Source organism: Oncorhynchus clarkii, chromosome 7 (assembly GCF_045791955.1).
Source record: "Oncorhynchus clarkii lewisi isolate Uvic-CL-2024 chromosome 7, UVic_Ocla_1.0, whole genome shotgun sequence".
In the NCBI taxonomy this organism is placed as follows: Eukaryota; Metazoa; Chordata; class Actinopteri; order Salmoniformes; family Salmonidae; genus Oncorhynchus; species Oncorhynchus clarkii.
Window position 1 is genome coordinate 87980176 of NC_092153.1, and position 104646 is coordinate 88084821.

General features: G+C 49.0%; 1 protein-coding gene across 2 annotated transcripts; it reads right to left on the bottom strand.

Moving 5' to 3' along the window:
- Positions 1-40779: 40779 nt before the first annotated feature.
- LOC139413956 (CCHC-type zinc finger nucleic acid binding protein-like) lies at positions 40780-103568 on the bottom strand. Of its 2 annotated transcripts, XM_071161848.1 has the most exons (6): positions 103483-103568; positions 90674-90788; positions 80796-80861; positions 80645-80715; positions 43010-43137; positions 40780-42587 (listed from the first exon to the last, which is right to left on the bottom strand). In XM_071161848.1, the coding sequence occupies exons 2-6, from the start codon at positions 90774-90776 to the stop codon at positions 42470-42472; spliced, it is 486 nt and encodes a 161-aa protein (XP_071017949.1). In that variant the 5' UTR covers positions 90777-90788; positions 103483-103568; the 3' UTR covers positions 40780-42469. The 2 variants fall into 2 exon arrangements, with proteins under 2 accessions (XP_071017949.1, XP_071017950.1); XM_071161849.1 differs by lacking the exon at positions 80645-80715 and having other exon boundaries at positions 103483-103535.
- Between the last annotated feature and the right edge of the window lie 1078 nt (positions 103569-104646).

Sequence of the window (104646 nt, forward strand, 5' to 3'; positions counted from 1 at the left end):
CTACATTAGAACAGGGTTATTTCTTCATCACTAACCACTAGATTAGAACAGGGTTTTTCTTCCTCACTAACCACTAGATTAGAACAGGGTTGTTCTTCCTAACTAGCCACTAGATTATAACAGGGCTATTCTTCATCACTAAAAACTAGATTAGATTGAGTCTTGATGGGGAGAGTGTGACTAAGATTCCTGAACCTCCCGGTCCCACTGTCACATGAACCAGCCTGCCTCCAATTTACTGTTAATAAGATACACACACACAGGTCAGTAGAGGATGATGGGAGGCGTGTAGGTCTAAAGCAGAAACATGAACTGTTCATGAATGGGACTGCTAGAGTCAATGCTACCCAGGATAGAACAGATTGATGGACCATTTTTATTCAGAAGAAAACGAGAGCATTTAACGACAGTATACCACTATGGAGTCTATTGTAGAAAGTTTACATTTATTTACATCATGACACGATGTGATTCTGTACATGAAACAGAGATTAGCATCATACCCATAGTATATTGTCTGATATACCAAGGCTTTCAGCCAATCAGCATCCAGGAGCCAAACTACCTGGTTTATAATACTAGATATACAGTGGGGCAAAAAAGTATTTAGTCAGCCACCAATTGTGCAAGTTCTCCCACTTAAAAAGATGAGAGAGGCCTGTAATTCATTATAGGTACACTTCAACTATGACAGACAAAATTATAAGAAAAAAAATCCAGAAAATCACATTGTAGGATTTTTAATGAATTTATTTGCAAATTATGGTGGAAAATAAGTATTTGGTCACCTACAAACAAGCAAGATTTCTGGCTCTCACAGACCTGTAACTTCTTCTTTAAGAGGCTCCTCTGTCCTCCACTCGTTACCTGTATTAATGGCACCTGTTTGAACTGTTATCAGTATAAAAGACACCTGTCCACAACCTCAAACAGTCACACTCCAAACTCCACTATGGCCAAGACCAAAGAGCTGTCAAAGGACACCAGAAACAAAATTGTAGACCTGCACCAGGCTGGGAAGACTGAATCTGCAATAGGTAAGCAGCTTGGTTTGAAGAAATCAACTGTGGGAGCAATTATTAGGAAATGGAAGACTTACAAGACCACTGATAATCTCCCTCGATCTGGGGCTCCACGCAAGATCTCAACCCGTGGGGTCAAAATGATCACAAGAACGGTGAGCAAAAATCCCAGAACCACACGGGGGGACCTAGTGAATGACCTGCAGAGAGCTGGGACCAAAGTAACAAAGCCTACCATCAGTAACACACTACGCCTCCAGGGAGTCAAATCCTGCAGTGCCAGACGTGTCCCCCTGCTTAAGCCAGTACATGTCCAGGTCCGTCTGAAGTTTGCTAGAGAGCATTTGGATGATCCAGAAGAAGATTGGGAGAATGTCATATGAAACCAAAATATAACTTTTTGTTAAAAACTCAACTTGTCGTGTTTGGAGGACAAAGAATGCTGAGTTGCATCCAAAGAACACCATACCTACTGTGAAGCATGGGGGTGGAAACATCATGCTTTGGGGCTGCTTTTCTGCAAAGGGACCAGGACGACTGATCCGTGTAAAGGAAAGAATGAATGGGGCCATGTATCGTGAGATTTTGAGTGAAAACCTCCTTCCATCAGCAAGGGCATTGAAGATGAAACGTGGCTGGGTCTTTCAGCATGACAATGATCCCAAACACACTGCCCGGGCAACGAAGGAGTGGCTTCGTAAGAAGCATTTCAAGGTCCTGGAGTGGCCTAGCCAGTCTCCAGATCTCAACCCCACTGAAAATCTTTAGAGGGAGTTGAAAGTCCGTGCTGCTCAGCAACAGCCTCAAAACATCACTGCTCTAGAGGAGATCTGCGTGGAGGAATGGGCCAAAATACCAGCAACAGTGTGTGAAAACCTTGTGAAGACTTACAGAAAACGTTTGACCTCTGTCATTGCCAACAAAGGGTATATAACAAAGTATTGAGATAAACTTTTGTTATTGACCAAATACTTACTTTCCACCATAATTTGCAAATAAATTCATAAAAAATCCTACAATGTGATTTTCTTCCTTCTCATTTTGTCTGTCATAGTTGAAGAGTACCTATGATGAAAATTACAGGCCTCTCTCATCTTTTTAAGTGGGAGAACTTGCACAATTGGTGGCTGACTAAATACTTTTTTGCCCCACTGTATCTAATTTGCATAAGTATCACACCCCTGAGTCAATAGTTTGTAGAAGCACCGTTACAACTGTGAGTCTTTCTGGGTAAGTCTCTAAGAGATTTCCACACCTGGACTGTGCAACATTTGCCCATTATTCTTTTCAAAATTCTTCAAGCTCTGTCAAATTGGTTGTTGATCATTGCTAGACAACCATTTTCAGGTCTTGAGTTGGAGGCGTGCATGGCCACACAGTCGTGGGTGAACAGGGAGTACAGGAGAGGGCTCAGAACGCACCCTTGTGGGGCCCCAGTGTTGAGGATCAGCGTGGTGGAGATGTTGTTACCTACCCTCACCACCTGGGGGCGGCCCGTCAGGAAGTCCAATACCCAGTTGCACAGGGCAGGGTCGAGACCCAGGGTCTTGAGCTTCATGACGAGTTTGGAGGGTACTATGGTGTTAAATGCTGAGCTGTAGTCGATGAACAGCATTCTCACATAGGTATTCCTCTTGTCCAGATGGGTTAGGGCAGTGTGCAGTGTGGTTGAGATTGCATCGTCTGTGGACCTATTTGGGCGGTAAGCAAATTGGAGTGGGTCTAGGGTGTCAGGTAGGGTGGAGGTGATATGATCCTTGACTAGTCTCTCAAAGCACTTCATGATGACGGAAGTGAGTGCTACGGGGCGGTAGTCGTTTAGCTCAGTTACCTTAGCTTTCTTGGGAACAGGAACAGTGGTGGCCCTCTTGAAGCATGTGGGAACAGCAGACTGGGATACGGATTGATTGAATATGTCCGTAAACACACCAGCCAGCTGGTCTGCCCATGCTCTGAGGGCGCGGCTGGGGATGCCTTCTGGGCCTGCAGCCTTGCGAGGGTTAACACGTTTAAAAGTTTTACTTACGTCGGCTGCAGTGAAGGAGAGTCCGCATGTTTTGGTTGCGGGCCGTGTCAGTTGCACTGTATTGTCCTCAAAGCGGGCAAAAAGTTATTTAGTCTGCCTGGGAGCAAGGCATCCTGGTCCGTGACGGGGCTGGTTTTCTTTTTGTAATCCGTGATTGACTGTAGACCCTGCCACATACCTCTTGTGTCTGAGCCGTTGAATTGCGACTCTACTTTGTCTCTATACTGATGCTTAGCTTGTTTGATTGCCTTGCAGTGGGAATAGCTACACTGTTTGTATTCGGTCATGTTTCCGGTCACCTTGCCCTGGTTAAAAGCAGTGGTTCGAGCTTTCAGATTCACGCAAATGCTGCCATCAATCCACGGTTTCTGGTTTGGGAATGTTTAATCGTTGCTATGGGAACGACATCTTCAATGCACTTTCTAAAGAACTCGCTCACCGAATCAGCGTATTCGTCAATGTTGTTGTTGGACGCAGTGCGTAACATATTCCAATCCATGTGATCGAAGCGTGGAATCAGATTGGTCGGACCAGCGTTGAACAGACCTGAGCGTGGGAGCTTCTTGTTTTAGCTTCTGTCTGTAGGCAGGGAGCAACAAAATGGACTCGTGGTCAGCTTTTCCGAAAGGATGGCGGGGGAGTGCCATATAGGAGGTAAACCCAGGCCCTGCATGTCCCCAGGCACCCTCATTTGTTGACTTCTGTGATCAAAAAAGCCTTGGTTTCATGCATGTCAACATCAGAAGCCTCCTCCCTAAGTTTGTTTTACTCACTGCTTTAGCACACTCTGCTAACCCTGATGTCCTTGCCGTGTCTGAATCCTGGCTCAGGAAGGCCACCAAAAATTCTGAGATTTCCATACCCAACTATAACATTTTCCGTCAAGATAGAACTGCCAAAGGGGGAGGAGTTGCAGTTTACTGCAGAGATAGCCTGCAAAGTAATGTCATACTTTCCAGGTTCATACCCAAACAGTTCGAACTACTAATTTTAAAAATTACTCTCTCCAGAAATAAGTCTCTCACTGTTGCCGCCTGCGACCGACCCCCCTCAGCTCCCAGCTGTGCCCTGGACACCATTTGTGAATTGATCGCCCCCCATCTAGCTTCAGAGTTTGTTCTGTTAGGTGACCTAAACTGGGATATGCTTAACACCCCGGCAGTCCTACAATCTAAGCTAGATGCCCTCAATCTCACACAAATCATCAAGGAACCCACCAGTTACAACCCTAAATCTGTAAACAAGGGCAACCTCATAGACGTCATCCTGACCAACTGGCCCTCCAAATACACCTCCGCTGTCTTCAACCAGGATCTCAGCGATCACTGCCTCATTGCCTGTATCCGCTACGGAGCCGCAGTCAAACGACCACCCCTCATCACTGTCAAACGCTCCCTAAAACACTTCTGTGAGCAGGCCTTTCTAATCGACCTGGCCCGGGTATCCTGGAAGGACATTGACCTCATCCCATCAGTTGAGGATGCCTGGTCATTCTTTAAAAGTAACTTTCTCACCATTTTAGATAAGCATGCTCCGTTCAAAAAATGCAGAACTAAGAACAGATATAGCCCTTGGTTCACTCCAGACCTGACTGCCCTCGACCAGCACAAAAACATCCTGTGGCGGACTGCAATAGCATCGAATAGTCCCCGCGATATGCAACTGTTCAGGGAAGTCAGGAACCAATACACGCAGTCAGTCAGGAAAGCTAAGGCCAGCTTCTTCGGGCAGAAATTTGCATCCTGTAGCTCCAACTCCAAAAAGTTCTGGGACACTGTGAAGTCCATGGAGAACAAGAGCACCTCCTCCCAGCTGCCCACTGCACTGAGGCTAGGTAACACGGTCACCACCGACAAATCCATGATTATCGAAAACTTCAACAAGCATTTCTCAACGGCTGGCCATGCCTTCCGCCTGGCTACTCCAACCTCGGCCAACAGCTCCGCCCCCCCCGCAGCTACTCGCCCAAGCCTCTCCAGGTTCTCCTTTACCCAAATCCAGATAGCAGATGTTCTGAAAGAGCTGCAAAACCTGGACCCTTTTCTGACGACTGCCTTGCCTGGTTCACCAACTACTTTGCAGACAGAGTTCAGTGTGTCAAATCGGAGGGCATGCTGTCCGGTCCTCTGGCAGTCTCTATGGGGGTGCCACAGGGTTCAATTCTCGGGCCGACTCTTTTCTCTGTATATATCAATGATGTTGCTCTTGTTGCGGGCGATTCCCTGATCCACCTCTACGCAGACGACACCATTCTATATACTTCCGGCCCGTCCTTGGACACTGTGCTATCTAACCTCTAAACGAGCTTCAATGCCATACAACACTCCTTCCGTGGCCTCCAACTGCTCTTAAACGCTAGTAAAACCAAATGCATGCTTTTCAACCGTTCGCTGCCTGCACCCGCACACCTGACTAGCATCACCACCCTGGATGGTTCCGACCTTGAATATGTGGACATCTATAAGTACCTAGGTGTCTGGCTAGACTGTAAACTCTCCTTCCAGATTCATATCAAACATCTCCAATCGAAAATCAAATCTAGAGTCGGCTTTCTATTCCGCAACAAAGCCTCCTTCACTCACGCCGCCAAACTTACCCTAGTAAAACTGACTATCCTACCAATCCTCGACTTCGGCGATGTCATCTACAAAATTGCTTCCAACACTCTACTCAGAAAACTGGATGCAGTTTATCACAGTGCCTTCCGTTTTGTCACTAAAGCACCTTATACCACCCACCACTGCGACCTGTATGCTCTAGTCGGCTGGCCCTCGCTACATATTCGTCGCCAGACCTACTGGCTCCAGGTCATCTACAAGTCCATGCTAGGTAAAGCTCCGCCTTATCTCAGTTCACTGGTCACGATGGCAACACCCACCCGTAACACGCGCTCCAGCAGGTGTATCTCACTGATCATCCCTAAAGCCAACACCTCATTTGGCCGCCTTTCGTTCCGGTTCTCTGCTGCCTGTGACTGGAACGAATTGCAAAAATCGCTGAAGTTGGAGACTTTTATCTCCCTCACCAACTTCAAACATCTGCTATCTGAGCAGCTAACCGATCGCTGCAGCTGTACATAGTCTATCGGTAAATAGCCCACCCATTTTTACCTACCTCATCCCCATACTGTTTTTATTTATTTACTTTTCTGCTCTTTTGCGCACCAATATCTCTACCTGCACATGACCATCTGATCATTTATCACTCCAGTGTTAATCTGCAAAATTGTAATTATTCGCCTACCTCCTCATGCCTTTTGCACACAATGTATATAGACTCTCCTTTTTTTTCTACTGTGTTATTGACTTATTGACAGGTCGCAGTTGCAAATGAGAACTTGTTCTCAACTGGCCTACCTGGTTAAATAAAGGTGTTCTCAACTAGCCTACCTGGTTAAATAAAGGTGAAATAAAAATAAAATAAATAAAAAATATGCGTCGCGGAAGTTAGAATAGCAATGATCCAAGGTTTTACCAGCCCTGGTTGCGCAGTCGATATGCTGATACAAATTGGGTAGTCTTGTTTTCAGATTAGCCTTGTTCAAATCCCCAGCTACAATGAATGCAGCCTCAGGATATGTGGTTTCCAGTTTACATAGAGTCAAATAAAGTTAGTTCAGAGCCAACGATGTGTCTGCTTGGGGGGGAATATATACGACTGTGATTATAATCGAAGACAATTCCCTTGGTAGATAATGCGGTCAACATTTGATTGTGAGGAATTCTAAATTAGGTGAACAGAAGGACTTGAGTTCCTGTATATTGTTGTGGCCACACCACGTCTCGTTAATCATAAGGCATACACCCCCGCCCCTCTTCTTACCAGAAAGATGTTTGTTTCTGTCGGCACGATGCGTGAAGAAACCAGCTGGCTGCACCGATTCCGCGTCTCTCGAGTGAGCCATGTTTCCGTGAAGCAAAGAACGCTACAGTCTCTGATGTCTCTCTGGAACGCTACCCTTGCTCGGATTTCATCAACCTTGTTGTCAAGAGACTGGACATTGGTGAGTAGTATGCTAGGGAGTGGTGCGCGATGTTCCCGTCCCCGGAGCCTGACCAGAAGACCGTTACGTTTCCCTCTTTTACGACGTCTTTGTTTTGGGTGGCAGGCTGGGATCCATTCCGTTGTCCTGGGTGAAAGGCAGAACACAGGATCCGCTTTGGGAAAGTCATATTCCTGGTCGTACTGATGGTGAGTTGACGTTGCTCTCATATTCAGTAGTTCTTCTCGACTGTATGTAATGAAACCTAAGATGACCTGGGGTACCAATGTAAGAAATAACACGTAAAAAAACCAAAAACTGCATAGTTTCCTAGGAACGCGAAGCGAGGAGGCCATCTCTGTCGGCGCCGGAAGTGTAATGCTACTGACTGACTGCTGCTGGTCTAATGCTACTGACTGACTGACTGCTGCTGGTCTAACGCTACTAACTGCTAATGGTCTAATGCTACTGACTGACTGACTGCTGCTGGTCTAACGCTACTAACTGCTAATGGTCTAATGCTACTGACTGACTGACTGCTGCTGGTCTAATGCTACTGACTGACTGCTGCTGGTCTAATGCTACTGACTGACTGCTGCTGGTCTAATGCTACTAACTGCTGCTGGTCCAATGCTACTAACTGACTGCTGCTGGTCTAATGCTACTAACTGCTGCTGGTCTAATGCTACTAACTGACTGCTGCTGGTCTAATGCTACTAACTGACTGCTGCTGGTCTAATGCTACTGACTGACTGCTGCTGGTCTAATGCTACTGACTGACTGCTGCAGGTCTAATGCTACTAACTGACTGCTGCAGGTCTAATGCTACTAACTGACTGCTGCAGGTCTAATGCTACTGACTGACTGCTGCTGTTCTAATGCTACTAACTGCTGCTGGTCCAATGCTACTAACTGACTGCTGCTGGTCTAATGCTACTAACTGCTGCTGGTCTAATGCTACGGACTGACTGCTGCTGGTCTAATGCTACTAACTGACTGCTGCTGGTCTAATGCTACTGACTGACTGCTGCTGGTCTAATGCTACTGACTGACTGCTGCAGGTCTAATGCTACTAACTGACTGCTGCAGGTCTAATGCTACTAACTGACTGCTGCAGGTCTAATGCTACTGACTGACTGCTGATGGTCTAATGCTACTGACTGACTGCTGCTGGTCTAATGCTACTGACTGACTGCTGCTGGTCTAATGCTACTGACTGACTGCTGCTGGTCTAATGGTACTAACTGACTGAATGCTGCTGGTCTAATCCTACTAACTGCTGCTGGTCTAATGCTACTGACTGACTGACTGCTGCTGGTCTAATGCTACTGACCTACTGCTGCTGGTCTAATGCTACTAACTGACTGACTGACTGCTGCTGTCAACTCAATGGTCGAACCAGTTGAAATAGAGAAGAGACTAAATTATTAGGGGTCATGCAAGTACTCTCCAACTATCTTTGACCCCAGGAGAAAGCCTCGAGCTAGGAAAGGTCCTGTGGTCCATGTAGACCAAGGCTTCTTAAACTATGGTTTGGGACCCAAAGTCGGCCCTGAGAATGTGAGAGGTGGGCCGTGAGCTATGAGTTAAAATGTATAATCACATACTATTTATTCTTAATTTGGGTCGTTGGAGGACAGTACATTTCTCATGTGGGTCGTTAGAGAACAGTACCTCTGACGTAGAGAACCTCTGAAGTAGAGAACCTCTGACGTAGAGGACTAGAATATTTAGAATATCATCCAGCACTAATACACGACACATGGTCTGTCATCACATCACCCATTACTATCAGGTCACAAGACCCCATCAGGATACAGCACCCACACAAAGACAGCCTTTCTCTCTACCAGACAGAGTCACGTTTACTACAGTCTCGTGGTGAAATGTTCCCTTTCCAGAGACACAGGGGGATTCCTGAACAATCTACTGACCTGCCCTACTCCTCACCATGGCCTTGATACCACACTTCCTGACTGACCTGCTAACCTGCCCTATTCATCACCATGGCCTTGGTACCACACTTCCTGACTGACCTGCTGACCTGCCCTATTCATCACCATGGCCTTGGTACCACACTTCCTGACTGACCTGCTGACCTGCCCTATTCATCACCATGGCCTTGGTACCACACTTTCTGACCGACCTACTGACCTGCCCTATTCCTCACCGTGGCCTTGGTACCACACTTCCTGACCGACCTACTGACCTGCCCTATTCCTCACCGTGGCCTTGGTACCACACTTCCTGACTGACCTACTGACCTGCCCTATTCCTCACCGTGGCCTTGGTACCACACTTCCTGACCGACCTACTGACCTGCCCTACTCCTCACCATGGCCTTGGTACCACACTTCCTGACCGACCTACTGACCTGCCCTATTCCTCACCGTGGCCTTGGTACCACACTTCCTGACCGACCTACTGACCTGCCCTATTCCTCACCATGGCCTTAGTACCACACTTCCTGACCGACCTACTGACCTGTCCTATTCCTCACTGTGGCCTTGGTACCACACTTTCTGACCGACCTACTGACCTGTCCTATTCCTCACCGTGGCCTTGGTACCACACTTTCTGACCGACCTACTGACCTGCCCTATTCCTCACTGTGGCCTTGGTACCACACTTTCTGACCGACCTACTGACCTGTCCTATTCCTCACCGTGGCCTTGGTACCACACTTCCTGACCGACCTACTGACCTGTCCTATTCCTCACCGTGGCCTTGGTACCACACTTTCTGACCGACCTACTGACCTGTCCTATTCCTCACCGTGGCCTTGGTACCACACTTCCTGACCGACCTACTTACCTGTCCAATTCCTCACCGTGGCCTTGGTACAACACTTCCTGACTGACCTACTGACCTGCTCTATTCCTCACCTTGGCCTTGGTACCACACTTCCTGACCAACCTACTGACCTGCCCTATTCCTCACCGTGGCCTTGGTACCACACTTCCTGACCGACCTACTGACCTGTCCTATTCCTCACTGTGGCCTTGGTACCACACTTCCTGACCGACCTACTGACCTGCAATATTCCTCACCATGGCCTTAGTAACACACTTCCTGACTGACCTACTGACCTGTCCTATTCCTCACCGTGGCCTTGGTACCACACTTCCTGACCGACCTACTGACTTGTCCTATTCCTCACCCGTGGCCTTGGTACCACACTTCCTGACTGACCTACTGACCTGTCCTATTCCTCACCGTGGCCTTGGTACCACACTTCCTGACCGACCTACTGATCTGCCCTATTCCTCACCCATGGCCTTGGTACCACACTTCCTGACCGATCTATTCCTCACCATGGCCTTGGCAACACACTTCCTGACCGACCTACTGATCTGCCCTATTCCTCACCCATGGCCTTGGTACCACACTTCCTGACTGACCTATTCCTCACCATGGCCTTGGTACCACACTTCCTGACCGACCAACTGATCTGCCCTATTCCTCACCCATGGCCTTGGTACCACACTTCCTGACCGACCTATTCCTCACCGTGGCCTTGGTACCACACTTCCTGACCGACCTATTCCTCACCATGGCCTTGATACCACACTTCCTGACCGACCTACTGACCTGCCCTATTCCTCACCGTGGCCTTGGTACCACACTTCCTGACCGACCTACTGACCTGTCCTATTCCTCATCGTGGCCTTGGTACCACACTTCCTGACTGACCTACTGACCTGCCCTATTCCTCACCATGGCCTTAGTACCACACTTCCTGACTGACCTACTGCCTGCCCTATTCCTCACCGTGGCCTTGGTACCACACTTCCTGACCGACCTACTGACCTGCCCTATTCCTCACCATGGCCTTGGTACCACACTTCCTGACGACCTACTGACCTGCCCTATTCCTCACCATGGCCTTAGTACCACACTTCCTGACCGACCTACTGACCTGTCCTATTCCTCACTGTGGCCTTGGTACCACGCTTTCTGACCGACCTACTGACCTGCCCTCTTCCTCACTGTGGCCTTAGTACCACACTTCCTGACTGACCTACTGACCTGCCCTATTCCTCACTGTGGCCTTGGTACCACACTTCCTGACCGACCTACTGACCTGCCCTATTCCTCACTGTGGCCTTGGTACCACACTTTCTGACCGACCTACTGACCTGTCCTATTCCTCACCGTGGCCTTGGTACCACACTTTCTGACCGACCTACTGACCTGTCCTATTCCTCACTGTGGCCTTGGTACCACACTTCCTGACTGACCTACTGACCTGCCCTATTCCTCACCGTGGCCTTGGTACCACACTTCCTGACTGACCTACTGACCTGTCCTATTCCTCACCGTGGCCTTGGTACCACACTTCCTGACTGACCTACTGACCTGCCCTATTCCTCACTGTGGCCTTGGTACCACACTTCCTGACCGACCTACTGACCTGTCCTATTCCTCACCGTGGCCTTGGTACCACACTTTCTGACCGACCTACTGACCTGTCCTATTCCTCACCGTGGCCTTTGTACCACACTTCCTGACCGACCTACTTACCTGTCCAATTCCTCACCGTGGCCTTGGTACAACACTTCCTGACTGACCTACTGACCTGCTCTATTCCTCACATTGGCCTTGGTACCACAATTCCTGACCAACCTACTGACCTGCTCTATTCCTCACCTTGGCCTTGGTACCACACTTCCTGACCAACCTACTGACCTGTCCTATTCCTCACCGTGGCCTTGGTACCACACTTTCTGACCGACCTACTGACCTGCCCTATTCCTCACCATGGCCTTGGTACCACACTTCCTGACCGACCTAATGAACTGTCTTATTCCTCACCATGTCCTTAGTACCACACTTCCTGACCGACCTACTGACCTGTCCTATTCCTCACTGTGGCCTTGGTACCACGCTTTCTGACCGACCTACTGACCTGCCCTCTTCCTCACTGTGGCCTTGGTACCACACTTCCTGACCGACCTACTGACCTGCCCTATTCCTCACTGTGGCCTTGGTACCACACTTTCTGACCGACCTACTGACCTGTCCTATTCCTCACCGTGGCCTTGGTACCACACTTTCTGACCGACCTACTGACCTGCCCTATTCCTCACTGTGGCCTTGGTACCACACTTTCTGACCGACCTACTGACCTGTCCTATTCCTCACCGTGGCCTTGGTACCACACTTTCTGACCGACCTACTGACCTGTCCTATTCCTCACTGTGGCCTTGGTACCACACTTCCTGACTGACCTACTGACCTGCCCTATTCCTCACCGTGGCCTTGGTACCACACTTCCTGACTGACCTACTGACCTGTCCTATTCCTCACCGTGGCCTTGGTACCACACTTCCTGACTGACCTACTGACCTGCCCTATTCCTCACCGTGGCCTTGGTACCACACTTCCTGACCGACCTACTGACCTGTCCTATTCCTCACCGTGGCCTTGGTACCACACTTTCTGACCGACCTACTGACCTGTCCTATTCCTCACCGTGGCCTTTGTACCACACTTCCTGACCGACCTACTTACCTGTCCAATTCCTCACCGTGGCCTTGGTACAACACTTCCTGACTGACCTACTGACCTGCTCTATTCCTCACATTGGCCTTGGTACCACAATTCCTGACCAACCTACTGACCTGCTCTATTCCTCACCTTGGCCTTGGTACCACACTTCCTGACCAACCTACTGACCTGTCCTATTCCTCACCGTGGCCTTGGTACCACACTTTCTGACCGACCTACTGACCTGCCCTATTCCTCACCATGGCCTTGGTACCACACTTCCTGACCGACCTAATGAACTGTCTTATTCCTCACCATGTCCTTAGTACCACACTTCCTGACCGACCTACTGACCTGTCCTATTCCTCACTGTGGCCTTGGTACCACGCTTTCTGACCGACCTACTGACCTGCCCTCTTCCTCACTGTGGCCTTAGTACCACACTTCCTGACTGACCTACTGACCTGCCCTATTCCTCACTGTGGCCTTGGTACCACACTTCCTGACCGACCTACTGACCTGCCCTATTCCTCACTGTGGCCTTGGTACCACACTTTCTGACCGACCTACTGACCTGTCCTATTCCTCACCGTGGCCTTGGTACCACACTTTCTGACCGACCTACTGACCTGTCCTATTCCTCACTGTGGCCTTGGTACCACACTTCCTGACTGACCTACTGACCTGCCCTATTCCTCACCGTGGCCTTGGTACCACACTTCCTGACTGACCTACTGACCTGTCCTATTCCTCACCGTGGCCTTGGTACCACACTTCCTGACTGACCTACTGACCTGCCCTATTCCTCACCGTGGCCTTGGTACCACACTTCCTGACCGACCTACTGACCTGTCCTATTCCTCACCGTGGCCTTGGTACCACACTTTCTGACCGACCTACTGACCTGTCCTATTCCTCACCGTGGCCTTTGTACCACACTTCCTGACCGACCTACTTACCTGTCCAATTCCTCACCGTGGCCTTGGTACAACACTTCCTGACTGACCTACTGACCTGCTCTATTCCTCACATTGGCCTTGGTACCACAATTCCTGACCAACCTACTGACCTGCTCTATTCCTCACCTTGGCCTTGGTACCACACTTCCTGACCAACCTACTGACCTGCCCTATTCCTCACCGTGGCCTTGGTACCACACTTCCTGACCGACCTACTGACCTGTCCTATTCCTCACTGTGGCCTTGGTACCACACTTCCTGACTGACCTACTGACCTGCCCTATTCCTCACCATGGCCTTAGTACCACACTTCCTGAATGACCTACTGACCTGCCCTATTCCTCACCGTGGCCTTGGTACCACACTTCCTGACCGACCTACTGACCTGCCCTATTCCTCACCATGGCCTTGGTACCACACTTCCTGACCGACCTACTGACTTGCCCTATTCCTCACCATGGCCTTAGTACCACACTTCCTGACCGACCTACTGACCTGTCCTATTCCTCACCGTGGCCTTGGTACCACACTTTCTGACCGACCTACTGACCTGTCCTATTCCTCACCGTGGCCTTGGAACCACACTTTCTGACCGACCTACTGACCTGCCCTATTCCTCACCATGGCCTTGGTACCACACTTCCTGACCGACCTACTGACCTGTCCTATTCCTCACCGTGGCCTTGGTACCACACTTCCTGACCGACCTAATGAACTGTCCTATTCCTCACCATGTCCTTAGTACCACACTTCCTGACCGACCTACTGACCTGTCCTATTCCTCACTGTGGCCTTGGTACCACACTTTCTGACCGACCTACTGACCTGCCCTATTCCTCACTGTGGCCTTAGGACCACACTTCCTGACTGACCTACTGACCTGCCCTATTCCTCACTGTGGCCTTGGTACCACACTTCCTGACCGACCTACTGACCTGCCCTTTTCCTCACCGTGGCCTTGGTACCACACTTTCTGACCGACCTACTGACCTGTCCTATTCCTCACCGTGGCCTTGGTACCACACTTTCTGACCGACCTACTGACCTGCCCTATTCCTCACCATGGCCTTGGTACCACACTTCCTGACCGACCTACTGACCTGTCCTATTCCTCACCGTGGCCTTGGTACCACACTTCCTGACTGACCTACTGACCTGCCCTATTCCTCACCGTGGCCTTGGTACCACACTTCCCGACTGACCTACTGACGTGTCCTATTCCTCACCGTGGCCTTGGTACCACACTTCCTGACTGACCTACCGACCTGCCCTATTCCTCACCGTGGCCTTGGTACCACACTTCCTGACCGACCTACTGACCTGTCCTATTCCTCACCGTGGCCTTGGTACAACACTTCCTTACTGACCTACTGACCTGCTCTATTCCTCACATTGGCCTTGGTACCACAATTCCTGACCAACCTACTGACCTGCCCTATTCCTCACCGTGGCCTTGGTACCACACTTCCTGACCGACCTACTGACCTGTCCTATTCCTTTCTGTGGCCTTGCTGCCACACTTCCTGACTGACCTACTGACCTGTCCTATTCCTCATCCGTGGCCTTGGTACCACACTTCCTGACTGACCTACTGACCTGCCCTATTCCTCACCATGGCCTTAGTACCACACTTCCTGACTGACCTACTGCCTGCCCTATTCCTCACCGTGGCCTTGGTACCACACTTCCTGACCGACCTACTGACCTGCCCTATTCCTCACCATGGCCTTCGTACCACACTTCCTGACCGACCTACTGACCTGCCCTATTCCTCACCATGGCCTTAGTACCACACTTCCTGACCGACCTACTGACCTGTCCTATTCCTCACCGTGGCCTTGGTACCACACTTTCTGACCGACCTACTGACCTGCCCTATTCCTCACCGTGGCCTTGGTACCACACTTTCTGACCGACCTACTGACCTGCCCTATTCCTCACCATGGCCTTGATACCACACTTCCTGACCGACCTACTGACCTGTCCTATTCCTCACCGTGGCCTTGGTACCACACTTCCTGACTGACCTACTGACCTGTCCTATTCCTCACTGTGGCCTTGGTACCACGCTTTCTGACCGACCTACTGACCTGCCCTCTTCCTCACTGTGGCCTTAGTACCACACTTCCTGACTGACCTACTGACCTGCCCTATTCCTCACTGTGGCCTTGGTACCACACTTCCTGACCGACCTACTGACCTGCCCTATTCCTCACCATGGCCTTAGTACCACACTTCCTGACCGACCTACTGACCTGTCCTATTCCTCACCGTGGCCTTGGTACCACACTTTCTGACCGACCTACTGACCTGTCCTATTCCTCACCGTGGCCTTGGAACCACACTTTCTGACCGACCTACTGACCTGCCCTATTCCTCACCATGGCCTTGGTACCACACTTCCTGACCGACCTACTGACCTGTCCTATTCCTCACCGTGGCCTTGGTACCACACTTCCTGACCGACCTAATGAACTGTCCTATTCCTCACCATGTCCTTAGTACCACACTTCCTGACCGACCTACTGACCTGTCCTATTCCTCACTGTGGCCTTGGTACCACACTTTCTGACCGACCTACTGACCTGCCCTATTCCTCACTGTGGCCTTAGGACCACACTTCCTGACTGACCTACTGACCTGCCCTATTCCTCACTGTGGCCTTGGTACCACACTTCCTGACCGACCTACTGACCTGCCCTATTCCTCACCGTGGCCTTGGTACCACACTTTCTGACCGACCTACTGACCTGTCCTATTCCTCACCGTGGCCTTGGTACCACACTTTCTGACCGACCTACTGACCTGCCCTATTCCTCACCATGGCCTTGGTACCACACTTCCTGACCGACCTACTGACCTGTCCTATTCCTCACCGTGGCCTTGGTACCACACTTCCTGACTGAACTACTGACCTGCCCTATTCCTCACCGTGGCCTTGGTACCACACTTCCCGACTGACCTACTGACGTGTCCTATTCCTCACCGTGGCCTTGGTACCACACTTCCTGACTGACCTACCGACCTGCCCTATTCCTCACCGTGGCCTTGGTACCACACTTCCTGACCGACCTACTGACCTGTCCTATTCCTCACCGTGGCCTTGGTACAACACTTCCTTACTGACCTACTGACCTGCTCTATTCCTCACATTGGCCTTGGTACCACAATTCCTGACCAACCTACTGACCTGCCCTATTCCTCACCGTGGCCTTGGTACCACACTTCCTGACCGACCTACTGACCTGTCCTATTCCTTTCTGTGGCCTTGCTGCCACACTTCCTGACTGACCTACTGACCTGTCCTATTCCTCATCCGTGGCCTTGGTACCACACTTCCTGACTGACCTACTGACCTGCCCTATTCCTCACCATGGCCTTAGTACCACACTTCCTGACTGACCTACTGCCTGCCCTATTCCTCACCGTGGCCTTGGTACCACACTTCCTGACCGACCTACTGACCTGCCCTATTCCTCACCATGGCCTTCGTACCACACTTCCTGACCGACCTACTGACCTGCCCTATTCCTCACCATGGCCTTAGTACCACACTTCCTGACCGACCTACTGACCTGTCCTATTCCTCACCGTGGCCTTGGTACCACACTTTCTGACCGACCTACTGACCTGTCCTATTCCTCACCGTGGCCTTGGTACCACACTTTCTGACCGACCTACTGACCTGCCCTATTCCTCACCATGGCCTTGATACCACACTTCCTGACCGACCTACTGACCTGTCCTATTCCTCACCGTGGCCTTGGTACCACACTTCCTGACTGACCTACTGACCTGCCCTATTCCTCACCATGGCCTTGGTACCACACTTCCTGACCGACCTAATGAACTGTCCTATTCCTCACCATGTCCTTAGTACCACACTTCCTGACCGACCTACTGACCTGTCCTATTCCTCACTGTGGCCTTGGTACCACGCTTTCTGACCGACCTACTGACCTGCCCTCTTCCTCACTGTGGCCTTAGTACCACACTTCCTGACTGACCTACTGACCTGCCCTATTCCTCACTGTGGCCTTGGTACCACACTTCCTGACCGACCTACTGACCTGCCCCATTCCTCACCATGGCCTTGGTACCACACTTTCTGACCGACCTACTGACCTGTCCTATTCCTCACCGTGGCCTTGCTACCACACTTTCTGACCGACCTACTGACCTGCCCTATTCCTCACCATGGCCTTGGTACCACACTTCCTGACCGACCTACTGACCTGTCCTATTCCTCACTGTGGCCTTGGTACCACACTTCCTGACTGACCTACTGACCTGCCCTATTCCTCACCGTGGCCTTTCTTACCACACTTCCTGACTGACCTACTGACCTGTCCTATTCCTCACCGTGGCCTTGGTACCACACTTCCTGACTGACCTACTGACCTGCCCTATTCCTCATCGTGGCCTTGGTACCACACTTCCTGACCGACCTACTGACCTGTCCTATTCCTCACCGTGGCCTTGGTACCACACTTCCTGACTGACCTACTGACCTGCCCTATTCCTCACCATGGCCTTAGTACCACACTTCCTGACTGACCTACTGCCTGCCCTATTCCTCACCGTGGCCTTGGTACCACACTTCCTGACCGACCTACTGACCTGCCCTATTCCTCACCATGGCCTTGGTACCACACTTCCTGACCGACCTACTGACCTGCCCTATTCCTCACCATGGCCTTAGTACCACACTTCCTGACCGACCTACTGACCTGTCCTATTCCTCACCGTGGCCTTGGTACCACACTTTCTGACCGACCTACTGACCTGTCCTATTCCTCACCGTGGCCTTGGTACCACACTTTCTGACCGACCTACTGACCTGCCCTATTCCTCACCATGGCCTTGATACCACACTTCCTGACCGACCTACTGACCTGTCCTATTCCTCACCGTGGCCTTGGTACCACACTTCCTGACTGACCTACTGACCTGCCCTATTCCTCACCATGGCCTTGGTACCACACTTCCTGACCGACCTAATGAACTGTCCTATTCCTCACCATGTCCTTAGTACCACACTTCCTGACCGACCTACTGACCTGTCCTATTCCTCACTGTGGCCTTGGTACCACGCTTTCTGACCGACCTACTGACCTGCCCTCTTCCTCACTGTGGCCTTAGTACCACACTTCCTGACTGACCTACTGACCTGCCCTATTCCTCACTGTGGCCTTGGTACCACACTTCCTGACCGACCTACTGACCTGCCCTATTCCTCACCATGGCCTTGGTACCACACTTTCTGACCGACCTACTGACCTGTCCTATTCCTCACCGTGGCCTTGCTACCACACTTTCTGACCGACCTACTGACCTGCCCTATTCCTCACCATGGCCTTGGTACCACACTTCCTGACCGACCTACTGACCTGTCCTATTCCTCACTGTGGCCTTGGTACCACACTTCCTGACTGACCTACTGACCTGCCCTATTCCTCACCGTGGCCTTGGTACCACACTTCCTGACTGACCTACTGACCTGTCCTATTCCTCACCGTGTTCTTGGTACCACACTTCCTGACTGACCTACTGACCTGCCCTATTCCTCACCGTGGCCTTGGTACCACACTTCCTGACCGACCTACTGACCTGTCCTATTCCTCACCGTGGCCTTGGTACCACACTTTCTGACCGACCTACTGACCTGTCCTATTCCTCACCGTGGCCTTTGTACCACACTTCCTGACCGACCTACTTACCTGTCCAATTCCTCACCGTGGCCTTGGTACAACACTTCCTGACTGACCTACTGACCTGCTCTATTCCTCACATTGGCCTTGGTACCACAATTCCTGACCAACCTACTGACCTGCTCTATTCCTCACCTTGGCCTTGGTACCACACTTCCTGACCAACCTACTGACCTGCCCTATTCCTCACCGTGGCCTTGGTACCACACTTCCTGACCGACCTACTGACCTGTCCTATTCCTCACTGTGGCCTTGGTACCACACTTCCTGACTGACCTACTGACCTGCCCTATTCCTCACCATGGCCTTAGTACCACACTTCCTGACTGACCTACTGACCTGCCCTATTCCTCACCGTGGCCTTGGTACCACACTTCCTGACCGACCTACTGACCTGCCCTATTCCTCACCATGGCCTTGGTACCACACTTCCTGACCGACCTACTGACCTGCCCTATTCCTCACCATGTCCTTAGTACCACACTTCCTGACCGACCTACAAACCTGTCCTATTCCTCACCGTGGCCTTGGTACCACACTTTCTGACCGACCTACTGACCTGTCCTATTCCTCACCGTGGCCTTGGTACCACACTTTCTGACCGACCTACTGACCTGCCCTATTCCTCACCATGGCCTTGGTACCACACTTCCTGACCGACCTACTGACCTGTCCTATTCCTCACCGTGGCCTTGGTACCACACTTCCTGACTGACCTACTGACCTGCCCTATTCCTCACCATGGCCTTGGTACCACACTTCCTGACCGACCTAATGAACTGTCCTATTCCTCACCATGTCCTTAGTACCACACTTCCTGACCGACCTACTGACCTGTCCTATTCCTCACTGTGGCCTTGGTACCACACTTTCTGACCGACCTACTGACCTGCCCTATTCCTCACTGTGGCCTTAGTACCACACTTCCTGACTGACCTACTGACCTGCCCTATTCCTCACTGTGGCCTTGGTACCACACTTCCTGACCGACCTACTGACCTGCCCTATTCCTCACTGTGGCCTTGGTACCACACTTTCTGACCGACCTACTGACCTGTCCTATTCCTCACCGTGGCCTTGGTACCACACTTTCTGACCGACCTACTGACCTGCCCTATTCCTCACCATGGCCTTGGTACCACACTTCCTGACCGACCTACTGAGCTGTCCTATTCCTCACCGTGGCCTTGGTACCACACTTCCTGACTGACCTACTGACCTGCCCTATTCCTCATCGTGGCCTTGGTACCACACTTCCTGACTGACCTACTGACGTGTCCTATTCCTCACCGTGGCCTTGGTACCACACTTCCTGACTGACCTACCGACCTGCCCTATTCCTCACCGTGGCCTTGGTACCACACTTCCTGACCGACCTACTGACCTGTCCTATTCCTCACCGTGGCCTTGGTACAACACTTCCTGACTGACCTACTGACCTGCTCTATTCCTCACATTGGCCTTGGTACCACAATTCCTGACCAACCTACTGACCTGCCCTATTCCTCACCGTGGCCTTGGTACCACACTTCCTGACCGACCTACTGACCTGTCCTATTCCTCACTGTGGCCTTGCTGCCACACTTCCTGACTGACCTACTGACCTGCCCTATTCCTCACCGTGGCCTTGGTACCACACTTCCTGACTGACCTACTGACCTGTCCTATTCCTCACCGTGGCCTTGGTACCACACTTCCTGACTGACCTACTGACCTGCCCTATTCCTCACCGTGGCCTTGGTACCACACTTCCTGACCGACCTACTGACCTGTCCTATTCCTCACCGTGGCCTTGGTACCACACTTTCTGACCGACCTACTGACCTGTCCTATTCCTCACCGTGGCCTTTGTACCACACTTCCTGACCGACCTACTTACCTGTCCAATTCCTCACCATGGCCTTGGTACAACACTTCCTGACTGACCTACTGACCTGCTCTATTCCTCACATTGGCCTTGGTACCACAATTCCTGACCAACCTACTGACCTGCTCTATTCCTCACCTTGGCCTAGGTACCACACTTCCTGACCAACCTACTGACCTGCCCTATTCCTCACCGTGGCCTTGGTACCACACTTCCTGACCGACCTACTGACCTGTCCTATTCCTCACTGTGGCCTTGGTACCACACTTCCTGACTGACCTACTGACCTGCCCTATTCCTCAACATGGCCTTAGTACCATACTTCCTGAATGACCTACTGACCTGCCCTATTCCTCACCGTGGCCTTGGTACCACACTTCCTGACCGACCTACTGACCTGCCCTATTCCTCACCATGGCCTTGGTACCACACTTCCTGACCGACCTACTGACCTGCCCTATTCCTCACCATGGCCTTAGTACCACACTTCCTGACCGACCTACTGACCTGTCCTATTCCTCACCGTGGCCTTGGTACCACACTTTCTGACCGACCTACTGACCTGTCCTATTCCTCACCGTGGCCTTGGTACCACACTTTCTGACCGACCTACTGACCTGCCCTATTCCTCACCATGGCCTTGGTACCACACTTCCTGACCGACCTACTGACCTGTCCTATTCCTCACCGTGGCCTTGGTACCACACTTCCTGACCGACCTAATGAACTGTCCTATTCCTCACCATGTCCTTAGTACCACACTTCCTGACCGACCTCTACTGACCTGTCCTATTCCTCACTGTGGCCTTGGTACCACACTTTCTGACCGACCTACTGACCTGCCCTATTCCTCACTGTGGCCTTAGGACCACACTTCCTGACTGACCTACTGACCTGCCCTATTCCTCACTGTGGCCTTGGTACCACACTTCCTGACCGACCTACTGACCTGCCCTATTCCTCACTGTGGCCTTGGTACCACACTTTCTGACCGACCTACTGACCTGTCCTATTCCTCACCGTGGCCTTGGTACCACACTTTCTGACCGACCTACTGACCTGCCCTATTCCTCACCATGGCCTTAGTACCACACTTCCTGACTGACCTACTGCCTGCCCTATTCCTCACCATGGCCTTAGTACCACACTTCCTGACCGACCTACTGACCTGTCCTATTCCTCACCGTGGCCTTGGTACCACACTTTCTGACCGACCTACTGACCTGCCCTATTCCTCACCATGGCCTTGATACCACACTTCCTGACCGACCTACTGACCTGTCCTATTCCTCACCGTGGCCTTGGTACCACACCTCCTGACTGACCTACTGACCTGCCCTATTCCTCACCATGGCCTTGGTACCACACTTCCTGACCGACCTAATGAACTGTCCTATTCCTCACCATGTCCTTAGTACCACACTTCCTGACCGACCTACTGACCTGTCCTATTCCTCACTGTGGCCTTGGTACCACGCTTTCTGACCGACCTACTGACCTGCCCTCTTCCTCACTGTGGCCTTAGTACCACACTTCCTGACTGACCTACTGACCTGCCCTCTTCCTCACTGTGGCCTTAGTACCACACTTCCTGACTGACCTACTGACCTGCCCTATTCCTCACTGTGGCCTTGGTACCACACTTCCTGACCGACCTACTGACCTGCCCTATTCCTCACCATGGCCTTGGTACCACACTTTCTGACCGACCTACTGACCTGTCCTATTCCTCACCGTGGCCTTGCTACCATGCTTTCTGACCGACCTACTGACCTGCCCTATTCCTCACCGTGGCCTTGGTACCACACTTCCTGACCGACCTACTGACCTGTCCTATTCCTCACTGTGGCCTTGGTACCACACTTCCTGACTGACCTACTGACCTGCCCTATTCCTCACCGTGGCCTTGGTACCACACTTCCTGACTGACCTACTGACCTGTCCTATTCCTCACCGTGGCCTTGGTACCACACTTCCTGACTGACCTACTGACCTGCCCTATTCCTCACTGTGGCCTTGGTACCACACTTCCTGACCGACCTACTGACCTGCCCTATTCCTCACCATGGCCTTGGTACCACACTTCCTGACCGACCTACTGACCTGCCCTATTCCTCACCATGGCCTTAGTACCACACTTCCTGACCGACCTACTGACCTGTCCTATTCCTCACCGTGGCCTTGGTACCACACTTTCTGACCGACCTACTGACCTGTCCTATTCCTCACCGTGGCCTTGGTACCACACTTTCTGACCGACCTACTGACCTGCCCTATTCCTCACCATGGCCTTGATACCACACTTCCTGACCGACCTACTGACCTGTCCTATTCCTCACCGTGGCCTTGGTACCACACTTCCTGACTGACCTACTGACCTGCCCTATTCCTCACCATGGCCTTGGTACCACACTTCCTGACCGACCTAATGAACTGTCCTATTCCTCACCATGTCCTTAGTACCACACTTCCTGACCGACCTACTGAACTGTCCTATTCCTCACTGTGGCCTTGGTACCACGCTTTCTGACCGACCTACTGACCTGCCCTATTCCTCACTGTGGCCTTGGTACCACACTTCCTGACTGACCTACTGACCTGCCCTATTCCTCACCATGGCCTTGGTACCACACTTTCTGACCGACCTACTGACCTGTCCTATTCCTCACCGTGGCCTTGCTACCACACTTTCTGACCGACCTACTGACCTGCCCTATTCCTCACCATGGCCTTGGTACCACACTTCCTGACCGACCTACTGACCTGTCCTATTCCTCACTGTGGCCTTGGTACCACACTTCCTGACTGACCTACTGACCTGCCCTATTCCTCACCGTGGCCTTGGTACCACACTTCCTGACTGACCTACTGACCTGTCCTATTCCTCACTGTGGCCTTGGTACCACACTTCCTGACTGACCTACTGACCTGCCCTATTCCTCACCGTGGCCTTGGTACCACACTTCCTGACCGACCTACTGACCTGTCCTATTCCTCACTGTGGCCTTGGTACCACACTTTCTGACCGACCTACTGACCTGTCCTATTCCTCACCGTGGCCTTTGTACCACACTTCCTGACCGACCTACTTACCTGTCCAATTCCTCACTGTGGCCTTGGTACAACACTTCCTGACTGACCTACTGACCTGCTCTATTCCTCACATTGGCCTTGGTACCACAATTCCTGACCAACCTACTGACCTGCTCTATTCCTCACCTTGGCCTTGGTACCACACTTCCTGACCAACCTACTGACCTGCCCTATTCCTCACCGTGGCCTTGGTACCACACTTCCTGACCGACCTACTGACCTGTCCTATTCCTCACTGTGGCCATGGTACCACACTTCCTGACTGACCTACTGACCTGCCCTATTCCTCACCATGGCCTTAGTACCACACTTCCTGACTGACCTACTGACCTGCCCTATTCCTCACCGTGGCCTTGGTACCACACTTCCTGACCGACCTACTGACCTGCCCTATTCCTCACCATGGCCTTGGTACCACACTTCCTGACCGACCTACTGACCTGCCCTATTCCTCACCATGGCCTTAGTACCACACTTCCTGACCGACCTACAAACCTGTCCTATTCCTCACCGTGGCCTTGGTACCACACTTTCTGACCGACCTACTGACCTGTCCTATTCCTCACCGTGGCCTTGGTACCACACTTTCTGACCGACCTACTGACCTGCCCTATTCCTCACCATGGCCTTGGTACCACACTTCCTGACCGACCTACTGACCTGTCCTATTCCTCACCGTGGCCTTGGTACCACACTTCCTGACTGACCTACTGACCTGCCCTATTCCTCACCATGGCCTTGGTACCACACTTCCTGACCGACCTAATGAACTGTCCTATTCCTCACCATGTCCTTAGTACCACACTTCCTGACCGACCTACTGACCTGTCCTATTCCTCACTGTGGCCTTGGTACCACACTTTCTGACCGACCTACTGACCTGCCCTATTCCTCACTGTGGCCTTAGTATCACACTTCCTGACTGACCTACTGACCTGCCCTATTCCTCACTGTGGCCTTGGTACCACACTTCCTGACCGACCTACTGACCTGCCCTATTCCTCACTGTGGCCTTGGTACCACACTTTCTGACCGACCTACTGACCTGTCCTATTCCTCACCGTGGCCTTGGTACCACACTTTCTGACCGACCTACTGACCTGCCCTATTCCTCACCATGGCCTTGGTACCACACTTCCTGACCGACCTACTGACCTGTCCTATTCCTCACCGTGGCCTTGGTACCACACTTCCTGACTGACCTACTGACCTGCCCTATTCCTCACCGTGGCCTTGGTACCACACTTCCTGACTGACCTACTGACGTGTCCTATTCCTCACCGTGGCCTTGGTACCACACTTCCTGACTGACCTACCGACCTGCCCTATTCCTCACCGTGGCCTTGGTACCACACTTCCTGACCGACCTACTGACCTGTCCTATTCCTCACCGTGGCCTTGGTACAACACTTCCTGACTGACCTACTGACCTGCTCTATTCCTCACATTGGCCTTGGTACCACAATTCCTGACCAACCTACTGACCTGTCCTATTCCTCACTGTGGCCTTGCTGCCACACTTCCTGACTGACCTACTGACCTGTCCTATTCCTCATCCGTGGCCTTGGTACCACACTTCCTGACCGACCTACTGACTTGTCCTATTCCTCACCCGTGGCCTTGGTACCACACTTCCTGACTGACCTACTGATTTGCCCTATTCCTCACCCATGGCCTTGGTACCACACTTCCTGACCGATCTATTCCTCACCATGGCCTTGGTACCACACTTCCTGACCGACCTACTGACGTGTCCTATTCCTCACCCGTGGGGCCTTGGTACCACACTTCCTGACTGACCTACTGACCTGTCCTATTCCTCACCGTGGCCTTGGTACCACACTTCCTGACCGGCCTACTGATCTGCCCTATTCCTCACCCATGGCCTTGGTACCACACTTCCTGACCAATCTATTCCTCACTGTGGCCTTGGTACCACACTTCCTGACTGACCTACTGACCTGTCCTATTCCTCACCCGTGGCCTTGGTACCACACTTCCTGACCGACCTACTGACTTGTCCTATTCCTCACCTGTGGCCTTGGTACCACACTTCCTGACTGACCTACTGACCTGTCCTATTCCTCACCGTGGCCTTGGTACCACACTTCCTGACCGACCTACTGACCTGCCCTATTCCTCACCGTGGCCTTGGTACCACACTTCCTGACTGACCTACTGACCTGCCCTATTCCTCACCGTGGCCTTGGTACCACACTTCCTGACCGACCTATTGATCTGCCCTATTCCTCACCCATGGCCTTGGTACCACACTTCCTGACCGATCTATTCCTCACCATGGCCTTGGTACCACACTTCCTGACCGACCTACTGACTTGTCCTATTCCTCACCCGTGGGGCCTTGGTACCACACTTCCTGACTGACATACTGACCTGTCCTATTCCTCACCGTGGCCTTGGTACCACACTTCATGACCGACCTACTGATCTGCCCTATTCCTCACCCATGGCCTTGGTACCACACTTCCTGACCGATCTATTCCTCACCATGGCCTTGGTACCACACTTCCTGACCGACCTACTGACTTGTCCTATTCCTCACCCGTGGGGCCTTGGTACCACACTTCCTGACTGACCTACTGACCTGTCCTATTCCTCACCGTGGCCTTGGTACCACACTTCCTGACCGACCTACTGATCTGTCCTATTCCTCACCCATGGCCTTGGTACCACACTTCCTGACCGATCTATTCCTCACCATGGCCTTGGCACCACACTTCCTGACCGACCTACTGATCTGCCCTATTCCTCACCCATGGCCTTGGTACCACACTTCCTGACTGACCTATTCCTCACCATGGCCTTGGTACCACACTTCCTGACCGACCAACTGATCTGCCCTATTCCTCACCCATGGCCTTGGTACCACACTTCCTGACCGACCTATTCCTCACCGTGGCCTTGGTACCACACTTCCTGACTGACCTATTCCTCACCATGGCCTTGATACCACACTTCCTGACCGACCTACTGACCTGCCCTATTCCTCACCGTGGCCTTGGTACCCCACTTCCTGACCGACCTACTGACCTGTCCTATTCCTCATCGTGGCCTTGGTACCACACTTCCTGACTGACCTACTGAACTGCCCTATTCCTTACCGTGGCCTTGGTACCACACTTCCTGACCGACCTATTCCTCACCATGGCCTTGATACCACACTTCCTGACCGACCTACTGACCTGTCCTATTCCTCACCGTGGCCTTGGTACCACACTTCCTGACCGACCTACTGAGCTGCCCTATTCCACACCGTGGCCTTGGTACCACACTTCCTGACCGACCTACTGACCTGCCCTATTCCTCACCATGGCCTTAGTACCACACTTCCTGACTGACCTACTGACCTGTCCTATTCCTCACCGTGGCCTTGGTACCACACTTCCTGACCGACCTACTGATCTGCCCTATTCCTCACCCATGGCCTTGGTACCACACTTCCTGACCGACCTATTCCTCACCATGGCCTTGGTACCACACTTCCTGACCGACCTATTCCTCACCATGGCCTTGGTACCACACTTCCTGACTGACCTGCTGACCTGCCCTATTCCTCACCATGGCCTTGGTACCACACTTCCTGACCGACCTACTGACCTGCCCTATTCCTCACCGTGGCCTTGGTACCACACGTCCTGACCGACCTACTGACCTGCCCTATTCCTCACCGTGGCCTTGGTACCACACTTCCTGACCGACCTACTGACCTGCCCTATTCCTCACCGTGGCCTTGGTACCAAACTTCCTGACCGACCTACTGACCTGCCCTATTCCTCACCGTGGCCTTGGTACCACACTTCCTGACTGACCTACTGACCTGCCCTATTCCTCACCGTGGCCTTGGTACCACACTTCCTGACTGACCTACTGACCTGCCCTATTCCTGACCGACCTACTGACCTGCCCTATTCCTCACCATGTCCTTGGTACCACCCTTCCTGACCGACCTATTCCTCACCATGGCCTTGGTACCACACTTCCAGACTGACCTGCTGACCTGCCCTATTCCTCACCATGGCTTTGGTACCACACTTCCTGACTGACCTACTGACCTGCCCTATTCCTGACCGACCTACTGACCTGCCCTATTCCTCACCGTGGCCTTGGTACCACACTTCCTGACCGACCTACTGACCTGCCCTATTCCTCACCATGGCCTTGGTACCACACTTCCTGACCGACCTGCTGACCTGCCCTATTCCTCACCATGGCCTTGGTACCACACTTCCTGACCGACCTACTGACCTGCCCTATTCATCACCATGGCCTTGGTACCACACTTCCTGACCGACCTACTGACCTGCCCTATTCCTCACCGTGGCCTTGGTTCCACACTTCCTGACCGACCTATTCCTCACCATGGCCTTGGTACCACACTTCCTAATTGACCTGCTGACCTGCCCTATTCATCACCATGGCCTTGGTACCACACTTCCTGACCGACCTACTGACCTGCCCTATTCGTCACCGTGGCCTTTGTACCACACTTCCTGACTGACCTACTGACCTGCCCTATTCCTGACCGACCTACTGACCTGCCCTATTCCTCACCATGTCCTTGGTAACACATTTCCTGACTGACCTACTGACCTGCCCTATTCCTCACCGTGGCCTTGGTACCCCACTTCCTGACCGATCTATTGACCTAACCTATTCCTCACCATGGCCTTGGTACCACACTTCCTGACCGACCTATTCCTCACCATGGTCTTGTTACCACACTTCCTGACTGACCTGCTGACCTGCCCTATTCATCACCATGGCCTTGGTACCACACTTCCTGACCGACCTACTGACCTGCCCTATTCCTCACCGTAGCCTTGGTACCACACTTCCTGACCGACCTACTGACCTGCCCTATTCCTCACCATGTCCTTGGTACCACACTTCCTGACTGACCTACTGACCTGCCCTATTCCTCACCGTGGCCTTGGTACCACACTTCCTGACTGACCTGCTCTTTTCCTCACCTTGGCCTTGGTACCACACTTCCTGACCAACCTACTGACCTGCCCTATTCCTCACCATGGCCTTGGTAACACACTTCCTGACCGACCTACTGACCTGCCCTATTCCTCACCGTGGCCTTGGTACCACACTTGCTGACCGACCTACTGACCTGCCCTATTCCTCACCGTGGCCTTGGTACCACACTTCCTGACTGACCTACTGACCTGCACTATTCCTCACCGTGGCCTTGGTACCACACTTCCTGACCGACCTGCTGACCTGCCCTATTCCTCACTGTGGCCTTGGTACCACACTTCCTGACCGACCTACTGACCTGCCCTATTCCTCACCGTAGCCTTGGTACCACACTTCCTGACCGACCTACTGACCTGCCCTATTCCTCACCATGTCCTTGGTACCACACTTCCTGACTGACCTACTGACCTGCCCTATTCCTCACCGTGGCCTTGGTACCACACTTCCTGACCGACCTACTGACCTGCCCTATTCCTCACCATGGCCTTGGTACCACACTTCCTGACTGACCTGCTCTATTCCTCACCTTGGCCTTGGTACCACACTTCCTGACCGACCTACTGACCTGCACTACTCCCCACCCATGGCCTTGGTACCACACTTGCTGACCGACCTACTGACCTGCCCTATTCCTCACCATGGCCTTGTTACCACACTTCCTGACCGACCTGCTGACCTGCCCTATTCCTCACCATGGCCTTGGTACCACACTTCCTGACCGACCTATTCCTCACCATGGCCTTGGTACCACACTTCCAGACTGACCTGCTGACCTGCCCTATTCCTCACAATGTCCTTGGTACCACACTTCCTGACCGACCTACTGACCTGCCCTATTCCTCACCATGGCCTTGGTACCACACTTCCTGACTGACCTGCTCTATTCCTCACCTTGGCCTTGGTACCACACTTCCTGACCGACCTACTGACCTGCACTACTCCCCACCCATGGCCTTGGTACCACACTTGCTGACCGACCTACTGACCTGCCCTATTCCTCACCATGGCCTTGTTACCACACTTCCTGACCGACCTGCTGACCTGCCCTATTCCTCACCATGGCCTTGGTACCACACTTCCTGACCGACCTATTCCTCACCATGGCCTTGGTACCACACTTCCAGACTGACCTGCTGACCTGCCCTATTCCTCACAATGTCCTTGGTACCACACTTCCTGACCGACCTACTGACCTGTCCTATTCCTCACTGTGGCCTTGGTACCAAACTTCCTGACTGACCTATTCCTCACCATGGCCTTGGTACCACACTTCCTGACTGACCTGCTGACCTGCCCTATTCCTCACCATGGCCTTGGTACCACACTTCCTGAATGACCTACTGACCTGCCCTATTCCTCACCGTGGCCTTGGTACCACACTTCCTGACCGACCTACTGACCTGCCCTATTCTTCACCGTGGCCTTGGTACCACACTTCCTGACTGACCTACTGACCTTCCCTATTCCTGACCGACCTACTGACCTGCCCTATTCCTCACCATGTCCTTGGTACCACACTTCCTGACTGACCTACTGACCTGCCCTATTCCTCACCATGGCCTTGGTACCACACTTCCTGACTGACCTACTGACCTGCCCTATTCCTCATCATGGCCTTGGTACCACACTTCCTGACTGACCTACTGACCTGCCCTATTCCTCACCGTGGCCTTGGTACCACACTTCCTGACCGACCTACTGACCTGCCCTATTCCTCACCGTAGCTTTGGTACAACACTTCCTGACCGACCTACTGACCTGCCATTTTACTCACCGTGGCCTTGGTACCACACTTCCTGACCGACCTACTGACCTGTCCTATTCCTCACCGTGGCCTTGGTACCACACTTCCTGACCGACCTACTGACCTGTCCTATTCCTCACCGTGGCCTTGGTACCACACTTCCTGACTGACCTACTGACCTGCCCTATTCCTCACCATGGCCTTGGTACCACACTTCCTGACCGACCTACTGACCTGCCCTATTCCTGACCGACCTACTGACCTGTCCTATTCCTCACTGTGGCCTTGGTACCACACTTCCTGACTGACCTATTCCTCACCATGGCCTTGGTACCACACTTCCTGACTGACCTGCTGACCTGCCCTATTCCTCACCATGGCCTTGGTACCACACTTCCTGACCGACCTACTGACCTGCCCTATTCCTCACCGTGGCCTTGGTACCACACTTCCTGACTGACCTACTGACCTTCCCTATTCCTGACCGACCTACTGACCTGCCCTATTCCTCACCATGTCCTTGGTACCACACTTCCTGACTGACCTACTGACCTGCCCTATTCCTCACCATGGCCTTGGTACCACACTTCCTGACTGACCTACTGACCTGCCCTATTCCTCACCATGGCCTTGGTACCACACTTCCTGACTGACCTGCCCTATTCCTCACCGTGGCCTTGGTACCACACTTCCTGACCGACCTACTGACCTGCCCTATTCCTCACCGTAGCTTTGGTACAACACTTCCTGACCGACCTACTGACCTGCCCTATTACTCACCGTGGCCTTGGTACCACACTTCCTGACCGACCTACTGACCCGTCCTATTCCTCACCGTGGCCTTGGTACAACACTTCCTGACCGACCTACTGACCTGTCCTATTCCTCACCGTGGCCTTGGTACCACACTTCCTGACTGACCTACTGACCTGCCCTATTCCTGACCGACCTACTGACCTGCCCTATTCCTCACCATGTCCTTGGTACCACACTTCCTGACTGACCTACTGACCTGTCCTATTCCTCACTGTGGCCTTGGTACCACACTTCCTGACCGACCTATTCCTCACCATGGCCTTGGTACCACACTTCCTGACTGACCTGCTGACCTGCCCTATTCCTGACCGACCTACTGACCTGCCCTATTCCTCACCATGTCCTTGGTACCACACTTCCTGACTGACCTACTGACCTGTCCTATTCCTCACTGTTGCCTTGGTACCACACTTCCTGACTGACCTGCCCTATTCCTCACCATGGCACCACACTTCCTGACTGACCTACTGACCTGCCCTATTCCCCACCATGGCCTTGGTACCACAGAGGTGAAATTCTTGGACCGGCGCAAGACGGACGAAAGCATTTGCCAAGAATGTTTTCATTAATCAAGAATTAATCACTGACCTACTGACCTGCCCTATTCCTCACCATGGCCTTGGTACCACACTTCCTGACTGACCTGCTGACCTGCCCTATTCCTCACCTCAGTACACATTCAATAGTGGTATCCACTGTAACTGGATATCCTCCATAGTGCAGACACTAATGAACCACGCTCTTTCTCAAACAGCTCTCTGACTACAGGCAGGTCTTTAGCTGCTCAAAGTGTGTATATCCCGTTTCTTGGGACCTCCTTCCCTTTGTGGTCCAGCATCTTTGGTCCCACTCTCTGGAAGATAGAAGAGAACATGACAATGACCCTGTGTCCCAATTCTCAAGGCACAGGAGAAAGAACACAACTTCTGAAACTAGTTCATACCACATAACAGTAACATTACATCAGTGTTCAGGTTATGTAATGTGGACTTTTCAGATGTAATCCATGTAATGCAAAGCAATGTTGTGGACTGTGATCCACACTAGGAGAAACAGCGCCACTGTTCGTCTCAGCACCTTATTGCTTTGGTTTTGTTGGATGAAACAAAGTACATACTGTGCTTTTCTGTGGCGCATGCAGTGAGTACTTTACATACATACTAATAATTCAATATTAAACTGATTATGCAATAGTCATATAAACACCTTACTCTGCTTATCTTAAATCGGCAAAAGGCTAAAATCGAAGTAAGCATACACCGATTAAAACACCTGGTTTTCGGAGCCACCTTTTGAATTATCAGGACATATAAACAAAATTGGTGTTCCAGCGGTGTATTTGATCTGTAGCTGTGTTAACACCAGCCGAGCAAGACTTTTTAACGCGAGTGAAGTGAGGTATGTATAGCACCAGTCAAAAGTTTGAACACAACTACTCATTCAAGGGTTTTTCTTTATTTATACCATTTTCTACATTGTAGAATAATAGTAAAGACATAAAAACTATGAAATAATACATACGGAATCATATAGTAACCAAAAATGTGTTAAATCAAAATATATTTTATTTGAGATTTTTTAAAGAAGCCACCCTTTGTCTTGATGACAGCTTTGCACATTCTCACATTCTCTCAACCAGCTTAACCTGGAATGCTTTTCCAACAGTCTTGAAGAAGTTCCCGTATACGCTGAGCTCTTGTGGCCTGCTTTTCCTTAAATTTGATGTTTTCACTGTTATTCTACAACGTAGAAAATAGTAAAAATAAAGAAAAACCCTGGAATGATTATTTTTTACTTTATTTTCATAAAACTGCATTGTTGGTTAAAGGCTTGTAAGTAAGCATTTCACGGTAAGGTCTACACCTGTATTTGGCACATGTGACACGTATTTTCTATTGAAGATCTCCTTGGGGGAACACACTAATGTAGTACGTAGAAACAACAACACTTCCTTTCTGAAGAGGATCTGCATTTTTGAAGTTGACTCTTTTCTGCATCACGGCTTGGATGTACTCAATCAACCACCAATCTGTGATGGGCCTTGCTGGTCATCTCCAAGATACAGCACATCCCTCTGTTACATAATATCCAGAAAGACTTCGTCCAGTAGAATCTGGCAGACCTCTTTGGCCACGTTGTTCAGGGTATACTATGGCAGCACCATTCTGAGAGGGCTCTGTGGATTTAGAGAATCTTCCTTTTTAGACTGTTGATAGACTCCCTATGAGTGGATGTGTGTTTATACATCCGCCACATTTGGTTAGAGAATGTATGAGTTAACGTATTAATATTTACAGTGAATATACCAGTGGGACTCCAATTGAAAGTCTGGCAGTCATGTACTGGACATAGCACTGAGGGAGCAACCCGGCCTCTCAAGTGGTCTTCCTTTTAGGTGATCGGCTCTTCTCTGTACTTTAACATACGATATTTTACAGTTCTAGATGAGAGGTACAGTACATAGAATTCCCTGAGATACTTTTACTACCCTCAGTGTAAAGTCAGGACCAAAAATATTACACAATTATTAGCAGCAAGTTTTCTAAGCATTCTTACTTGATGAGGAATGAGTTAATCTAAACAGAGATTCAGGACCTGCTCTTTGGAGGTATTGTTGGCCCACAAACATCTGATGTGAGGAGAGAGAGGGGACAAATGTCAGGTGATCACTGCTGACAATATTAACAATGGATGTATAGTACAAACTAGAGCCCTTGCTGTGCTATTTATTTAGACAATTGGTTATGAGGTCTCGTCAAATAGACATGTACGGTACAGTAACCAGGGAAACCTGGAGTGGGGACAGACAATTGTAAAGGGTTTAGATAGGGTCTTACATGAATCAAAGGGCACTACAGATTCACAGAATGCAACCAGTGTAAAAACGAAACAAATTATTTTCTACCTTCGGTCATGCTTCTGCTAAAACTTCAGATCTAACTGGGTGATCAACAAATCATGGGATTTATATCAGTGGTCTTAGTAGGTGAATTATTCGTTTTCTAATGAGTAGCTAATGTTAGCTAACTAGAGCATAAAAACAGATTGGAAAATATCTTTAATCGATTTCGGTAGATAGCATCAGACTACAACGTTAGAGTTACTCACGTAGAAAACTCTTAATAGCTTCCAAAAACGTATTACAAATAAGAGAAAAGCTTGTTACCTAGTCAGACAATACGTTTTTACTTCTTCTGTATAATGGCGTTCGCAACAATTTGATTTGCATTCCGCCACCTACTGTGCAGGTAGATAAATTGTGGGCAAACATAAAAATATCATACGAAATATCAAAAAATAAATTAACTAAACAAAATCAACCTGCTTTTCTGTTAAAAAATGGAATTATAATCAAACACGGAAGACTCCTGTGAGAGCGGGACATTTCCTAGCGACAATAGTCCTTGTAGTGCTTCTGCCGTGAAATCTTGTGCTGTACAATTATTCACTGTGGCTTTAAATGCCACAAAATCCACCTTCACAATGAGTGTATCCAGATCACTCGAATGACTTAAAACACTATCAACTGGTTGCAATGCAACCACTGCCATATCTTCAACACTGTTGCCTCTTCACTACATTCCTGAAGCAAATAACATACTTTCTACATTTTCCCTGACACCCAAAAGTACTAGTTACATTTTAAATTCTTAGGACAGGAAAATGGTCCCATTCACGCACCTAAGAGAACATCCCTGGTCATACCTACTGCCTCTGATATGGCAGACTAACTGAATAATGTTCCCCTGGCTATCTGTAAACTATATCTAAGTGTTGGAGTGTGCCCCTGGCTATCTGTCAATTATATCTAAGTGTTGGAGTGTGTCCCTGGCTATCAGGCCTATCACTGTTGTGTCGTCGGCAAACTTAATGATGGCGTGGGTGAACAGTCGTGGGTGAACAGGGAGTACAGGAGGGGACTAAGCAAGCACCCAGAGGGGCCCCCGTGTTGAGGATCAGCGTAGCAGATGTGTTGTTGCCTACCCTTACCACCTGGGAGCGGCCCGTAGGGAAGTCCAGGATCCAGTTGCAGTGGGAAGTGTTTAGTCCCAGGGTCCATAGCTTAGTGATGAGCTTTGAGGTCACTATGGTGTTGACCTCTGAGCGGTAGTCAAATCAAATCAAATCAATTTATATAGCCCTTCGTACATTAGCTGATATCTCAAAGTGCTGTACAGAAACCCAGCCTAAAACCCCAAACAGCAAGCAATGCAGGTGTAGAAGCACGGTGGCTAGGAAAAACTCCCTAGAAAGGCCAAAACCTAGGAAGAAACCTAGAGAGGAACCAGGCTATGTGGGGTAACCAGTCCTCTTCTGGCTGTGCTGGGTGGAGATTATAACAGAACATGGCCAAGATGTTCAAATGTTCATAAATGACCAGCATGGTCCAATAATAATAAGGCAGAACAGTTGAAACTGGAGCAGCAGCACGGCCAGGTGGACTGGGGACAGCAAGGAGTCATCATGTCAGGTAGTCCTGAGGCATGGTCCTAGGGCTCAGGTCCTCCGAGAGAGAGAAAGAAAGAAAGAGAGAATTAGAGAGAGCACACTTGAATTCACACAGGACACCGAATAGGACAGGAGAAGTACTCCAGATATAACAAACTGACCCTAGCCCCCCGACACATAAACTACTGCAGCATAAATACTGGAGGCTGAGACAGGAGGGGTCAGGAGACACTGTGGCCCCATCCGAGGACACCCCCGGACAGGGCCAAACAGGAAGAATATAACCCTACCCACTTTGCCAAAGCACAGCCCCCATACCACTAGAGGGATATCTTCAACCACCAACTTACCATCCTGAGACAAGGCTGAGTATAGCCCACAAAGATCTCCGCCACGGCACAACCCACGGGGGGGCGCCAACCCAGACAGGATGACCACATCAGTGACTCAACCCACTCAGGTGACGCACCCCTCCCAGGGACGGTTAAAGGAGCCCCAGTAAGCCAGTGACTCAGCCCCTGTAATAGGGTTAGAGGCAGAGAATCCCTGTGGAAAGAGGGGAACCGACCAGGCAGAAACATCAAGGGCGGTTCGTTACTCCAGAGCCTTTCCGTTCACCTTCCCACTCCTGGGCCAGACTAGATTCAATCATATGACCCACTGAAGAGATGAGTCTTCAGTAAAGACTTAAAGGTTGAGACAGAGTTTGCGTCTCTGACATGGGTAGGCAGACCGTTCCATAAAAATGGAGCTCTATATGAGCAAGCCCATGTAATGCTTTGTAGGTTTGCAGTAATGCTTTGTAGGTTTGCAGTAAAACCTTGAGATCAGCCCTTGCTTTGACAGGAAGCCAGTGTAGGGAGGCTAGCACTGGAGTAATATGATCAAATTTTTTGGTTCTAGTCAGGATTCTAGCAGCCGTATTTAGCACTAACTGAAGTTTATTTAGTGCTTTATCCGGGTAGCCGGAAAGTAGTGCATTTCAGTAGTCAAATTTTTCTGCATACTTTTTTGGACAGAAAGTTTCTGATTTTTGCAATGTTACGTCTATGGTCTTGATATGTTCTTCAAAAGAGAGATCAGGGTCCAGAGTAACGCCGAGGTCCTTCACAGTTTTATTTGAGACGACTGTACAGCCATTAAGATTAATTGTCAGATTCAACAGAAGATCTCTTTGTTTCTTGGGACCTAGAACAAGCATTTCTGTTTTGTCCGAGTTTAAAAGTAGAAAGTTTGCAGCCATCCACTTCCTTATGTCTTAAACACATGCTTCTAGCGAGGGCAATTTTGGGGCTTCACCGTGTTTCATTGAAATGTACAGCTGTGTGTCATCCGCATAGCAGTGAAAGTTAACATTATGTTTTCAAATGACATCCCCAAGAGGTAAAATATATAGTGAAACAACAGTGGTCCTAAAACAGAACCTTGAGGAACACTGAAATTTACAGTTGATTTGTCAGAGGACAAACCATTCACAGAGACAAACTGATATCTTTCCGACAGATAAGATGTGCAGTCTCAGTGCTATGATGGGGTCTAAAACCAGACTGAAGCATTTCGTATACATTGTTTTGTCTTCAGGAAGGCAGTGAGTTGCTGCGCAACAGCCTTTTCTAAACATTTTGAGAGGAATGGAAGATTCGATATAGGCCGATAGTTTTTTATATTTTCTGGGTCAAGGTTTGGCTTTTTCAAGAGAGGCTTTATTACTGCCACTTTTAGTGAGTTTGGTACACATCCGGTGGATAGAGAGACGTTTATTATGTTCAACATAGGAGGGCCAAGCACAGGAAGCAGCTCTTTCAGTAGTTTAGTTTGAATAGGGTCCAGTATGCAGCTTGAAGGTTTAGAGGCCATGATTATTTTCATCATTGTGTCAAGAGATATAGTACTAAAACCCTTGAGCGTCTCTCTTGATCCTAGGTCCTGGCAGAGTTGTGCAGACTCAGACTCATTGTAGTCAATGAATAGCATTCTCACATAGGTGTTCTTTTTGTCCAGGTGGGAAAGGGCAGTGTGGACTGCAATAGAGATTGCATCATCTGTGGATCTGTTGGGGCAATATGTGATTTGGAGTGGGTCTAGGGTTTCTGGGATGATGTCCAATAAGAAACGCACTATTGGACCGGTCCTTGGCTTCTTCTACAACTTTTGCTCATTTTGTTCCATTCTTTGATGTCACTATTTTCCATTCATTATCACACACTTCCCTTGCCGTACTTTCAGAGTCAAGCACAGTCGATATTTCCTTAGTGTCCAACTGCCCAACGTTTTAACTTAACCGCCACAATGACAGATGAGCTTTTCTGTTGGACGTGCGCAATCAGGACATCCGCAAGGAGATTGCGCAAATCGTGTTTCGCTTAACAGGTTGTGCCAGGAAAGTCGGCCGGTTATGCCTCATATTACCACGGGACAGTAGAGGGTGATGAGCTGGTAATAGCCATCTACGGCCAAGCAACATTACCCAGGGACAGTAGAGGGTGATGAGCTGGTAATAGCCATCTACGGCCAAACAAGAACGTGACGACACACCGAAACAAGGAAGACGTGGGAGAATATAAGTGTACACAGTGAGACACTGGTCTGAGTTCAAGTAGGTACTGTGCATTCAGAAAGTATTGACCCCTTCACTTTTTCCACATTTTGCTACATTACATTTTAAATGGATTAAATCGTTTTTTCTCATCAATCTACACACAATGCCAAAGCAAAAACAGTTTTTTTTAGATTTTTTTGCTAAAAATAAAAGATCACATTTACATAAGTATTCAGACCCTTTACTTAGTACTTTGTCGAAGCACCTTTGAGACTTGTCCAGAAACCATTCCTGCATACTTAGGGTCGTTGTCCTGTTTGAAAGTGAACCTTCACCCCAGTCTGAGATCCTGAACAATCTGGAGCATATTTTCATCAAGGATCTCCCTGTACTTTGCTCAGTTCATCTTTCCCTCGATCTTGACTAGTCTCCCAGTCCCTGCCGCTGAAAAACATCCCCACAGCATGATGCTGTCACCAACATGCTTCGCCGTAGGGATAGTGCCAGGTTTCCTCCAGACGTGACGCTTGGCATTCAGGCCAAAGAGTTCAATCTTGGTTTCATCAGACCAGAGAATCTTGTTTCTCAAGGTCTGAGAGTCCTTTGCAAAAAAATCACCTAAACACCAAGCGCGCTTTCATGTGCCTTTTACGGAGGAGTGGCTTCTGTCTGGCCACTCTATCATAAAGACCTGATTGGTGGAGTGCTGCAGAGATGGTTGTCCTTCTGGAAGGTTCTCCCATCTCCACAGAGGAACTCTGGAGCTCTGTCAGGTTCTTGGTCACCTCCCTGACCAAGGCCCTTCTCCCCCAATTGCTCAGTTTGGTGGTACCAAACTTCTTCCATTTATGAATGATGGAGGCCACTGTGTTCTTGGGGACATTCAATGCCGCAGACATTTTTTTGGTACCCTTCCCTGGATCTGTGCCGACACAATACTGTATCAGAGCTCTACGGACAATTCCTCCGACCTCATGGCTTGGTTTTGCTCTGACATGCATTGTCAACTGTGGGACCTTATATAGACAGGTGTGTGCTTTTCCAAATCATGTCCATTCAAATGAATTTACCGCCGGTGGACTCCAATCAAGTTGTAGAAACATCTCAAGGATGATCAATGGAAACAGGATGCACATGAGCTTAATTTTGAGTGTCATAGCAAAGGGTGTGAATACTTATGTAAAGGTATTTGTTTTTAATACATTTAAAAACATTTCTAAAAACCTGCGCCACCGAGTGCCACGGTGGTCTAAGGCACTGCACCGCAGTGCTAGCTGTGCCCCTAGAGATCCTGGTTCGAGTCCAGTACGGCTTGGCTGGGTTGTGTTTCGGAGGACTCACAGCTCTCGAACTTCGCCTCTCCCGAGTCCGTACGGGAGTTGCAGCGATGGGACAAGATAACTACCAATTGGATATCACAAAATTGGGGAGAAAAAGAGGTGTAAAAAATAACACAAATAAATACCCTGCACTTAAAAGGACTATGACCATGAGAAACAAGATTATCTGGTCTGATGAAACCAAGATTGAACTCTTTGGCTTGAATGCCAACCATCACGTCTGGAGGAAACAAGGCACTGCTCATCACCTGGCCAATACCAGCCCTACAGCGACGCATGGTGGTTGCAGCATCATGCTGTGGGGAGGTTTTTCAGCGGCAGGGACTGAGACTAGTCAAGATTGAGGGAAAGATGAACGGAGCAAAATACAGAGATCCTTGACAATCTGCTCCAGAGAGCTCAGGATCTCAGACTGGGGCGAAGGTTCATCTTCCAACAGGACAAAGACCCTAAGCAAACAGCCAAGACACAGGAGTGGTTTCGGGACAAGTCTTTGAATGTCCTTGGGTTGCCCAGCCAGAGCCCAGACTTGAACCCAATCAAACATCTCTGGAGAGACCTGAAAATAGCTTTACGGTGACGCTCCACATCCAACCTGACAGAGCTTGAGAAGATCTGCAAAGAATGGGAGAAACTCCCAAAATACAGGTGTGCCAAGTTTGTAGCATCATACCCATGGGACACGAGGCTATCATCGCAGCCAAAGGTGCTTTAACAAAGTACTGAGTAAAGGGTTTGAAATGTAAATGTGTTTTATTAATTGTTTTATACATTTGCAAAGAATTCAAAAAAAAATAATCTTTGTCATTATGGGGTATCGTGTACATACAGTGCCTTGCGAGAGTATTCGGCCCCCTTGAACTTTGCGACCTTTTGCCACATTTCAGGCTTCAAACATAAAGATATAAAACTGTATTTTTTTGTGAAGAATCAACAACAAGTGGGACACAATCATGAAGTGGAACGACATTTATTGGATATTTCAAACTTTTTTAACAAATCAAAAACTGAAAAATTGGGCGTGCAAAATTATTCAGCCCCTTTACTTTCAGTGCAGCAAACTCTCTCCAGAAGTTCAGTGAGGATCTCTGAATGATCCAATGTTGACCTAAATGACTAATGATGATAAATACAATCCACCTGTGTGTAATCAAGTCTCCGTATAAATGCACCTGCACTGTGATAGTCTCAGAGGTCCGTTAAAAGCGCAGAGAGCATCATGAAGAACAAGGAACACACCAGGCAGGTCCGAGATACTGTTGTGAAGAAGTATCCAGTTTTATATCTTTATGTTTGAAGCCTGAAATGTGGCAAAAGGTCGCAAAGTTCAAGGGGGCCGAATACTTTCGCAAGGCACTGTAGATGAGAATAAGGCTGTAACGTAACAACATTTGGAAAAAGTTGTGGGTTCTGAATACTTTCCGAATGCACTGTGTATTTACACTGTAACGTCACCTAGAGGTACATGTTGAATACTGGATACGCTTGTAGTTTGTTAATGTGAATAAAAAATAAGTAATACATTGCAATGATGGAATCTGATCAATTCAACTCAGTCTAACTTCCCTTCTTGCGCTTTATTGAGATTAAAATTACATTATGTTGGAGGATTTCAGTTGCATTACCTTTCCACTTAAACTGAGTACAAGCAAATTATATATTTTTACAGTTGTCCAAGTCAGTGGTTCCTAAACTGTCGGGTGTGCGATGGTCGGCGTGGAGCGCCCTACCGCCCCCAAAATATTTATAGAAGGGGGGGGGGCCCGATTGAAAAAGGTTGGAAAACCACTGGTCTAAGTGTTATTTTGTAGAAAAATAACATTTAGATTTGTGAAAACATTCTTTCTCTTAGCCTTTCTTTTTCTGATCTGTTTCCATGGTTATATAACACACATTAACTTACTACTGGATCAAGACTGATTCTGACACTCAGCAGCTAACTGTACAAAAACAAATATTTGTATTTTCTTGTGAATTAGCTATGACCGTCTGTATTCATACACCATGTTGTGACGGGTTTGGTCCTGGTCTGTCTGCATGCTGCTGTCGGACGGACTGAACCCATAACGACCACTGGGTGGTGCTGCTGTCTCAGGTCTAGTCCGTTATGTTCCAAAAAACTAAAAAGTTCCGACAAACTAACATTCTGACTTGAAGGGCTGGTTTCCCCGGACCTGGTGGGGAGGACATCCACTCAGAACTCATCCCTTGTCACCAGTGGCATGGAAAATGGCTTCTTTAACAAACCATTGTACATTAACCTCTACCAAAGTAAACATTTTGGATTAAATACAGAAAGTGTATTATTCCGCACTTTACAGCAGACTGGTCTGGGAGAAACCTCCGTAGCCAGAGGGCAGGTTTCAGACAAAATAATACAATCATCCATGTGAAAAAGGAGGGGCGTAGGAAGGCAGCAGAGTGCTAGGCCGTGGCCTCGATGGTGCATTCTTTAGCCAGGTGACCAGACTTTCCGCAATTGTAGCAGTTGACTTCGCTGGCCTTGCTGCACTGGACGGCAACATGGCCGATCTCACCACACCTGATGGGAGACAGAGGAGAGAGACGAGGTTTAGCTAAGACAAGGGAGTGTTTTCAAGATGGAGCACAGTAATGAGTCTGTGTGTCAGTCTTCAGAAAGCACAGTCCTGCATCTGTGCATCAGTCTGTTTACCATGTGGCTTAAACAAGTCTAGGAGAAAGTGACAGGTCAGAGATAGCACATCCAGGACTCACCAGTAACACTTCACTACCTTGTTTAAAAATATATATATTTTGTAAATGTTCTTAAAAATGTTTTTTACTTGCATATTTTTCCTTTATCGGGGATAGAGACCGTGAGAAAGAGGATAGATTGGAAAGAATTTTGTACCAGAAGGGGAGTGGGCCGGTCCCGAACCCACACAGTACCTGTGTGTTATCTCACCTAACAGCCCTTCTGGATGTGTATATGTGATAACTCACCTGTAACATTTGACCTTCTCACAGCCCTTCTGGATGTGTCCAAAACCTCCACAGGAGTAGCACTTCTGCTCGTTGGCATGGTCACAGTCTCGGGCCACGTGGCCAGCCTTGCCACAGTTATAACAGACCTGCATTATAACAAAAGTCTCCAGTCACGTGGCCAACCCAGCCATAGTTATAATAAGGTTATAACACACCAGCATTGCCCTAGTTCTAACACTACAACACAATGGCCTCGCCCTAGTTCTAACACTACAACACACCGGCCTTGCCCTGGTTCTAACACTACAACACACTGGACTCGCACTAGTTCTAACACTACTACACACTGGACTCCCCCTAGTTCTAACACTACAACACACTGGGCTTGCCCTGGTTCTAACACCTCAACACACCGGTCTCGCCCTAGTTCTAACACTACAACACACCGGCCTCGCCCTAGTTCTAATACTACACTACAACACACCGGCCTCGCCCTAGTTCTAACACTACAACACACCGGCCTCGCCCTAGAACTAACACTACAACACACTGGGCTTGCCCTGGTTCTAACACTACACTGCAAAACAACGGCCAAGCCCTAGTTCTAACACTACAACACAATGGCCTCGCCCTAGTTCTAACACTACAACACACCGGCCTCGCCCTAGTTCTAACACTACAACACACCGGCCTTGCCCTGGTTCTAACACTACAACACACTGGGCTCGCACTAGTTCTAACACTACAACACACTGGACTCCCCCTAGTTCTAACACTACAACACACTGGACTCGCCCTAGTTCTAATACTACAACACACCGGCCTCGCCCTAGTTCTAACACTACAACACACCGGTCTCGCCCTAGTTCTGACACTACAACACACAGGCCTCGCCCTAGTTCTGACACTACAACACACAGGCCTCGCCCTAGTTCTGACACTACAACACACAGGTCTCGCCCTAGTTCTGACACTACAACACACAGGCCTCGCCCTAGTTCTAACACTACACAACAACACACCAGCGTCGCCCTAGTTCTAACACTACAACACACCGGCCTTGCGCTAGTTCTAACACTACAACACACTGGACTCGCCCTAGTTCAAATACTACACTACAACACACCGGCCTCGCCCTAGTTCTGACACTACAACACACAGGCCTCGCCCTAGTTCTAATACTACACTACAACACATCAGCCTCGCCCTAGTTCTGACACTACAACACACCGGCCTCGCCCTAGTTCTGACACTACAACACACAGGCCTCGCCCTAGTTCTAACACTACAACACACCGGCCTTGCGCTAGTTCTAACACTACAACACACTGGACTCGCCCTAGTTCAAATACTACACTACAACACACCGGCCTCGCCCTAGTTCTAACACTACAACACACTGGACTCGCCCTAGTTCTAATACTACACTACAACACATCAGCCTCGCCCTAGTTCTAACACTACAACACACTGGGCTTGCCCTGGTTCTAACACCTCAACACACCGGTCTCGCCCTAGTTCTAACACTACAACACACCGGCCTCGCCCTAGTTCTAATACTACACTACAACACACCGGCCTCGCCCTAGTTCTAACACTACAACACACCGGCCTCGCCCTAGAACTAACACTACAACACACTGGGCTTGCCCTGGTTCTAACACTACACTGCAAAACAACGGCCAAGCCCTAGTTCAAACACTACAACACACCGGCCTCGCCCTAGTTCTAACACGACAACACACCGGCCTCGCCCTAGTTCTAACACGACAACACACCGGCCTCGCCCTAGATCTGACACTACAACACACAGGCCTCGCCCTAGTTCTAACACTACAACACACCGGCCTCGCCCTACTTCTAACACTACAACACACTGGACTCGCCCTAGTTCTAATACTACACTACAACACACCGGCCTCGCCCTAGTTCTAACACTACAACACACTGGGCTTGCCCTGGTTCTAACACTACACTGCAAACCACTGGCCTCGCCCTAGTTCTAACACTACAACACAAAGGCCTCGCTCTAGTTCTAACACTACAACACACCGGCCTCGCCCTAGTTCTAATACTACACAACAACACACCGGCCTCGCCCAAGAACTAACACTACACAACAACACACCGGCCTCGCCGTAGAACTAACACTACAACACACCGGCCTCGCCCTAGAACTAACACTACAACACACCGGCCTCGCCCTAGTTCTAATACTACACTACAACACACCGGCCTCGCCCTAGAACTAACACTACAACACACTGGCCTCGGCCTTGTTCTAACACTACAACACACTGGCCTCGGCCTAGTTCTAACACTACAACACACTGGCCTCGGCCTATTTCTAACACTACAACAGACTGGACTCGCCCTAGTTCTAACACTACAACAGACTGGACTCGCCCTAGTTCTAACACTACAACACACTGGACTCGCACTAGTTCTAAGACTACAACACACTGGACTCACCCTAGCTCTAATACTACACTACAACACACCGGCCCCGCCCCAGTTCTAACACTACAACACACCGGCCTTGCCCTAGTTCTAACACTACAACACACCGGCCTTGCCCTAGATCTAACACTACAACACACTGGACTCGCCCTAGTTCTAACACGACAACACACCGGCCTTGCCCTAGTTCTAATACTACACTACAACACACTGGACTCACCCTAGTTCTAAAACTACACTACAACACACCGGCCTCGCCCTAGTTCTAATACTACACTACAACAAACCGGCCTCGCCCTAGTTCTAACACTACAACACACTAGGCATGCCCTGGTTCTAACACTACAACACACTGGGCTTGCCCTGGTTCAAACACTACAACACACCGGCCTTGCCCTAGTTCTAACACTACAACAGACTGGACTCGCCCTAGTTCTAACACTACAACACACTGGACTCGCACTAGTTCTAAGACTACAACACACTGGACTCACCCTAGTTCTAATACTACACTACAACACACCGGCCTCGCCCTAGTTCTAATACTACACTACAACACACCGGCCTCGCCCTAGTTCTAACACTACAACACACTAGGCATGCCCTGGTTCTAACACTACAACACACTGGGCTTGCCCTGGTTCTAACACTACAACACACCGGCCTCGCCCTAGTTCTAACACTACAACACACTAGGCATGCCCTGGTTCTAACACTACAACACACTGGGCTTGCCCTGGTTCTAACACTACAACACACCGGCCTCGCCCTAGTTCTAACACTACAACACACTAGGCATGCCCTGGTTCTAACACTACAACACACTGGGCTTGCCCTGGTTCTAACACTACAACACACCGGCCTCGCCCTAGTTCTAATACTACCCTACAACACACTGGACTCGCCCTAGTTTGAATACTACACTACAACACACCGGCCTCGCCCTAGAACTAACCCTACAACACACCGGCCTCGCCCTAGTTCTAACCCTACAACACACCGGCCTCGCCCTAGTTCTAACAATACAACACACCGGCCTCGCCCTAGTTCTAACACTACAACACACCGGCCTCGCCCTAGTTCTAACACTACAACACACCGGCCTCCCCTAGTTCTAACACTACAACACACCGGCCTCGCCCTAGTTCTAATACTACAACACACCGGCCTCGCCCTAGTTCTAATACTACAACACACCGGCCTCGCCCTAGTTCTAATACTACAACACACCGGCCTCGCCCTAGTTCTAACACTACAACACACCGGCCTCGCCCTAGTTCTAACACTACAACACACCGGCCTCGCCCTAGTTCTAACACTACAACACACCGGCCTCGCCCTAGTTCTAACACTACAACACACTAGGCATGCCCTGGTTCTAACACTACAACACACCGGCCTCGCCCTAGTTCTAACACTACAACACACCGGCCTCGCCCTAGAACTAACACTACAACACACCGGCCTCGCCCTAGTTCTAATACTACACTACAACACATCGGCCTCGCCCTAGTTCTAATACTACAACACACCGGCCACGCCCTAGTTCTAATACTACAACACACAGGCCTCGCCCTAGTTCTAATACTACAACACACCGGCCTCGCCCTAGTTCTAATACTACAACACACCTGCTTCGCCCTAGTTCTAATACTACACTGCAACACACCGGCCTCGCCCTAGTTCTAATACTACACTACAACACACTGGCCTCGCCCTAGTTCTAATACAACACACCGGCCTCGCCCTAGAACTAACACTATAAACACACCAGCGTTGCCCTAGTTCTAATACTACACTACAACACACCGGCCTCGCCCTAGTTCTAACACTACAACACACCGGCCTCGCCCTAGTTCTAACACTACAACACACCGGCCTCGCCCTAGTTCTAATACTACAACACACCGGCCTCGCCCTAGTTCTAACACTACAACACACTGGACTCGCCCTAGTTCTAATACTACACTACAGCACACTGGACTCGCCCTAGTTCTAATACTACAACACACTAGGCATGCCCTGGTTCTAACACTACAACACACTGGCCTCGTCCTAGTTCTAACACTACAACACAACGGCCTCGCCCTAGAACTAACACTACAACACACCGGCCTCGCCCTAGTTCTAACATTACACTACAACACACCGGCCTCGCCCTAGTTCTAACACTACAACACACCGGCAACGCCCCAGAAATAACACTACACTACAACATACTGGACTCGCCCTGGTTTTAACACTACAACACACCGGCCTCGCCCTAGTTCTAACCCTACAACACACTGGACTCCCCCTAGTTCTAACCCTACAACACACCGGCCTCGCCCTAGTTCTAACCCTACAACACACCGGCCTCGCCCTAGTTCTAACCCTACAACACACCGGCCTCGCCCTAGTTCTAAAACTACAACACACCGGCCTCGCCCTAGTTCTAATACTACAACACACCGGCCTTGCCCTAGTTCTAATACTACAACACACCTGCTTCGCCCTAGTTCTAATACTACACTACAACACACCGGCCACGCCCTAGTTCTAATACTACACTACAACACACTGGCCTCGCCCTAGTTCTAACCCTACAACACACCGGCCTCGCCCTAGTTCTAACCCTACAACACACCGGCCTCGCCCTAGTTCTAACCCTACAACACACCGGCCTCGCCCTAGTTCTAATACTACAACACACCTGCTTCGCCCTAGTTCTAATACTACACTACAACACACCGGCCTCGCCCTAGTTCTAATACTACACTACACCACACCGGCCTCGCCCTAGTTCTAATACTACACTACAACACACCGGCCTCGCCCTAGTTCTAATACTACAACACACCGGCCTCGCCCTAGTTCTAATACTACACTACACCTGCTTCGCCCTAGTTCTAATACTACACTACACCTGCTTCGCCCTAGTTCTAATACTACAACCCACCGGCCTCGCCCTAGTTCTAACACTACAACACACCGACCTCGCCCTAGTTCTAACACTACAACACACCGGCCTCGCCCTAGTTCTAACACTAAACACACCGGTCTCGCCCTAGTTCTAACACTAAACACACCGGCCTCGCCCTAGTTCTAACACGACAACACAATGGCCTCGCCCTAGTTCTAATACTACACTACAACACACCGGCCTCGCCCTAGTTCTAATACTACACTACAACACACCGGCCTCGCCATAGTTCTAATACTACACTACAACACACCGGCCTCGCCCTAGTTCTAATAATACACTACAACACACCGGCCTCGCCCTAGTTCTAATACTACACTACGGCCTCGCCCTAGAACTAACACTACAACACACCGGCCTCGCCCTAGTTCTAACACTACAACACACCGGCCTCGCCCTAGTTCTAATACAACACTACGGCCTCGCCCTAGTTCTAATACAACACTACAACACACCGGCCTCGCCCTAGTTCTAATACTACACTACAACACACCGGCCTCGCCGTTCTAACACTACAACACACTGGACTCGCCCTAGTTCTAACACTACAACACACCGACCTCGCCCTAGTTCTAACACTACAACACACCGGCCTCACCCTAGAACTAACACTACAACACACCGGCCTCGCCCTAGTTCTAATACTACACTACAACACACCGGCCTCGCCCTAGTTCTAACACTACAACACACCGGCCTCGCCCTAGTTCTAATACTACACTAAAACACACCGGCCTCGCCGTTCTAACACTACAACACACCGGCCTCGCCCTAGTTCTAATACTACACTACACTACAACACACCAGCCTCGCTCTAGTTCCAACACTACAACACACTAGGCATGCCCTGGTTCTAACACTACAACACACCGGCCGCGCCCTAGTTCTAACCCTACAACACACCGGCCTCGCCCTAGAACTAACACAACGACACACTGGGCTCGCCCTGGTTCTAACACTACAACACACCGGCCTCGCCCTAGTTCTAACACTACAACACACCGGCCTCGCCCTAGTTCTAACACTACAACACACCGGCCTCGCCCTAGTTCTAATACTACAACACACCGGCATCGTCCTAGTTCTAATACTACACTACACCTGCCTAGCCCTAGTTCTAATACTACAACACACCGGCCTCGCCCTAGTTCTAACAGTACACTACAACACACCGGCCTCGCCCTAGTTCTAATATTACACTACAACACACCGGCCTCGCCCTAGTTCTAATATTACACTACAACACACCGGCCTCGCCCAAGTTCTAATACTAAACTACAACACACCGGCCTCGCCCTAGTTCTAACACTACAAACACACCAGCGTCGCCCTAGTTCTAATACTACACTACAACACACCGGCCTCGCCCTAGTTCTAACACTACAACACACCGGCCTAGTTCTAACACGACAACACACTGGCCTCGCCCTAGTTCCAACACTACAACACACCGGCCTCGCCCTAGTTCTAACACTACAACACACCGACCTCGCCCTAGTTCTAACACTAAACACACCGTTCTCGCCCTAGTTCTAACACGACAACACACCGGCCTCGCCCTAGTTCTAACACTAAAACACACCGGCCTCGCCCTAGTTCTAACACGACAACACACCGGCCTTGCCCTAGTTCTAATACTACACTACAACACACTGGACTCGCCCTAGTTCTAATACTACACGACAACACACTGGCCTCGCCCTAGTTCTAACACGACAATACACCGGCCTCCCCCTAGTTCTAACACTACAACACACCGACCTCGCCCTAGTTCTAACACTAAACACACCGTTCTCGCCCTAGTTCTAACACGACAACACACCGGCCTCGCCCTAGTTCTAACACTACAACACACCGGCCTCGCCCTAGTTCTAACACGACAACACACCGGCCTTGCCCTAGTTCTAATACTACACTACAACACACTGGACTCGCCCTAGTTCTAATACTACACTACAACACACCGGCCTCGCCCTAGTTCTAACACTACAACACACCGGCCTAGTTCTAACACGACAACACACTGGCCTCGCCCTAGTTCTAACACGACAACACACCGGCCTCCCCCTAGTTCTAACACTACAACACACCGACCTCGCCCTAGTTCTAACACGACAACACACCAGCCTCGCCGTAGTTCTAACACGACAACACACTGGCCTCGCCCTGGTTCTAACACTACAACACACCGGCCTCGCCCTAGTTCTAACACTACAATACACCGGCCTCGCCCTAGAACTAACACTACAACACACCGGCCTCGCCCTAGTTCTAATACTACACTACAACACACCGGCCTCGCCCTAGTTCTAATATTACACTACAACACACCGGCCTCGCCCTAGTTCTAATATTACACTACAACACACCGGCCTCGCCCTAGTTCTAATACTAAACTACAACACACCGGCCTCGCCCTAGAACTAACACTACAAACACACCAGCGTCGCCCTAGTTCTAATACTACACTACAACACACCGGCCTCGCCCTAGTTCTAACACTACAACACACCGGCCTAGTTCTAACACGACAACACACTGGCCTCGCCCTAGTTATAACACTACAACACACCGGCCTCGCCCTAGTTATAACACTACAACACACCGACCTCGCCCTAGTTCTAACACTAAACACACCGTTCTCGCCCTAGTTCTAACACGACAACACACCGGCCTCGCCCTAGTTCTAACACGACAACACACCGGCCTCGCCCTAGTTCTAACACTACAACACACCGGCCTCGCCCTAGTTCTAACACGACAACACACCGGCCTTGCCCTAGTTCTAATACTACACTACAACACACTGGACTCGCCCTAGTTCTAATACTACACTACAACACACCGGCCTCGCCCTAGTTCTAATACTACACTACAACACACCGGCCTCGCCCTAGTTCTAAGACTACAACACACCGGCCTAGTTCTAACACGACAACACACCGGCCTCGCCCTAGTTCTAACACTACAACACACCGGCCTCGCCCTAGTTCTAACACTACAACACACCGGCCTCGCGCTAGTTCTAACACTAAAACACACCGACCTCGCCCTAGAACTAACACAACGACACACTGGGCTCGCCCTGGTTCTAACACTACAACACACCGGCCTCGCCCTAGTTCTAACCCTACAACACACCGGCCTCGCCCTAGTTCTAACACTACAACACACCGGCCTCGCCCTAGTTCTAATACTACAACACACCGGCATCGTCCTAGTTCTAATACTACACTACACCTGCCTAGCCCTAGTTCTAATACTACAACACACCGGCCTCGCCCTAGTTCTAACAGTACACTACAACACACCGGCCTCGCCCTAGTTCTAATATTACACTACAACACACCGGCCTCGCCCTAGTTCTAATATTACACTACAACACACCGGCCTCGCCCAAGTTCTAATACTAAACTACAACACACCGGCCTCGCCCTAGTTCTAACACTACAAACACACCAGCGTCGCCCTAGTTCTAATACTACACTACAACACACCGGCCTCGCCCTAGTTCTAACACTACAACACACCGGCCTAGTTCTAACACGACAACACACTGGCCTCGCCCTAGTTCCAACACTACAACACACCGGCCTCGCCCTAGTTCTAACACTACAACACACCGACCTCGCCCTAGTTCTAAACCTAAACACACCGTTCTCGCCCTAGTTCTAACACGACAACACACCGGCCTCGCCCTAGTTCTAACACTAAAACACACCGGCCTCGCCCTAGTTCTAACACGACAACACACCGGCCTTGCCCTAGTTCTAATACTACACTACAACACACTGGACTCGCCCTAGTTCTAATACTACACGACAACACACTGGCCTCGCCCTAGTTCTAACACGACAACACACCGGCCTCCCCCTAGTTCTAACACTACAACACACCGACCTCGCCCTAGTTCTAACACTAAACACACCGTTCTCGCCCTAGTTCTAACACGACAACACACCGGCCTCGCCCTAGTTCTAACACTACAACACACCGGCCTCGCCCTAGTTCTAACACGACAACACACCGGCCTTGCCCTAGTTCTAATACTACACTACAACACACTGGACTCGCCCTAGTTCTAATACTACACTACAACACACCGGCCTCGCCCTAGTTCTAACACTACAACACACCGGCCTAGTTCTAACACGACAACACACTGGCCTCGCCCTAGTTCTAACACGACAACACACCGGCCTCCCCCTAGTTCTAACACTACAACACACCGACCTCGCCCTAGTTCTAACACGACAACACACCAGCCTCGCCGTAGTTCTAACACGACAACACACTGGCCTCGCCCTGGTTCTAACACTACAACACACCGGCCTCGCCCTAGTTCTAACACTACAACACACCGGCCTCGCCCTAGAACTAACACTACAACACACCGGCCTCGCCCTAGTTCTAATACTACACTACAACACACCGGCCTCGCCCTAGTTCTAATACTACACTACAACACACCGGCCTCGCCCTAGAACTAACACTACAACACACCGGCCTCGCCCTAGAACTAACACTACAACACACCGGCCTCGCCCTAGTTCTAATACTACACTACAACACACTGGACTCGCCCTAGTTCTAATACTACACTACAACACACCGGCCTCGCCCTAGTTCTAACACTACAACACACCGGTCTAGTTCTAACACGACAACACACTGGCCTCGCCCTGGTTCTAACACTACAACACACCGGCCTCGCCCTAGTTCTAACACTACAACACACCGGCCTCGCCCTAGAACTAACACTACAACACACCGGCCTCGCCCTAGTTCTAATACTACACTACAACACACCGGCCTCGCCCTAGTTCTAATACTACACTACAACACACCGGCCTCGCCCTAGAACTAACACTACAACACACCGGCCTCGCCCTAGAACTAACACTACAACACACTGGGCTTGCCCTGGTTCTAACACTACAACACACCGGCCTCGCCCTAGTTCTAACACTACAACACACCGGCCTCGCCCTAGTTCTAACACTACAACACACCGGCCTCGCCCTAGTTCTAACACTACAACACACTAGGCATGCCCTGGTTCTAAAACTACAAAACAACTGCCTCGTCCTAGTTCTAACACTACAACACACCGGCCTCGCCCTAGAACTAACACAACGACACACTGGGCTCGCCCTGGTTCTAACACTACAACACACCGGCCTCGCCCTAGTTCTAACCCTACAACACACCGGCCTCGCCCTAGTTCTAACACTACAACACACCGGCCTCGCCCTAGTTCTAATACTACAACACACAGGCATCGTCCTAGTTCTAATACTACACTACACCTGCCTAGCCCTAGTTCTAATACTACAACACACCGGCCTCGCCCTAGTTCTAACAGTACACTACAACACACCGGCCTCGCCCTAGTTCTAATACTACACTACAACACACCGGCCTCGCCCTAGTTCTAATATTACACTACAACACACCGGCCTCGCCCTAGTTCTAATATTACACTACAACACACCGGCCTCGCCCTAGTTCTAATACTAAACTACAACACACCGGCCTCGCCCTAGAACTAACACTACAAACACACCAGCGTCGCCCTAGTTCTAATACTACACTACAACACACCGGCCTCGCCCTAGTTCTAACACTACAACACACCGGCCTAGTTCTAACACGACAACACACTGGCCTCGCCCTAGTTATAACACTACAACACACCGGCCTCGCCCTAGTTATAACACTACAACACACCGACCTCGCCCTAGTTCTAACACTAAACACACCGTTCTCGCCCTAGTTCTAACACGACAACACACCGGCCTCGCCCTAGTTCTAACACGACAACACACCGGCCTCGCCCTAGTTCTAACACTACAACACACCGGCCTCGCCCTAGTTCTAACACGACAACACACCGGCCTTGCCCTAGTTCTAATACTACACTACAACACACTGGACTCGCCCTAGTTCTAATACTACACTACAACACACCGGCCTCGCCCTAGTTCTAATACTACACTACAACACACCGGCCTCGCCCTAGTTCTAAGACTACAACACACCGGCCTAGTTCTAACACGACAACACACCGGCCTCGCCCTAGTTCTAACACTACAACACACCGGCCTCGCCCTAGTTCTAACACTACAACACACCGGCCTCGCCCTAGTTCTAACACTACAACACACCGACCTCGCCCTAGAACTAACACAACGACACACTGGGCTCGCCCTGGTTCTAACACTACAACACACCGGCCTCGCCCTAGTTCTAACCCTACAACACACCGGCCTCGCCCTAGTTCTAACACTACAACACACCGGCCTCGCCCTAGTTCTAATACTACAACACACCGGCATCGTCCTAGTTCTAATACTACACTACACCTGCCTAGCCCTAGTTCTAATACTACAACACACCGGCCTCGCCCTAGTTCTAACAGTACACTACAACACACCGGCCTCGCCCTAGTTCTAATACTACACTACAACACACCGGCCTCGCCCTAGTTCTAATATTACACTACAACACACCGGCCTCGCCCTAGTTCTAATATTACACTACAACACACCGGCCTCGCCCTAGTTCTAATACTAAACTACAACACACCGGCCTCGCCCTAGAACTAACACTACAAACACACCAGCGTCGCCCTAGTTCTAATACTACACTACAACACACCGGCCTCGCCCTAGTTCTAACACTACAACACACCGGCCTCGCCCTAGTTCTAACACGACAACACACCGGCCTTGCCCTAGTTCTAATACTACACTACAACACACTGGACTCGCCCTAGTTCTAATACTACACTACAACACACCGGCCTCACCCTAGTTCTAACACTACAACACACCGGCCTAGTTCTAACACGACAACACACTGGCCTCGCCCTAGTTCTAACACTAAACACACCGTTCTCGCCCTAGTTCTAACACGACAACACACCGGCCTCACCCTAGTTCTAACACGACAACACACCGGCCTCGCCCTAGTTCTAACACTACAACACACCGGCCTCGCCCTAGTTCTAACACGACAACACACCGGCCTTGCCCTAGTTCTAATACTACACTACAACACACTGGACTCGCCCTAGTTCTAATACTACACTACAACACACCGGCCTCGCCCTAGTTCTAATACTACACTACAACACACCGGCCTCGCCCTAGTTCTAATACTACACTACAACACACCGGCCTCGCCCTAGTTCTAAGACTACAACACACCGGCCTAGTTCTAACACGACAACACACCGGCCTCGCCCTAGTTCTAACACTACAACACACCGGCCTCGCCCTAGTTCTAACACTACAACACACCGGCCTCGCCCTAGTTCTAACACTACAACACACCGACCTCGCCCTAGAACTAACACAACGACACACTGGGCTCGCCCTGGTTCTAACACTACAACACACCGGCCTCCCCCTAGTTCTAACCCTACAACACACCGGCCTCGCCCTAGTTCTAACACTACAACACACCGGCCTCGCCCTAGTTCTAATACTACAACACACCGGCATCGTCCTAGTTCTAATACTACACTACACCTGCCTAGCCCTAGTTCTAATACTACAACACACCGGCCTCGCCCTAGTTCTAACAGTACACTACAACACACCGGCCTCGCCCTAGTTCTAATACTACACTACAACACACCGGCCTCGCCCTAGTTCTAATATTACACTACAACACACCGGCCTCGCCCTAGTTCTAATATTACACTACAACACACCGGCCTCGCCCTAGTTCTAATACTAAACTACAACACACCGGCCTCGCCCTAGAACTAACACTACAAACACACCAGCGTCGCCCTAGTTCTAATACTACACTACAACACACCGGCCTCGCCCTAGTTCTAACACTACAACACACCGGCCTTGCCCTAGTTCTAACACGACAACACACCGGCCTTGCCCTAGTTCTAATACTACACTACAACACACTGGACTCGCCCTAGTTCTAATACTACACTACAACACACCGGCCTCGCCCTAGTTCTAACACTACAACACACCGGCCTAGTTCTAACACGACAACACACTGGCCTCGCCCTAGTTCTAACACGACAACACACCGGCCTCCCCCTAGTTCTAACACTACAACACACCGACCTCGCCCTAGTTCTAACACGACAACACACCAGCCTCGCCGTAGTTCTAACACGACAACACACTGGCCTCGCCCTGGTTCTAACACTACAACACACCGGCCTCGCCCTAGTTCTAACACTACAACACACCGGCCTCGCCCTAGAACTAACACTACAACACACCGGCCTCGCCCTAGTTCTAATACTACACTACAACACACCGGCCTCGCCCTAGTTCTAATACTACACTACAACACACCGGCCTCGCCCTAGAACTAACACTACAACACACCGGCCTCGCCCTAGAACTAACACTACAACACACTGGGCTTGCCCTGGTTCTAACACTACAACACACCGGCCTCGCCCTAGTTCTAACACTACAACACACCGGCCTCGCCCTAGTTCTAACACTACAACACACCGGCCTCGCCCTAGTTCTAACACTACAACACACTAGGCATGCCCTGGTTCTAAAACTACAAAACAACTGCCTCGTCCTAGTTCTAACACTACAACACACCGGCCTCGCCCTAGAACTAACACAACGACACACTGGGCTCGCCCTGGTTCTAACACTACAACACACCGGCCTCGCCCTAGTTCTAACCCTACAACACACCGGCCTCGCCCTAGTTCTAACACTACAACACACCGGCCTCGCCCTAGTTCTAATACTACAACACACAGGCATCGTCCTAGTTCTAATACTACACTACACCTGCCTAGCCCTAGTTCTAATACTACAACACACCGGCCTCGCCCTAGTTCTAACAGTACACTACAACACACCGGCCTCGCCCTAGTTCTAATACTACACTACAACACACCGGCCTCGCCCTAGTTCTAATATTACACTACAACACACCGGCCTCGCCCTAGTTCTAATATTACACTACAACACACCGGCCTCGCCCTAGTTCTAATACTAAACTACAACACACCGGCCTCGCCCTAGAACTAACACTACAAACACACCAGCGTCGCCCTAGTTCTAATACTACACTACAACACACCGGCCTCGCCCTAGTTCTAACACTACAACACACCGGCCTAGTTCTAACACGACAACACACTGGCCTCGCCCTAGTTATAACACTACAACACACCGGCCTCGCCCTAGTTATAACACTACAACACACCGACCTCGCCCTAGTTCTAACACTAAACACACCGTTCTCGCCCTAGTTCTAACACGACAACACACCGGCCTCGCCCTAGTTCTAACACGACAACACACCGGCCTCGCCCTAGTTCTAACACTACAACACACCGGCCTCGCCCTAGTTCTAACACGACAACACACCGGCCTTGCCCTAGTTCTAATACTACACTACAACACACTGGACTCGCCCTAGTTCTAATACTACACTACAACACACCGGCCTCGCCCTAGTTCTAATACTACACTACAACACACCGGCCTCGCCCTAGTTCTAAGACTACAACACACCGGCCTAGTTCTAACACGACAACACACCGGCCTCGCCCTAGTTCTAACACTACAACACACCGGCCTCGCCCTAGTTCTAACACTACAACACACCGGCCTCGCCCTAGTTCTAACACTACAACACACCGACCTCGCCCTAGAACTAACACAACGACACACTGGGCTCGCCCTGGTTCTAACACTACAACACACCGGCCTCGCCCTAGTTCTAACCCTACAACACACCGGCCTCGCCCTAGTTCTAACACTACAACACACCGGCCTCGCCCTAGTTATAATACTACAACACACCGGCATCGTCCTAGTTCTAATACTACACTACACCTGCCTAGCCCTAGTTCTAATACTACAACACACCGGCCTCGCCCTAGTTCTAACAGTACACTACAACACACCGGCCTCGCCCTAGTTCTAATACTACACTACAACACACCGGCCTCGCCCTAGTTCTAATATTACACTACAACACACCGGCCTCGCCCTAGTTCTAATATTACACTACAACACACCGGCCTCGCCCTAGTTCTAATACTAAACTACAACACACCGGCCTCGCCCTAGAACTAACACTACAAACACACCAGCGTCGCCCTAGTTCTAATACTACACTACAACACACCGGCCTCGCCCTAGTTCTAACACTACAACACACCGGCCTCGCCCTAGTTCTAACACGACAACACACCGGCCTTGCCCTAGTTCTAATACTACACTACAACACACTGGACTCGCCCTAGTTCTAATACTACACTACAACACACCGGCCTCACCCTAGTTCTAACACTACAACACACCGGCCTAGTTCTAACACAACACACTGGCCTCGCCCTAGTTCTAACACTAAACACACCGTTCTCGCCCTAGTTCTAACACGACAACACACCGGCCTCGCCCTAGTTCTAACACGACAACACACCGGCCTCACCCTAGTTCTAACACTACAACACACCGGCCTCGCCCTAGTTCTAACACGACAACACACCGGCCTTGCCCTAGTTCTAATACTACACTACAACACACTGGACTCGCCCTAGTTCTAATACTACACTACAACACACCGGCCTCGCCCTAGTTCTAATACTACACTACAACACACCGGCCTCGCCCTAGTTCTAATACTACACTACAACACACCGGCCTCGCCCTAGTTCTAAGACTACAACACACCGGCCTAGTTCTAACACGACAACACACCGGCCTCGCCCTAGTTCTAACACTACAACACACCGGCCTCGCCCTAGTTCTAACACTACAATACACCGGCCTCGCCCTAGTTCTAACACTACAACACACCGACCTCGCCCTAGAACTAACACAACGACACACTGGGCTCGCCCTGGTTCTAACACTACAACACACCGGCCTCGCCCTAGTTCTAACCCTACAACACACCGGCCTCGCCCTAGTTCTAACACTACAACACACCGGCCTCGCCCTAGTTCTAATACTACAACACACCGGCATCGTCCTAGTTCTAATACTACACTACACCTGCCTAGCCCTAGTTCTAATACTACAACACACCGGCCTCGCCCTAGTTCTAACAGTACACTACAACACACCGGCCTCGCCCTAGTTCTAATACTACACTACAACACACCGGCCTCGCCCTAGTTCTAATATTACACTACAACACACCGGCCTCGCCCTAGTTCTAATATTACACTACAACACACCGGCCTCGCCCTAGTTCTAATACTAAACTACAACACACCGGCCTCGCCCTAGAACTAACACTACAAACACACCAGCGTCGCCCTAGTTCTAATACTACACTACAACACACCGGCCTCGCCCTAGTTCTAACACTACAACACACCGGCCTCGCCCTAGTTCTAACACGACAACACACCGGCCTTGCCCTAGTTCTAATACTACACTACAACACACTGGACTCGCCCTAGTTCTAATACTACACTACAACACACCGGCCTCGCCCTAGTTCTAACACTACAACACACCGGCCTAGTTCTAACACGACAACACACTGGCCTCGCCCTAGTTCTAACACGACAACACACCGGCCTCCCCCTAGTTCTAACACTACAACACACCGACCTCGCCCTAGTTCTAACACGACAACACACCAGCCTCGCCGTAGTTCTAACACGACAACACACTGGCCTCGCCCTGGTTCTAACACTACAACACACCGGCCTCGCCCTAGTTCTAACACTACAACACACCGGCCTCGCCCTAGAACTAACACTACAACACACCGGCCTCGCCCTAGTTCTAATACTACACTACAACACACCGGCCTCGCCCTAGTTCTAATACTACACTACAACACACCGGACTCGCCCTAGAACTAACACTACAACACACCGGCCTCGCCCTAGAACTAACACTACAACACACTGGGCTTGCCCTGGTTCTAACACTACAACACACCGGCCTCGCCCTAGTTCTAACACTACAACACACCGGCCTCGCCCTAGTTCTAACACTACAACACACTAGGCATGCCCTGGTTCTAACACTACAAAACAACTGCCTCGTCCTAGTTCTAACACTACAACACACCGGCCTCGCCCTAGAACTAACACAACGACACACTGGGCTCGCCCTGGTTCTAACACTACAACACACCGGCCTCGCCCTAGTTCTAACCCTACAACACACCGGCCTCGCCCTAGTTCTAACACTACAACACACCGGCCTCGCCCTAGTTCTAATACTACAACACACAGGCATCGTCCTAGTTCTAATACTACACTACACCTGCCTAGCCCTAGTTCTAATACTACAACACACCGGCCTCGCCCTAGTTCTAACAGTACACTACAACACACCGGCCTCGCCCTAGTTCTAATACTACACTACAACACACCGGCCTCGCCCTAGTTCTAATATTACACTACAACACACCGGCCTCGCCCTAGTTCTAATATTACACTACAACACACCGGCCTCGCCCTAGTTCTAATACTAAACTACAACACACCGGCCTCGCCCTAGAACTAACACTACAAACACACCAGCGTCGCCCTAGTTCTAATACTATACTACAACACACCGGCCTCGCCCTAGTTCTAACACTACAACACACCGGCCTAGTTCTAACACGACAACACACTGGCCTCGCCCTAGTTCCAACACTACAACACACCGGCCTCGCCCTAGTTATAACACTACAACACACCGACCTCGCCCTAGTTCTAACACTAAACACACCGACCTCGCCCTAGTTCTAACACTAAACACACCGACCTCGCCCTAGTTCTAACACTAAACACACCGTTCTCGCCCTAGTTCTAACACGACAACACACCGGCCTCGCCCTAGTTCTAACACGACAACACACCGGCCTCGCCCTAGTTCTAACACTACAACACACCGGCCTCGCCCTAGTTCTAACACGACAACACACCGGCCTTGCCCTAGTTCTAATACTACACTACAACACACTGGACTCGCCCTAGTTCTAATACTACACTACAACACACCGGCCTCGCCCTAGTTCTAATACTACACTACAACACACCGGCCTCGCCCTAGTTCTAAGACTACAACACACCGGCCTAGTTCTAACACGACAACACACCGGCCTCGCCCTAGTTCTAACACTACAACACACCGGCCTCGCCCTAGTTCTAATACTAAACTACAACACACCGGCCTCGCCCTAGAACTAACACTACAAACACACCAGCGTCGCCCTAGTTCTAATACTACACTACAACACACCGGCCTCGCCCTAGTTCTAACACTACAACACACCGGCCTCGCCCTAGTTCTAACACGACAACACACCGGCCTTGCCCTAGTTCTAATACTACACTACAACACACTGGACTCGCCCTAGTTCTAATACTACACTACAACACACCGGCCTCGCCCTAGTTCTAACACTACAACACACCGGCCTAGTTCTAACACGACAACACACTGGCCTCGCCCTAGTTCTAACACTACAACACACCGACCTCGCCCTAGTTCTAACACGACAACACACCAGCCTCGCCGTAGTTCTAACACGACAACACACTGGCCTCGCCCTGGTTCTAACACTACAACACACCGGCCTCGCCCTAGTTCTAACACTACAACACACCGGCCTCGCCCTAGAACTAACACTACAACACACCGGCCTCGCCCTAGTTCTAATACTACACTACAACACACCGGCCTCGCCCTAGTTCTAATACTACACTACAACAAACCGGCCTCGCCCTAGAAATAACACTACAACACACCGGCCTCGCCCTAGAACTAACACTACAACACACTGGGCTTGCCCTGGTTCTAACACTACAACACACCGGCCTCGCCCTAGTTCTAACACTACAACACACCGGCCTCGCCCTAGTTCTAACACTACAACACACTAGGCATGCCCTGGTTCTAACACTACAAAACAACTGCCTCGTCCTAGTTCTAACACTACAACACACCGGCCTCGCCCTAGAACTAACACAACGACACACTGGGCTCGCCCTGGTTCTAACACTACAACACACCGGCCTCGCCCTAGTTCTAACCCTACAACACACCGGCCTCGCCCTAGTTCTAACACTACAACACACCGGCCTCGCCCTAGTTCTAATACTACAACACACAGGCATCGTCCTAGTTCTAATACTACACTACACCTGCCTAGCCCTAGTTCTAATACTACAACACACCGGCCTCGCTCTAGTTCTAACAGTACACTACAACACACCGGCCTCGCCCTAGTTCTAATACTACACTACAACACACCGGCCTCGCCCTAGTTCTAATATTACACTACAACACACCGGCCTCGCCCTAGTTCTAATATTACACTACAACACACCGGCCTCGCCCTAGTTCTAATACTAAACTACAACACACCGGCCTCGCCCTAGTTCTAACACTACAACACACCGGCCTAGTTCTAACACGACAACACACTGGCCTCGCCCTAGTTATAACACTACAACACACCGGCCTCGCCCTAGTTATAACACTAAACACACCGTTCTCGCCCTAGTTCTAACACGACAACACACCGGCCTCGCCCTAGTTCTAACACTACAACACACCGGCCTCGCCCTAGTTCTAACACGACAACACACCGGCCTTGCCCTAGTTCTAATACTACACTACAACACACTGGACTCGCCCTAGTTCTAATACTACACTACAACACACCGGCCTTGCCCTAGTTCTAATACTACACTACAACACACTGGACTCGCCCTAGTTCTAATACTACACTACAACACACCGGCCTCGCCCTAGTTCTAATACTACACTACAACACACCGGCCTCGCCCTAGTTCTAAGACTACAACACACCGGCCTAGTTCTAACACGACAACACACCGGCCTCGCCCTAGTTCTAACACTACAACACACCGGCCTCGCCCTAGTTCTAACACTACAACACACCGACCTCGCCCTAGAACTAACACAACGACACACTGGGCTCGCCCTGGTTCTAACACTACAACACACCGGCCTCGCCCTAGTTCTAACCCTACAACACACCGGCCTCGCCCTAGTTCTAACACTACAACACACCGGCCTCGCCCTAGTTCTAATACTACAACACACCGGCATCGTCCTAGTTCTAATACTACACTACACCTGCCTAGCCCTAGTTCTAATACTACAACACACCGGCCTCGCCCTAGTTCTAACAGTACACTACAACACACCGGCCCCGCCCTAGTTCTAATATTACACTACAACACACCGGCCTCGCCCTAGTTCTAATATTACACTACAACACACCGGCCTCGCCCTAGTTCTAATACTAAACTACAACACACCGGCCTCGCCCTAGAACTAACACTACAAACACACCAGCGTCGCCCTAGTTCTAATACTACACTACAACACACCGGCCTCGCCCTAGTTCTAACACTACAACACACCGGCCTAGTTCTAACACGACAACACACTGGCCTCGCCCTAGTTATAACACTACAACACACAGGCCTCGCCCTAGTTATAACACTACAACACACCGACCTCGCCCTAGTTCTAACACTAAACACACCGTTCTCGCCCTAGTTCTAACACTACAACACACCGGCCTAGTTCTAACACGACAACACACTGGCCTCGCCCTAGTTCTAACACGACAACACACCGGCATCCCCCTAGTTCTAACACTACAACACACCGACCTCGCCCTAGTTCTAACACGACAACACACCAGCCTCGCCGTAGTTCTAACACGACAACACACTGGCCTCGCCCTGGTTCTAACACTACAACACACCGGCCTCGCCCTAGTTCTAACACTACAACACACCGGCCTCGCCCTAGAACTAACACTACAACACACCGGCCTCGCCCTAGTTCTAATACTACACTACAACACACCGGCCTCGCCCTAGTTCTAATACTACACTACAACACACCGGCCTCGCCCTAGAACTAACACTACAACACACCGGCCTCGCCCTAGAACTAACACTACAACACACCGGCCTCGCCCTAGAACTAACACTACAACACACTGGGCTTGCCCTGGTTCTAACACTACAACACACCGGCCTCGCCCTAGTTCTAACACTACAACACACCGGCCTCGCCCTAGTTCTAACACTACAACACACTAGGCATGCCCTGGTTCTAACACTACAAAACAACTGCCTCGTCCTAGTTCTAACACTACAACACACCGGCCTCGCCCTAGAACTAACACAACGACACACTGGGCTCGCCCTGGTTCTAACACTACAACACACCGGCCTCGCCCTAGTTCTAACCCTACAACACACCGGCCTCGCCCTAGTTCTAACACTACAACACACCGGCCTCGCCCTAGTTCTAATACTACAACACACAGGCATCGTCCTAGTTCTAATACTACACTACACCTGCCTAGCCCTAGTTCTAATACTACAACACGCCGGCCTCGCCCTAGTTCTAACAGTACACTACAACACACCGGCCTCGCCCTAGTTCTAATACTACACTACAACACACCGGCCTCGCCCTAGTTCTAATATTACACTACAACACACCGGCCTCGCCCTAGTTCTAATATTACACTACAACACACCGGCCTCGCCCTAGTTCTAATACTAAACTACAACACACCGGCCTCGCCCTAGAACTAACACTACAAACACACCAGCGTCGCCCTAGTTCTAATACTATACTACAACACACCGGCCTCGCCCTAGTTCTAACACTACAACACACCGGCCTAGTTCTAACACGACAACACACTGGCCTCGCCCTAGTTCCAACACTACAACACACCGGCCTCGCCCTAGTTATAACACTACAACACACCGACCTCGCCCTAGTTCTAACACTAAACACACCGACCTCGCCCTAGTTCTAACACTAAACACACCGACCTCGCCCTAGTTCTAACACTAAACACACCGTTCTCGCCCTAGTTCTAACACGACAACACACCGGCCTCGCCCTAGTTCTAACACGACAACACACCGGCCTCGCCCTAGTTCTAACACTACAACACACCGGCCTCGCCCTAGTTCTAACACGACAACACACCGGCCTTGCCCTAGTTCTAATACTACACTACAACACACTGGACTCGCCCTAGTTCTAATACTACACTACAACACACCGGCCTCGCCCTAGTTCTAATACTACACTACAACACACCGGCCTCGCCCTAGTTCTAAGACTACAACACACCGGCCTAGTTCTAACACGACAACACACCGGCCTCGCCCTAGTTCTAACACTACAACACACCGGCCTCGCCCTAGTTCTAATACTAAACTACAACACACCGGCCTCGCCCTAGAACTAACACTACAAACACACCAGCGTCGCCCTAGTTCTAATACTACACTACAACACACCGGCCTCGCCCTAGTTCTAACACTACAACACACCGGCCTCGCCCTAGTTCTAACACGACAACACACCGGCCTTGCCCTAGTTCTAATACTACACTACAACACACTGGACTCGCCCTAGTTCTAATACTACACTACAACACACCGGCCTCGCCCTAGTTCTAACACTACAACACACCGGCCTAGTTCTAACACGACAACACACTGGCCTCGCCCTAGTTCTAACACTACAACACACCGACCTCGCCCTAGTTCTAACACGACAACACACCAGCCTCGCCGTAGTTCTAACACGACAACACACTGGCCTCGCCCTGGTTCTAACACTACAACACACCGGCCTCGCCCTAGTTCTAACACTACAACACACCGGCCTCGCCCTAGAACTAACACTACAACACACCGGCCTCGCCCTAGTTCTAATACTACACTACAACACACCGGCCTCGCCCTAGTTCTAATACTACACTACAACAAACCGGCCTCGCCCTAGAAATAACACTACAACACACCGGCCTCGCCCTAGAACTAACACTACAACACACTGGGCTTGCCCTGGTTCTAACACTACAACACACCGGCCTCGCCCTAGTTCTAACACTACAACACACCGGCCTCGCCCTAGTTCTAACACTACAACACACTAGGCATGCCCTGGTTCTAACACTACAAAACAACTGCCTCGTCCTAGTTCTAACACTACAACACACCGGCCTCGCCCTAGAACTAACACAACGACACACTGGGCTCGCCCTGGTTCTAACACTACAACACACCGGCCTCGCCCTAGTTCTAACCCTACAACACACCGGCCTCGCCCTAGTTCTAACACTACAACACACCGGCCTCGCCCTAGTTCTAATACTACAACACACAGGCATCGTCCTAGTTCTAATACTACACTACACCTGCCTAGCCCTAGTTCTAATACTACAACACACCGGCCTCGCCCTAGTTCTAACAGTACACTACAACACACCGGCCTCGCCCTAGTTCTAATACTACACTACAACACACCGGCCTCGCCCTAGTTCTAATATTACACTACAACACACCGGCCTCGCCCTAGTTCTAATATTACACTACAACACACCGGCCTCGCCCTAGTTCTAATACTAAACTACAACACACCGGCCTCGCCCTAGAACTAACACTACAAACACACCAGCGTCGCCCTAGTTCTAATACTACACTACAACACACCGGCCTCGCCCTAGTTATAACACTACAACACACCGGCCTCGCCCTAGTTATAACACTACAACACACCGACCTCGCCCTAGTTCTAACACTAAACACACCGTTCTCGCCCTAGTTCTAACACGACAACACACCGGCCTCGCCCTAGTTCTAACACTACAACACACCGGCCTCGCCCTAGTTCTAACACGACAACACACCGGCCTTGCCCTAGTTCTAATACTACACTACAACACACTGGACTCGCCCTAGTTCTAATACTACACTACAACACACCGGCCTTGCCCTAGTTCTAATACTACACTACAACACACTGGACTCGCCCTAGTTCTAATACTACACTACAACACACCGGCCTTGCCCTAGTTCTAATACTACACTACAACACACTGGACTCGCCCTAGTTCTAATACTACACTACAACACACCGGCCTCGCCCTAGTTCTAATACTACACTACAACACACCGGCCTCGCCCTAGTTCTAAGACTACAACACACCGGCCTAGTTCTAACACGACAACACACCGGCCTCGCCCTAGTTCTAATACTAAACTACAACACACCGGCCTCGCCCTAGAACTAACACTACAAACACACCAGCGTCGCCCTAGTTCTAATACTACACTACAACACACCGGCCTCGCCCTAGTTCTAACACTACAACACACCGGCCTAGTTCTAACACGACAACACACTGGCCTCGCCCTAGTTATAACACTACAACACACCGGCCTCGCCCTAGTTATAACACTACAACACACCGACCTCGCCCTAGTTCTAACACTAAACACACCGTTCTCGCCCTAGTTCTAACACGACAACACACCGGCCTCGCCCTAGTTCTAACACTACAACACACCGGCCTCGCCCTAGTTCTAACACGACAACACACCGGCCTTGCCCTAGTTCTAATACTACACTACAACACACTGGACTCGCCCTAGTTCTAATACTACACTACAACACACCGGCCTTGCCCTAGTTCTAATACTACACTACAACACACCGGCCTCGCCCTAGTTCTAATACTACACTACAACACACCGGCCTCGCCCTAGTTCTAAGACTACAACACACCGGCCTAGTTCTAACACGACAACACACCGGCCTCGCCCTAGTTCTAACACTACAACACACCGGCCTCGCCCTAGTTCTAACACTACAACACACCGACCTCGCCCTAGAACTAACACAGCGACACACTGGGCTCGCCCTGGTTCTAACACTACAACACACCGGCCTCGCCCTAGTTCTAACCCTACAACACACCGGCCTCGCCCTAGTTCTAACACTACAACACACCGGCCTCGCCCTAGTTCTAATACTACAACACACCGGCATCGTCCTAGTTCTAATACTACACTACACCTGCCTAGCCCTAGTTCTAACACTACAACACACCGGCCTAGTTCTAACACGACAACACACTGGCCTCGCCCTAGTTATAACACTACAACACACAGGCCTCGCCCTAGTTATAACACTACAACACACCGACCTCGCCCTAGTTCTAACACTACAACACACCGTTCTCGCCCTAGTTCTAACACGACAACACACCGGCCTCGCCCTAGTTCTAACACGACAACACACCGGCCTCGCCCTAGTTCTAATACTACACTACAACACACTGGACTCGCCCTAGTTCTAATACTACACTACAACACACCGGCCTCGCCCTAGTTCTAATACTACACTACAACACACCGGCCTCGCCCTAGTTCTAAGACTACAACACACCGGCCTAGTTCTAACACGACAACACACCGGCCTCGCCCTAGTTCTAACACTACAACACACCGGCCTCGCCCTAGTTCTAACACTACAACACACCGACCTCGCCCTAGAACTAACACAACGACACACTGGGCTCGCCCTGGTTCTAACACTACAACACACCGGCCTCGCCCTAGTTCTAACCCTACAACACACCGGCCTCGCCCTAGTTCTAACACTACAACACACCGGCCTCGCCCTAGTTCTAATACTACAACACACCGGCATCGTCCTAGTTCTAATACTACACTACACCTGCCTAGCCCTAGTTCTAATACTACAACACACCGGCCTCGCCTTAGTTCTAACAGTACACTACAACACACCGGCCTCGCCCTAGTTCTAATAGTACACTACAACACACCGGCCTCGCCCTAGTTCTAATATTACACTACAACACACCGGCCTCGCCCTAGTTCTAATATTACACTACAAACACACCAGCGTCGCCCAAGTTCTAATACTACACTACAACACACCGGCCTCGCCCTAGTTCTAACACTACAACACACCGGCCTAGTTCTAACACGACAACACACTGGCCTCGCCCTAGTTATAACACTACAACACACCGGCCTCGCCCTAGTTATAACACTACAACACACCGACCTCGCCCTAGTTCTAACACTAAACACACCGTTCTCGCCCTAGTTCTAACACGACAACACACCGGCCTAACCCTAGTTCTAACACTGCCTCGCCCTAGTTCTAACACGACAACACACCGGCCTTGCCCTAGTTCTAATACTACACTACAACACACTGGACTCGCCCTAGTTCTAATACTACACTACAACACACCGGCCTTGCCCTAGTTCTAATACTACACTACAACACACTGGACTCGCCCTAGTTCTAATACTACACTACAACACACCGGCCTCGCCCTAGTTCTAATACTACACTACAACACACCGGCCTCGCCCTAGTTCTAAGACTACAACACACCGGCCTAGTTCTAACACGACAACACACCGGCCTCGCCCTAGTTCTAACACTACAACACACCGGCCTCGCCCTAGTTCTAACACTACAACACACCGACCTCGCCCTAGAACTAACACAACGACACACTGGGCTCGCCCTGGTTCTAACACTACAACACACCGGCCTCGCCCTAGTTCTAACCCTACAACACACCGGCCTCGCCCTAGTTCTAACACTACAACACACCGGCCTCGCCCTAGTTCTAATACTACAACACACCGGCATCGTCCTAGTTCTAATACTACACTACACCTGCCTAGCCCTAGTTCTAATACTACAACACACCGGCCTCGCCCTAGTTCTAACAGTACACTACAACACACCGGCCTCGCCCTAGTTCTAATATTACACTACAACACACCGGCCTCGCCCTAGATCTAATATTACACTACAACACACCGGCCTCGCCCTAGTTCTAATACTAAACTACAACACACCGGCCTCGCCCTAGAACTAACACTACAAACACACCAGCGTCGCCCTAGTTCTAATACTACACTACAACACACCGGCCTCGCCCTAGTTCTAACACTACAACACACCGGCCTAGTTCTAACACGACAACACACTGGCCTCGCCCTAGTTATAACACTACAACACACAGGCCTCGCCCTAGTTATAACACTACAACACACCGACCTCGCCCTAGTTCTAACACTAAACACACTGTTCTCGCCCTAGTTCTAACACGACAACACACCGGCCTCGCCCTAGTTCTAACACGACAACACACCGGCCTCGCCCTAGTTCTAACACGACAACACACCGGCCTCGCCCTAGTTCTAACACGACAACACACCGGCCTTGCCCTAGTTCTAATACTACACTACAACACACTGGACTCGCCCTAGTTCTAATACTACACTACAACACACCGGCCTCGCCCTAGTTCTAATACTACACTACAACACACCGGCCTCGCCCTAGTTCTAAGACTACAACACACCGGCCTAGTTCTAACACGACAACACACCGGCCTCGCCCTAGTTCTAACACTACAACACACCGGCCTCGCCCTAGTTCTAACACTACAACACACCGGCCTCGCCCTAGTTCTAACACTACAACACACGACCTCGCCCTAGAACTTACACAACGACACACTGGGCTCGCCCTGGTTCTAACACTACAACACACCGGCCTCGCCCTAGTTCTAACCCTACAACACACCGGCCTCGCCCTAGTTCTAACACTACAACACACCGGCCTCGCCCTAGTTCTAATACTACAACACACCGGCATCGTCCTAGTTCTAATACTACACTACACCTGCCTAGCCCTAGTTCTAATACTACAACACACCGGCCTCGCCCTAGTTCTAATAGTACACTACAACACACCGGCCTCGCCCTAGTTCTAATATTACACTACAACACACCGGCCTCGCCCTAGTTCTAATATTACACTACAACACACCGGCCTCGCCCTAGTTCTAATACTAAACTACAACACAACGGCCTCGCCCTAGAACTAACACTACAAACACACCAGCGTCGCCCTAGTTCTAATACTACAACACACCGGCCTCGCCCTAGTTCTAACACTACAACACACCGGCCTCGCCCTAGTTCTAACACGACAACACACTGGCCTCGCCCTAGTTCTAACACTAAACACACCGTTCTCGCCCTAGTTCTAACACGACAACACACCGGCCTCGCCCTAGTTCTAACACGACAACACACTGGCCTCGCCCTAGTTCTAACACGACAACACACCGGCCTTGCCCTAGTTCTAATACTACACTACAACACACTGGACTCGCCCTAGTTCTAATACTACACTACAACACACCGGCCTCGCCCTAGTTCTAATACTACACTACAACACACCGGCCTCGCCCTAGTTCTAACACTACAACACACCGGCCTAGTTCTAACACGACAACACACTGTCCTCGCCCTAGTTCTAACACTACAACACACCGGCCTCGCCCTAGTTCTAACACTACAACACACCGGCCTTGCCCTAGTTCTAACACGACAACACACCGGCCTTGCCCTAGTTCTAATACTACACTACAACACACTGGACTCGCCCTAGTTCTAATACTACACTACAACACACCGGCCTCGCCCTAGTTCTAATACTACACTACAACACACCGGCCTCGCCCTAGTTCTAACACTACAACACACCGGCCTAGTTCTAACACGACAACACACTGTCCTCGCCCTAGTTCTAACACTACAACACACCGGCCTCGCCCTAGTTCTAACACTACAACACACCGGCCTCGCCCTAGTTCTAACACTACAACACACCGGCCTCGCCCTAGTTCTAATACTACAACACAACGGCATCGTCCTAGTTCTAATACTACACTACACCTGCTTAGCCCTAGTTCTAATACTACAACACACCGGCCTCGCCCTAGTTCTAACAGTACACTACAACACACCGGCCTCGCCCTAGTTCTAATATTACACTACAACACACCGGCCTCGCCCTAGTTCTAATATTACACTACAACACACCGGCCTCGCCCTAGTTCTAATACTAAACTACAACACACTGGCCTCGCCCTAGAACTAACACTACAAACACACCAGCGTCGCCCTAGTTCTAATACTACACTACAACACACCGGCCTCGCCCTAGTTCTAACACTACAACACACCGGCATAGTTCTAACACGACAACACACTGGCCTCGCCCTAGTTCTAACACTACAACACACCGGCCTCGCCCTAGTTCTAACACTAAAACACACCGACCTCGCCCTAGTTCTAACACTAAACACACCGTTCTCGCCCTAGTTCTAACACGACAACACACTGGCCTCGCCCTAGTTCTAACACTACAACACACCGGCATAGTTCTAACACGACAACACACCGTTCTCGCCCTAGTTCTAACACTACAACACACCGGCCTCGCCCCAGTTCTAACACTACAACACACCGGCCTCGCCCTAGTTCTAATACTACACTACAACACACCGGCCTCGCCCTAGTTCTAATACTACACTACAACACACCGGCCTCGCCCTAGTTCTAATACTACACTACAACACACCGGCCTCGCCCTAGAACTAACACTACAACACACCGGCCTCGCCCTAGAACTAACACTACAACACACTGGGCTTGCCATTGGTTCTAACACTACAACACACCGGCCTCGCCCTAGTTCTAACACTACAACACACCGGCCTCGCCCTAGTTCTAACACTACAACACACTAGGCATGCCCTGGTTCTAACACTACAAAACAACTGCCTCGTCCTAGTTCTAACACTACAACACACCGGCCTCGCCCTAGAACTAACACAACGACACACTGGGCTCGCCCTGGTTCTAACACTACAACACACCGGCCTCGCCCTAGTTCTAACACTACAACACACCGGCCTCGCCCTAGTTCTAATACTACAACACACCGGCCTCGCCCTAGTTCTAACACTACAACACACTAGGCATGCCCTGGTTCTAACACTACAAAACAACTGCCTCGTCCTAGTTCTAACACTACAACACACCGGCCTCGCCCTAGAACTAACACAACGACACACTGGGCTCGCCCTGGTTCTAACACTACAACACACCGGCCTCGCCCTAGTTCTAACACTACAACACACCGGCCTCGCCCTAGTTCTAATACTACAACACACCGGCCTCGCCCTAGTTCTAACAGTACACTACAACACACCGGCCTCGCCCTAGTTCTAATATTACACTACAACACACCGGCCTCGCCCTAGTTCTAATATTACACTACAACACACCGGCCTCGCCCTAGTTCTAATACTAAACTACAACACACCGGCCTCGCCCTAGAACTAACACTACAAACACACCAGCGTCGCCCTAGTTCTAATACTACACTACAACACACCGGCCTCGCCCTAGTTCTAACACTACAACACACCGGCCTAGTTCTAACACGACAACACACTGGCCTCGCCCTAGTTATAACACTACAACACACCGACCTCGCCCTAGTTCTAACACTAAACACACCGTTCTCGCCCTAGTTCTAACACGACAACACACCGGCCTCGCCCTAGTTCTAACACGACAACACACCGGCCTCGCCCTAGTTCTAACACTACAACACACCGGCCTCGCCCTAGTTCTAACACGACAACACACCGGCCTTGCCCTAGTTCTAATACTACACTACAACACACTGGACTCGCCCTAGTTCTAATACTACACTACAACACACCGGCCTCGCCCTAGTTCTAATAATACACTACAACACACCGGCCTCGCCCTAGTTCTAAGACTACAACACACCGGCCTAGTTCTAACACGACAACACACTGGCCTCGCCCTAGTTCTAACACTACAACACACCGGCCTCGCCCTAGTTCTAACACTACAACACACCGGCCTCGCCCTAGTTCTAACACTACAACACACCGACCTCGCCCAAGAACTAACACAACGACACACTGGGCTCGCCCTGGTTCTAACACTACAACACACCGGCCTCGCCCTAGTTCTAACCCTACAACACACCGGCCTCGCCCTAGTTCTAACACTACAACACACCGGCCTCGCCCTAGTTCTAACACTACAACACACCGGCCTCGCCCTAGTTCTAATACTAAACTACAACACACCGGCCTCGCCCTAGAACTAACACTACAAACACACCAGCTTCGCCCTAGTTCTAATACTACACTACAACACACCGGCCTCGCCCTAGTTCTAACACTACAACACACCGGCCTCGCCCTAGTTCTAACACTAAACACACCGTTCTCGCCCTAGTTCTAACACGACAACACACCGGCCTCGCCCTAGTTCTAACACGACAACACACAGGCCTCGCCCTAGTTCTAACACGACAACACACCGGCCTCGCCCTAGTTCTAACACGACAACACACCGGCCTTGCCCTAGTTCTATTACTACACTACAACACACTGGACTCGCCCTAGTTCTAATACTACACTACAACACACCGGCCTCGCCCTAGTTCTAACACTACAACACACCGGCCTAGTTCTAACACGACAACACACTGGCCTCGCCCTAGTTCTAACACTACAACACACCGGCCTCGCCCTAGTTCTAACACTACAACACACCGACCTCGTCCTAGAACTAACACAACGACACACTGGGCTCGCCCTGGTTCTAACACTACAACACACCGGCCTCGCCCTAGTTCTAACCCTACAACACACCGGCCTCGCCCTAGTTCTAACACTACAACACACCGGCCTCGCCCTAGTTCTAATACTACAACACACCGGCATCGTCCTAGTTCTAATACTACACTACAACACACCGGCCTCGCCCTAGTTCTAATATTACACTACAACACACCGGCCTCGCCCTAGTTCTAATACTACACTACACCTGCCTAGCCCTAGTTCTAATACTACAACACACCGGCCTCGCCATAGTTCTAATATTACACTACAACACACCGGCCTCGTCCTAGTTCTAATACTACACTACACCTGCCTAGCCCTAGTTCTAATACTACAACACACCGGCCTCGCCCTAGTTCTAATATTACACTAAAACACACCGGCCTCGCCCTAGTTCTAATATTACACTACAACACACCGGCCTCGCCCTAGAACTAAAACTACAAACACACCAGCGTCGCCCTAGTTCTAATACTACACTACAACACACCGGCCTCGCCCTAGTTCTAACACTACAACACACCGGCATAGTTCTAACACGACAACACACTGGCCTCGCCCTAGTTCCAACACTACAACACACCGGCCTCGCCCTAGTTCTAACACTACAACACACCGACCTCGCCCTAGTTCTAACACTAAACACACCGGCCTCGCCCTAGTTCTAACACTACAACACACTGGCCTCGCCCTGGTTCTAACACTACAACACACCGGCCTCGCCCTAGTTCTAACACTACAACATACCGGCCTCGCCCTAGAACTAATACTACAACACACTGGGCTTGCCCTGGTTCTAATACTACACTACAACACACCGGCCTCGCCCTAGTTCTAATACTACACTACAACACACCGGCCTCGCCCTAGTTCTAATACTACACTACAACACACCGGCCTCGCCCTAGAACTAACACTACAACACACTGGGCTTGCCCTGGTTCTAACACTACAACACACCGGCCTCGCCCTAGTTCTAACACTACAACACACTAGGCATGCCCTGGTTCTAACACTACAAAACAACTGCCTCGTCCTAGTTCTAACACTACAACACACCGGCCTCGCCCTAGAACTAACACAACGACACACTGGGCTCGCCCTGGTTCTAACACTACAACACACCGGCCTCGCCCTAGTTCTAATACTACAACACACCGGCCTCGCCCTAGTTCTAACAGTACACTACAACACACCGGCCTCGCCCTAGTTCTAATATTACACTACAACACACCGGCCTCGCCCTAGTTCTAATATTACACTACAACACACCGGCCTCGCCCTAGTTCTAATATTACACTACAACACACCGGCCTCGCCCTAGTTCTAATACTAAACTACAACACACCGGCCTCGCCCTAGAACTAACACTACAAACACACCAGCGTCGCCCTAGTTCTAATACTACACTACAACACACCGGCCTCGCCCTAGTTCTAACACTACAACACACCGGCCTCGCCCTAGTTCTAACACGACAACACACCGGCCTTGCCCTAGTTCTAACACGACAACACACCGGCCTTGCCCTAGTTCTAATACTACACTACAACACACTGGACTCGCCCTAGTTCTAATACTACACTACAACACACCGGCCTCGCCCTAGTTCTAATACTACACTACAACACACCGGCCTCGCCCTAGTTCTAACACTACAACACACCGGCCTAGTTCTAACACGACAACACACTGGCCTCGCCCTAGTTCTAACACTACAACACACCGGCCTCGCCCTATTTCTAACACTACAACACACCGACCTCGCCCTAGAACTAACACAACGACACACTGGGCTCGCCCTGGTTCTAACACTACAACACACCGGCCTCGCCCTAGTTCTAACCCTACAACACACCGGCCTCGCCCTAGTTCTAACACTACAACACACCGGCCTCGCCCTAGTTCTAATACTACACTACAACACACTGGACTCGCCCTAGTTCTAATACTACACTACAACACACCGGCCTCGCCCTAGTTCTAACACTACAACACACCGGCCTCGCCCTAGTTCTAACACGACAACACACCGGCCTTGCCCTAGTTCTAATACTACACTACAACACACTGGACTCGCCCTAGTTCTAATACTACACTACAACACACCGGCCTCGCCCTAGTTCTAATAATACACTACAACACACCGGCCTCGCCCTAGTTCTAAGACTACAACACACCGGCCTAGTTCTAACACGACAACACACTGGCCTCGCCCTAGTTCTAACACTACAACACACCGGCCTCGCCCTAGTTCTAACACTACAACACACCGGCCTCGCCCTAGTTCTAACACTACAACACACCGACCTCGCCCAAGAACTAACACAACGACACACTGGGCTCGCCCTGGTTCTAACACTACAACACACCGGCCTCGCCCTAGTTCTAACCCTACAACACACCGGCCTCGCCCTAGTTCTAACACTACAACACACCGGCCTCGCCCTAGTTCTAACACTACAACACACCGGCCTCGCCCTAGTTCTAATACTAAACTACAACACACCGGCCTCGCCCTAGAACTAACACTACAAACACACCAGCTTCGCCCTAGTTCTAATACTACACTACAACACACCGGCCTCGCCCTAGTTCTAACACTACAACACACCGGCCTCGCCCTAGTTCTAACACTAAACACACCGTTCTCGCCCTAGTTCTAACACGACAACACACCGGCCTCGCCCTAGTTCTAACACGACAACACACAGGCCTCGCCCTAGTTCTAACACGACAACACACCGGCCTCGCCCTAGTTCTAACACGACAACACACCGGCCTTGCCCTAGTTCTATTACTACACTACAACACACTGGACTCGCCCTAGTTCTAATACTACACTACAACACACCGGCCTCGCCCTAGTTCTAATACTACACTACAACACACCGGCCTCGCCCTAGTTCTAACACTACAACACACCGGCCTAGTTCTAACACGACAACACACTGGCCTCGCCCTAGTTCTAACACTACAACACACCGGCCTCGCCCTAGTTCTAACACTACAACACACCGACCTCGTCCTAGAACTAACACAACGACACACTGGGCTCGCCCTGGTTCTAACACTACAACACACCGGCCTCGCCCTAGTTCTAACCCTACAACACACCGGCCTCGCCCTAGTTCTAACACTACAACACACCGGCCTCGCCCTAGTTCTAATACTACAACACACCGGCATCGTCCTAGTTCTAATACTACACTACAACACACCGGCCTCGCCCTAGTTCTAATATTACACTACAACACACCGGCCTCGCCCTAGTTCTAATACTACACTACACCTGCCTAGCCCTAGTTCTAATACTACAACACACCGGCCTCGCCATAGTTCTAATATTACACTACAACACACCGGCCTCGTCCTAGTTCTAATACTACACTACACCTGCCTAGCCCTAGTTCTAATACTACAACACACCGGCCTCGCCCTAGTTCTAATATTACACTAAAACACACCGGCCTCGCCCTAGTTCTAATATTACACTACAACACACCGGCCTCGCCCTAGAACTAAAACTACAAACACACCAGCGTCGCCCTAGTTCTAATACTACACTACAACACACCGGCCTCGCCCTAGTTCTAACACTACAACACACCGGCATAGTTCTAACACGACAACACACTGGCCTCGCCCTAGTTCCAACACTACAACACACCGGCCTCGCCCTAGTTCTAACACTACAACACACCGACCTCGCCCTAGTTCTAACACTAAACACACCGGCCTCGCCCTAGTTCTAACACTACAACACACTGGCCTCGCCCTGGTTCTAACACTACAACACACCGGCCTCGCCCTAGTTCTAACACTACAACATACCGGCCTCGCCCTAGAACTAATACTACAACACACTGGGCTTGCCCTGGTTCTAATACTACACTACAACACACCGGCCTCGCCCTAGTTCTAATACTACACTACAACACACCGGCCTCGCCCTAGTTCTAATACTACACTACAACACACCGGCCTCGCCCTAGAACTAACACTACAACACACTGGGCTTGCCCTGGTTCTAACACTACAACACACCGGCCTCGCCCTAGTTCTAACACTACAACACACTAGGCATGCCCTGGTTCTAACACTACAAAACAACTGCCTCGTCCTAGTTCTAACACTACAACACACCGGCCTCGCCCTAGAACTAACACAACGACACACTGGGCTCGCCCTGGTTCTAACACTACAACACACCGGCCTCGCCCTAGTTCTAATACTACAACACACCGGCCTCGCCCTAGTTCTAACAGTACACTACAACACACCGGCCTCGCCCTAGTTCTAATATTACACTACAACACACCGGCCTCGCCCTAGTTCTAATATTACACTACAACACACCGGCCTCGCCCTAGTTCTAATATTACACTACAACACACCGGCCTCGCCCTAGTTCTAATACTAAACTACAACACACCGGCCTCGCCCTAGAACTAACACTACAAACACACCAGCGTCGCCCTAGTTCTAATACTACACTACAACACACCGGCCTCGCCCTAGTTCTAACACTACAACACACCGGCCTCGCCCTAGTTCTAACACGACAACACACCGGCCTTGCCCTAGTTCTAACACGACAACACACCGGCCTTGCCCTAGTTCTAATACTACACTACAACACACTGGACTCGCCCTAGTTCTAATACTACACTACAACACACCGGCCTCGCCCTAGTTCTAATACTACACTACAACACACCGGCCTCGCCCTAGTTCTAACACTACAACACACCGGCCTAGTTCTAACACGACAACACACTGGCCTCGCCCTAGTTCTAACACTACAACACACCGGCCTCGCCCTATTTCTAACACTACAACACACCGACCTCGCCCTAGAACTAACACAACGACACACTGGGCTCGCCCTGGTTCTAACACTACAACACACCGGCCTCGCCCTAGTTCTAACCCTACAACACACCGGCCTCGCCCTAGTTCTAACACTACAACACACCGGCCTCGCCCTAGTTCTAATACTACAACACACCGGCATCGTCCTAGTTCTAATACTACACTACACCTGCCTAGCCCTAGTTCTAATACTACAACACACCGGCCTCGCCCTAGTTCTAATATTACACTACAACACACTGGCCTCGCCCTAGTTCCAACACTACAACACACCGGCCTCGCCCTAGTTCTAACACTACAACACACCGTTCTCGCCCTAGTTCTAACACGACAACACACCGGCCTCGCCCTAGTTCTAACACGACAACACACCGGCCTCGCTCTAGTTCTAACACGACAACACACTGGCCTCGCCCTAGTTCTAACACTACAACACACCGGCCTCGCCCTAGAACTAACACTACAACACACCGGCCTCGCCCTAGTTCTAATACTACACTACAACACACCGGCCTCGCCCTAGTTCTAATACTACACTACAACACACCGGCCTCGCCCTAGTTCTAACACTACAACACACCGACCTCGCCCTAGTTCTAACACTAAACACACCGTTCTCGCCCTAGTTCTAACACGACAACACACCGGCCTCGCCCTAGTTCTAACACGACAACACACTGGCCTCGCCCTAGTTCTAACACTACAACACACCGGCCTCGCCCTAGTTCTAACACGACAACACACCGGCCTCGCCCTAGTTCTAATACTACACTACAACACACTGGACTCGCCCTAGTTCTAATACTACACTACAACACACCGGCCTCGCCCTAGTTCTAACACTACAACACACCGGCCTCGCCCTAGTTCTAACACTACAAACACACCGGCTTCGCCCTAGTTCTAACACTACAACACAATGGCCTTGCCCTAGTTCTAAAATAATAACATTATAATACACTGGCCTTGCCATAGTTCTAACACACCTGTTCCCTCTCCTTCTTGGGCTCCTTACAGTCTCTGGAAATGTGTCCTCCACGACCACAGTTGTAGCACGCTGGGATGGAAGAATCACCAGAGGAACATGTTACTTATGACAAAGCAATAGACCAGTAAAGCAGGTGTTGAAATGCTTACCATCCTCAGTCCTCTCACAGTCCCTGGCAACATGCCCAGGCTCGCCACAGCGATAGCAGAACAGATCTGAGGAAAAGGAATAACATTATTAAATCAACATTGCTTTGCCAGGAATCGATTTAGAAGGTAGCACACGACCACAGTTGTTAGCACCCTCAGAGCTAGCCAGGGCCATGCTCAGTAAGACCAAACAGGACAGAAAGCTTGAAACTGAGTTATATGGGAAGATAGAAAACTACAAGACTTCACGTTCAGGTTCAAAGTGAGCCGTACTGAACACAGCGCGGGTCTGTAATGTAGTCAGTACCTTTCCAAGTCTATTGATAACTACCCTGTAATGTAGTCAGTACCTTTCCACGTCTATTGATAACTACCCTGTAATGTAGTCAGTACCTTACCTTTCCCCATCTATTGATAACTACCCTGTAATGTAGTCAGTACCTTTCCACGTCTATTGATAACTACCCTGTAATGTAGTCAGTACCTTTCCACGTCTATTGATAACTACCCTGTAATGTAGTCAGTACCTTACCTTTCCCCATCTATTGATAACTACCCTGTAATGTAGTCAGTACCTTACCTTTCCCCATCTATTGATCACTACCCTGTAATGTAGTCAGTACCTTTCCACGTCTATTGATAACTACCCTGTAATGTAGTCAGTACCTTACCTTTCCCCATCTATTGATAACTACCCTGTAATGTAGTCAGTACCTTACCTTTCCCCATCTATTGATAACTACCCTGTAATGTAGTCAGTACCTTTCCACGTCTATTGATAACTACCCTGTAATGTAGTCAGTACCTTACCTTTCCCCATCTATTGATAACTACCCTGTAATGTAGTCAGTACCTTACCTTTCCCCATCTATTGATCACTACCCTGTAATGTAGTCAGTACCTTTCCCCATCTATTGATCACTACCCTGTAATGTAGTCAGTACCTTTCCCAGTCTATTGATCACTACCCTGTAATGTAGTCAGTACCTTTCCCCGTCTATTGATCACTACCCTGTAATGTAGTCAGTACCTTTCCCTGTCTATTGATCACTACCCTGTAATGTAGTCAGTACCTTTCCCCATCTATTGATCACTACCCTGTAATGTAGTCAGTACCTTTCCCTGTCTATTGATAACTACCCTGTAATGTAGTCAGTACCTTTCCCAGTCTATTGATAACTACCCTGTAATGTAGTCAGTACCTTACCTTTCCCCATCTATTGATAACTACCCTGTAATGTAGTCAGTACCTTTCCCCGTCTATTGATCACTACCCTGTAATGTAGTCAGTACCTTACCTTTCACAGTCTATTGATCACTACCCTGTAATGTAGTCAGTACCGTTCCCCGTCTATTGATCACTATCCTGTAATGTAGTCAGTACCTTTCCCCATCTATTGATCACTACCCTGTAATGTAGTCAGTACCTTACCTTTCCCCATCTATTGATAACTACCCTGTAATGTAGTCAGTACCTTACCTTTCCCCATCTATTGATCACTACCCTGTAATGTAGTCAGTACCTTTCCCCGTCTATTGATAACTACCCTGTAATGTAGTCAGTACCTTTCCCCATCTATTGATCACTACCCTGTAATGTAGTCAGTACCTTTCCCAGTCTATTGATCACTACCCTGTAATGTAGTCAGTACCTTTCCCAGTCTATTGATCACTACCCTGTAATGTAGTCAGTACCTTTCCCCATCTATTGATCACTACCCTGTAATGTAGTCAGTACCTTTCCCCATCTATTGATCACTACCCTGTAATGTAGTCAGTACCTTTCCCCATCTATTGATCACTACCCTGTAATGTAGTCAGTACCTTTCCCCATCTATTGATAACTACCCTGTAATGTAGTCAGTACCTTTCCCAGTCTATTGATCACTACCCTGTAATGTAGTCAGTACCTTTCCCCGTCTATTGATCACTACCCTGTAATGTAGTCAGTACCTTTCCACGTCTATTGATCACTACCCTGTAATGTATAACTACCCTGTAATGTAGTCAGTACCTAACCTTTCCCCGTCTATTGATCACTACCCTGTAATGTAGTCAGTACCTTTCCCCATCTATTGATCACTACCCTGTAATGTAGTCAGTACCTTTCCCCGTCTATTGATCACTACCCTGTAATGTAGTCAGTACCTTTCCACGTCTATTGATCACTACCCTGTAATGTAGTCAGTACCTTTCCACGTCTATTGGATAACTACCCTGTAATGTAGTCAGTACCTAACCTTTCCCCGTCTATTGATCACTACCCTGTAATGTAGTCAGTACCTTTCCCCATCTATTGATCACTACCCTGTAATGTAGTCAGTACCTTTCCCCATCTATTGATCACTACCCTGTAATGTAGTCAGTACCTTTCCCCATCTATTGATCACTACCCTGTAATGTAGTCAGTACCTAACCTTTCCCCATCTATTGATCACTACCCTGTAATGTAGTCAGTACCTTTCCCCGTCTATTGATCACTACCCTGTAATGTAGTCAGTACCTTTCCCAGTCTATTGATCACTACCCTGTAATGTAGTCAGTACCTTTCCCCGTCTATTGATCACTACCCTGTAATGTAGTCAGTACCTTTCCCCGTCTATTGATCACTACCCTGTAATGTAGTCAGTACCTTTCCCCATCTATTGATCACTACCCTGTAATGTAGTCAGTACCTTTCCCCATCTATTGATAACTACCCTGTAATGTAGTCAGTACCTTTCCCCGTCTATTGATCACTACCCTGTAATGTAGTCAGTACCTTTCCCCATCTATTGATCACTACCCTGTAATGTAGTCAGTACCTTTCCCCATCTATTGATAACTACCCTGTAATGTAGTCAGTACCTTACCTTTCCCAGTCTATTGATCACTACCCTGTAATGTAGTCAGTACCTTTCCCCATCTATTGATCACTACCCTGTAATGTAGTCAGTACCTTTCCCCATCTATTGATCACTACCCTGTAATGTAGTCAGTACCTTTCCCCATCTATTGATAACTACCCTGTAATGTAGTCAGTACCTTTCCCCATCTATTGATAACTACCCTGTAATGTAGTCAGTACCTTTCCCCATCTATTGATCACTACCCTGTAATGTAGTCAGTACCTTTCCCCGTCTATTGATCACTACCCTGTAATGTAGTCAGTACCTTTCCCCGTCTATTGATCACTACCCTGTAATGTAGTCAGTACCTTTCCCAGTCTATTGATCACTACCCTGTAATGTAGTCAGTACCTTACCTTTCACAGTCTATTGATCACTACCCTGTAATGTAGTCAGTACCTTACCTTTCCCCATCTATTGATCACTACCCTGTAATGTAGTCAGTACCTTTCCACGTCTATTGATAACTACCCTGTAATGTAGTCAGTACCTAACCTTTCCCCGTCTATTGATCACTACCCTGTAATGTAGTCAGTACCTTTCCACGTCTATTGATAACTACCCTGTAATGTAGTCAGTACCTTTCCCCATCTATTGATCACTACCCTGTAATGTAGTCAGTACCTTTCCACGTCTATTGATCACTACCCTGTAATGTAGTCAGTACCTTACCTTTCCCCATCTATTGATCACTACCCTGTAATGTAGTCAGTACCTTTCCACGTCTATTGATAACTACCCTGTAATGTAGTCAGTACCTTACCTTTCACAGTCTATTGATCACTACCCTGTAATGTAGTCAGTACCTTACCTTTCCCCATCTATTGATCACTACCCTGTAATGTAGTCAGTACCTTACCTTTCCCCATCTATTGATCACTACCCTGTAATGTAGTCAGTACCTTTCCCCGTCTATTGATCACTACCCTGTAATGTAGTCAGTACCTTTCCCTGTCTATTGATCACTACCCTGTAATGTAGTCAGTACCTTTCCACGTCTATTGATCACTACCCTGTAATGTAGTCAGTACCTTTCCCAGTCTATTGATCACTACCCTGTAATGTAGTCAGTACCTTACCTTTCCACGTCTATTGATCACTACCCTGTAATGTAGTCAGTACCTTACCTTTCCCCATCTATTGATCACTACCCTGTAATGTAGTCAGTACCTTTCCACGTCTATTGATAACTACCCTGTAATGTAGTCAGTACCTAACCTTTCCCCGTCTATTGATCACTACCCTGTAATGTAGTCAGTACCTTTCCCTGTCTATTGATCACTACCCTGTAATGTAGTCAGTACCTTTCCCCGTTTATTGATCAATACCCTGTAATGTAGTCAGTACCTTTCAACATCTATTGATCACCACCCTGTAATGTAGTCAGTACCTTTCCCAGTCTATTGATCACTACCCTGTAATGTAGTCAGTACCTTACCTTTCACAGTCTATTGATCACTACCCTGTAATGTAGTCAGTACCTTACCTTTCCCCATCTATTGATCACTACCCTGTAATGTAGTCAGTACCTTTCCACGTCTATTGATAACTACCCTGTAATGTAGTCAGTACCTAACCTTTCCCCGTCTATTGATCACTACCCTGTAATGTAGTCAGTACCTTTCCACGTCTATTGATAACTACCCTGTAATGTAGTCAGTACCTTTCCCCATCTATTGATCACTACCCTGTAATGTAGTCAGTACCTTTCCACGTCTATTGATCACTACCCTGTAATGTAGTCAGTACCTTACCTTTCCCCATCTATTGATCACTACCCTGTAATGTAGTCAGTACCTTTCCACGTCTATTGATAACTACCCTGTAATGTAGTCAGTACCTTACCTTTCACAGTCTATTGATCACTACCCTGTAATGTAGTCAGTACCTTACCTTTCCCCATCTATTGATCACTACCCTGTAATGTAGTCAGTACCTTACCTTTCCCCATCTATTGATCACTACCCTGTAATGTAGTCAGTACCTTTCCCCGTCTATTGATCACTACCCTGTAATGTAGTCAGTACCTTTCCCTGTCTATTGATCACTACCCTGTAATGTAGTCAGTACCTTTCCACGTCTATTGATCACTACCCTGTAATGTAGTCAGTACCTTTCCCAGTCTATTGATCACTACCCTGTAATGTAGTCAGTACCTTACCTTTCCACGTCTATTGATCACTACCCTGTAATGTAGTCAGTACCTTACCTTTCCCCATCTATTGATCACTACCCTGTAATGTAGTCAGTACCTTTCCACGTCTATTGATAACTACCCTGTAATGTAGTCAGTACCTAACCTTTCCCCGTCTATTGATCACTACCCTGTAATGTAGTCAGTACCTTTCCCTGTCTATTGATCACTACCCTGTAATGTAGTCAGTACCTTTCCCCGTTTATTGATCAATACCCTGTAATGTAGTCAGTACCTTTCAACATCTATTGATCACCACCCTGTAATGTAGTCAGTACCTTTCCCAGTCTATTGATCACTACCCTGTAATGTAGTCAGTACCTTACCTTTCCCAATCTATTGATCACTACCCTGTAATGTAGTCAGTACCTTACCTTCCCCATCTATTGATCACTACCCTGTAATGTAGTCAGTACCTTACCTTTCCCCGTCTATTGATCACCACCCTGTAATGTAGTCAGTACCTTTCCCCATCTATTGATCACTACCCTGTAATGTAGTCAGTACCTTACCTTTCCCAGTCTATTGATCACTACCCTGTAATGTAGTCAGTATCCTACCTTTCCCAGTCTATTGATCACCACCCTGTAATGTAGTCAGTACCTTACCTTTCCCCATCTATTGATCACCACCCTGTAATGTAGTCAGTACCTTTCAACATCTATTGATCACTACCTTGTAATGTAGTCACTACCTTACCTTTCCCAGTCTATTGATCACCACCCTGTAATGTAGTCAGTACCTTACCTTTCCCCATCTATTGATCACCACCCTGTAATGTAGTCAGTACCTTTCCCCATCTATTGATCACCACCCTGTAATGTAGTCAGTACCTTTCAACATCTATTGATCACTACCCTGTAATGTAGTCAGTACCTTACCTTTCCCCATCTATTGATCACTACCCTGTAATGTAGTCAGTACCTTTCCCCGTCTATTGATCACCACCCTGTAATGTAGTCAGTACCTTACCTTTCACAGTCTATTGATCACTACCCTGTAATGTAGTCAGTACCGTTCCCCGTCTATTGATCACTATCCTGTAATGTAGTCAGTATCTTTCCCCGTTTATTGATCACTACCCTGTAATGTAGTCAGTACCTTTCCCTGTCTATTGATCACTACCCTGTAATGTAGTCAGTACCTTTCCCCGTTTATTGATCAATACCCTGTAATGTAGTCAGTACCTTTCAACATCTATTGATCACCACCCTGTAATGTAGTCAGTACCTTTCCCAGTCTATTGATCACTACCCTGTAATGTAGTCAGTACCTTACCTTTCCCAATCTATTGATCACTACCCTGTAATGTAGTCAGTACCTTACCTTCCCCATCTATTGATCACTACCCTGTAATGTAGTCAGTACCTTACCTTTCCCCGTCTATTGATCACCACCCTGTAATGTAGTCAGTACCTTACCTTTCCCCGTCTATTGATCACCACCCTGTAATGTAGTCAGTACCTTTCCCCATCTATTGATCACTACCCTGTAATGTAGTCAGTACCTTACCTTTCCCAGTCTATTGATCACTACCCTGTAATGTAGTCAGTATCCTACCTTTCCCAGTCTATTGATCACCACCCTGTAATGTAGTCAGTACCTTACCTTTCCCCATCTATTGATCACCACCCTGTAATGTAGTCAGTACCTTTCCCTGTCTATTGATCACTACCCTGTAATGTAGTCAGTACCTTTCCACGTCTATTGATCACTACCCTGTAATGTAGTCAGTACCTTTCCCTGTCTATTGATCACTACCCTGTAATGTAGTCAGTACCTTTCCCTGTCTATTGATCACTACCCTGTAATGTAGTCAGTACCTTTCCACGTCTATTGATCACTACCCTGTAATGTAGTCAGTACCTTTCCCCATCTATTGATCACTACCCTGTAATGTAGTCAGTACCTTTCCCAGTCTATTGATCACTACCCTGTAATGTAGTCAGTACCTTTCCCCATCTATTGATCACCACCCTGTAATGTAGTCAGTACCTTACCTTTCCACTTCTATTGATCACCACCCTGTAATGTAGTCAGTACCTTACCTTTCCCCATCTATTGATCACTACCCTGTAATGTAGTCAGTACCTTTCCCCGTCTATTGATCACCACCCTGTAATGTAGTCAGTACCTTACCTTTCACAGTCTATTGATCACTACCCTGTAATGTAGTCAGTACCGTTCCCCGTCTATTGATCACTACCCTGTAATGTAGTCAGTACCTTTCCCCGTTTATTGATCACTACCCTGTAATGTAGTCAGTACCTTTCCCCATCTATTGATCAATACCCTGTAATGTAGTCAGTACCTTTCAACATCTATTGATCACTACCCTGTAATGTAGTCAGTACCTTTCAACATCTATTGATCACCACCCTGTAATGTAGTCAGTACCTTTCCCAGTCTATTGATCACTACCATGTAATGTAGTCAGTACCTTACCTTTCCCAATCTATTGATCACTACCCTGTAATGTAGTCAGTACCTTACTTTCCCCATCTATTGATCACTACCCTGTAATGTAGTCAGTACCTTTCCCCATCTATTGATCACTACCCTGTAATGTAGTCAGTACCTTTCCCAGTCTATTGATCACTACCCTGTAATGTAGTCAGTATCCTACCTTTCCCAGTCTATTGATCACCACCCTGTAATGTAGTCAGTACCTTACCTTTCCCCATCTATTGATCACCACCCTGTAATGTAGTCAGTACCTTTCCCTGTCTATTGATCACTACCCTGTAATGTAGTCAGTACCTTTCCACGTCTATTGATCACTACCCTGTAATGTAGTCAGTACCTTTCCCTGTCTATTGATCACTACCCTGTAATGTAGTCAGTACCTTTCCCTGTCTATTGATCACTACCCTGTAATGTAGTCAGTACCTTTCCACGTCTATTGATCACTACCCTGTAATGTAGTCAGTACCTTTCCCCATCTATTGATCACCACCCTGTAATGTAGTCAGTACCTTACCTTTCCACTTCTATTGATCACCACCCTGTAATGTAGTCAGTACCTTTCCCAGTCTATTGATCACTACCATGTAATGTAGTCAGTACCTTTCCCCATCTATTGATCACCACCCTGTAATGTAGTCAGTACCTTACCTTTCCACTTCTATTGATCACCACCCTGTAATGTAGTCAGTACCTTACCTTTCCCCATCTATTGATCACTACCCTGTAATGTAGTCAGTACCTTTCCCCGTCTATTGATCACCACCCTGTAATGTAGTCAGTACCTTACCTTTCACAGTCTATTGATCACTACCCTGTAATGTAGTCAGTACCGTTCCCCGTCTATTGATCACTACCCTGTAATGTAGTCAGTACCTTTCCCCGTTTATTGATCACTACCCTGTAATGTAGTCAGTACCTTTCCCCATCTATTGATCAATACCCTGTAATGTAGTCAGTACCTTTCAACATCTATTGATCACTACCCTGTAATGTAGTCAGTACCTTTCAACATCTATTGATCACCACCCTGTAATGTAGTCAGTACCTTTCCCAGTCTATTGATCACTACCATGTAATGTAGTCAGTACCTTACCTTTCCCAATCTATTGATCACTACCCTGTAATGTAGTCAGTACCTTACTTTCCCCATCTATTGATCACTACCCTGTAATGTAGTCAGTACCTTACTTTCCCCATCTATTGATCACTACCCTGTAATGTAGTCAGTACCTTTCCCCATCTATTGATCACTACCCTGTAATGTAGTCAGTACCTTTCCCAGTCTATTGATCACTACCCTGTAATGTAGTCAGTACCTTTCCCCATCTATTGATCACCACCCTGTAATGTAGTCAGTACCTTACCTTTCCACTTCTATTGATCACCACCCTGTAATGTAGTCAGTACCTTACCTTTCCCCATCTATTGATCACTACCCTGTAATGTAGTCAGTACCTTTCCCCGTCTATTGATCACCACCCTGTAATGTAGTCAGTACCTTACCTTTCACAGTCTATTGATCACTACCCTGTAATGTAGTCAGTACCGTTCCCCGTCTATTGATCACTACCCTGTAATGTAGTCAGTACCTTTCCCCGTTTATTGATCACTACCCTGTAATGTAGTCAGTACCTTTCCCCATCTATTGATCAATACCCTGTAATGTAGTCAGTACCTTTCAACATCTATTGATCACTACCCTGTAATGTAGTCAGTACCTTTCAACATCTATTGATCACCACCCTGTAATGTAGTCAGTACCTTTCCCAGTCTATTGATCACTACCATGTAATGTAGTCAGTACCTTACCTTTCCCAATCTATTGATCACTACCCTGTAATGTAGTCAGTACCTTACTTTCCCCATCTATTGATCACCACCCTGTAATGTAGTCAGTACCTTACCTTTCCCCGTCTATTGATCACCACCCTGTAATGTAGTCAGTACCTTTCCCCATCTATTGATCACTACCCTGTAATGTAGTCAGTACCTTACCTTTCCCAGTCTATTGATCACTACCCTGTAATGTAGTCAGTACCTTACCTTCCCCGTCTACTGATCACTACCCTGTAATGTAGTCAGTACCCTACCTTTCCCAGTCTATTGATCACCACCCTGTAATAGTCAGTACCTTACCTTTCCCCATCTATTGATCACTCACTACCCTGTAATGTAGTCAGTACCTTACCTTTCCCAGTCTATTGATCACTACCCTGTAATGTAGTCAGTACCTTACCTTCCGCGTCTATTGATCACTACCCTGTAATGTAGTCAGTACCTTACCTTCCGCGTCTATTGATCACTACCCTGTAATGTAGTCAGTACCTTACCTTTCCCCCTCCCGCGGCCCTTGCCTCGTCCCCGCCCGGCATTCGGACAGTTCTTGATCCAGTGGCCGGTGCGACCACATCCAAAACACTCATTACTACTCATCTCCACGTGTTCCTACAATCCGAGAGACAGACACAGTCATTTCACTAACCCTACAACCTGAGAGAGAGACAGACATAGTCAGATCACTAACCCTACAACCTGAGAGAAAGACAGACACAGTCAGATCACTAACCCTACAACCTGAGAGAGAGACAGACATAGTCAGATCACTAACCCTACAACCTGAGAGAGAGACAGACATAGTCAGATCACTAACCCTACAACCTGAGAGAGAGACAGACATAGTCAGATCACTAACCCTACAACCTGAGAGAGAGAGAGACATAGTCAGATCACTAACCCTACAACCTGAGAGAGAGACAGACATAGTCAGATCACTAACCCTACAACCTGAGAGAGAGACACATAGTCAGATCACTAACCCTACAACCTGAGAGAGAGACAGACATAGTCAGATCAATAACCCTACAACCTGAGAGAGACACAGATAGCCCTAGAGTATGTGAGCGGGGCTGGAGCAAAGCGAGGAGCAGGATTCCCAAAGGATGGAGCATCGGCTTTCTCACCTGCTCCAATTTCGCTCCATTAGCACTCACTTCAGGACCTCACGACATGCCCGGCCCAGCATGCATCTGTAGTCTACTTGTGTGCTGCCATAGCCCCTTGCTTTAGCTACTGTCATGGAGTTCACTAAATATTTTCCTAAAGAGAAACACGTGCTAAATCAAGGTGATTAACAAAGATGAGGACCATGAGCAAGAGGGAGTACGGTGATGTAGTATTCATAACTGAAGAATTATTGTGGAATCTGAAAAGACACGTATCCCAAAAGAAAGGAACGAGGTGGGTAGATAAGTGTCATTGAAGCAAAGTACTTAAACAAAAAATCTGATCTCTTAAAACATTTCATTTTCGTTCTATACAATAGGACATCATTGATTTTGGCGCAATATGCCTGGCATATTCCCACGTTCAAGGAGATTTCCGTTTTGATTGGATTATTTTTCCTAAAAACCTTTAGGCCTACATAGTTTTTTTTTTTTGAAAAACAACTCTGCATCTTTGCTCTGAAGGGTGTTGAGCATCCCCAGTGGGTCTGAAGGGTGTTGAGCATCCCCCCAGTGGGTCTGAAGGGTGTTGAGCATCCCCCCAGTGGGTCTGAAGGGTGTTGAGCATCCCCCCAGTGGGTCTGAAGGGTGTTGAGCATCCCCCCAGTGGGTCTGAAGGGTGTTGAGCATCCCCCCCAGTGGGTCTGAAGGGTGTTGAGCATCCCCCCCAGTGGGTCTGAAGGGTGTTGAGCATCCCCCCAGTGGATCTGAAGAGTGTTGAGCATCCCCCCCAGTGGATCTGAAGAGTGTTGAGCATCCCCCCCCCAGTGGGTCTGAAGGGTGTTGAGCATCCCCCCCAGTGGGTCTGAAGGGTGTTGAGCATCCCCCCAGTGGGTCTGAAGGGTGTTGAGCATCCCCCCCAGTGGGTCTGAAGGGTGTTGAGCATCTCCCCAGTGGGTCTGAAGGGTGTTGAGCATCCCCCCCAGTGGGTCTGAAGGGTGTTGAGCATCCCCCCCAGTGGGTCTGAAGGGTGTTGAGCATCCCCCCCAGTGGGTCTGAAGGGTGTTGAGCATCCCCCCAGTGGATCTGAAGAGTGTTGAGCATCCCCCCCAGTGGATCTGAAGAGTGTTGAGCATCCCCCCAGTGGATCTGAAGAGTGTTGAGCATCCCCCCAGTGGATCTGAATGGTGTTGAGCATCCCCCCCCCAGTGGGTCTGAAGGGTGTTGAGCATCCCCCCCAGTGGGTCTGAAGGGTGTTGAGCATCCCCCCAGTGGGTCTGAAGGGTGTTGAGCATCCCCCCCAGTGGGTCTGAAGGGTGTTGAGCATCTCCCCAGTGGGTCTGAAGGGTGTTGAGCATCCCCCCCAGTGGGTCTGAAGGGTGTTGAGCATCCCCCCCAGTGGGTCTGAAGGGTGTTGAGCATCCCCCCCAGTGGGTCTGAAGGGTGTTGAGCTTCCCCCCAGTGGGTCTGAAGGGTGTTGAGCATCCCCCCCAGTGGGTCTGAAGGGTGTTGAGCATCCCCCCAGTGGGTCTGAAGGGTGTTGAGCATCCCCCCCAGTGGGTCTGAAGGGTGTTGAGCATCCCCCCCCAGTGGGTCTGAAGGGTGTTGAGCATCCCCCCCAGTGGGTCTGAAGGGTGTTGAGCATCCCCCCAGTGGGTCTGTAGGGTGTTGAGCATCCCCCCCAGTGGGTCTGAAGGGTGTTGAGCATCCCCCCCAGTGGGTCTGTAGGGTGTTGAGTATCCCCCCGGTGGGTCTGAAGGGTGTTGAGCATCTCCCCAGTGGGTCTGAAGGGTGTTGAGCATCCCCAGTGGGTCTGAAGGGTGTTGAGCATCCCCCCAGTGGGTCTGAAGGGTGTTGAGCATCCCCCCAGTGGGTCTGAAGGGTGTTGAGTATCCCCCCAGTGGGTCTGAAGGGTGTTGAGTATCCCCCCCAGTGGGTCTAAAGGGTGTTGAGCATCCCCCCCAGTGGGTCTGAAGGGTGTTGAGCATCCCCCAGTGGGTCTGAAGGGTGTTGAGCATCCCCCCAGTGGGTCTGAAGGGTGTTGAGCATCCCCCCAGTGGGTCTGAAGGGTGTTGAGCATCCCCCCAGTGGGACTCTAGGGTGTTGAGCATCCCCCCAGTGGGTCTGTAGGGTGTTGAGCATCCCCAGTGGGTCTGAAGGGTGTTGAGCATCCCCCCCAGTGGGACTGTAGGGTGTTGAGCATCCCCCCAGTGGGTCTGTAGGGTGTTGAGCATCCCCAGGGGCTCTACAAGTGTGGAGAGGATATTCTCGGCTGCTGGCCGGCTCTCCAGGAACCATGAAGCCACAGACTGGCCAAACTCGAGTTTCTAAAAATTAATTCAAAAGGGCACTAAGTAAATTTCATTTAATTTATATTTAATTCTAAGTAAGTCACAGCCTATATGCATAATGTATAGACTATAATGATTTAATACAACGAAATACTGAGCGCTTTATGTCCCTACCAGGCTATTGTGTCACAATGTATTTCTTTGTAAATTATAAACAATATCATAACCGCCATCGATAAAAGACAGTACTGTGCAGCAGTCTTCATCGACCTGGCCAAGGCTTTCGACTGTCAATCACCATATTCTTATCGGCAGACTCAGTAGCCTCGGTTTTTCTAATGACTGCCTTGCCTGGTTCACCAACTACTTTGCAGACAGAGTTCAGTGTGTCAAATCGGAGGGCATGTTGTCCGGTCCTCTGGCAGTATCTATGGGGGTGCCACAGGGTTCAATTCTCGGGCTGACTCTTTTCTCTGTATATTTCAATGATGTTGCTCTTGCTGCGGGCGATTCCCTGATCCACCTCTACGCAGACGACACCATTCTGTATACTTCTGGCCCTTCCTTGGACACTGCTATCTAACCTCCAAACGAGCTTCAATGCCATACAACACTCCTTCCGTGGCCTCCAACTGCTCTTAAACGCTAGTAAAACCAAATGCATGCTTTTCAACCGTTCGCTGCCTGCACCTGCACGCCCGACTAGCATCACCACCCTGGATGGTTCCGACCTAGAATATGTGGACATCTATAAGTACCTAGGTGTCTGGCTAGACTGTAAACTCTCCTTCCAGACTCATAACAAACATCTCCAATCCAAAATCAAATCTAGAATCGGCTTTCTATTTCGCAACAAAGCCTCCTTCACTCACGCCGCCAAACTTACCCAAGTAAAACTGACTATCCTACCGATCCTCGACTTCGGCGATGTCATCTACAAAATAGCTTGCAATACTCTACTCAGCAAACTGGATGCAATTTATCACAGTGCCATCCGTTTTGTTACTAAAGCACCTTACACCACTGCGACCTGTATGCTCTATTCGGCTGGCCCTTGCTACATATTCGTTGCCAGACCCACTGGCTCCAGGTCATCTACAAGTCCATGCCAGGTAAAGCTCCGCCATATCTCAGTTCACTGGTCACGATGGCAACACCCACCAGTATCACACGCTCCAGCAGGTGTGATCATCCCTAAAAGCCAACACCTCATTTGGCCGCTTTCCCTTCCAGTTCTCTGCTGCCTGTGACTGGAACGAATTGCAAAAATCATTGAAGTTGGAGACTTTTATCTCCCTCACCAACTTTAAACATCTGCTATCTGAGCATCTAACCGATCGCTGCAGCTGTACATAGTCCATCGGTAAATAGCCCACCCAATCTACCTACCTCATCCCCAAACTGTTTTTATTTATTTACTTTTCTGCTCTTTTGCACACCAGTATCTCTACCTGCACATGACCATCTGATCATTTATCACTCCAGTGTTAATCTGTTAAATTGTAATTATTCACCTACCTCCTCATGCCTTTTGCACACAATGTATATAGACTATTTTTTTTATTTCTACTGTGTTATTGACTTGTTTATTGTTTACTCCATGTGTAACTCTGTGTTGCTGTCTGTTCACACTGCTATGCTTTATCTTGGCCAGGTCGCAGTTGTAAATGAGAGCTTGTTCAACTAGCCTACCTGGTTAAATAAAGGTGAAATAAATAAAAAAAATCAATAAAAAAAAAATTGTCTTGAAAGAATATCGCTTAAATAATTCCTTTAGTTCCTTCTCCGGCTCCCTTGTCTGGCTCCTGACCTATTTAGAATGAAATTGTTATTCTCTTACATTCACCTTTATGTTTATTAAAATACTTTTCAAATCCATATGGTTTTGTTTCAATACTTGATTAAAAAACATGAGCTGGCGCACACCCAGAAAAATGTGTTTGTGTGGAGGTGCTGACTAAGCAAATATACTATACAAATAAAGTCGCACACTCCATGTATAAACTTCCTGCAATTTAATTTACCAATATTTTGGCATCACTGCCTTCCTCAGGGTAATGTCATGAATACTTGAACTTGAATACTTCAATACTTAAAAACCAATAGGTAGGTCCAGGTAATCTCAAAAAGAGATGGGTGTTGGTTAACTTGTGATTTTAATGAATGGAGCTAGTGGTTTTTTAGCAGAGTGGTAGGAAAGCACATGGAGCGGTGAGCGGGGTTTCCAACCTCAACTCTGCTTACATGCCCTGGTTACTACACCTCTTCAGCTCAACCAGAGTGGAATAGGCTCTCTGAAGCTGCAGGAGCGTAAGGCTTTTATAGGTGGGTTCTTCACTGAGACGCAAAGAAAATTCAAGGAGAGGGGGTACAAAAACGGTCAGATTAATACTGCCATTGAGAAGATTCAAAACAAATTGAGACATCTCTTTCAAGGACAGTCTCGTAAAAAGAAGCAGTCTTACGTGCTGTTATATTCTCATTCTTTGAGTAAAACTCAACGGACATTATGAAAGCTAAACCAAGTTTATTCTTCCCAGAGGATCAATACAGCTGCATTATAGACAAAACATGTTTCCACCACCACAAGTATATACACTCCAATTTAGGCCCTCCTCCTTCTCTCCAATCCTTACATATTTTGTGGTTCGACAGGAAGATGACGCGATAAGGGAGAAACAATGGTTTATTAGCCTAAGGGGATCTGACCTTACCTCAACCCCCTTGATGCCTAATCCAAATACCTCCACCCGTATCCCCCATAGCAATCCTGTGACTTTCTCTCGTCTACTCAGCACATTTCAAAGCCATCTGGTTCATAGAGATAACCATTAACTTCTGATGTAAAAACCAGTCTCTATCACCCATCAGATACTATAGTCTTACTTCTGGTGTATCATGTCTCTCGCATAGCAATGTTCCAAGTTTAACCCAGAATCCAACAGTTCTAACTACCCACTATTCAAAGTGCTCTGAACAAATTAAGGTAACCATTCAAACATCGGCACATTCTAAGATCCGATGACCGTATCGGTATTGTTTTTTCAGACTCTCCCCTTGTTCGTATTCTCACGGGGCAGTAATTGCAGAGATCAATTGGTAAACTGATTTACCACCCCAAAATTTCCCGATTATGATTTTTCAACGCCGATACCAATTATTGGAGACCCAAAACAGCCAATACCGATTAAAATCGGACAACTTTTTAAAAATGTATTTGTAATAATGACAATTATTACAATACTGAATGAACACTTATTTTAACTTAATATAATACATCAATAAAATCAATTTAGCCTCAAATAAATAATGAAACATGTTCAATTTGGATTAAATAATGCAAAAACAAAGTGTTGGAGAAGAAAGTAAAAGTGCAATAAGAAAGCTACCGTTTCAGTTCGATGCTCAGAACATGAGAACATACAGTGGGGTAAAAAAGTATTTAGTCAGCCACCAATTGTGCAAGTTCTCCCACTTAAAAAGATGAGAGAGGCCTGTAATTTTCATCATAGGTACACTTCAACTATGACAGACAAAATGAGAAAAAGAATCCAGAAAAATCACATTGTAGGATGTTTTATTAATTTATTTGCAAATTATGGTGGAAAATAAGTATTTGGTCACCTACAAACAAGCAAGATTTCTGGCTCTCACAGACTTCTTCTTTAAGAGGCTCCTCTGTCCTCCACTCGTTAACTGTATTAATGGCACCTGTTTGAACTTGTTATCAGTATAAAAGACACCTGTCCACTACCTCAAACAGTCACACTCCAAACTCCACTATGTCCAAGACCAAATAGCTGTCAAGGGACACCAGATACAAAATTGTAGACCTGCACCAGGCTGGGAAGACTGACTCTGCAATAAGTAAGCAGCTTGGTTTGAAGAAATCAACTATGGGAGCAATTATTAGGAAATGGAAGACATACAAGACCACTGATCTCACCCCGTGGGGTCAAAATGATCACAAGAACGGTGAGCAAAAATCCCAGAACCACACGGGGGGACCTAGTGAATGACCTGCAGAGAGCTGGGACCAAAGTAACAAAGCCTACCATCAGCAAGGGCATTGAAGATGAAACGTGGCTGGGTCTTTCAGCATGACAATGATCCCAAACACACCGCCTGGGCAACGAAGGAGTGGCTTCGTAAGAAGCATTTCAAGGTCCTGGAGTGGCCTAGCCAGTCTCCAGATCTCAACCCCATTGAAAATCTTTAGAGGGAGTTGAAAGTCCATGCTGCTCAGCAACAGCCTCAAAACATCACTGCTCTAGAGGAGATCTGCGTGGAGGAATGGGCCAAAATACCAGCAACAGTGTGTGAAAACCTTGTGAAGACTTACAGAAAACATTTGACCTCTGTCATTGCCAACAAAGGGTATATAACAAAGTATTGAGATAAACTTTTGTTATTGACCAAATACTTACTTTCCACCATAATTTGCAAATAAATTCATTAAAAATCCTACAATGTGATTTTCTGGATTTTTTTTCTTCTCATTTTGTCTGTCATAGTTGAAGTGTATCTATGATGACAATTACAGGCCTCTCATCTTTTTAAGTGGGAGAACTTGCACAATTGGTGGCTGACTAAATACTTTTTTTGCCCCACTGTATGAAAAGCTGGTGGTTCCTTTTAACATGAGTCTTCAATATCCCCAGGTAAGAAGTTTTAGGTTGTAGTTATTATAGGAATTATAGGACTATTTCCCTCTATACCATGTGTATTTCATTAACCTTTGACTATTGGATGTTCTTATAGGCACTTTAGTATTGCCAGTGTAACAGTATAGCTTCCGTCCCTCTCCTCGCTCCTCCCTGGGCTCGAACCAGCAACACAACGACAACAGCCACCATCGAAGCAGCGTTACCCATGCAGAGCAAGGGGAACAACTACTAGAAGGCTCAGAGCCAGTGACGTTTGAAACGCTATTAGCGCGCGCTAACTAGCTAGCCATTTCACTTCGGTTACACCAGCCTCATCTCGGGAGTTGATAGGCTTGAAGTCATAAACAGCGCAATGCTTGACGCACAACGAAGAGCTGCTGGCAAAACGCACGAAAGTGCTGTTTGAATGAATGTTTACACGCCTGTTTCTGCCTACCACCGCTCAGTCAGATACTTAGATACTTGTATGCTCAGTCAGATTATATGCAACGCAGGACACACTAGATAATATCTAGTAATACTTGACTAGTTAAATAAAGGTCAAATAAAATATAAACCATGTGTAGTTAACTAGTGATTATGATTGATTGTGTTTTATAAGATAAGTTTAATGCTAGCTAGCAACTTACCTTGGCTTACTGCATTCGTGTAACAGGCAAGTCTCCTTGTGTAGTGCAACGAGAGAGAGAGGCAGGTCGTTGTTGCGTTGGAATAGTTAACTGTAAGGTTGCAAGATTGGATCCAGTTATTTATATTATAACTTGTCCTTGTGGTCAAAATTATGTCGGTAAAACAAAGCGCAAATTTAAAGTACGAATGTGGGAGCATCGTGCAAAACTCAACTTACAGTTGCGGACCACTTTTTGGAAGAAAACCATTCGATTTTGTCCCTACGTTATATCGGCATCGAACATGTCACCCTCCCTAGGAGGGGGTGATCTCGACAATTTATTGTTAAAACGAGAGGCTGCATGGATCTTTAATTTAAAGACCCTTTGCTCCCTTCGGTCTCAACGTAGACTTTGATCTGAAGCCATTCTTGTGATTGTGTTTTTGCTATTCATTGTAAATGTTTGTAGGCCTATGTAGCCAAATGGTATCTATGATCGTATGCTATTAATGAGTTTTTTGTATGTTATTTTTATATCTTAGAATTAACCAATGATATCAGGCCACACCCGGCCATGATTACAGACACCTGTGTGTCCTTTGACACTATATAAACTAGTGACCCAAGTGTTTGTCATTATACCGTGAAGACAGCTTGTCTGTGGAAACGTTGGGTATTAGGTCATTAAATGATTGCATCTGAGCTCCTAGAATGTGAAGCACTCCTGTTCTTTTTCAAGGATTCCTCACAGCACCACCCGCTATGGGTGGATTCCTCACAGCACCACCCGCTATGGGTGGATTCCTCACAGCACCACCCGCTATGGGTGGATTCCTCACAGCACCACCCGCTATGGGTGGATTCCTCACAGCACCACCCGCTATGGGTGGATTCCTCACAGCACCACCCGCTATGGGTGGATTCCTCACAGCACCACCCGCTATGGGTGGATTCCTCACAGCACCACCCGCTATGGGTGGATTCCTCACAGCACCACCCGCTATGGGTGGATTCCTCACAGCACCACCCGCTATGGGTGGATTCCTCACAGCACCACCCGCTATGGGTGGATTCCTCACAGCACCACCCGCTATGGGTGGATTCCTCACAGCACCACCCGCTATGGGTGGATTCCTCACAGCACCACCCGCTATGGGTGGATTCCTCACAGCACCACCCGCTATGGGTGGATTCCTCACAGCACCACCCGCTATGGGTGGATTCCTCACAGCACCACCCGCTATGGGTGGATTCCTCACAGCACCACCCGCTATGGGTGGATTCCTCACAGCACCACCCGCTATGGGTGGATTCCTCACAGCAACACCAGCTATGGGTGGATTCCTCACAGCAACACCAGCTATGGGTGGATTCCTCACAGCACAAGCACCTATAACAATCTCCCAGGGAGAGTCTGCGTAGCTCACCAAACTAACATCTGGGTTACAGAGAATCTTCTATCCCCATAGGGTTCTGAAGCCTGGTGAATTTAACCGTCAGAGTGGTAGGTAGGTAGCTAGCTAGCTTCTGGCAAGCATACGTGTAGCAGCATGACAGGCGTATTCATACCGCCGATTCTGTTGCGAAACGTTAGCAAGCGAAACGGGGAGAGGCCTACCTGAATTTGTCCAATAGTAAGTAGGGTGTTAAGTGACGGAACAAACAATGGAAGCTTTGTGAGAAAAGCAGTGATCAAATCTATTTTCACTAAATGCCAATAATGTGGTCGTCAAAACACAGAAATCATTTGAAAATATGAATGTGGAAGTTGTTAACCATGTCTAAAAAATCCCAATACTGTATGTTATGATATTTATGCTATGAGCCCAAATGTAAAGCAAGTGCCATGCGTAGAACGTTCAATTGTGTGGGACAGCCTTAATGAAGCCCGCCAAAATCAGTGTGTTCATATTTGCTCTTGACGATGGTTATTCCTCACTCTACCAAAGTAAGAGTGATGTGACATTGTATTTCCAACAAGTATTTTTTTTTATTTTACCTTTATTTACCTTGGCAAGTCAGTTATAAACAAATTCTTATTTTCAATGAGGGCCAAGGAACAGTGGGTTAACTGCCTGTTCATGGGCAGAACGACATATTTGTACCTTGTCAGCTCGGGGATTCGATCTTGCAACCTTTCGCTCTAACCACTAGGCTACGCTGCCACCTCATGAGAAAGTCCTGAGGGTGTTTTACGGTCATCAGACATCCTTTAACTGAAATAAGGTCAAACGTGTTCCTCTGTTTCTGTCACTGATGTTTTCAGATGCTAGGTTTCCATCTAATTAGCGACAGATATTCATGTGAATATGCCAAAATCTGCACAAAAAAACTCCCCATTAATGCCCACGATTTTGAAATGAGATGTTCGACGAGCAGGCGTTCACATACTTTTGGTCATGTAATGTGATTATATATATTATAAAATGTGTGTGTGTGTGTGGGAAGACCCCTTCAAGTTAGTGGATTTGGCTATTTCAGCCACACCCGTTGCTGACAGGTGTATAAAATCAAGAACACAGACATGCAATCTCCATAGACAAACATTGTCAGTAGAATGGCCCGCACTCAAGAGCTCAGTGACAACGTTTCTGCCCTGCTAGAGCTGCCCCGGTACACTCTATTGTGAAGTTGAAACGTCAAGGAGCAAGAAGTAGTAGGCCACACAAGCTCAGAATTAGGACTGCCAAGTGCTGACGCGGGTAGCACGTAAAAATAGTCTATTCTCAGCTGCAACACTCACTAACACTCACTACCGAGTTCCAAACTGCCCCTGAACAAGGCAGTTAACCCACTGTTCCTAGGCCGTCATTGAAAATAAGAATTTGTTCTTAACTGACTTGCCTAGTTAAACACAGATTTTAACCGTCAGAAAAAAAACGTCAGAATTTTTTTTTTTTAACTTAGTCGGGAGCTTCATGAAATGGGTTTCCATGGCCCGAGCAGCTGCACACAAGCCTAAGATCGCAAAAAAACTGAAATGATTCTTCAAAGTAGCAACCCTTTGCCTTGATGACAGCTTTGCTGTCACTCTTGGCATTCTCTCAACCAGCTTCAGTCGGAATGCTTTTCCAACAGTCTTGAATTCATGAACACTTGTTGGCTGCTTTTCCTTCACTGTGCGGTCCGACTCATACCAAACCATCTCAAATTGGGTTGATGTCAGGTGACTGGAGGCCAGGTCACCTATTTCTGAGGCTGGTAACTCTAATGAACTTATCCTCTGCAGCAGAGGTAACTCTGGGTCTTCCTTTCCTGTGGTGGTACTCATGAGACCCCGTTTCATCATAGCGCTTGATGGTTTTGGCGACTGCACTTAAAGAAGCTTTCAAAGTTCTCGAAATGTTCCAGATTGACTGACCTTCATATGTTAAAGTAAATGATGGACTGTCGTTTCTCTTTGCTTATTTGAGCTGTTCTTGCCATAATATATTTTGGTCTTTTACCCAATAGGGCTATCTTCTGTATTCCACCCCTACCTTGTCACAACACAACCGATTGGCTCAAACGCAATAAGGAAAGAAAGAAATTCCCCAAATGCACACCTGTTAATTCAAATGTATTCCAGGTGACTACCTCATGAAGCTGGTTGAGAGAATGCCAAGAGTGTGCAAAGCTGTCAAGGCAAAGGGTGGCTACTTTGAAGAATCTCAAATATAAAATATTTGTATAACACTTTTTTAGGTACTACATGATTCCATGTGTGTTATTTCATAGTGTTGATGTCTTCACTATTATTCTACAATTTAGAAAATTAACGAAAACCCCAAAATGTATATATTTCTTAATTCCATTATTTTACTTCTAGATGTGTATATTGTTGCCTAGTTAAATAAAGGTAATATCTAACAATTCACCGTTTTATTTAACCTACACTGCTGGAGCTAGGAACAAGCATTTTGGCTACACCCGCAATAACAACTGCTAAATATGTGTATGCGACCAATAAAATGATATGACAATGTCATAGCAATTCATTATCTTTCACAGCCAACTTCCAACATAAAGTGTTTACAAAACATGCTAATGTAGCTTGCTGCTAACTCACAATGGTAAACAAACACACACAACCAAACCCCCTCAGCAGATGTTCAGGATGTCGTCAAAGCAAAAATGTCAACCACAACAAAGTAGGATACTAGCTATAAATTGGGAAGCTATTTCCCACATGGACCCGGACCACGTCGCCCAGGTGCCCGCGGTGGTGCCCATTACATTAGGAACGTTTAAACAGGACCGCGCACGTGGACTCGACCATAACATACCACTGAATATAGCTAACTAACAGGCTAATTGGGAAGCTACACCAAAACAAAGAGGAGATCAATTTTACATCACCAAAAAATGTGCGGGCAATATATTTCTTTCGAGACTAAGTCTGGACTGGAAAATCAATAATTAAATCCTGTGTCTTTCCCGCGTGCAGCCTGACGCATTAGACCAAAGTGCGCTGTCAGAAAATATGTTTAGTTAGTTAGTCACGGAACCACAAAAACAGCTCGCCTTGCATTTACATTGTGTTCGTACTTCAGACAGACTGCGACTCTGTACGACACATGTTAAGTTTTTTTTAACATATCTTCCACCGTGTAATTCTTGAGATTTCTGTCCTTTAATGCAGCCACTCACCTCAGCTAAGTGACTGTTCCTGTTTGTTTGTTATCGGTCCCTCCCTCCTTTCTGCGTCACACGCGGTTTGCACACGGCCCTTCTTCTTCGATGAGGTTTAACGGCGGTTGGCATCCAATAAATGTTGCATTACCGCCACCTACTAGACTGGACTATAACTCCCTTAGCCGTAGCTTTTTTTTTTCTTCGTCAAAGAATAAAATAAATAAATGACAACAAATACCCTACCATCTTATAATAAATACCCTAGTATCTTATAATAAATACCCTACTCCGCTATTTACATTTATTTACATCCACTCAGGCTCCCGAGTGGCGCAGCGGTCTAAGGAACTGCATCTCAGTGCAAGAGCCATTACCACAGTCCCTGGTTTGAATCGAGGCTGTATCACAACCTGCCGTGATTGGGAGTCCCACAGGGCAGCGCACATTTGGCCCAGCGTCGTCCGGGTTTGGCCGGGTAGGCAGTCACTGTAAATGACTGTCTTTCGCTAGTTCCTGTTTTCTAGTTTTCCTGGTTTTGACCATTCTGCCTGCCTTGAGCCTGCCTGCTATTCTCTACCTTGTAACACCACCCTGCATTACTGACCTCTGCCTGCCCTGACCCTGAGCCTGCCTGCCGTTCTGTACCTTTCGGACTCTACTCTTGACTCTTGTCTCAGGATGGTAAGTTGGTGGTTGAAGATATCCCTCTAGTGGTGTGGGGGCTGTGCTTTGGCAAAGTGGGTGGGGTTATATCCTTCCTATTTGGCCCTGTCCGGGGGTGTCCTCGGATGGGGCCACAGTGTCTTCTGACCACTCCTGTCTCAGCCTCCAGTATTTATGCTGCAGTAGTTTATGTGTTGGGGGTCTAGGGTCAGTTTGTTATATCTGGAGTACTTCTCCTGTCCTATTTGGTGTCCTGTGTGAATTCAAGTGTGCTCTCTCTAATTCTCTCTTTCTTTATTTCTCTCTCTCAGAGGACCTGAGCCCTAGGACCATGCCCCAGGACTACCTGACATGATGACTCCTTGCTGTCCCCAGTCCACCTGACCGTGCTGCTGCTCCAGTTTCAACTGTTTTGCCTTATTATTATTCGACCATGCTGGTCATTTATGAACATTTGAACATCTTGGCCATGTTCTGTTATAATCTCTACCCAGCACAGCCAGAAGAGGACTGGCC

Excerpts from the sequence above, each read along its gene's own strand:
- LOC139413956 (XM_071161848.1), bottom strand. The coding sequence starts at position 90,776 with ATGAGTAGTAATGAGTGTTTTGGATGTGGTCGCACCGGCCACTGGATC. Across the intron at positions 80,862-90,673 it reads GGGCCGCGGGAGGGGGAAAG|ATCTGTTCTGCTATCGCTGT; the intron begins GTAAGGTACTGA and ends CCTTTTCCTCAG. Across the intron at positions 42,588-43,009 it reads GAGAAGGTCAAATGTTACAG|GTGTGGTGAGATCGGCCATG; the intron begins GTGAGTTATCAC and ends GTCTCCCATCAG.